This window comes from Hydractinia symbiolongicarpus, chromosome 13 (genome assembly GCF_029227915.1).
Source record: "Hydractinia symbiolongicarpus strain clone_291-10 chromosome 13, HSymV2.1, whole genome shotgun sequence".
NCBI lineage: Eukaryota > Metazoa > Cnidaria > Hydrozoa > Anthoathecata > Hydractiniidae > Hydractinia > Hydractinia symbiolongicarpus.
The window spans coordinates 23,409,334-23,553,512 of NC_079887.1; the positions used below are offsets into that span (position 1 = coordinate 23,409,334).

Consider the following 144,179-nt stretch of genomic DNA (forward strand, 5'->3'; position numbering starts at 1 on the left):
TCGGATTTACACCAATCGAGAAGTACTCCTTGCTGATGATTTTGTTCGTGTAAATTCACGACATTCCCAATATGAAGACTCATATTTGAAGGAATCATGTAGACTCCATGAGCAACCGAGAAATCGACCTTGCTACGTGCATACTTGAGCACATTTTGAAATCGCCTTATTTCCTCACCCGTGTCACTAGGCCGGAGGATCAGCTCTTCAAAGGTCGTCAAGTAGAGGCGCTACGTATCGATCGAACTACCTTGACTGCCGATCATGTTGGCGCGAGCATTGGCTTGGCTTTGAAGTATGAGGTAAGCGTAAAATCTTACGCTTTGGGAAAGTTTCTCTGTACCTATGCGCGTGAGACCTTGAGAGGTTTCGAGAATCCATCGACTCCATCAATCTTCATCGAAATAACTAGACCAGCTGCCGGGATAGTCTTTGCGAATAGCTTGCCAACTACTGAACAAGATCTCGTTCCTCCACTCACTCTCGCTGTCGCTTACCTCAAATTCACGTGCTAATTGCTGGAATTTTTGGTTGTTGAAAGGGTTGTTTAGACTTCGAAACCTATCGGAACCCGGTAGAGATACCTCGTGATCTTGAAGGATTTTACGAATCTGGAAGTACACGTGGAAACTGTAGACAGCACGAACAAGGGGTAGGGATGTGGTCAGATGCTGCACGGAAATGCCACAAGCGGATGTTGCGCAGTAGGTAGCAAAATTTAGCTGAGTGGCCAGAGGCTGAAAGGGTGGATTTGCCATGTATTCAACACCGCCCCGGAATGGAACTCGTAGTCGACGAAAATGTTGGTGAATTTCACCTTGAATAAGGACCCCTTTGCATCAATAACGATATCTTGCGTTGTGAGATCATCACCCTTGAGTCTCTGGAGATAGTTACTCTGTGTAGGAACATACTTTGCTTTCGGGTTGTACGAGTAAATGCTCATCTTTTCTTAAAAAAACATGAGACAGCTGTATGTCACAGATGTAGAGAACCCTACGATATTTGAGGACTACCTGGGTCAGGACACTAGGATCGCTCTGAAGTCGATCAGTATCCGCCTTAGGTGGGTGAACCTTTTCACTAAGAGCGAGATCAACATCAAGGCGGGTGCCAAGTCGACGGAAGTCGGTGATTTGGAAGTCTCCATCTCGATTGCGCCGGGTTTGTATAGAATCGAGGATCTCGCGACCATAGTCAACGACCAAGCAGGGGATAGGATCAATCCCTTTGTACTCAGGAACGGAGTCTGATCAACCACTGCAGGACATTATGGGACGGGCCTTCGATAACAAGGTAAAGTTTACCAAAGGCGACCCCGACATCATCTATAAGACTGACGTTCACCAGCTGCTGAGACCAATACGCTCCCAGCTGGATCCGGATTACTCTCTTTTAAATGGTGAGAAATCCAATATACTGGCCGTGCTTCCCATCAAAGAGCTAAACGCTTGGGGGATATGGTGACATGGAGTTTCGACACTCCTGTATACCTCCCCCTTAAAGGTTCAACAGACAGACTGGAGTTCATGCTAATCAACGAGTATCAAAACAATAAGAACCCTTTCGTTGGAATTACCATGCACCTACTGATAGAATACATGACAAATATTGCTAACCTTTATCCAAGCTTACCGAGTGCAATCCGGAGGGTACGGAGGAAGACAGTTCACAAGTCTACAGACTGAAGAAGATTGAAGAAAGAGCGGGACAAGCTCGCTAAAAAGTTCAAAATGCATGGTACGTGGGTTAGGTTCTGTGATCATGGCCTGATAGCGGTAAGTGTGATAACTTCAGGTGTTGGTATCGGTAGTATACTCTCAGAAATCGGTGTACCATTGGCTGTGGCTATGTGTGGTATCACTATCGTCGTAGGGTTAGGCCAGGCGGGTCTGCAGAACGCCGGGAAGAGACTGGGAGCTAAGAGTAAGAAGCATGAAAGTATCTGACTACTAGCAGAGACCAAACTCAACTCTTTCGTTGACCTTATACGCAGAGCTGTGGAGAATGGCGTGATTAGCGACCACGAGTTCAGCCTAATTATGCAGGAAAAGTAAAAATACATGGCGCTGAAGGAGCAGATCAGACAACGTGTCAAGATGATCGTGGACAGTATCAATGAGCAGGAACGTATGCATCTGGTAGCACAGGGCAGACAGGAGGCTAAGGACGAGCTGTTGAAAAAACTTCGATAGGGATTTGCAAAGTATGTCAGCGGTACTTAGAGGAGCCACCTGCTTATTCATAGGGTCTAGTGTGTTGATTACATACTAGACGATTTAGAGTACTTCTCCGGTATCATAGTCGATGATGCGGTCACCATCATGTACGACATGTCGCTGTCCCGAGTATTCTTCGAGATTCTTCTGCCAAGCGATCGTGACGCAAGGTTCGCAATAAGGGCCGTCCGTTTGTGTCGACGCGTCCTTGTACTTGACCTTGCGGATCGCTTCGAGGAGCTCAGCTTTTTTTATAGTTGAGTAGTTACGGACCTTTAGCACTTTCGCTTCCTTTTTCAGTGCTTTAAGGTCGTTCATGTTTGTTTTGGTATGCTGGATCAACCAACATACCAAAACCTAAAGAAGCATTCGTCAGCGTCGTCGGAATCGCTAAGGTAGCGGGATCCATAACACTCGACAACCTTACAATCCTCCAAGTAGGTTTGCATGTAGTAATTTGTGCCTTGCCTGTAGATGCCACATAGCTTGATGATGGCCTTGCACTCGCAGCTTTGTTTTAGTGGTACTTTTTGGAATGGAAGTCGGTTATGACTTTGCCCTCCCACTCTTCACCTTGGTGGTGATGTATTTCCCTTTTTTCACAGGGGGAGTGGTGAAGCAATGACCCGCTAAGGACTCTACCTTGGTCAGGATACTCTCATACTTCTCTAAGCACTCGGGGTGGTTATAGATGTCGAATGACATGGTAAGAGACCAACCCTCATCATGACGCGAAGCAACATTGGAATAGAGCGTTTTAGGTGTTTTGATCAATAGAGGGGATAGCTTGTTGTCATTATTATAGCCAATGACGAAGCGTTCATCTTTGCCCTTGTTTGCTGGAATAGGGTTGCTTAGCACGATATTTTCAACGTTTATATCTTCGATATTTAGTGGATTTGCTTTGGCAATTTATTTTGTAATAGGGGAGTTCAACTACGGTTTGTAAGATAGTCAGTGATCTCCATACCTTATACTAAATCCTCACGAGGGCTCCCTGGTTGGGCCATGTCCTGGGATCTGAAATGCTCCGGGACATGCTTGAGCACCGTGGGATCCCTCTGAAACGTCTTGGTACACATTTCCTTGGTCTTAGAATGGTTAAGAACATGCTTGAGCAGCGATTGCATCAGTCCAACAGCATCAGTGCACATTTCCGACGTCTTGAAATGATCCAGAATATACTTAAGCAGCCATGGGTACTCTTGAAGCGCCCTGGTACACATTTCTTGAGTCTTGAAATGGTCTGGAACATCCTTGTCCCTAGGGACAAATAGAAATGCCTGCAGCAAAGTACGCCGTCATTTTGAGGACGTCATTCATGTCCATCTTGGCAGAGGGTCTCGTTATGGCTAAGAATTTCTTACCTGCCATGGCATAGGCAAAGGTGAAACTAATATTGTTTCGTAGAGCATATTTAAAATCTCCTTTTCTTTTGGGGTAACGTTGCTTGCTGACATTTATTTAGTTCAATGCATCTTGAAGATGTCATTCTGGGGCTGAGTTTTGCCATGTTCTCCCTGCTAGGGCTCGGGTATGGTGTTTTGAGTTTCCACATCATTTTTGCCGCCCCCACCAAATTTGTACCATACGCCAACTCCTATTGCGAGCCAATCAAGTCCTCATCATACTGGTCAACCAGTTCGGGGCGAACGGCATCTCTCAACTCTTCCCCAGAGATGGCACAATACGCACTGTCAGTGCCCATGTAGGTGTACTCAAAGTCTCAACGATCCACGTACTTGTCCAGAAAATCGTAATAGAATTCCAATATCCGAAGCTTGGCTAGTTGGTACACTGCAATACCACATTGGTAGGCTCTATCGATACTACATTTGTGTTTACCCCTTCTCAGCTCGTAAGCATCTCCAATCTCTTCAAGGTCCTCTACGTACGAGCTTCGCAGGGTCGCATCAACCTCCTTTACATCCCTCGTAAACGTAGTATTTGCGTGCCTCGCCAAATCTTCAATCATCTTGCCGTAGAACGAGTTGCCTTTTAACTTTGCTGTATCCCCCGCAATACGCTTGTCGGGGTCTTTATCAGCCTGTCGTAGTGCATCGGCAATCTCTTCCAGCAACCATTCAAAGGGCCTACCTCTAGCATACTTGAGAAATTGGTAAAAGGCAGTCACTTTCAGCCCATGATCAAGGAACCATTCTAGCACAGATGTATACAGTAGGATCCTTTCAGCCTTTAGCAACCCCAGAAGCTTACGTGTTCCAGGTATACGCTTGCAACCCGTAGTTTTCAAGTACACATGCATATGCTCGGGGATTTGATCGTCAGGTATCTCCTTGACGACAAACAGGGGAGCCATTTCGCCGAATTTGTCACGCAGATACTCAGGTACCTCGATATCAACCTGGGCAAGGCCAAACAACGATCCATCCACCACACCTTGCGACAGTAGCTCTAAGTTATGTGCTGATGTCGGTGTGGCCACCTTAATCAAATGTTCCTTCACACAAGGAAAGTCTTGCATCAAGGTACTCGGGTAGAGCATGTTTGCGTCGTACTCTAGAATGGTCCATCACTTGTGGGGTTCGCTGTACACGTGAGATCTGATACCCGTCACGTCTCGTTCGTGGTATCTACAGAATACGATCGCGGGACCACCCACCATCTCCGTCCGCAAAAAGTCGTAGGCCTCATTCCTCGTGTAAATTTCACATGCTTTTTGTACCTGTTTACAACAGTTTAGGTCCTCGCACCTATGCCTGCATCAACCTCGTCCCCAGGGTCTTATGGATTATTTCTGCAGATTCATATTTAGAGATTTTGCAAAATCTTATTTTGTAAAAGGGACAATATTTGATATCATTAAACGATATAATTAATAGGTTAAGTTAAAGCTGGTTTATTATATACGTACAGGGTGTTAATTCCAAAAATGCCATTTGTACTTGGCCACGATATGTAAAAATATGTTGGTGGAGCAAAATCAATCACTGGTCTAAAATAAAAATAGGACATTTATTGGCGTTAGAAGAATTAATTTGTTCAAAAACCTTACATGTTTGTTCATATTTGGTCAAGATTTAGAAGTTTTGTTACAAAACCCTTATCGGCCTCATTTAAATTGCTCAAATTCTGAAACCCAGAAAGTATAGCTAACACATAATCTAATACTAAATCATCTTTACATCTATCTTTAAGTATATAGGTAAATAGGAATAAAATTTGTGATATGACAAATTTGTAAGAGCTTTCTTCATTTTAGGCAGTGCCAAAAAAGCACAATACAGGTTACATTCAAGTGCCTCACTTAAAGGTTACCTCCCGAGCAAAAATAAGTTGCCTTAAAATAATCCACAACAACATGTTTTTCACAATATGTACAGATTAAAGGAGTACCATTGGAAAAGAAATTGACTTACTGCTGTTTAGCTACCTCTCCAAACCCTAGTAACGCGGGCATTATGAAAACGGTAAAAATGCTTACAGCAGCAATGTTACGTCATTATGAGATAAGCTACCAGGAACCAAAATTGTAGTAAAAGATTATGCAGACGTTTCACTTACCCCGCACCCCTTTTCCTGTATTATAATATGAATTCTAAAAGCATGCAGGAGCAAAAACCAATTTTTAAGAAAATTAATAAGTATATCAACACGTGTATGAATATGGATGAAAATACATTTTTGAATTTTCAATACCCAACGGGAGACAACTCTGTTCAAATACTACACACCATATGGACAAGCCGGAAACAGAATCGGGTGAGTCACTGACAGAACTAAATTATACCTGGTACAAATGTGGTGTTTGCATCAAAATGAGTACTTGTAAGGATTGTAAATGCTGTAGAGGAATGGATATAACCGAGTTATGGGAATTAGGCGATAAATAAATTCAGTTATTGATTAGTGTCTTATTGTGACTTATTTTGTGAAATAATATTTATTTTTACTATCTTAGATAAACGGTGCATAACGGAGCACGATCATTTTCTTTCTATCGTCTTAACGAAATAAATCTTTGGACGGCATTAGTGAGAATGTTCGACAGGGAAAATCGGCCTTCCTTCGGGAGCCGAATTAATAGTAATTATACTTTGATATTTGTTTTTTCTTTTGGCACGTAACCGTCGTGGCAGATCTGTGCTACGTGTGATTCCAGCCTGTGTTGTCAAGCGGTTAATATATCAAACAAGTTCATCATATTACATTACATTTTTTAAAGACTCTTGTGCATGGTCAAAAAAATCAGAAAATCGGCAGGCAAAAAAATGCAGACCTTAGGTGAAAAAAGCTAAATTATGGTTAAAAACTTTTGTACTGTTTGTGTTCTAAATCTAAATTATATGCAAGTTATATATATATTTTAATTTCATTTTCAAAATATGTCTCTACCTGAAAAAAATTTAGACGGTAATTTAGACGGTATACGCTCTAGCTAGCTAACTACCAGTAGTTCTGCAGGGAAAGACAAACATCGCATATATATATATAATTTAATTATCGAGATAAATTTGCTTTATATCATGTTAAACTAAAAATGGTATCTTTTTTTAATATATTTTTCAAAAACGAGCCTCTCTCTAAAGTCGATGCTAAACCTTAGCTAGTATTTTTATCCACTCAACAAAATAAATCGACCGCCATGTTTGTTGTACTCTTGTTTAGTTTACATAAAACTCCCGCGCTGTTTATAAATTATTTTTTTGGTATAATTATCATAAATCATAAGCGATCATGTGACCAGCCTGTTCCAGGGCCTTTTCGCCGCTGTCAACTTATCAACAAGGCAAAATGCCCTGGGAACGAGGTTGTGCCTACATGGGTCTCCCGGAGCGTATAGCTCTAGCTTGGGGTTCAACCGACTTGTTTGTTTTTAAGCTTACATTCCAACGACTTGCACCAACCGTCATAGCTTAGACCAGGAGCAAGGAAATTTTTGATATCGAAAAATTTAAACCTTGAGGTGGTAAGGAACATGTTGTCATTATCTTTTTTCGCCACCTTGATCTTATCGCCTTGCGCAATCTCTTCGACAAAATACCGCTTGATCAGGTTGATGTCGTACTTGCCGGAATTAAAGCTTATTACAGATACTTGGCTTACCCACTCGTTCCACCACTCCTGGTTCTTTTTGGAGAGCATGTCAAAGTCGTCAGGCTTCGGGTACATTCTCTCGACCTCCTTCACAATTAGGGTATGCCTCTTTTCCAGCTCCTCCACAACTATTTAGCCAAGACCTTGGGATTTTCGTCCTCGATGAACGTCGGGTGGCGATTCAAACTATCGGCAATACCACACTTATCGGAACATGTCTCGAAAAGTATGTTAGATCAGAGGTTTGCTGGTAATTTAAAGGTGTTAGGAGGGTCTCAAAGTCAATTACAATATGGTGGGGCTAGGGTTTGAATTTCTTCTGAAAGTACCTTTTGATTTTGGATGATTTTTCACATTCCCAAGCCGTGACGAGGTTGTATCCCTGTTCCTGTATCATCCTTTCCTTGCATCGGGTTGCAGTGTAACGAGACTTGTCCGCTTTGGTTCTCTCGGACAGACAGGGTCATCCGTGCCACTTACAGCCATTGTACTCGTAAACGGTCTTTCAAATAGGTTCATAGCCGTTTTCTTTCCATTCCTTTTTGCCATCACATATAACGCGTTCACCACCATGACCACATAGGGCATGATGAATATGTCTTCAGGTTTGTTTTGACATGTATTCTATCCATTTTGATGCATCATAGCTAAAACTCTCATCGTAAAAGGCCTTAGTAACCTGGAGCTCTTGGTTTTGTGGTAATCAGACACATCTCCACCACCCTTGTAAATATCACAGCTGAAGCTGTACACAACCTTAACGCGCACTTCTATGTGGATTTTTCGCATGATCGCGTCCTTTAGAGGTTGGTTCAAATGTTTGTTGAAGCGCCATGTTTTGATCCTATTTCCATCCTCCAATATCTGGATATCGTCCTCAGCGCCTTGATATTCAATATCCTCAGCGTAGTCCTCCCTTGTCTCCTGTTCAATCTCATCGTGAAGCGTTTTACCTCCCGAAATTTGTTCCTTTGCCCTGTTGTAATAGATTGCAACGGTATCCCGCACACTCTGTAGTCGATCGGCAAGAGCGTTGCGAGTTGCTGACACTGGTGCCGACACGGTGCTATATAGTTTGCTGATGCCATTCCTAAACCAACTCATCCTTTTCTTATATACACATTTTAACAAAGTCCGAAGATTACAGAGTGGGTTGGGAATTCCACTTTATACTCACTTTTGTATGATAGAGATTTACCCTTGAATTCTATGACTCAACAGAGCGCTGATGTTACTACGCATGCGTTGATGATCAGTGGATTTTTGTTGATGATCAACGGTATTTCGTGTAATGGAGTGTGACAAAAAGTTGTGACGTTACAAGTGAAATTGTGTATGATATTTTATATGAGAGTTTGACCGGGGGTTTTGGAAAAGTGTGGTTATATTCCCTCCCTATACCAGCTCGGGTTCATCCGTTATTTTCATACTGCATTGCGTGTGTCTCGCTATTTGCGGTACCATTTTTCGTGACACACAGACGTATACAAGTATTACAATATGGGCTGGCTGATGACCCGTGAAACTTTTTAGAGGACGAGGAGCTTTTTCAAAAAAGAGGACTTTAAATGAGGTGTGCCCGCCTGCCAACCTCGTCCCCAGGGCAAGTCAAATTTTTTAGAATGTTACCAGCGTTTCTTCGAGATATAAGAAATAAGATTAGCAGATCGCAAATCTTGAAATCCGTACATTGTACAAAAGCGACGTACATGCGTCTTATGAGGAGTAAAAAAACATTATTCGTTCCAGATTGCGAATCTTGAGAAGCCGTACATGGTGTTAAAGGGACTAACTTGCGTTTTATGAGGACTAGGAAAAACACAATATTAGTGCAACAAATATTAAAAAAGAAAAGCGTTGTAAATTTTACAAATCTTGAAAACCCTTTCTACTTGAAAATTTTGTTTCATGTTCGTTGCAAGAGTAATGCTTAGGACATTTTACAGCCTTGCTGTTCTTCACGTCGTTTTTATCTTTTTATTATAATCTCATTAACGTCCCTCATTATACTTCGAAGTAATTTTGCAAAATCTCTGACGATTACAAAGCCCATAACGTTCTGTTCACATTGACTTGGCGGTGACTTTTGGCAAACACGTTTTTTCAACCCCTTTATCTTCACAACTTGAAAAAATTCCGACATTTCTGCCTTTTTAGAATAATGTCTAAAGTAGGGGTCTTGTGACGATGGTCTTTTAAAATTCCGAAAAGCCTTTAGTCCGAAGTAATCCACGGACGCCTTAATATATGTCCCCAAATAATTTTGAATTCTGTCCGTTATGTACTGACTAGTTTTTAACAAACTGCTGTTCTTGTTCATATTTAAATATGTCCATCTCTTCATGTCCAAAAACGCAAACGACACTGCCATGCCATAATAGAATATAGCCAGTGGCCTCCTGTGGTTTTCTGGTTTCGAGAAAAACTCTCCATCTGCTTGGGTGAATTGTGGATGAAATTTTACATCGTATGATTTATTGCCAAACCTTTCCTCACCAATTTGAGTCTTGAAAAAGGACATTATAGGAAGCAATTTCCGTGCGCTCTGGATAATGCTGTTCCATGCCTTATCCTTTATCCAGGATCGCTTGTTAAAGATAAATTCTGTACGTAACAGCTAAAAACAATAAGTTGGAGATTTCATATAGCTCAGTGTATAAAATGAACTTTCTAGGAGAAATAAAAACATTATTATAAATTGCAGATCGTGTTTAAAAAAAGAAAACTGAAAAACATATTTGCAAGATGTCTGTGATCAGTTATTTTTTTACAAGTCAAATCGTTGCATAATTTTGTTTAATTTAAAATAAATGGTTCTTGCATAACAAATCGTTTTAAAGATTGCTTCTACAGACTTTTTATGATTATATGCAAGAAAAACAGAAAGGACGATGAAGACAGAACAGTAGTTAAATTTTTTTACCTGTGGCATGAATAAGAGAAGCAAACATATCATCACTTTTACTCCAATCATCTTGAACAACAATGTAGCTCTAGCACACGACTGATTAAAATAATGGTCTTAACATTGTTATATATAGCCTATCCTCCACAGGTCTTACTATTGCGCATTGTATTTGGGTTACAACAATAACGATTGTGCAGAAATTATATGCAACAGTAGTTATAAAGATCAAAATGTTTGACACTTGAATTTACATTTCATGCACTTGGTTAAACACGAGCTCAAAGTTACTCAAGCAGACACACATCTGTGATCATGAAACTTTAAACTTTATCTCACATCAGTCTTTGTTATTTACCATGAAGCTAGCAGAAATTATATGGATCAGTAGTTATAAAAAATGCAATGTTTGACACCTATAAACTCCACTTGAGTTTTGAATTCCTGGCTTTGGTTAAACAACAACTTAAAGTAATTCAAGTATCCAAACACCTGCGACCAGGAAACTGTAAACCTTATCTCACATCAGCCCTGGTTATTCAGCATAAAAATTATTCAGCAAATAAACACAGTAAATAACACACTCGCATAAAAACGAGTGAGTTTTAAAACAACACAATTGTAAATGTATCTCTAAATTGAAGATAAAAGACATAGAACAAGTGTTTTTACTCCACCTCTATTTCAAAGTCACATTAATATATATATATATATATATATATATATATATATATATATATATATATATATATATATATATATATATATATATATATATATATATATATATATATATATATATATATATATATATATATATATATATATATATATATATATATATATATATATATATATATATATATATATATATATATATATATATATATATATATATATATATATATATATATATATATATGCAGAAACCCCAGGAAATGTTTCATCAAGGCGAAGATGAAACCATTTGACCGATTACCGTGGAGCACGTGGGAACTTTGTTTTTTATATCTAAATCTAAAATGTTTCGCTTGCGAACCTAGGGGACTCAGCCCCACGCTCCGAAACACTTTCTATATTGATTACTCCACGCCTATGGCATTACAAAGTCACATTAATACAGTTATCTTAAGATACCATGTAATATCGTAAGATAACTCTACTTATGTGATTGTGGAACGCATGAATATTAACATTAAGAACTTACCAGAGAAATATTGTAAAATTTCTTAATCATGGCAAGATTACCGACTTTTCTACTTTTGATCTTAGCGCTATCTTAAGGTAACTATATTTTACTTAAGACTGCGAGAGAACTGGATACTTCTCAAGATCTACGCGAAACAGAAACGCGTTTAAGACTTCAGCACGCGGGAAGTATGAAATACTGCCCAACTTGGTTAATTCTTCGAGAATTATTGATTACTTGGTACATATGTCCCGAACCTAAAACCCAACCTTATGGCTTATTAGTAAGGAATGTAATTACTACCCTTGTTTCTTGCTAGTTATTCTTTAAAATATGTCTTCAATTTTATAAACAGCTGAGATTGTGCGCCCTGCTTTATCTATCAGAACCAAATAAGAACGAATTTGACATTTCACTAAAGCAATTATTATATACTAGTCGGTGGCCCGTGGAAAAATCCACGGGTTCATCCGTTATTTTCATACTGCATTGCGTGTGTCTCGCTTTTGCCGTACCATTTTTCGTGACACACAGACGTATACAAGTATTACAATATGGACCAGTCGATGACCCGTGAAACTTTTTAGAGGACGAGGACTTTAGCGGAGCTTTTTCAAAAAAGAGGACTTTAAATGAGGTGTGCCCCCTTGCCAACCTCGTCCCCAGGGCAAGTCAATTTTTTTAGAATGTTACCAGCGTTTCATCGAGAGATAAGTAATAAGATTAGAAGATCGCAAATCTTGAAATCCGTACATTGTACAAAAGGGACTGAGGGAGGTAAAAAAAAACACATTATTCGTTCCAGATCGTGAATCTTGAGAAGCCGTACATGGTATTAAAGGGACTAACTTGCGTCTTATGAGGAAGAGGAAAAACACATTAATAGTGCAATAAGAGTGACAAATATTAAAAAAAGATAAGCGTTGTAAACTTTACAAATCTTGAAAACCCTTTCTACGTTTTCAAAGTTTTGTTTCATGTTCGTTGCAAGTTGAGTAATGCTTAGGACATTTTACAGTCTTGCTGTTCTTCACGTCATTTTTATTCTCTTATTTTTATCTCCTTAGCGTACCTAATTACAGCTTGAAGTAATTTCGCGAAATCTCTGACGATTACAAAGCCCATAACGTTTTGTTCACATTGACTTGGCGGTGACTTTTGGCAAACACGTTTTTTCAACCCCTTTATCTTCACAATATGAAAAAATCCTGACTTCTCTACCATCATTAAATGATGTCTAAAGGGTTGTGTCGCTGGTACTTTAAAATATGGAGGTGCCTTTGGCTTGAAGTATTTAATGATCGCCTGAGCATACGTTTCCAAAAACTCTAAGATTCTGTCCATGATGTACCAACTAGTTTTTAGCAAACTGGTTGTATACTTTTGCATACGTGATTCGTCGAAAGCCCAATTCAGGATGTTCTCAAACCCTGACGACAGCGCCCGACCATAATATAATATAGCCAGAGGCTTCAGGTGGTTTTCCGGTTTCGAGAAAAAATCTACATCCGGGTGGGTGAATAGTGGATGAAATTTTACATCGTATGATTTATTGCCAAACTTTTCCTCGCCAATTTGAGTTTTGAAAGCGGATACATTAGGCAACAATTTACATGAGTGTTGGATAATACTGTTTAATGCCTGGTTCTTTATCCAGGATCGTTTGTTAAACATAACTTCCGTGCATAACAGCTAAAAGCAAAAGTTGGAGATTTCATATAGCTCAGTGTATATATTTAGCTAACTTTCATAGGAGAAATAAAAACATTATTATACGATGCAGTCCGTTGTTTAAGAAGGAAAACTGGAAAACATATTTGCCAGATGACTCTTATTAATTGTTTTTTACAAGTCAAATCGTTGCACAATTTTGTTTTAATTAAAATAAATAGTTTGTGCATAACAAATCGCTTTAAAGATTGCTTCTACACAACTTGTAATGATTATACGCAAAGAAAAACAGAAAGGACGATGAAGACAGAACAGTAGTTAAATTTTTTTACCTGTGGCATGAATAAGAGAAGCAAACATACCATCACTTTTACTTCAATCATCTTGAACAACAATGTAGTTCTAGCACACGACTGATTAAAATAATGGTCTTAACATTGTTATATATAGCCTATCCTCCACAGGTTTGACTATTGCACATTTCTTCTTGACTTACAAAAATTACGATTGGACCAAAATTATATGCAACAGTAGTTATAAAGAATACAATGTTTGACACTTATAAACTCCACTTGAGTTTTGAACTCGTGCACTTTGCTAAACAGTAGCTCAAAGTAATTCAAGCATCCAAACACCTGTGACCAGGAAACTTTAAACTTTATCTCACATCAGCTCTGGTTATTCAGCATAAATTTTGTTGCGCATATACACACAGTAAATAACACATTCACATGGAAACGAGTAAATTCAAATACAACACCAATACAAACGTCTGTAGAAATTATATGGAACAGTAGTTATGAAAAGCACAATATTTGAAACCTAAAAACTTTACTTGAGTTTTCAATTCATGCACTTTAACAATAAATAAAGAAAATATAGATCAATAAACATCAATTTAAGGATAGAAGAAACCGTAATGCTGATCTATATTAAGCGAATTTTCGTCGCACGGGCTCTAGCGATTAGGATTTGAGCATGCGCATAAGATTTGTTCACGTAAAATTGCGTAACGTGAGCTGTTCGCTGAGATCGCCAAATGAGTATAAACATTTTGAACTTTTTGTTGTTTTCAACGGTTTTGAACGATTTTTGACGTCACAAATGTTTAAGAGCCGATCAGAATTAAAATTGTAAACATTATGCTCAAAAAAATGTGCGAAAATATTTTTCTTCAGAAGAATCAAGATAAAATAAAACACACATTTATATTTTCACTTTAAACTTTTGTCGCTCATCTAACTCCGCTACGGCATATGGAAATTTATAGCCACTTGTCCACTCGGATAGCTAGAGGTCGAGCGGCCAAAATTCACCTAATGGAGAACAGCCTTTAATCAGGCCTGGTTATTGGGCATAAAGTTTGTTCTGCAAATACACAATCACATAAAAACGAAGTAAGTTTAAGTTTTACCTTAAAAATAAAAAAGTTTTTTCTTTTCTTCAAGGTACTGTTACGTTTAAATCTCTCTTATAATGTTTCTCCCAAATAAGCGCGGGCTAAATATATTTCTGTATTGATATTTTAAGTCAGTTAGCGCAAACACACTTTTGTATGGAAAAATTGAGCCTATTATATTTGCAAAAGCCATTTCTACAAGCATTTTCCTTTAAAACGGCGACCAAAAATAGTTTAAAAAAGAGGCGAAGTGCGCACGGGACGGTAGCCTAGTTAACTAAGCTTTCTTCTTCGAGTTGATAAAATCAGTTTCTCTCAAACTAAAGCTTAGACGCAAACGAATTACTCAGCGGAAACCCCGAGTTTAAATCGAAAAATGTGTCTAATCGCTTCAGAAGACATTTTATCTGTGAGTTGTTTACCAAGTTTGGCCAAATCTTACTTTGGCAAAAACTTTGTAGAACATTAATGTTTATTAGGGTGAGTAAAACCACTCGCTGGAATATTCGGGATGATAATAATCACGTGAGCAGAGAACAATAAAATTAGCCAATCAAAGAGCGCGGCCAGATTTTGGCCGCAGAAAAATCGTTTGAGACCCAGCGTAATTTTTCCCACCTTAACTACTCCGATTTTCTGGTGGTAAGAAAAATTACGATGGGTCTCCTGGCTAACGGGACGGCTGCGGAATAAACATTTATGTTGACTGTGTTTACTTTAAAGACCAGATCGACTGGCATATTTGGCATATAAAGATGAAGCCACCATATTGCGCGTGCGATTTGTTGTTGAATGTTTCCGGTCTGTAGTATATTTATTTAAATTTGGCGCCATCCCATCATAACAAACTTCACTGTTCGAAGCTCCTAGTATTTGGTGGAAAAGGGACTCAAAACATGGAAAAAATATTCTTGTTGGTCATGATAGATATTTCTTAAGTTCAGAGAAGTTGAACGAAGGTTATAAAATAAAGTTACAAAATAATGTTATTATTATAGTACGTAAAATATTCTTGGTTATCTTAAGCGAAAGATCTTATTTTTGATGTTTACTGGTAAGTACATCCAAAAATGTTATTAGGGAGAGATAAAGATACCTACTAATAAAATATAGTTATTTATTTGTTATTATAGTAGCTAGTTACCTTAATGGATTTTAGGATTTACTTTTTTTTCTCTTGTATAAAACCTATTTTCCCGCCACAAGTTAGTATTTTGTTCGCCTCTCCTTTAACTTTAAATGATCATACATTTTTTTTAAGAAGATGGTGATATTCTCTATTTTCTTTGTTTTGCAAAAAATCATAAACTAAAAAACTTGACCGCTTTCTTTTTTGATTTTTTGAAAAAACAGACCGAATAATCCATCACATGTCACAGCCATTATATGAGAACGAAAAAAGTTCTGCAGAAAAGACTATGAAAGTTTTGATATTGAAGATACTCCTAGAGTTATAAAAATTTAAGTTTTTACATAAAAATGATATTTTCACCAAAAAAACGTAAAATATTCTAGGCTTATCTCAACTCAAAGATCTTATTTTTTATATTTACTGGTAATTACACTCAAAACCTATCCAACACAGCCATGGCAAATCTGTAAAATTGTTGTAAAAAAGATATATAGATTATTTATTCGTTATTATAGTAGTTATCCTAGTAGAATTAATTTATTTTCTTGCTGACACGGGAAATTTGAACCACCACCGCAGTATACAATTTCATTTAAGTAAAACGCGCTAACCAACTGTACTGTTCCAGCTCGTGTTGTGCTCCGTAAATTACCAAACTTGGCACAGTGTTAGTCAAACATTGCACAACCCTAAAAAGAAAGTAAGCAGGAAAAAGTTTGTGAGAGGCAAGAGGTACAGTTTGTTTCGTTTAAGACATGGTTTTAATTTCATTGCGTCGATGGTTACATTGACAACAATCTATCTACGTAGCTAGCAGTTACTACATTTACATTTTTTATAATACGAGAGCTACAAGGTACATGTACAAAACAGGCAAAAACATTGACATCAGTATTCAGGTTGCAAAAATATAACTCTTATGTCCAATGAAATGATTAGTTTTACTGTGAGGTATTTTAAAAGAAGAACGGGCAAGAATTCCAAGGAAAGTTAATAGGAAACAGTATAGGTTTCTAAGTTGTCCAGATTTAGATCTGCACATTATCCTGTGTGTTCCAACCAAGAGAGGGTTTGTATACCAACAATAACAGCATCAACATGCATTAGTTTGTGTTATTATCTATGAGATTCCGGGGGTGGTTGATATAGCAAACTTTTATAAAGAATCTGACAGCTGGAGGTAAAAAACACAAGGTGATTAAACTACCAGTTGGAAAGCTTCTTAATAGTCTGTTAGTGCATAAATAAACGATACAACCTAATTAAGAATTTTTGCACCCTAATGAGTCAACTAATTAAGGTGATATATGTTCTTGGCGGCGATATATATGTTACCATAACCCCGGGTTAACCCAAGTCATGTGAGGAAAATTGGGGAGATGGCACATTGTGTTGGTCGTTGGATGTTGCAGGCAGTCGCAGTTGCGGACCCTAATTGGTCTGCGTAGCTTAAAATGAGCAATAAATATCCTAGGACTCCCCATCTAAGCCATGGGCCCTCCTGGAAATAATAGACAAGTTATATCCCGCGATATTTGTGAGGCTAGCTATCTGTATATCGATTCAGTTTACAGAATACTGTTGCAAAGTTAAATTGAGCTTTCCTGGTGTTTAGCTTATACTTTCCGTTACAATTTTGTGACTTTTAACCGATTTATTAAGTACTAAATTTAAATCCTTTTCCGGTTAGGCGCCCCATTTTTTATTTGTCCTCTACGGTAGTATAACATTTATACTTTTACAAAACGCTCATGTCATGGGTGAATGATGAATTATGTGGCAAAGTACGGTAATTTTTTTTGTTTTTCATAACTACGTATATATGCAGAAAAATAACATACATAAAAATGACAAGTGATGCACATAAAACATAACTCGTAAACTGCAAAACGATATAACTCTTTTTGACAAATGGTACGTATTTTAAATCGTACTCTTTCTGTCTCGACACTGTTAAGAATAAAAACGTGCGCTACGGATCTTTTTTTTAACGGACCATAAGAGTTAAAAGAAACAAAAAACATGCTCGATAGATACAATGAGGAAGCGCTTAATAACAGAGAAAATATTTAAAAGTGCGCAAAACTACACCAAATTATAGTTAAATGTTTCGTACAGTAAATGTAGAAATAAAACAGTTTAGAGTCACTTTTTTCTGGAACTTTTTCTGTACTTCAAGCGCTCATATTTAAGCCTTGTTTGTATTTGCGACATGTCAAAGTTTTGTAGTACACGTTTTCCAACAGAGTTTGATTCGAGTGTACGTTTTACTCTATTGATGAATATTGGTCCAGAACGAATGATTTCAACACACTTTTCGACAATGATTATAGTTTTAACATTCGAGAAAAGCTTTTCCTACGCAGAAACTGTATTTTCATAATCATCATATTCACTTTCTACGTCAACATCTTCGTTTTCATCATGATGCTTATCTGCTATATAAAAACAAATTTGTATTTTCGTATTGTTAAAAATAAAAATACAAATATGTAACTAACAAGAGCACACCACATACTATATATTAGGCCAAAACTAGAGAAATATTGGATTAGGTCAACTACTTTGAGTGTAGAAACTTTCGCAACAAAAATATTTGCAAATTGGGAATTTCACCAAAAAAATGCATTTCGCGAGTTTCTGACTGTGAAGTTTCTGCGCTTTTTCAAAATCAATTAAGCAAGCGAATAGCACAACACAAACAATAACACACCTCCCTTTGACACAATTCTTTGTACTCAGTTGCGATAGAAGAGCATGAGTTGTCAGCAGCATCATTACCAACTATTGAAAGATAGGAAACGAATAATTTTGATTTTAATAAGAAAACAGGGCACAATTTTCATGAATTCACACAAGGCAAATAAAAGCCACCAATACAACATATAAGGGAGAAAAACGCGATAGTTTTAAATACCTTTCTGCTCTTCCGTAACTCCATAGCGCCAGTAGCTTCTCAATTTATCCAAAGTCTGCCGATTAGTCAAATTAACAAGATGGTTAAACTTTTCACGTAGATCACGTCCATCACCAATTCGAACAGCTTTCGCAGTCAAAAACTACTTAAATAGAGTTTCCAACTCTCCGACTTCAGCATTAGTCCACGTTCTTTCGTAAATATTTGTTTTGCTACGTTTGTTGAAAGTTTCCTCCAAGACAGCCTTTCCTTTTCTTTCAAACGATAGTATTTTTTTAAAGGTGCTCTCAGAGTGCATCAACAGGTTAACAACATATGGAGCTTCCCTTGAATTTTTATCTTCTATAATGGTGGATCCAGACTTTCGAAATATATTTGAAGTGATGTTTTTCCTCACTGGGGGATCGTTTTCACCATTAACACTGGACCTTTTCCAAGTGCTATTAATTTGTTTCGATATTGCTCCAGATTCTAACATCTTGCCATAATATGAAACAAAAACATTTTTAAGGTCACTGTGAATCTGACTGTGAATTGAATCGATAAAAATTAAGAGCTGTTGGTACAAGGTTTCGCTCGTAGACAGATTAACAGGACCGTGTTTCCTAAATGTCTTGTGACGTTTTACTTTAATAATATATTTACCATCACAAAATACAGCAGCCTTCACCTCTTCGATGGTTATTTTGCTAGGTATGCCAGGCCTAATTATAATTATTTTCGTTATGAGAAAATACCGTACACACGCATATTCTTGACGAGACAATGCGTTTTTTCGGTAAAGGGTACAAAAATAATTACAGAGATAGCCTCTTTTGCATTGCCACTATACCGTTGAGTTTGCTCAGACGTGACAAGCACTTGTTGATCCTCCATCTGTCTTTCAAGGTGCTGTATCTCTACCGTTTTATTATAGATTTGCTCCATCGAGATGCACTAACTTTCATCCTGGTGTTATTTCAGGTAGGGTGTTATTCCAGGTAGATGGATCTCCCCAGTAAGGAGAAAGTCATAGAAGTGTGACAGTAACAAAATATACCGTTTAATGGTTAAAGCTTTGTATTTTTTTGTCTTTTAGGCATACGTTGTCAAAAAGATGTCGCGAATTTTATATGTGCTGACTAAATCACTGGGATTTAGGAAATCCAAAACTGCCAAAATATCTCTCAAAAATCTTGCGAACATCGGAAATGCCGCTTTTAAATGGTAGAGGCACTTGCGTAAGTGGCAATGGGTTCAAATTTGGTAATGTAGAATTTTATAAATATAAACTCTAAGTAAAGCAGAAACAAGCTATGCTCAGGATGGGATGTCATTTTTTTGCCACCCTGGGGTGTGTAGGCCTGTCAAACAGGCTATGCTTAAGATAGGATGTCGTTTTTTTGCCACCCTGGGGTGGGCAAGCCTGTCAAACAGACTATGTTTAAGATGGGGTGTCGTTTTTTGGCACGTTCTTTTACCAACTGACCAGAGCCATTTAATAATTCACGCAAATTAACGCCAGATGGAAACCAACCTTTAAGATTCACAAACAAAAATATTTTAAAAAAAACTTTTAGGTACGCTCCTGGTTACTCCCGCTCACTTCCCCTTTTGTTGCGTAAGAAATGTTGTAGATATTTTTTCAATTTCTACAAATACTATTATTATTCTGAATATTTATACAGGATGAACCCCTTCAGTGTTAAAAACACTGTGTTATTAATGTGAGTCTATGTTCTGAACGTATACATTAGGTATACACCAGCATTGCCGACCCTATTTCCCTCACATGGCAAGGGTTGACCCGTCCCTTTGGTATAGACACTGGCTAAACATGCCCGCACTGTGGACCGAACCACAGACCTTGTGATTACGAAGCGAACGCCATAACCACAAGGCCACGCACATTACAGAATTTTATTCGAAATGAAGCCTAAACAAATACACCAACTTCTTGTTAAGTTTGGAAATATCCGGTGAGTTTTTTCACACAACACTTCGGTTGGTTTACAGAGAATGTTTCATAACAACAATAACTTATACGTTGAAATAAAAAAAACTTTTACATTGAAAGATAAAATTAGTTGAGTATGAACATAATTACAATAATATTTTAAATGCTAAATCTAGTTTGTTTATTTTTTAAATATCATTTTAGCACCTACAGTTATATCCTGAAATTTTGTGACTTTTTCTAACTTATAACGGACTTTCTGATTGTCAAATGTTTTTTGATTCCGGGGGTAAGCCATTTGTGAACTCGAGGTAAAATATCTAAAGTAAATATTTTTTGTTATCTTGTTCTATGTTAACTTTTTCATTAAAAATAATTCAGTTGATAAAAATTTAATAGTAATGAAACTAGCAAGGTAAAATTAGGACGAGATGCATAATATAATTTAGAGATAAAGTTGATATTTTACAGAACAGACTTTCAATCATCCTGTGTTTGATGACGTTACAACACTCAATCCTATTGCCACTGTAATAACTCGACTTTGTAAAACATTCTCACTGTTTAAAATAAAGAAATAAATCTTTGAAACAAAAAAAAACAAAACAATTACATTTGTACTGCATGCTAAATGAGCAATATTTTGTCAATCAGTGAATGGCTGTCATGCCAATGAATGGCTGTTAACCAATGAATGGCTGTCAAGGAATGAATGGCTGTCAAGCAATGAATGGCTGTCAAGCAATGAATGGCTGTCAACCAATGAATGGCTGTCAACCAATGAATGGCTGCCAACCAATGAATGGCTGTCAACCAATGAATGGCTGTCAACCAATGAATGGCTGTTAACCAATGAATGACTGTCAACCAATGAATGGCTGCCAACCAATGAATGACTGCCAACCAATGAATGCCTGTCAACCAATGAATGGCTGTCATGCCAAACGCAAACTACACTCTTGAAAGAATAAACATTTCACACAAAACATAGTTGATCTATCTAACACCCCAGGCTTTCATGGTGGGCGGTAATTTAAAAAAGAAATTAATTAAAAAGGGGCGTTAGTGAAAAAATTCTTCCTACATTTCAGCTATTCTCTGTTGGGTTTATATGATTTTGTGTTCCTGAAGAAATGTTATTATCACCTTGCTTTCCATTAGTGCACACGATACCTTGTAAATTACAAACCGTGTATTTTGTTGTGTCAAAGAGACGTTTAAAAGGAGCGGGAGTTTAAAAGGAAGAGGGCGTTACATAGATCAAATATGATAATGCGAGTTTTAACGTAATAAGATTTAGGAAGGTTTGATCAAGGCAGAGGAATGCTGGGACTTGTTTTATCAAAAATAAATAAAAAGTTAACCGCGTGCAACATTGCATGGCGCCACAAAAAGTATGTACATAAATATAAAGTAAAAAAGAAAGATCGACAAAGACTAAAAATATCCTTGTTTTTTCATAGTGCGATACTTATCCTTCAACGATACTGACGTTCGACATTGATGAAACTTATAACGTCTCAAAATAGCCGCCCATTTTCCAACTCCAATATGAGAAATGCCCTCAATTAAGAATCGCTCTTCTTCGTCTGTAAAAGCAACTCTCTTGCGACGATACTGCGGTTCGTCTAAAAAACATAAAATTGCTTCATAATTGGCTGTAGAATAAACTGGTCGCACGTGAGTAACCAAGTGGCTAAATGTAAAAACTGAAATTTGGGCCGAAAATATAATCAAGCTACAGTGGCTGATCTAAGAAGGATGTCTTCTTAGATTAGACACAAAAATCAGTTTTTTAAAAAACTTAATATTGTAGAATTAATAGAATGCTTGCGAGAGCCCCTTGGTAGGATTGAACGCTAAAGCAGGAAATAAAATTACATTTTCGTTACTTACTATCCAAAATTTCTCTTCCCCCCGTTTAAGGATATATTTTGAAGTACTCTAAATAGCTCATAATAGCCAGGGAGAAATAGAAAACTTTTCGATTCATAGTTTAACGCAAAATTCTTTTTGTCCTAGAGACTCCAGAAACTTTCCCTTTTACAAGCTACTTAAAAATTAATCGCATACTGCACTTTCATAAATGCCAGAGAGTGTTGTTACCGAGCTTGAAACTGATATGTACCGTGATACTATAGTTATTTATGACGAAAGTTCAACGACCGATAACGAAAATAATGCTGTTAAAAAAACAACAACAAAAAATATTTCTTTTTGCAAGTCGGCTTGTTGTAAAATTAAAGTCTTTTTTCTGCATTTTTTAAGCTTGATTTTACGTTTCATTGCTGTAACTATACGCTATATTATAAGGTTCTTTTTACAAACACAGACACAGAAAATATTCAACCAAGACAAAGGCAAAAAGTTCAAAACGACATTGCCAAATTTTCACGCAATTTTTGTTGAGGAATATTTAAATTTCAATGCTTTTAAGGTTTTTTTAGAGGGATGGATATTACCGTTTTAAGGCTTGAAAGGCAACATCTTTGAAAGACCACGATGTCTCTAGATCTAGAAAGACCATTATAGGGCAATATAAAAAAAATAAAAAATACCTTCATTATCGGAATTCCAAGATATTGTCAAATCGTCATCTTTGCTTCCATCTGATCCAACTCTGACAAGTTTTTGGGGTTGCTCTTTTCGCTCTCCTCCACGGACATTAGTTTCTTCCCGTTCTTCTCGCTCTCCTACATGGATATTCCCATTCTTTGTATTGTCCTTATCAACTACTTTTTTCCGTTTACCTGCTGGTGAATTTAGAACGTCATTACTTTGCGTTTTCTCCTCTTCAACGACGCTTTTCTCTGGTACACATTTTCTCGCATTCAAATCCTCAGGACTTCCGTCATCTGCAGTTAACTCCAATATACTCGCCGATTTCGCTCTTTTGCTCTTCGAGAAACTTTTTCTTTTCACTGGGTAGGTTATCGAGTGTTTCCCTCCTCTTGTTTCCATCCTTGTTGGAGTTATTTTTAGCATACCATCATTGATGTCTTTAATTACACCCGAACTAAAGATAAAAAAAAATTGATACTAAAACACTAAATGGTAACAGATTTTACGAAAAAAATATCTGTCTGTTTTGAGACACAATGATTGTTTTTAACAGGAATATTGAATTTATTTTTTGTTTCTAAAATAGCGGAGAAAGAAAAACCTGCAATCTTTAGGTTTAATTCTTCAATTAATTTCTATATTAATAATAGCCGCATTTTGTCTGTCTCTGTGCGGACCTCCCGCTGAGTTAAAAAGACGTGCTACGGAAACACGAATATCAAATGCGATATTTTTTATCCACTTTGTTGCGGCGGGTAAATTTAAAGGACGGGTGAACCCATGGATTTTTCCACGGGCTAACGACTAGTCTCTATAATAATAACCGTCGTCTGTCTGTCTGTGACGGAAACACGAAATGCCGAAACACGAAATGCGATATATAAAGGACGGGCAATCCGTGGATTTGTCCACGGGTTGACGACTAGTCTTTTTAATAACAGTCGTATTCTATTTGTCTGTTTTAGCACGAGAAAAAGTCGTGTTACGGAAACATGAGATGCGATATATAAAGGCAAGAGACCCCGTGGATTTTTTCCAGGGGTTACCGACTAGTCTATAATACTATCCGTTGTCTATCTGTGATTTAACTTAAAAACCAGGAATGTTTTATTTCATAACGCCATAATAGTCACACCTATCAACTCCCGTGAAAGTATATTTCATTGCACTATGCAAACAAGTGGGCACAATGTACGCAGTAGCGAAACCCTGAAATCGTTAAAACTTTGAAAATTAGTCGAAGACGCTGGCCGAATAGCAAATGCGTAACTTCAAACATTTTAACGGCTGTGATCCATTAAAAAAGAACACCATAAATTAGAATTCGAACTTTTTTGTCATTTGAAAAAAATAATACACCTTGCACGACTCTTTTTAAACATTCTTTTCAGACAGTGCAAATCATTCTAATTTGAGAACGGAAATATTTATTTTTGAAGTTCATGTATTTTCAATAAAAAAATGGCATACAAAAATAAGGTTGCAATTCAGTACCTGTGGGGGAGTGCACAAGCACCATCTTCCTCCTCGCTACTTTGAGGCACAACCTCGTTTGTACGCCAACTAGAATTACCAAAATAAAGAAAATCTTTACATGTTTCTGTCAGATGCCTTAACCGAAAATACAAACGGTGTATACACTGCAGCAGACCTGCCAACTCTCATACATTGTTTCAACTAGACAAAAGTAATAAAAACGCGTAATAGTCGCCAACCTATCAATTCAGAAGGCCCCACTATACATTTAATGACTCAACTGGTAGCCTTGTGGTAGAGCGTTCGCTTTCAGTGCGGAAGGTCTTGAGTTCACACCACGGCCGCATCATGACAGAGACTATAAAAGTGTGAATGTGTCCTTTCTGCTTAGCGCTCAACATAAGAATTGGATTCATATCTTAGGCTGTTGTCTAGTTAAGCGATTGCTGTGCTTGAGCGACTTTTGTAGCTCAAATGTGAGTTCAAAATGCGTTAGAACCTCCTTGCAGGACCCTCTTGTAAAACAGTACCAATAGGGCCTGAGAAAATAAAATAATTTCAAATAATAGCGCGAAATAGATTTTTAAGCTTTATGGGTTAGAATTATCGAAAGCCCTCCTGACTTAAAATACGTTTAAAACAAAATATAAAGAAATTATTTGGCTACATAACTCTTTTAATAATAACAAGCAAACAGTACATCAAGATAAGCTCCGGACTACTTTTATATTTTAATACAAGTAATCTGTGCCTGCGTGCAAGATAGAAGTCGATCTACAGACGCACAAGATATATTTTAATCCACTTTGTTTTGACGGGTAAATTTCCGTGAACTAAAGATGGTAGCTGCGAATAGCGACGGGCGAATTCACTTGTTTTTTCCATCAGACTGCGAGATTTGAGAAAACAATACAATTTTATATCGAATCTAAGAGCTTCATCTATTTGAAATCACTACGATTTTAAAATGTTACCACAAACAAATTTTTAAATCGCCACACTCCCAAAGTATGGATTAGAACATGAAAACAGTAAATAAATTTTTTATAGTGGTGTGATGAAAGCTTAGCATTTGTACAATTTTGCTTAGATTGCATGCTCTGCATTTAAAATTTGGTACTTATACAGAAATACCACCAGCGAAGTCTACAAAAAGAGAGGACAAAAATTTCGACTTTTCTTTGATGTGGTTTTAGAGCAGGAAGCTTTAGCACCATTTTCAATTTAGCTACATTTCAGTCTTTATTTATTTATTTATTGTTTTTTATTGTGCGAAGCAAAAGGTTAAATATTTCATTGTTATACCATATTTCCTGTTGGTAATTTTGTTGGTAAGTTCATTATGGTTGCAGACAGTTTGCATAACCTGTAATTTATAGTTTCTACTATTTGAAAGTATATACAGGAAAAATCCTGATTAGTGTTACCCCAATCGAATAGTAGTGAGAAAAAAACCGGTAATTTAAGAGTAAACCTTTAATTAAACACTAGTTTATTTGGGTAGCTATGTAGGTGAAGTCGATAAGTCTGTGGAAAAATCAACTTAGGCAGAAGAACAATAAAACAAGGATAGGTTTTGGGATTTTTTTTCCTGTAAATGTGTATACCCGTACACTCTGTAAATTTGTATGCCCTCTGTTTTATATAGAACCCTCTATTGAATATAGAAATTGAAATGTTGATCAAGAAAATTTATGACGAACGGTTAAGAAGATATTAGAGTTTAAAAGTTTTGAAGACGTCATCAAGCTGTCTGTTTCAAAACAAGTGAGTTGATCCAGTTTTGGGGAACTTACCCAATTTAGTTCCAGGTGACCGCTAGTTACCCACAAAGATTAAGTCTGTTATATCAAGCCGTTTCCGAATATTAGCCTTAAACATAAAATTGCAATGCAATGGTTTCTCTAATTTTAAAAAATCCTATTGACGTCAGTCTAAAGGAATGACGTCGTGCCGTAACGTCAGAAAAGTTAAGAAATAAAACATAACGTTTTCGGCTACAGCAACGAAAAATGAACAAAACTGTTTAGCCTCTCAAAGACACACCAGATACAACCCCTCCTCCAAATTTTTTTACTTTGATGGATACATAAAACTATTATTCAAGGATTAATACACCATCTACATTTAACATCTACGGGGTGTATTTTACATGCTGGCTATAAGCCCTTTTTATACCTGTAATGGTGAAGAATAAGAAAAAGTTGATCTGAAAATTTTCTGAGCATCTACATAATTTGTTAATTATTTAAAAATTACTTCTGGTGTATTTTATTCAGTCAAAGTTTACAACTTTTCTTAAAAAATCTCGGCCTTATTTAAAATTCTAAAATTTAGGAGTAATAAAGGCTAATACAAAGATTGTTATTTATCTTTTGAAAGTAAATAAAAACTTTTTTCTTTGTAAATGGTATAGCAACCCTAACCCTAACCCTGACTAACTCCGAATCCTGAATTCCCCGAAGCTAAAGAAGGTAACTCATTGCTGTAAAACTAAATACATTGACTCTCTTCAACATGACTTAGTGGAACTTCAGTTTCATACACACTAAATAACAAATAAAAACAAAAAACAAACCTGCGTTTATTCACTAGACCAGGGTTGGTTCTTTTAAGCACAACTTTGCAAGGATAAACCTGTTCCATGGGATCGTGTTCAACATTTGCATTGTTGCAACTGCAAAGAGAAATTGTATTTTAAATACATCAACATTTTTTTTACATGATCACAACACATCCAGTCCTGCTAAGATTGCTAAATTTGTTTGTAAAGATTCAAAATTAAAATTTGAGTTTATTTTATTAGATAAACTCTTATTACACTGTTAAGATAATTTTTGCCTTGTGCCATCTGATGAAAGAACATTGCAATACGCCTTACAATAACTTACCGTTTATCAGGAAGAATACTTTGAGATTGCTCTTCACCCTGGCTATCTTGTGATCTTCCATCACTTAAAAAGCAACCAAAATAATCCTAACTTCATAAAACGTTTTTAAAAAAAGGATAAGCCCAAATTAATGCGAACTAGTCCTGAAAAATATTGCAGTTTTTTTTTCACGACTCTTTTAAAAACCAACCAAGGTAAAATAGTTTACAAAAGAGTAAAAAATATCGTAATGCATCAGTTAAACATTTACTTGCACAAAACTTGGAAGGGTAAAACATTAAAGTGATAGAAAAACTTGGTTGCAAAAATTGGGTAAAATTTATGCAACATCCCTTGGCCCGTTTTGTTATGGTCCAATGAAAAGTTTACGAAGTTTATAGGTTTACAAGTGTCAAATATCAGCATATTTTTATACCTGGGAGCAAGTGTCTGCAAATTACACTTAAAATTTCGATTTATGCCTCAGATTTTGTGGTTATCTACATGCAAATTCTCTTGTTGCAGTTGAACTCCTTTTCTGATGTAAATTACATGCTTTATTAGTATCTGACAAAAGTTGTTTTTTATCTGTAGATGACATAGTTTGTCATAGCACATTCTGTTCCGAGAATAGCTCTCCCTGATCAGACTTATGATCATGACGGGCAAGTATAATCAGTGTAGTCACGTAAAATAAGAATTACTTTATGCATCGATAACACATTGCCTGGCAGTGAGCAGTATTTTTTTTTTACCATTGTATATAAATCAATTTCTTTTCACATTACCTGCTTAAAAACGTTTAGAATAAAGAACAGTCAAAATAATATAACATTAATTTAAAGTTCCGTTGCCTCGTTTTTCTAAAACGTTTTAGAACATACTTTTGTAAAAAAAAAAAGCTTTATTTGTTGCATGAACCCTATACTATTCTTGAAAAATCCAGGTATCAGGCCAATACATTAGTGAAACTAGATTAAAAACTTTAAAATACCTTAAGTTCTTATTTAAAAAATCGCACCTTAAAAGGGTACCCTTTATTATGATATTGAAATACCTTTATTCACTGCAACACTTCAAATAACGTTTAAGGCGTTTATTAAACCTTTTAATTTTTAAAGGCGTCTTTTCGAGGGTTGTTTAAAAAATGGGGCATTTAATACACTATTATGTATCTTTCTTTTCTCTTGACATTGAAAAACGTATTTTCGTATGATAAAATCATCATCACTATCGACATGATTAATTGTATTAAAAGCTTGTGCAGCATAGACCATATCTTCTTGTATGTTTGCAATGAGTGAATTCAACATTTGTATTAAGTTTCAAATAAAGGTGCCTCTAACCTAAGAAAATATGTTTATTGAAAGAATGTCTATTAAAGGGTGGCATTTATTAATGATATTTGAGAGAGGGTGTTTTATTGAGCATTTATAGGAATTTGTTAGTTTATGAGAGCTTACCCTTGACTGGTCGAAATACTTTGTGATTGGTTCTGATCGTCTTGTGTTTGACTTTGATCGTCTTGTGATTGGCTCTGATCGTCTTGTGTTTGGCTCTGATCGCCTTGTGAATGGCTATGATCGTCTTGTGATTGGCTCTGATCGTCTTGTAATTGGCTCTGATCATTTTGTGATTTCCCACCTCTAAAAAAACAATTATAATTTTTTTCAAAGATGGCATAACCAAGTGACGTCAAAGCAGAAAGAGAAAAAACAAATGCAAAATTAAGGAATGTAAAAAAAGAATAGGTGTCCCTAAAATATACACACTAAATACACTTAAAAGAAACATAATTCCGCTTTTCCTAAAAAAATAGAATGAAAAAACAACAGAAAACTTTTCAGTTTACTGACTGGTTATTTTCATGTCAAACAATAAAATATGTTTAAGTGAAGATGAATTACTTATTCTTAAGTAATTCATTTTAAAGTTTGAACGCATGGGATATGTTACCTTGTTAAATCACTAAATAGTAGAGATTTTCTCCATTTTCCTTAACATAGGTAGTAGTGTCTTAATGGTAAAGGATTGTGTTTAGGAACCGGAGGTCTTTATTTGAAATCCAACTTATGGTATTTACAAAAGTCAAATCTCTCAGAGCTACTACCCTCTGCTTAATTCATTAGATATTGGTTTCTGTTGTGTTTCAAGGTGGGTAGATCCAACTGTGGACAAGATCAGGGGAAAATGTAGACCACTTTTGTAGTTGCCCAGTAGTGCAGCAATGGGTTAAGCGAGGTAAAAAAAATTCTATCAAAATAAATCAGGTTAACAGAAAATGTTTAGCAAATACAGAACCTGCAAATTATCAAACAATACAGAAATACATTAATTTCAGATATGTTAAAAAGAAATATCGATAAAAAGTTTGGAAATAGTGCTGCCAGAAAAGTAACCATTTGTTAACACCTAATAGTTCAATGCAAGGCGTGACTTACAAATCGGAAGGATGTAATCCTCTGACGTTTTAACGTTTATACTATAAAAATATTTTTGGAAAAATACAATAAATATACTTCGAACTGATTTGTCATTTACAAGTTCCATTAAACGTGCTTGTGACTTCAAGAATTGACTAAAATCAAAAATGTAACTAAGTGTTACATTTTTGATTTTGATGCTTACAGCAGGGAGAAAGGGGGTGAAATGTAAACATTGGGTTTATGTTCAGCATACACTTTTAGATTCCTGAGTTATCCCTAACACCTAATAACAGTAAGATTCACTGATTTTCGCTCATAAAACATTTCATTAAACAAATGAAAACAGCACTTGCACTTTATTAGTTTTTTCATAACGTATTTTTGCAGGATCCATCAACTTTGATATCTAGATAAAAAGAACACAATTATGTAGGATAAAAAAAAGTGCTGACATCAGGTATACTTTTCTTCCACCGTTAATAACTACGAAAAATGAATTTTTTAAGGTCTTCAGAACCATTTCAAGAGAATTCAGGACATTATAATTTCATTATATACTTTGTAAGACAAAAAAAAATTGGCTCTACAGACGACTGAAGTAAATTTTGCAACAAAAATGAATCATACAATTTCATATGCTCGCGGTTTTCCTAGCTTCTTTAGAGCACTGTGTATGAATGGAAACATCTTTGATTGAATATTTTCAAGTTGCAGTTCTTCAGGATATGTAGCATTTGTTTTGATATTTAGAAGGTAATCAATTTTGTCTTCGTAAAGCTGAAAACAAACAAAAAATAAGGAAATAAATAAAGTTGCAGAAAAATTTTTTCACTACACAGAATGCAGATGCACTACATTAGTTGTACTCATTACACCGCAATTTTCAATGCCTTTAATTAGAAAAAGTATACTTCATAAAAAAAAAACGAAATTGGTGTCAGAAACCTTCCAATCTTAAATGAGAATGATACCGATTTTGTGACAGTGTGGCAAGTAGAGTTTTTTTAAAAAATCTCTAGAACAATTTAAAAACAATTCTAGAGGATATTTCTAGATTATTTTCACACAAACATGGAACATGGCAGCAATGTAACAAACAGGAAGATCAGCAAATAAATTTTATCTTGCATGTTATTTTGTCCCAGTAATATTAACCTAAGGCGTTGTTTGTTGTTGTTTGTTGAAAAATCTGAATTTAAAATAACTTCAGAACAAGCATTGAAGGATTGCTTTTTTTAAATACCTTTCAATTCCAAAAAAAATTCCGGAACAAAAGGAACTCCAGACCCGTTGGCCACCATGTGTGCAAATTAAGTTTTGCAAATTTATGAACAAACATAAATCTGCAGAATTATCTTCCTATAAAGTTTCTAACATTTAAGTAAATGTAGTTTTTTATCTATACATGCGAACTGAATTCTAGTGAAAGGTTAAAATTAATTGTCCTGTTAGTCAAGAAGTAGAAATCTTACCACTTTATTGCGTTGCATAAATTGGCGAGCTTTACGAATATTCTGGTTTTCATAATGAATCAATGTAATCTACAATAAAAACGTTATGTATAATGAAATCTTTTTATATTTCGTTACTGTAAATAACAATTACCTTGTAAATTTCATGCAATGTACTGTGTAGATGCGAAAAAAGAAAAGTTGACCAATGCAGCACACTGAAATCATATTTATAAAGCCATAGAGGCATGAGGTAACTTTTTGAATTAACCACAGTAACAAATTTAAGTTAATTGCCATCACCTAAAAATGTTCACCCGTATCAACGGCAATGATTTTTTTTTGCCAGCAAAGTTTTTGTTATGCACAACATTTGTTTTGTTGTTAGTAACAAGATATATATTGATTTTATAACTAGTTACTGGCAACAAAAAGATGTTGACAGTAGAAAATTTCTTTTTATCACTACTTTAAGCAACAAAACAGAGTCAACAATTTTTTTATGCAGCCAATTAGAATGCAGTAATTACGCATGCAATGACATGCTGGTGTCACAAAAATTTTGAATGCAATATGATAAATGTTTAGGCAATTGTAAAAAACACAATTTGTTATGTCATTTAAAAAATTGTCCTGTGTCCCTGTTGCTTAAGATTTATGTTACAAGGACTGCAACTCTAGACATATTTTTTTATTACACTATTTTACTTTGAAAATATATTTTCCATCAAATAACACAACATATATACCATTGTGTTAAGGAATTTTATTACTGTTTGAAGGTCGTCGTTTTCTAAGTTTAGTGTGTTTGCCATCAGTGGTATCTAAAACAAACATAAATTTATAATAAATTAATACATGTTGCTGAGAGATGCTACAGTTTGATGGTACATCATATGCTAAATTTATTTGTTGAATTACGAAAACAATGCTATTGTATATATGACATTAAAATTGTGCAGAATTTCTTTTTCCCGCTCTTGAATTTTGGTGTTATTCACCAGAAAGTTTTTTGCTTACAAAAAATGGGTAATAAAAATAAATTATCAGCTTTTATAAGCTTGTCTTTTTCAGTCAAAGGAAAGTAGGTTTGAAATGCATGCTGGAAATAAAAGGGTATATAAATATTAAACTATGCAAGAGATTTTTTACATCGCAATATCTTTTAAAGAAATAAAGGGATGTGATTTTGGGGAATGGGTAGAAAACCAAATATTGTGTTGTTGTGTTAATCCATTGACTTGTTGTCATACTAACTTTGGTGCATTTTCAAGGTTATTTACAAATTACAAAAATCCAAAATCTTTAAAAAGTTTATTCTTTTAAATAAAATAATAAAACAAAGTGTAAAAACCGAAAAATGACATAATCGAGAACATGTACCCTTGTAGTTCAATCATGACAAACAAACATGGGTGTCAATTTTTATAATTGCATCAATTACATAGGTGCATGAGTGTTAATGGCAAACAATAATAACTTCACACCAATAAAGTATAACAAGTTATTACTCTTCCTAAATTCTTACTTGGTCCAAAAGTTGAAGGTGTCTATTGACATCTTTCTTGTCAAAACTGAAGATAACAAGACTGCACAACGTAGCCCAACACCGCATGCGATCATCTTTTTCTTCAAAGCGCAACACTGAATTAGCAAAAAATAAAAGATAAAAATTATAATACATAATATACAAACTATTTTCTAGTAAATTTTTGTGCCACAGTCATCATCATCATCATCATTCTTGGCTTAACGTCCGTTTTCCATGCTAGCATGGGTTGGACGGGGTATATTAATGACCCTCTTCCAATCTGATCTAGACTGTGTTAGATCTAAACTCAACTTCCTCTCTATCAAGTCTGTCCTTATAACCTCCTGCCAAGTCTTTCTCGGTCTGCCTCTGGGCTTTGCCCCAGGAACTATCAACTCTCTACACTTTCTTACCCAATTATCCTCCTCCATTCTTTCCAAGTGCCCCAGCCAATTCAATCTTCTTATCTTGATAACATCTTTAATTCTACGGAGACTTAGCCTGCTTCTTAGCTCATCTGAACTCTTTCTGTCTCTCAGACTGGCATTACACATCCACCTAACCATTCTCATATCATTCCTTTCTAAACGGTCAAGATCTTCCAGCTTCACTGCCCATGTTTCACTACCGTACAACATAACACTTCTTACACAGGCTTCATACAACCTACCTTTTACCTCAATTGACAGGACTCTGCTAGTCAATAAAGGAAGTAACTCTCTAAACTTTTTCCAATCAAAAATATTACTTCAATTTTGTTACTGGGGTCTAAATCCTTACTAAATTAACAAACTTTAAAGAGACAACCAGGCAGGAGTCAATAGTCACAAGGCAGTCCTGGTCATATGAATTTTAGCAGCTGAGTGATACTTTACTCGCCTCGATTGTCAAAGGTACGTGATTATTTTCATGCGTCTTGCCTAAATTGAGGAGAGTGATTATTCAGTTTTCATAATTTGAGGTGCGTGATAACACATATGAAAAGTGTGGTCGTCTGGTAGGCCTACTGAGTAATTGAATGTATTTGCATCTTTATTAAAGGATCGTCTCAAAATTTCCGTACGTTATTCGTACAATTCGTATCAAAACTTCGTATCAATGAATCAGCTCTTAAAAATTAGTGTCGGCATTCGGCGCTGCGAACGTAATTGCCGGCGTAAAATACAAGGATACCTTAGTTGCGTCAACAAAAAAATTGCCAACGTAATTTTGTTGTGAAATTTGAATGATCTTGACCGTTTAGAAAGGAATGATATGAGAATGGTTAGGTGGATGTGTAATGCCAGTCTGAGAGACAGAAAGAGTTCAGATGAGCTAAGAAGCAGGCTAAGTCTCCGTAGAATTAAAGATGTTATCAAGATAAGAAGATTGAATTGGCTGGGGCACTTGGAAAGAATGGAGGAGGATAATTGGGTAAGAAAGTGTAGAGACTTGATAGTTCCTGGGGCAAAGCCCAGAGGCAGACCGAGAAAGACTTGGCAGGAGGTTATAAGGACAGACTTGATAGAGAGGAAGTTGAGTTTAGATCTAACACAGTCTAGATCAGATTGGAAGAGGGTCATTAATATACCCCGTCCAACCCATGCTAGCATGGAAAACGGACGTTAAGCCGAGAATGATGATGATGATGATGATGAAACAATCAAAAATGGTCGGTCTTATTATAAAGAACGTAAGGTATAGAGAACATTAAAGTCGGCCCCTTTTCTTAATGCTGACACTCTTATGCTCGGCTGGTGCATTACATTGAGACTCGAACGAAAGACGGAAGACCATTTGGAACCATGCCACAAGTCAGTCCGACCTTCATCGTCACAGAATACTGCGAGAACAGTGCGCACGCACAAGTTAAATATAACCAGAACATGGGAGAGGTTAGGTGTCCTGTACCTTATAAAGCTTTCGAACGAATGTTCTCATGATGTAATACCAAAGAAAAAACATGTTGAATAAAGTTTAAAAAATCTTTTTAAAAGAGGAAAGAGAAATCAAATATGTTTAGTAATAATAATTGAAAAATTCATATTGTATTAAAAAGAGGTCCAGAAGTTTTGTCTCCCACACGACACAGCAGGCAATAAGTCAGCCCTGCCCTCGGTTTTGTGAGAAGAGATGTTTGAGTCTCCTGTACAGTTTTGCTTTATGTTAAGCTGTGCCAGTGACAAGCATTTTTGAAGCATGCCACTGGCGACTTCTGCAATATACAACCTAATGATGCCCTAACCTAATAAATTCATCTCGAAACATAAAAAGCCAGTAACAAACTGGAACTCATTTTTTTACTTTCATCCTTCAGGTGTTATTACGCAACGTATTCAATTTCTAAAAATAATTCATTTTTAAACGCGCATGTTTTTCATTCAAATTCCGAACTTTAATTCATTTTTTTCTTTGATTATTAATGTAGTAAATAATTACTTTATACAAAAGACATTTCAGGTGCGCATTATTGAAGTGACTAGGGTGTTTTTGGTGCGTGATTAAAAACGCTGGTCCATTGTTGCAGGAGCGTGCGGAGGTGCGGGGGCGCAATCACGCACCTCAAAAGACCAGGACTGCAAGGATACTCGAAGTAAGATTATATGCGCACAATGTTTTTCTTTGATTATTAGTGTAGTAAATAATTACTTTATACAAAAGACATTTCAGGTGCGAATAATTGAAGTGACTAAAGTGTTTTTGGTGCGTGATTGCAGGAGCTCTATTTTTGCAGGAGCGAGCGGAGGTGCAGGCCGCGATTGCGCACCTCAAAAGACCAGGACTGCAAGGATACTCAAAGTAAGATTATATGCGCACAATGTTTCGTGCGCGCTGCATTAATTTATTATTGTGCAAGTTCATGCACATGGTCATGAACACAAATGGTCACATAAACTTTTATCTCTCACAGGTCATTGATGCTTTACAACAAAGACTTTAAAACACAATGTTTTTCTAATTTTTGAGTTTTTATTTGTTGAATAAATGTTGAATGAGAAATTTCCTAAATGATCGAGTTTCAAATCCTGGCAGGAGGTAATAGGAACAAAGGTAATCACTTTCTTTGACGTTGCAGCTTTGGTTTCTGCAAATTTGATGTGCACATGTAGTAGTCAAAAGATGACATGACAAAAGAATTGATAGATAGTTGGTGTTTTTAGAATTCTATATAATTTAAGAACATTGTGTTCTGCATTTCTTGATCAAATATTACAACTACTTTTACTTCATAAATTACTGAGCACTTGAATTCGGAATTTTTAACCAGGGCTCTAATAATCTCCTTCGAAACTCTAAGTCTACTGAATCCCTTACAAAAAAGTGCTTTAATATCTCTACAAAAAAATGTCACTCTTAGTTGACCTTGTCTCATACAAAAAAAACAACGACACTCAAGTATGCCTTAAAAACAACAGCACTCTATAAGTCTACTATGTTTTTCACAAAAAAACAGTGCTCAGTGATTTGCATTAACAATCTTGGAAAAAAAATGAAATAAATATCACATGTATGTGCTTACTTATAAGCTTTTAAAAAGTATTTCTTATGCATGCAATTCTCGATTATTTATATATATACAGTATTCTCTACAATTAACGGACACTTCAGGCGTACACCTCTGATTAACGGACACTTAAGGCGTACACCTCTGATTAGCGGACACTTTGGTCATACACTGGTTGTTTTCTAGTCAAAGTCTCATAAAAAACTTTCCATAAAGCGGACATTTAATTACAGTACAGTCTGAATGTAATCTGCCCGTACACGCTAATATCACACCTTTGCGTGGAGGACGGCAGTCGTTTGTCTTTTGTTATAAGCGATTTGCGAGTATATATTTGTGTGTTAAAAAACAATGCGCTCGCGAAGAAATATCGGAGCAATTATATCTATATTATAATGCCCGTATCATCTGTCTGTCTGTATGTCACGCAAAATGGTAGCTTAGCTGCGCAATAGCGAGAAGCACGAAATGCGGTATAAAAAGGATGTGCGAACCCGTGGATTTTCCATGGGCTAACGACTAGTTTCTTCTAATAGCGAGATGCATTGTGTAAATGTATTGATAAGCTATTCCCTTAAGTGTTAGCGTGAAGTAATTAAATAATAAAAATCTTTCGCGAAGTTTTATAATACATTGCACGAGAATGTATTGTTGATTTAATTACTTAAAAAGATTCCACCGTGTTTAATCTAAGAAACATACGAGAAGCATTGTTCACAGCTATTAAATGCCGCTTTTCGTTTTTAAACTTTTAAAATGCGATTTAAAAAAACATTTCTATTGCCGCTTTTCGATTTTAAACTTTTAAAATACGATTAAAAAAACATTTCTATCGCCGCTTTTCGTTTTTAAACTTTTAAAATGCGATCTAAAAAAACATTTCTATCGCCGCTTTAAAAAAACATTTCTATACACAAAAATGTTTTTCTAACATTCATTTTAAACATTTACAACTTTTGTGTCCAGCTTCAATTTTCTTTATTAACTACTTTATCAGCTTGTCATGGCATATAGAACTAAACGATCTCAATAAAGAGGAAAGAGAAACTCTTCCCTCTATTAAGGAGAGACTAGAGATTGTTGAGATAAATAGCAGAAAACAACAATTTATTAAAAACTTATTTAAAATCAAATCAAATGTAAAAACAAATGTGAAGCGATTTTAAACAATTATGAAAGTGTGAGGGAAAAAGATGAATTCCTTTGTTTACATTTTCAGCGGTATATATATATATATTCTTTCGGTTCTGGTATCTGCATAGAAGGAAAAAGATAGGTGCACTAAAGTAAAGCAAATTAATTTTCAGTCTATTTCGTTATACAAAGGCATTGTTAGGGCAATAAATGAATTTAAATAAATCAGAAGACATCACTCTAAACTTGATATATAGCTGTACTTTAAAAACTCTAACAATGTTTCTGTGACCAAATCCTAGCTATTTTTCTCTGTTACGCAAACGCAAGAGTCAAAGAGCTCGCTACTGAAAAGTAAATAAATAACGCCATCATGCAGGATATAAATTGGGTTTATGTAGGTCAAGATTAGCATTATACTCTAGGACTTCCCATCTAAGCCATGCCCCCTTCTGGATATATTAGACAGAGTATATATTTGTGAGGCTAGCTGTGCAAAACATTCTGTTTATCTCTCTTTTTGCTTGTACAAAAGTACACAAGTTTTGCAGCAGTTAAACTTTTATAAAAAAAACAGAGCAATACTATTTTTATTAATACTACTTACGTGACCAAATTGAAATTTTTGTTATGAGGCATGATCTGCAGGGTTTTTTTAGAAATAGATTGCATATTTCATATGCATATGCTTCGCAAGTCCATGTATCAAATATTTCAGTTTCGTCACGCGCCATATTTGTTGCTTTTTAAAAACAAGTCTGTGTTTTTTTCCCGCGAAAAATTAACACAGACCCTCGCCCTTGCGCTGGCTTTATCCGTCTTCTTCCAAGACATGGCTTAGCTGACTATATGCACTAGTCAGCATATAGTCAGCATCTATCTATCAGCATATAGTCAGCATATAGTCAGCATATAGTCAGCATCTATCTATCTATCTCTAGCAAAATTAGTATTTCTGATAGGATAAGTTAGCGGATTTAGCTATGGTGTACTAGTGTAAATACACCAACAAAAATTCTGCTAAAAAAATTAAGGTGTATCTCTGTGAGCCTTTTTCTCTCTGATTTTTACGCCCATTATTAAAAAGAACTAGAATTAGGTGCATTTAAATATAATTTTGAAACTTTTGTTCAGGATCGATTTAATGGCTTGGTATTGGTAAATACCCACAAAAAGATGAAAATAAATTTAGATGACGTAATCGATATGCAGGCAATAAAATATCCAAAAAGACTTAAAATGTTAGATATCCTGAACGACGATTAAAAGTGTAACAGTATAAATCAGAATAAATCTTGTATATTATTATCTGTTGTTTAAATGTCCCCGTATATAAATTCCCTAAAAATAATAAGGCATGAGACCAATTTTTTTAAAAACAACATTTTAGTTACCCAAGTTGTATAAAAACATTCCAAAATATAATCTTCGTCAGCTAAAAAACTAAAAAAACCACCTACACCTACTTAGCAAAGATGAGTCTGAGAGATGATTTTAAGCTATTTTAGCCGTATAAGGGCGTTTAAGGGCGTTGGATTCCAGGGCTCCGCCCTTGACCCATTGGGGGCTCACAACGCCCCCCAAACCCCCAGTTGCAAAATTACCGCCTTGGCAGGCGGTGAAGTCTCTTCTAGGCTTTTTTACACCAGTCAATCCGCCCCTGGGATTAACAGGTGACAAATTACCGAAAACTCATAACAACAAATTCTACGATCTTGGAGATAATATTACGAGATCGATTTTTATAAAAAAAAACAATGTTTCTTCTACTTTTAATCACAAACTAACGCAAAATTTTAGAAGTATTGAAAAAGATTGACGGGCCTTTGCTCAAAAGTATCAAATAGGATTTTTTAAGTTAAAAATGCTCTTTAAAGTTAAGAAACATCCAGGCTAACTAAATTATATATTTTTTATTATAACAACTTATTGATTGATATTTATCTCGCCGTCCGACATACAAAAAGAGACAACAGGTCCTGAGATGGAGGTTGAACAGCAGAAATTTTTACCAGCCAATCAGATTTCAGGATTTCGATTTTTTATTCAGCTCAGTGTGTTTAAGTAAAAATCCATATCAAAATTGTTTATCAGAAAAACGCGGACAGCAGAGAGAACGTCAACACATCTACTTCTTTCAACTTAATTTGTGACGTAAAGGAAACGTGTCTAAATTATTTTTTTTATGTTTTATTCGCCCACAGCTAGTGAAAAATAAAGGGATATGAACTGTATTGAACATACCGTAATAATTCGAACTAACAATTTTTCCAATAAATGCACCCCCTAATTGACGCCGTCTTATGATAAATGCACAATCTTTACAGGGCGTTTATTCGAAAATGACAAAAATGTTGAAATTCACACAAACTTAACGTGAATGTTAAATAAGGAAATTCATAAATCCATTCGAAATTTCCAAATAGAAAGATGGCACCAGCTCTTTATATAATTGACGATGACGATAAAAAATAAGGAGGGGTGTTATTAACTGTATATATTAAAATTTCATGTAAAATTGTATCCCATGTATAAATGCATTGTCAAATATAAAAGAACGTGAAGAATGTGAATTTTGTTTAAGGAATTGAGGTAAAGTTAGGTATAGTTCCATGTTATGCGATTTAAGGATATTTAAAGAAAGTCAGACATCACTTTCCCGAATTGGCATAAGTTGGGCCCGACATTGCTGCCCCTAAATCTTCGCTGAGCTCAGCAATTTTATCGGGGTTGTTGTAATGTGTAACTGACTCGGCCATGGCTTTGCCTCTCTTTCGCGGTTGATCGCTTTTGAATATACCCGAGCCAACAAACACACCATCCACGCCAAGTTGCATCAACAAAGACACATCGGCCGGAGTAGCTGAAATAAAATTGATTGAATTTAGTTGAACTGGTGAATGAACGAGTGAACGAACAAACGAACGGAGCGAAAAGAACGAACGTAACGAAACGAAACGAACAAACAAATTGAACGAGTTAACTAACGAACGAAAGAACCAAACAAACAAACAAATCCTACCTAGACCACCTGCAGCAAAATTAACGACGGGTAATCGTCCCATTTCTGCAGTCTTCTTCAACAAGTCAAAGGGAACTTGCAATTCTTTCGCATACGTATATAACTCAGTACTGTCCATTCCCATGGCTCGTTTTATTTGAGCACGTATAGATCGGGCGTGACGAACTGCTTCTTTGACATCCCCTACAAAAATTAACAGCTGTGTATTTTGTTCCACTGCGTGTACAATCAAGTAACGCGTTGTATATCAAACTTATATTTCTTCTAGAAGCGACAAGGTGAAAACACACCTAAGAAAAAGCTTGAAACAAGGTTTCAGCAACAACGGAGTGAACATCTGTTCACTATCGCTTCCTTTCTTTAGCAGTTTCAAAAAAAATAAAAAAATCTGGTTTCCCCTTTTTGTAGCTGGTGTAATTGTAACTTTATTCTATAAATGTGCTGTTTACATTTGCTAACTTTCAAGATTCGCCGAATCTCCATTTAATTTTTTACTTAATAGTGGCAACAAACATTCCCAATAGAGGTTTCCGAGTTTTGTGTGAGCTGGGATATGGGCTTAACGCCAGTTTTAAATTGATGTTTTCTAACCACGACAACCAGGTGCCTATTTCGGTCCCAGAAAACACGAATGGAATTCGCGTACACATTTATTTACACGACTTAAAAAATAAGAGAAAGAGTTACCTGTCCCCGCTTCACCTTTTGTTCTTATCATGGCGGCGCCCTCACTTATGCGCCTTAACGCCTCACCCAAGTCACGTGCACCACATACGAAAGGGACGGTGAAAGGATGTTTGTCCACGTGATTCACTTCATCAGCTGGCGAAAGTACTACATGAAGAAAATGCATATATTAAATACACTTTTCATAGTCACCTTATAATCTAACATGTTCTTCTTCCCCCGACCCCCTCAGCATCTGTGGCCAAAGTAGTGTCTGCTTTATAAAAAGACGTTCGCTGTAGAGCTTTAAAAACTTACGATGAGATAAAAATTTCGATTTAGATGTAGGCAAAATTCCCTAGCTAATTATTTTTATTAAAAAACCCAAAACGTTAACTCTGTAAACTACTATTTTAAATTATTTAAAACACGTATTTTCGTAAACCATGTCATCATTTAAAGATCAATCTCGTTGACCAGCAGTCACGCTCGCTAAAAAATAGGAGTGCCGAGGAACCGAATCCACTCTTTTGAGTATTAAAAACAAAAGAGTTATTTCGAATTTTTTCCAGTAAAGATATTCTCAAGAGAAATCAAAATAAACGTAACCGCGTGTGCTCAGATTTATTTCCCGCCGAATTCCCCGTTCAATTTGCCCAGTGGAAACCCGCCTTTTAGTCTTTTTCACTTTAGCATCCAAATTCGAGCACAAATATTGGTTAGGTTTTCTAGGGACAATTTTAAAATGCTAAAAGTTTGACACGTCACTATTGGTTTCATAACAAAAACATTCATTATCAAAGTAGTGGATTGCCGCAGTTGCTGTTTTTAGTAACTCCCCCCCTAAATGAAAATTTTTAACTTTTCAGGGACATTAATATTAAGTAAGTATATCAGGTTTTTCTCTAAGCTGGAATAATTCTAAGTATTTCTAATTTTCCTGATAGCTGGTTTTCTCTGAGGCAAAATTAATATCCTGAGAACACTAGTTAGTCAACTGGACATTTCCAAGTAGTGACGTCATTAAACATTTTTTGACACCACAAAACTACGTCAACGGCTGGATAAATAAAGTATAGTTAGTTTATATTTACACTAGCTTATTAGCCTGTGAAAAATCCACTTAGGTAAGAGAACAATGGAAAAAAATTCTTTGGTTGAATTTTCAGCAAGAAGCCATCAATACACAAAATTATATTTTTTGTATTTACTTACTCGTTGCTTTTACTGTATACAGATCGGATCAAAATAATGTATGGGATTTCTTGCTCAACAGAAAAACACCAAAAATATTTTTTTAGAAAATTGTTCACCTGTCACCTCTATATGTAGAGCTTAAAACAGTGATCAAGAAAACGTATAGGATCATGTACTTTTAACGAATGGTTGAAGAGGTATTGGGGTTTAAAGGTATTTCGATGACTTCGTTAACCGGTGTATTTCAAAACGAGTGGTTTGAGCAAGTTTTGGGGAAATTACTCAATTTGGTCTTTGGTGGATCTTAGTTACCCACGCAGGAGATGACGTAAAGTCATTTCAATCAGTTTCCAAGTTATTTAGCCTCAAACTTGAAAGTGGCATCACCAATCTTATTTAACGTACTAAAGATAAAGCTTTCTAAATGGCAGGAAAATTTTATAGTCGTCGTTTTATAGAAAGAAAATGTTAAAAAATATTTGAGCGTTACAGGCTTTTCGTACTATAATAGATTTTTCTTTGTAAAAAATAATGAGACAAATAAAAAACTAATTTAAAAAATAAATCTAGCACAAAACGTAATAATTAGGCTCCTCTCGAGACAAACTTGAAATCAAAACATAAGGCTACCTTCAGACTCATCGATCATATCAACTCCCAGACTTTGTAAGATTTGAGCTTCTGCAAAATGACCGATACGACACTTCGCCATCACTGGGATGGTAACAGCGCTGATGATTTCCTTGATCATCTGAAATATTCAACACAAAATTAATATGGCGACTTGCAACATCGCGGGTCATACAACTTAAGTTTGGGTGGAGATAAAACCGTTTATTTCTTAAAATTACACTAGTTCGTAAAACAACACCCCCATGGAAAACTTTTCATTGTAGTAGCAATATTTCCTACTCACTCCTAATACTATTTCTGTTATTAGATAAAAGTTGGTGACTTAGAGAAAAGAGTTTGATTGGGAAAGTATTCTGCGATCACGAATAGTACAGTAGGTTTATTATTAATCATCATTCAAGCGAGCACAAAAAGGAATGTCACGGTTAAAACAAGATCTTCAAACAAAATATCTCTATATCTTAGCATAAGAATACGTGGCCTAATATGCCTATTAGTGAGCCAACATGGACGTACACACTGCAAGAAAAGTGACACCACGAGGGAAAAAATGGGGCGAGCATGACTAAAATGTAATGACAGAGTTTTTTCTTGTTTAAACAAAGTACATTTCCTGAAATTTTAATAACTCAATAAAACACTTTTCCATTGCTTGAGTGTAACCTGGATCGAATAAAACTGGATCGTTCCATATTGAACAAAATAATTAACATCTCTCAACACAATAGACAGTATAAGATTCAATGAAGCAAAAATACAGGATAGATAAAAAAAGAAGGAAAAAGTCAGTTTTTACTAACTTTGGGATCCGACATTCTAGCAATGCCTCCGTCTCTTCGTATATCAGCTGGCACTCTCTCCAGGGCCATAACAGCACAAGCCTTGAAATATAAAAGCATATGATCAACCATTTTCATGAATACTAACATTAGGAACCAAGCCTTTGTTTTATAAAATTTACTGTTTGTTTTTATCATACTTACACCGCACTCTTCAGCAATTCTTGCTTCATCTGGATTCGTCACATCCATTATTATTCCTCCCTTTGCCATTTGGGCCATACCTGCTTTGACCTTAAAAGTACCTAAACGAGTTTGAGTGCATTCTATAGTACTTGAAAGCACCTAAACAAGTTGGGATGTCTATTCTATAGTTTCATAAAGGTCAACTCAAAAGACAAAATTGTGTATAAAAACGACAGTTTTAATATGCACTGTTTTGTATTATATAGTAATGGAATTTTTTACAGTACGCATCAATCAGTTGTATTAGTCGAAATTTAAAGGAATTGATTTAATTTTAAAGAATTTAAATAAACAATTTTGTAATCCCAATTTGGAAGTTGTTGTTTCCTAAGCGTGGTACCCTGTAAATAATCATGATTTTTCGAATGCTGTTTCTGCTCACATTCTGCAATGGTAGGAAATAAAACAACGGTTCTGAAACAAATTACAACTATATGGCAAAATAGCTGACATCAGCAAGTATCGCCACCAATCATTTTTTTGCTATATTATATCCTTGCAAAGTTTTATCAATATAGCTTAAGGCTTTCTAAAGTTATTTGAATTAATAGCGTTTGTAATATTTTTGTTAAAACCAGTCTGACATCACTTTAGGTGCCGTCCAACTCAAACTTACTTCTTGAAAGAAAAATCAATAATTGCAAATTACCTGTTTTAAAAGTGGCTTCATTGTCTTGTGGTTTTTTTAACTCAACTCCACCAATACCTTCCATAGTTAAATTTGAAACTTCATCTAATGTAAACATAAATGTTGCAATGATTATGTATGCTGCACAGCGTTCAGTACAGTGAAGCAAAGTAATATACATTGGAATTACATTTCACTTGCCCGAATTGTTTTTTTTCAAATCAGATAAACTTGTTAATGTCACATCCAGCTTATGAAGCAGATGCGCATGCAAGTGAAGTAAATGTGCGTAGGTGAAGAGAAACAAGAAGAGAAGTTAAGATTGAAGCATGTAGTTCACAGTTGGAAATCAGTTGCATTACTTATCATAAACATAAATGGAGAAAGCTTTTTACAGATGAGTTTCAGAGTAATATTTTGACTAGAAAGGATAGTGCAAGAACAAGAAAAAGAAACTACAAAGTTTTCGAAATGTTCCGCAATTTATTTTTTCAATCACAAAGAACATTATCCTGTCTCTGTTGCAACGTCACTGTAACGGCAAAACTTTTTGTTTTTATTCTTGTATGTCATTTTCAGATTTATGATGTAAGATTGCATACTTTATAATGGCTTCAGAAAAAATTTTTTATGTCATGATTGTTATTTTGGTACGTTCATTTTCTTTCTTTATTTTTTTGTTTCACTTGCGCGCATTGCATTACCTGCACACATGCACACTACATAAAAAAGATGCAGAATACCAAAAGATTTTATCTGCATCTGCCCCAAAGGTGTAACCCATACTGAAGTGCTTCAAGAAAATTGTTTAAATAAAGTCAGTACATAGCTGATTATGCCCCACCTAATGTGGCATGACCTCTATTTGGAGCTGCTTCTGTCATTTTCACCTAAAGATAAGTATATTACATATATGGTAAGTTCAATATCAAGATGACTTCATAACTCGTTCAAAAAATCTTAAAAAAAAATTGCTTGTTTTCAAAACACACCAGGAGGTAACACAACATACCTCACAGCTTGATCAAATTTGATATAGTAAGTACAGTGGTTAACAGAAGATACACTGGTATAGACCAGGAACTATTTGACATATGCATAAACTAATATTTCAGAATTCAATATTTTAATAATTTACAAAGTAAATACTGACAATGATAAAACACCACAAAAATGTTGACCCCTCAAGACAAGACACATTATTGGCAGCATAACATTGTACTGCATGTTGTGTCTTGACAGCAACTGATATAGCTTTGATTTATCTGAATTAAATATTTGTGGGTTATCCTTAGGGTGTAATACACCATTTTAGTGTAAAATACTGTTAAACAGGTATTTTTCAATAGCTGTTTAATAGATACCTAAAGTCTTAAAGATGGTAGCTGCGAGTAGATTCCAATTCGCAACAAAATAAAGCACCTGATAAAATACCAACTTCTTAGTAATTGTGAAGAAACAAGATTGCCTGAAACCATTGCACACTTAAAAATGTACATGAGACATGAAACTATGATTACCAATTGCAGTTTTAACCAATCTACATTGAGGAATTTACTCTCGAAATTGAGCTGTTTGAAGGCATAAGAAAACGAAATGAAATTTCTAATCTAGACCCATATGGATTATTTTTATTTTGAATGACAAAAACAAGAAATTAAATTACCTATTCATCCATGACTCTATTAAACTTAGACGTGTATTATTATACAGTTTAATTTTGATATTTATCTTATCTTATCTTTATTTTTTATATTTGTACATCATGAAAGTTGAAAAAACTAACTTGTGTATAATTTACCGTTATGACGCTTACTAAATGCAATAACAGTGCACTTTTTATGTGCCCAATGTTTACATGTCTGTTAAAATATACCAACACCTTTTCTGAAAACTCTACCAATTTTTAACTACAAGGACACACTTGGCTTTCATGCTACTGATTACTTTTAAACTTGCATTTACTTTTCACCCATTCTCTTTTAGTTTTTCCTTCCACTTCTTGAACTTTTTAACTAATTCTTCCATTAATTCTGCTATGAGAACTAAATTAACTTACAATAACCCCCATGGACACTCTGTTCTAAATCCCATCTACAGCGTTTTAAGACTAAAACAAACAATGGATTACTGAGTACACAGAGCCCTGATTTATGCCAAAATTTAAGTTAAATTTACCACTAAGTAATTTGTTAACCCTTACATGACTTCTAGCATTGCTGTACATAGACTAAATGATATTAGCCGCTCATCCAAACCTAACTTTTTAATAAACCACTAAATAACTTTGTACTCATCGAAAGCTTTTTCTAAATCTACAACAGGGACACTTTTCCTGAAGCTGTCACCCTAGAACAAGACTAAATTGCATCCTCTAGATATCAATTCTTTTTTTTACAGAATTTATCAATCACTCTCTCAATGAACTTTAATACTTGTTCAACCCTCTATAATTACCTCTAACACTTTATTCTCTAAAATGTCAGCCACTGGAGACTTCTAGGTAAGCTTAAGACTGGATTTTTTAAGGAATTCTTTTGTTTATCATCAAATTCTCGATGTTTTAAGTACTGGTTAATCTTTGCAATTTAGCTAGCTGTTTAATTGTGGCGCTGTAGATTAGTGGGTATGTGGCGCCGTAGATATTGGTTATAGCTCTTGTACTCTGTGCGGGAGACCAGTGTTCGATTCTTCTTGACAGCGATTCAACCTGGGCAAGTGAATTTTACGCAGTTGGATGTTGGCGGGAGTTATCTAGTTAGAGTGCAGGGCCCTACTAATATTGGGTCTGCGTAGCTCAAAATGAGCATTAAATCCTCTAGGACTCTCTATCTAAGCCATGGCCCTCTTGGAAATAATAGACAGGATTAATCCTACTAACTAAAAAGTCCACTTTGTACACCAAAGAAGAGCACAAAGGAGAATATTTCGACTTCAAAATAGCTAGCTATAGCTATATATATGCTAATCAAGCATCTATAGCCAGTTAACTAGCTACTCTTTCATTTTCCTTTGTTATACACCAACATCCCTTTTTACACACACATTATGTTTTCATACCTGTGGGTGTCTCTGTAACACAACTTTCTCCTTTATGTCTAGTTTTTTTAAGAAATTCTTCTATTCCTTGCGCTAGTATGTACGTAAATGCTCTTTTACTAAATAAACTGGCCAAATGACATCATTTTTCTTGTAAAGAAAAACCCCTAATTTGGAACATCTTTTGACTATGTTTGGAAAAAGTCTACCATTTTTAAAAACATGCGTTTAACATGGATTACGTAACATAACGGTCCGTTTCCCGACCCAGTTCCCTGTGGGGTGCAAAATGTGGCGTGCGTCATATTATATGCACACAACAAATATTTCAACATAGGTGATCTCATCTTCCCAAAGGTATTCTCTACTGATTTATCTTGAAAAAACAATACTAAAATATCCTGAAAAGCGATACAAGAAAAACTTGCTAGACTTTCATCTGACGTCCTGTGGATTTAGAAGTCAACATCAGGAAAAGTAAGCCATGCTCTTTGGATCAAAATCATTGAAAAAGTGCTCGTGCTCAATGACTAGGAGATAGAAATAACTTATCAATTTATCTGCCTGTGGCATCCTGTTCGTTATCCTGTTCGTTGATGACTAAGCAAACGAATTTGAACGCAATCGAACCCGTAAGGACGGAGCACTTTCTAGATGCGGAAAAGATATAGAAAAACAACAACTTTAAATTTAGCAGCTTTTAGTGTCAGACAACACATGGACAACGGAACAAAATTTAGAAAAATAATGGGATTCACAACCTTCAAGATTTCTGAAATTAGGGACATCGAATCAAACTTCTCTGTATTCAACAAAAAATTCGTATAAACAATGATTTTTAAATTTTCAGATTTATGCTTTTTTCTGTGCGTTTTCTCCACGCGAAAATCAAGGGAATTTAAGTAATTTATCCCAGAATTAAATCATGCAGCGGTTTCATAGATGATCGCTTTAAGCACGAGGTATTAAACCCCAGGGACGAGGATGGGTTGCTAGGTACAGGGTTACCCAAACCCCGCTTTTACGACAAATTAAGGTTAAGACAAATTTTTTACAAAAATGAAAATACTAATAAAAAACCATTTACAAAATCATATTCTTATATTTTTCAAAATTCAACTATTTTACAGAATATTCTCAAGCACTGAATTCTAGTTAAAGAAGCCATTTTAGGCAACCATAATAACCAGCATGCAACACCGGATCTTCATATAACAACACCAGTCTACAGGATTAAGTTAGCATCCGTTAATTTTTTAAGTTTTCCATTGACTCGATTATCCAAACTCCACGCTCCATCAAAATTAGAAGGCGCGCCCTGGGTTGGTTTGTAATTTCCACGTGGTTGGTAAAAAACTTCTTCGCTGAAGGATTGGTGAGCGAGCACAGACGTTAAGTTCGTTCTAAAAAAAAGAAACGAACAGTAAGGCAAAGAAAATGGTCACAAAAATTATTAAAATTTAAGGGCGTCCCAGTTTTAAACCAAATAAAAGACGACCTTAACATAACCGGAGTTTCAAGAGCTAAAACTTCACAACAAAATTAATTAACTACACATATTATACGCATGCTATCTCACCCCTATGGTTCATGTTGCTTCGTTTACAAGCTTGCTTTAAGCAGATTATTTTTAGCTGCAGGATCTCCACTCAGTATCAACACCTTACATTCTTTTTACTAAAATTCCTAATTCCCTGTTTTTTCCAACTATTTTGGGCTAGTACAGACATTTTATCGGAGTTTTGGGTTATTCTCAAGTATGTAAATTAGATAACAGGCTGACTGTAAGAAGAAAAAAAGCTAATTCTTGAAAAACAAGTTGAAAATCCAATCGTGGTCAATATTGAAAAAAAATGAAAAATAGTTTCGATTGACCATTTAAATCTTAAAATTCTCTCATTCCGGCATGTTAATGCTAATGCTCCATTCTCGTTCCCAGGGGCTCTTGCCTCTTCAAGTATAGAGGCCAGAAGGCGAAGATCATTCACTAGGTAATATCATTCGAGAAAAACCATATTTTTTTTGTATGGACAATTTAGCTCCAGGGCAACTTAACCCATCCTGGAAAGTCGCGGATCCTGTTAAGCGAAACAAAATTTGTCGTCACATTTCCATTTCCTTAGTAGTTAGTGTAGTTGTGAAAAGTTATTGGTGTTCTTCACAAGTTTTTCTTCTATTAATTTTCTCACGTTACGATCACGTGTTTAAGTCGTTATAAAAATACAGCCAACTAAATAAACGGTCGCACGAACGTTATTGTTGGTGCTCATCCAATCGAGAACTGACGCGAGAACTAATTTTTGCGGGAAATGTTTCTAAATTTTTCAAAAAAAAAATTTAAATTTTCGCAACGTTAGCAAGTCCTCGTACTTCGCGGGAAATAAACTTTTTACTCAATTTGCGAATCACGCGATATGTAATTTCTTCAGGAAAATGGTATATATTGGAGTATTCTTTGTGTAAAAACATGCATACATATATAATACACCTTTCCCGAGACCATAAGTCATACTTTTTTTATACTCGTAAAATATGAATACCATATTTGAATTCAGCATAGTTTGTTTAATTTATGTGTAAAAGTTTAACTTGATACGCCAACAGAAAGTGCTTTTTCGAGGAGATATATATCACAGTTAAAGTCTTCTTAAAGCTCAAGTTACCATGTTCCGCCTCGTTTTCAAAAAGAGGTTGGACATGCCACAAATCTTCAAATTAGAAAAGCAGGTTGTTTACTTGCTGCATTGTTTCGAAATTTTCTTTGTTTATGACATTTTTAATAAGGAATTCAAATCTGTTGTCCGTTTTTCATAAAACTCAACAGAAAAAGTTGCGGCACATCAAAAGAATAAGTCTCGGTAAAGGTGTATTAAAAATGTAAAAATGATTAAAAAGTTGTTTCTTCGTAGTTATAGACTCACAAATTATTAACTTTTGCTGAAATCTCAGCCTCAGTCGGAAACAATTAAATATTGAACGATATAATGTTCATTTTAACACGGTCTAATGATTTCATGCGGCGTATTAATTATTATATCACAAGCTGTAAATATCATTTTTGACAGATGTAAAGAAAATACATTGTTAATTACACTGAAAGGTTTCATCATAGTAATTTTGTATATTTTAGCAACATGCAAAAATAATTACAATTTTACATTTTCCGGAGAGCATTTTTTCTTCACAAGGTTAAAATTAAACACGTTCCGATTTTCTGCTGGAACTTACTAGGTAGAAATATAAAAATCTTTTTTTCCTGATTTTTTCAGGTCGAAAAGTCTTGTGTGACTTGGCTAAGATCAATTTTCTTTTCTAATCTTTTAATTCTTGTGACTTGGTTTTTTAGCCAATAAGAAAAGAAACACTGCGGTCAAACAATCTAAAAAGATGTTTTAATTAAAGCCACATAATAAATTCGAGTAAGTGCTCTGTTTCTCCACCAATGTGATGTCGCCCTGGATCGATAAATCGGCGGGAGGTTTCACCAATTAATCGATATGTTTAAAATCATTCATGTCGGTATATATAAAATATATATAAAAAGTCTGTTCTTACTTAAGTGTGACGTCGGTCATTGTAGCAGAATTCTCAAACTGTTGATGTATCGTGTTAATAGCTTCAACAAGTGTCCGGTCTTGCACGCTTACAACATCTGCGATGTTACCTAAACAGAAAGTAACTTGGACTAATACGAAGTAGCCACTGCGTTGTATTAAAATTTTACCGAATTCATCTAAGTTTTGTTCCGACAGGGGCGAGCAATTTAAGTTGCAAGCTATCTCAATATACGTTAAATGGCCGACAACCCATTCTGGGTTTCAAGTGATTGGCGACTAAACACAGAATTGTACTTTTACAATGAAAGAATGCACCATTTTGTAAACCCGTCATGGTTTAATTTGTTGACAACTCGCGCGCGAGTGAAGCGCAAGTAGGGGACGTGTACAGCCTATGTAGCCTCATACATCATAGGGTTAAACCATAAAAAATTATGTTTACCTACAAAGAGAGGACGAAAGGCAATTTACTCGCCGTTCATTTTTTCCCTGTGAAAATATGGGAAGGAGGAGAGCGAAATCTACCTCACATTAAAAGAGTGGAGGTCTTTAAAAAATCACAACATTGGACTTCAAAGATTACCTATTAAAACCTTCTTAAAACGTCATCTCGCAAATCTCAAATATCAGACATGTTGTAACATTTATACAGGTAGGTTGTGGAAGGCGTTACTTAGTTTTCTTAACTAACATCCCTGGGCAGAAGGGAGGAGGGTGGAGTGGCGTTAAGAGGTCTTGGGTTCGAAAGTCTTTACAATCGAGATTGACTTTATGTATTTTTACACCAAGTTTAATTTTGTGTCACCAGATAATCATCTTAGAATTCGAAATTTACTTGATTCTTTAAATTTTTTTCCATGATACATTCAAGAATTAAAAATACTTTTAAAAAGTCGATAGCGCGTTTGACCCACTTCTTGAAACATATGTATCAAATGCGCATTTCTATTACAATTTTGAGGCAGATTTTTAGTTTTAAACGACCACCACAGTTGAACAAACCCTTGTTTGACCTTAAGTACATACTGCTATATTTCTAGACAGCTTCTGCACATTCTAATTTTGGTTACAATTTTAAGCCTAAAAATGTTCATGTTTTTTGATCTAACAAATTTATACCTTTGGTTTAAATTTTGGTCGCCAGATCGCACATTTTGTTGGAGTCCAGTTTAATTTTAATGTAAAAATAGCACAGGAATTCGCCGATAAAAAGGGAGACAGTTCTTTGATTCATTTTAAATTCTACTAATTACAGGTTAGTAGAAGGTCAACGACAGTTATGCATATCAACATTACGCAGACATTTAGATATTGACAGATAGCTAAACTGATTTCCGAGCCATTGCTCAGCGCAGAAGGAAAATTTCCTCGACATTGATTTATTGCTTTACTGATCTACAACAGGAAATACTTGACTTATTAAGACTAAACTGCTTGACTTATCGAGTCTGAACTGCTTGACTTATCAATTCTAAATTGCTTGAATTATCAAATTTAAACTGCTTGACTTATCGAGTCTCAACTGATTGACTTATCGAGTCTAAATTTATCGACTTATCGAGTTTAAACCGCTTGAATTATCGAGTCTAAACTGATTGACTTATCGAGTTTAAACTGACAAACCATAAAGAAGAACATAAATCAACTAGTTTTGTTTCATGACAATTACTTTCAATCCTACACATGTCTCGATCTCCCACGAGTGATTTAAAGAAGCATGGCAAGAAAAGCAAACATAAAAAATATGTAAATTCTTTGTTTACAAAAAACTAAAATCACCAACTAAAGTTAAACTAAGGCGAAACATTCACATAAAAGGTTTTTATAAAAGTCCTTGTGGAGGAGGGTGAAAATATCAAGTTGAATTAAAAGCGAAGACGACTTTCTGAATCTCCAGAGAGCTCTTCTTGTCCACGACCATAGCGTCTCTTCTCGCAAGCCTTGCGGGAGACATCGGTGTACGATCAAAACAAAATAAATGTTTGTATAACTTCAACGTCCATCGACGAAGTTTACGGTTCCGATAAATAAACAAAACCCCGTTAATTCCACTGTTTACATACATCGGTAAAATCGACCATGCCTCTAAGTAGTATAAAGTCCTAATATTCCTAGTGTGTGTGGCCATGGTGTATGCCATGTATAAGTTAGCGAGTGTTGACGGCAGGTAACACACGATCAGTGACACCGACACAAGCAAACTTATGCGACAGAGTGTGTGATCGTACACCGGCCGAACAGAAATGTCGTGGAATGACTCCCTCGTCCGTTTCGCCGTGCTTCTAACATGTTCGAGAATATGGTAATAAATCACGCATATTGAAATAAACACAAAAGCCTTCAGAACACCCAGTACCACCAGAGATATCCACTGGCCGGGATGTAGGTAGCTCCATATAAACGCCACGATAACCTCGCAGCATAACAGAGTTGATATCCCACGCGTTGTCGCGTATTGCACGTGTAAACGCTTCTTCAAAATCGCGTAATAACGATCAACAGCGATAAGCCATACGGTAATTAAAGATAATATCGTTGGGAACACACGGAAAAAGTTCATCATGATTGCAAATAAACAGCCTGGTTTTAAGTTTAATGTTGGCCTTGCCAGTACTGCGACGACCAGCGGGACTGTTATTAAACCAATCATTAAGTCGGAAAGGATTAGAAACAAAAACAAACGGCTTGATCTGACTTTCCATTGTCGGGTCTTTAACACACCAAGTAGAACAATGCTATTCGTAACCGAAATGAATCCAGCTGTGAGCGCGAATAAAATAGCCAGGACGCCATTTTGAAGATGGCTTCCCGACAGAGGTTGGATTAAACTTCCACATGTGTCGTTGTTTAGGTGAATCAGCATTTTTTATTTTCATATCATCAGTATTCTTGTTATTAAATTCTGTAATATAATTTTCAAGATGTTAATAGTTATAAAACACTTAGAGATACTTAAACAGGATTGAAGAATTACGAAAAAAAAGCTAAGAAAGAAAAAATCATCAACATATAAAATTAAAATTCATAACTAAAGAGTTTTTTATAAAGAGAAAAGTAATAATCATTAACCAATAAACACAGAAAAGAAAATAGAATTGCACTCAACATGAAAACACATAAATAAAACATTCTACAAAGGTGAAAAGAACTGAATTGAAAATACGTTTGATCAGATAATTCGTTGACAATTATAACAATAATAAAAAAAGATGCTATGAGATTCAACTTAGTTGACTTTGAGCGAAAGAGGAAATCCTGTTCTTTCCTGTATGCACGTAGGCACCTACAGAATATATGACCTCTCAACATATTATCAGTTTGTGCTTCCTCGAGAAGTAATTGGAATGAAATTTCATAACATTTAAGTTAATTAAATTACACAAAAATGAAATGAATGAAAAATATATTTTTTATGAAAAAATAAAAATTTATACGTAGATGTTAATTCCTATAACAATGTCGTGCCATTTAAACAAAAAATAAAACAAAAGAAGTCTTTGGCGCGTTAACAAATAAATTAGTACGAAACAGCTTTTAAAACCAAAATTTGTAAAATATATTTCCCTCTCGTCAAACATTTTTTTGCATATAATAATTCTCATACAAACATCTCGTGTGGTTTGAAATTTCACAGAAAAAAATGCAGTCTCGAAACTACGTCAGCATGCATTTTTTTTGTGAAAACATAATGAAGTATTGACATGAGAGCTCAGTGAAACGCTGTTCAATTAATCCGTGTCGAGACGATAACACCAAACTCTGAAAAAACATGATGATGTTGATGAAAAAAAGACGAAATTCAGCGCGGATATTTCACACGTTTTATTGAAAAACAATTAACAAAAAAAAAACGCAGATGAAATATATATAAAAAAACAGCCTTTCTAATTCACGTCGGCACTCGGTAATTGTCGTCGCGAATACCGATGAGTTTACACGGCATGTAAATAAAATATCACATCGGCGGCACGACGTGAAAAAAAAACGATCTTGATTTCAAATAAAGGCAAAAGCATTTAGTAGCTTTAATCAAATAAAAAAACGCTCCTTTTCTCGAGCTCGATTTTTATATACTTTCTACACTTCTTTTCTTCACTCGTAACTTCCTTTAAAGCCATTACTTAAACTCAATTCTCAGTTCGAAGATCAGATTTGTTTTCCAAGTCAAGTATTCTTCTCATAAGAAATCTTCTCTCATATTTAAAAGATTAAAATTATTTTTTACATACAAGCTTTCCAACTCACGCAACCATCAAAAAACTGAATGCAAATATTTTGTAGCGATTTACGTATAATAACAAAATAAAAATTTGGATATGTTTACCAAACTGAGTATTCTTTTAGAGAGATACATATTCTCGAAACGAATGCTGAAAGTTTTCTTGAAAAATTTCTAAGTTGTTCCTTAACTTTAAAATAAAGAAGAAAAAACCCCCAGCAAATGTGTTGCGATTCATACTATCTTTACTGCACGGAATACAAACTATTTTATATATCTTTACATAATATAAAAAAACCTCCCGCACATCACGACACAAAATATATTAAAATTGACATCATAAAACTTTCAAAATGTGTTTTATAATTTCAATTTCGAAACATAAAGTTACCATCTAATGACATACCAATGTGGTTTATATTTTAATGACGAGGTCAAATAGCTAACAACACGTTGTTGCAACGCACGCCAAAATGTTTTCACGTAATAACTCACTTTCGCGCCATTTTTAACTCGTGCACGATTTTATTGGGCTAGAATTGCATTATGGGATACTGCAGAGCTAAAGAAGTAATTAGAAAGAAACTAGTAAAGTAGGAATGGAAAGATATTAAATAATTATAATAATAATCGAATTCGAGTTTAGGAGAGGTAATACAGAAAACAAGCGTTTTTATAAGAATACGCTTTGTAAGAATAGATTTAAGCTTAAAATAAATAGGTTTACTGTTTACAATTTGACATTCTGATAAAAAAAGCGTGTAGTTGATTTTCAGAATTAACAGTGGTTCGTCTAAAGATAATAACTTAACAGATTAAAAATAAATACCAGAACTTTTGAGCAAACACGTCAATAAAAATGACGACAATGAATACAAAAACAACAATGACGGCAATAAATACGACAGCAAACAACAACAACAATAACGACGACGGAAACAATAACGACGACGGAAACAATAAAAACGACGACGGCAACAATAACAAGAAAGACGACAAAAACACTGACAACAAAAATAGCAACGATAGCAAACAACAACAACAACAACAACAACAACAACAACAACAACAACAACAACAACAACAACAACAACAACAACAACAGTAACAGTAGAATCACAAACACACTTCTCCAAACAATAAGCTCTAACTGTTTTCACTTGAAACGAAATTATGCGAGCAGTAAAAGATCAGAAGTATTAATTACCACGATTTTCTACTAATTAAAACGATTGAATGACAATAGATATCTAATTAGTATCACTCAGCAAAGACAATTACTTGATTCGATTAACCAGTTTTGTTAAATAAATAAAACATCGAGCAAAAATAGGTCTTTCATCCTAAAACATTTGTCATCTATTCGGACAAAACGATTTTTTTGTTAGATAAGGTTAAAAATGGCTCGAATTTATGATAAGAGTCCTAAGGGTGTCCTACATAAAATTCAATGAAAAAAAGTCCAAAGACATGTCAAAAAATTATTCACGAAGTCGATTCATCGTATAAACTCGACCTAAAAAAATTTCTGCTAAGCTGTGAAGATTCCTGCTGCATTTAAAAACCGATAAAATTACCATACAGGATATTAACAACAGGAGTTAAAATTGCGAAATATCACACAATTTAACTTCTTTAATTAGCAATAAATATTCTTGAATGTACTTTTAACTAATCGCAGAGGATTGACAATAGTCTGTTTATTAAATCAGTTGCCGCAAGAAAGCGAATAGTCGTAAAACGTTTTAGGAAGTTGACAGTGGTTACACCTGACTTGTAAAGGCTGTTATGACAATAAAAAAGAATTGCCTATCGGCTGTCTGTTGGAAACACAAATGAATATACGTTCGCTATACTAAGTTCGCTATACTATACTTCGCTATACGGACTTTCAAAAACCTAAACTTTCAAAACCGAAATAAGATGAAAAATCAATTGCAATAAAAATCTGTATAAAATATTGGACCTTTAAAATATAGTCTTCTGTGACATAATAACAATAGATAGCAATTTGCTAGGAATAGACAGCTGTCAAAGAGGGGCAGGCGCTAAGCACCATCATCACAGCAGATTAAGGGGGTTCAGGAGTTATTGCACCGATGCGCGAGATACTCGCTACGCAATACATAACTTTTTTCAATGAACTAACTATATTGACAAACAACTTTCGCTAGCTTTTATTATTATTGAAATTATTTACCCCGGATAGCCTCTTTAGTTCTCATTGGTACTGCTATCGACGAGGGGGTCCTAGTGCATCGAAAGCTTCCATTTTGAGCTACAAAAGTCGTGCAATTATAGGAATCGCTCAACTAGACAACCGCAACCAATATTAATCCTATTCCATGTTAGCGCTAAGCAGAATAATAGTTTAACACTTTTATAATCTATGGCATGACTTGACCAGGGTTTGAACAAAAGACCTCCCGCACTGGAAGCGAACGCTCTACCATAAGGGTACCAGTCGTCTGCGTCCTGCTACAGGTTTTTAATAATGGAATCAATCTGACCACATTTTATATGCCGTCGAATCGCAGCGCAAAGAATATAAGTGAGAACCACGCCCAAAGAGTGATCAAAACAACTGCTCAGCAAACGGGATTTCCACTATTCACCAGAAGAGCGAAGATTGAATTTCTCTGCAGTTTAGGAGGAATGGGCCTAGTTTGTAATGGCAAGATAAAAAGGGTGTATACAGACACGTAACACGGCAAACTCTGAAAAGATGTGTTTTTACTGTAGCTGACTTCGTGAAAAATAAAACGAGAAGAAACGTAGATGTCACTAATTGAGAGTTCAAAACAAAAACAAAATCCTCAAACTTACTCTCACACGTGTTTTGCAGTTTATTACGTTTCAAGTAACAAAACGTTTCTTTTTGCTTCCCAACCTGATAAATAGATATTACAGAAGTGGAGCGAACACAAAATACAGTGCAAACATCTACGGACATTGAGATCGGAAGAAAGCCTCATGAATTCATGGTTCTGTCACTGGTTTGAAGGAGAGGACAGAAAAGGTCTTGCGCAGGCGCTTTGAGGAAGATTTTGGTATGTTTGTAGCAAAAGAAAACTCCTGCTTGTGCTGTGAAATGGCCTTGAGACTAAATTTATATATTTATTATTTAAACAGATCACAAAATCTGTAAAACAAAGGTGTGACCTTTGTTTTACAGATTTTGTGACCTTTGTTTTTATTGAAATTGCAAACATACTTTCTCACAAAAGAAATGACATTTTAATCGCAGCTTAGTACTTGTCACTGTTCTTAAAACTAACTTAGTGGACAAAACTCTACCTTGCTTTATCCTGACTTTTTTCCATTGATGCAAACGCTGTTGTATATAAAAAAGAAGAATTTAAGATTATAAACTCAGCCCACCTTTTCAGCTGAAGAGGAGAGAATTGATTTGACTTGAGCTTCGATATCTCCAAGTTGAGGTAGTATAGTCTCCCACTAAAAAATACGAGGGGGTCAAAATAACAACATAACGGCAGCTCCTAAAATGTGAAGAATATCAACAGAAAACGGAACCATTTCAATTCTTGCAAAACAACTATACTACGCCTTCAAACTTAATTTATTCTCACGTCTGGTAAAAATTGCCGACGTAAAATACCATTTGACTGCCTGATTTATTGTCGTCAGCATTCGCGTCGGCAATTACTAAGTATCAATGTGAATTAAAAAGGCTGTTCTAAAGGAGAAATTAGAAAGGGAATGATTAGGAAAGGGTACTTGGTCCCCAATGACCGGACGTTTATGGACAGCTTCTTCGCACAGCAACAACAACTCACCAATGATTTGAACGTGTGTCTATCGTAAGATTGAGGTTCCATTAAAAGTAACAAGATGGTGTTGGAATGAGCTTGAACGTAAAGATGCAACTCCTTCATGTCATCCGTCACCTAGAAGATGGATATCTCAGTTGTAAGAACAGTAGTGTTTCATTTTGTTTACACGACATTTAAAACTTGCTCCCATTTTCTTATCTGTGTCATAAAAATGAGACCTGGAGGTAATCACACTGTTTCTTAACAGTCGACAAAAACTTAAAGGGCCTGATGAGAATAAACAAGGGCGGTTATCTTCAAACACCTAAATATTCGTCAATATGACATCATAATTTATGCGGAATAATAAAAGCGTCAAAAGCTTTGACTGTGTTAACTAGATATTGGAGATCATGAGGCTGCAACATTTTTGCTGTCATATTGCTACTACTTAGAATTTAAACATAAAAACGTTCACACGAAATTTTACTTGTTTTTATACACACCATAGCACAGGGTAGAAAAAACCCTGAAAATATTTTTGGAAAACCATGAATGAAATTTATTTTTATAAAATACATCGCACATTCTCCTTTAAACACACAAAAATTAAAAATTAGAATTGTTGGTCTAGCTTTACCTCTTCATATGCATATTAGTTATGCAAATTTACATTAGTCCCATGCAAGATAGCAGCAGGCCTATAAATTGTTTACTTTTTTGTTACAAATGAAACTTCATGTTGTTGACTAGCCTATTAACAGGACGTTAACTTTTGATTACGTGATATTTCCAACAGTTGATTCCACAATCTTTTTAGCAACTGCAACATCACGAACCGACCACATTAAACGTGCTCGTGTGGTAGTCAGTTTATATATCTTTCTGCAAGCAGAGTACAAGAAACAGAAAACTTCACTTAGCATGAGAAAAAAGTGATGTGTTAAGTGATTGTCGAGTCAAGATACTATTGTGCCATTTTAACTGCACTAGCTAACTTGGTAGCATTGCTAATAAGTACTAGCCTGGGTGAAGAACCAGAATAATACTGAAAAAGAAATGGATGCACAACTTACCACTATGTCCTCTTGTTCTTTGTTCTTCTTAGAATCACTGTTTTCTTGACTGTTCGCCCACTTATGATCTGCACTTCCAATGTTTAATTCATCGCTCATTTTTCGTGACATGAGAAACTTTGGTAAGTCTTTCCGATCACTTAGTTTTTCCTCAACTAAGTCCGTGTTTTCGCTATCTACCATGTTTATATTAACATCATCATGTGAGGGTTTCACCCTACTGGTTTCTTCAGTAATTCCACTTAGCCCAACTACATTTAGATTATGTGAGTTTATACTTACACTGGACATGCTATTTAGAAACTCCTCCTGTGGGTCCTTTTCTGAAACCCGATTGTGCATTTTATTATCACCCTCAGAGAATGGGAGACCATGTTTCTCAACACATGTATGCCTAATTCCATATCGGTCCAAGCTGCTTGTATCATCTGATTTTCTAGGTAAACGCGATTCCATGTTACTACTAAAAATAGCAGATAGCTCTTCGTTTATCAGATAACGACATTGGCAGACCTGTTCGCTTTTAACTGATGATGTTAAGTCCGTGGAAGAATTTCCTAATGAATCCATCAACTCCTGACTTTCATCAGACCAAAGAGAATCTTTACTTGTGAAAGAGGTTTTTGGGATTTCTGTTTTTGTTTTCAGCTTTTTTACATGTTTCATTTTCTTTAGCGCAGAATCTATTCGACGTGTTTTGTTTTTGTACGGAGACAAATATGATGTTTCTAAAAGTTGTTCATATTGTGCGGGTGTGACATATACTTGTAAAATTCGAACACCAAACGGCCAATCAAAACCTGAAAGGAATGCAATAAACAAACAGTTACATGTGAGAATTATGACAACATAAGTTAGATGCTGAAAAACAATTGCTGCTATAAATGACACTCTGAATAATTAAGCGTTATCATTCATGTAAATTAGTTCTAAATATCAAACTGGATAGGCAAAAACAACTTTTATTGCCACACACCTTGATAAAACCCCCAAACAACACCTAATTTGTTTTAATTACATGACGTTATGCATTAATTTGCATAATTATCAAAACTTTTAAGTCAAAAATCTTGAGAATCAATCAAGATTTAAAAAAAAATGAAAAATATTATAGAAAATTTTTCAAGCTCTTTTCATATGAATCAAATTTATTTTCTAAAATTATGTTTATTTTTTTTTTAACTGAAACAACAAGTAACAACCATCTGCGACAACAATAACAAAAGCCTTCAAATTTTGCTTCAACACTCAGCAATTGCTGAATTACGATTTACTTTGGCAAATATATTGCTGAACTCAGTTGCCACTTTGATATTGTTCCATAATTCTATAATATTCTTTTTTACCCAAAAATATAACAACAATTAACAACTAACGAAAAAAACAACAAACTTTGTTGTTTTAATGCCCCAGATGATTAGCCGCAACAGGTTCACTAAGATAGACAACAGTAGCGAATGTTGTTAGAAAGGTAGAAGTAAAAACTTGAGTAAATGAGTTCAGTCAATAGCTCATAATGGCAGAGTGACCAGTGGCTAGCCATGAGACACAATCTCAGAAAAACACAAACAAGGGATTTCAAGTAAGGGTGATGGGCGTGGTGCAATTTATTATTTTCCATATATTTAATTCAATTTAATATAAATTTAATGTGGCCTTGTTTCATATACAAATTGTCTGAAACTATAATACTGCCGAAAAAAAATACTGAAGCCATTGCTGTATTTGCTGTCAAAGGTATGCCAAAGTAAATTCTTAATTTTTAGCTAATAATTGTTTAAGAAAATCTCTTGAAATGACTTAACAATCACGATATGTCAAAAGCAATTTCTGTTATTTCAAAATAATTCATACCTGGATAATATACAGATGCTGGATGCTAAAAAATAAGAGATAGGCACATAATCATACAACAAAGTTTTATTGGTAATTTACATTCAACTTGTTAGAGGTCTTAAGGGTACTGGTAATGGTATTAAAGGTTACTTCCCGCGAAAAATAAAGGTAATTGCATACGAAAGAGCATGAAAGGTTGTCTAGGAATTCGAATATTTTTTTAAAAATTCTTGATTGGTACTTTAGAATTTGGACTAAGAAGATTCACTAATTACATGGCATGATGTCATGAGTATGCTCTGCAAGGGGGTTAATTTAATAAGCCATATAGAGTGAAAAGTGTTTTCTGGCCGTTCACTTTGACGCGTTTTAAAAATATTACATAAATTTTAATATTTAGTTACCATAATTATGCTTAATGTATACTCATGACGTCATAATTTCGCAAAATTAGCACAACCTTTAAGACAAATATCCCAAGAACGGATAAAGATTTTTCAAAAAAATAAAAAGATTTCTAGAGAACTTTCAAAGATCTTTCTGATGAGCTTAACTTAATTTTTCGCGGGAGGTAATTTTAAAGACCCTATCTTAATATATGAAAACGAGATTTTTAACTGTGTTACAGGCCACAAAATTTTGTCATTGGTGGGAATGGAGCTTCGTTCATCACAATTTTACCTAAAGCCAACAGCAGAGCTTAAAATAAATATTTTATTCCAGGTGGCCACCATCACCACCAAGAATTTTTGGTTAATTCGATTTCTTTCTTTTTTTTTGAGAGGGGGGGGGGTCAAGAAAAGCCTGCATAGTAATGAGTCTTTTTTGCAGAAGGTGTAAAATATCTAATTACAAGGGTTAAATTGCCTTATGTTAATTACAGTGTCAAATTATATTATTTCTCATTTTCTCGTAAATTTGAGAAGTTTGAAGACTTTTAATCAAAGAATAACACTACTTTATAAAAAAAATTCTTTAACTCCTGTTTGATAGGATTTATTAGGGTTAAGACAAGGTGACAGCCTACAACTAGGGTATTGATTACTAAAATACTGATAACGAAAGAAAGAAACTTATTTTACTCCTTAGTCAAATTAGACTCACATATTTTGAGCAGGTCAAAGATCAATTTTACAACAAACTAAATCTGTACTAATTCTTGCTTAAGTCAGGATGGCCTATGCATTTACAAGGTTCCTCTACATCTTTCTTTTTGCCAGTCAATGCTGTTTTTCTATTTCGAGAAATGACCAAAAACTGCCATTTTGCTATAAGAATATGAGCATGGTTGTAGCTACGATCCTTGGTCGGCATATCAGCATCACACTATTGATGTTGGTCACAAATATCTGAATTACTATTAGTAACAAACATCGTAGCATGAACTTGCGGCAAGTGAAAAATAAAGTAAATAATAAAAATTTTAACACTCTTGGCTAACAAAAAACCGTATACACTATTTAAAGGTCGAGGTAACATTGGGATAACAGAACGATTGTTGGTGTTGTATGGTTTAAGTTTAAGTTTTCTTCCAAAACTTTGCCTAGACTGGCTCCTTCTCTCATACTCACATATTTCAAATTGCTAAAAGTAAATACTGTTTCAATCGATCTACGATATAAGAAGTGGTATTATTGAAGATATTATTTCGGTTTGTCTGTTCAGTATTCATATTACTGTGGAAAGTTTATCATTTCTTGAACATGATAGTTTAGTAGGGGACGTTTCGGGAGATCCTTCGATGATGGGAGAAGGATCTCCCGAAACGTCGCCTACTAAACTATCATGTTCAAGAAATGATAAACTTTCCACAGTAATAAGGAGTGGTCTTCATCCAGAAGTTTTGTGAATCTTTTTTAGAAGAAAATTTCGTTCCTCAAAAAACAGAAATTCCAACAAGAAAAATAAAACATCAACATTTCCCATAACTAAATGCTAAAAAAACAGTACACAAAAAACAGTTTTAAAAATTGTATGCTTTATGCTTGTTCATAACTTTTTATGGACTAATATTATTAACATTTATAGAAAAAATCAAAAGGGTTTAATTTAGAAATTAAAAAGATTTTTTTTTCAAATATTTTTGACACTTGAAATACAGATTCTCAACCAATCTGAAAGGAGTTTTAGCTTAATAAAGCACAGCCATAGCGAAATAATAAACTGACTTACATTGTTTTGGTTGGGTTTTAGTAACTGTAAATAATGAGCCAATTCAACTGGGAGTTGTGAGCAAATCAACCTGCAAATAGTTTTTTTTTGCAAATTTAAACAAATAACAATCATTTCAGCAACCTAACTTTTTTACATTGTTAAAAACATATAGATGGGTCAGCATTCACATTGACAGTAGGAGAGACTGGTAAAGTAATTGGAAATAACACACAGCATAGTCATAACATGGACAACTGCTATAAGCTGTTTGTGAGTAGGACACAAAAAATATTCAGGCTTACCGAGATTCAGAAAAAAGACATCCACTATAGACATTATCCCTTCTTTGACAAGCTTGTAAAATCTGACAAACATTCATGTACACCATACTGCTTAACTAAAAAAAATATTTAAATTTTAATAAACACACAAACAAACAAAGTTTCTAAAACAAAAAAATCTGGTCAAGTAGTGCCATTGATAAGTTAATTGTAAGATAAGCTTGGCTATTACGTCATTGGCAAATTTTGATTCAAAGCAGAGGTAAAAATATAAAAACATTATAGCAACTAACACAAAGAATGTGTCAAAATTTGTAAATTTGTAAAGTATTGTTGGGAGAGATAAGGTTTACAGCTATCCCAGTCATGGTATGACCATAAAGTCACTTTAACTTTAAAATTTATGAGGACCACAGCTCACAAAGGCATAGGGTTGCACAGTTTATATTTAAAATAAGATCAACTTGTAAGGCCTTGTTCACTCTTTTTTCCAGTATAACAACCATAAAAGTATAATACATAGGGATTACTTTGTTAAATGTCACAGCTTGAAGACGATCAAAAATTGACGCAATGATCATGCCATAACTTTGAGCAAAGGCAAGGTAACTACTACTGATCAAATCCAATTCCAGTAAAAAATCTTCCTTTAAGCCACATCTCTAAAACAGTAATATTCATTTGTTGTTTTAAACCTAAAAAACTCTTTACATGGACCAATTTATTTGAGTCTCATAGTTCGACTTTCTTGCTTGGTATCCACTTTTATTATTTAGTCTATAAAGTATTTTTTATCTTTTTGCAACACTTTTTATTAACAAAAAAACACTAGGTTGCCATCTTTTTATTGAGTCAAATTTGAGGACCAACACTTAAATGTTAGATGGCGCAGGGTTCAAATTAGAAAGATAAGTCAGTTCGCAAAAATTTGCTGACTGTAGAGAAGAAAACCTCTTCGCATATGTCTTGGAGCGTCAAGGCCACTTGCAATTTATCCCTTGATAATATTTAGTTTATTGCAGCAACCGTTATAGAAATAGGTGAAACAAACGATTGATGAAGAAATGGGATTCGCAATTTAAACACTTCTTTTGTAAAATGATTCGCAAAGACAACATTTCGATTCACTGATATTACAGTTAATACTTTGCTACTAGAACAGGCTTTATTTCATATCAACAAGCACAATATATGTTCCAAGGAGTAAAAGAAGTATAACGTTACCCTACCTGACGTAAATGATGCAAAGAGCCATGATAGAAAGTAAAAACATTCACAAATCTTTCCAGCTTTTTAAGCAGAAAACCATCTGGAATGTTGTTGACAGAAGAACCAAGTAACTAAACAAAAAAAAATTAAGTTTGACATACATCCTCAGAAAATAAGTGACTTTTTAATGTCAAGAACGTATTGGTAAAAGCTTGATAAGTCTTAAACCTAAGTTCTAAAACCATGTATACTACTAAAAATCACTTACTATGAGATAATGAGACTGTTTTATTATTGCAAACTTGGTTTTTTCTAAGCAAATTATCTTTGGGATTGCACCAGTCAGACTTTCAGTAAATGCTACCATTCCAACTAACTGGCCGAAGAGAAGATAAATATCATCTGTATCTCCAAGCTAGAGAGACACATTGTAAACAATTCATTAATTGAAAAATTAAAAATATGACTTTAATGTGACACAACTGTAAAGTGATTGACGATTATGTAAAAAAGCAATATTCATCCCTGTGTATTTATCTCGTGTTTTTAATGAATTATCGTTTCGTTCCGCCATTTATAACTAATCACTAATTTATTTTCACGCATGTTAGCCATTCAATTAGTTTTTATTTCTCTAGGGTTTTATGTAGCATTGTATCTCGTCAAACTAGTTTTTACGTTTTTTCTCGTTTTTCGTTCAGTCACTAGTTGACTATGAAGTAGTCGAATCAATCAAGTTTCAATTTTTCTCACTGGCTCACTATACTATTCCAGTACACACTCTTGGCCAGCTGGTAGGTTTTTTCGTGTTTTTCTTGTTTTTTCTTTTTTCGCTTTTTGCAGGTTTTGTGTGTGTCTTTGCCCTTTCAGTGTTTGTCAGGCCTTTAGGTTAGTTAATCTTTGTAAAATCATTTTATTATTTTTAGTTTGAACATTACATTACACAATCATCATCAAAACTGTGTTATATACATTGTGAACAGAACCCCCACATCTGTGCGAGTGGACCTACAACAACTGGTTTTTAAAATATTATACATAAAATTTGTGTTTGACACTTGAATTAAAAAGTGTGCAGCAAGAAAAAACATTGTCCCAGAAAATAGAACAAGATTTCTTGTCTTTAATCAGCAATATATCCAACAGGATTTTGATATAAGTACAAAATCATACTAAGGTAAAAAAATTACTTAAACAACCAAATTGCTCCCATGATGTCTATGGCTCTTAAAAAGAGAAAAAGAAAAGGTAAATATTATACTATAATAAAAGACAGTTTGCATCTCTGGAAAATGCTGACATAGAAGAACTTACATGGTTAACCTACCCACTTCCACACCCCTTTGTGAGTGCTGTTGCAGAGAATTTTTGACTATTGATTTTTAAGAGAAAAGCAACTGAAATTTAAGCTTTTAATGCTCATGTTTGGATAGTTCGTTAGCGTATATTAAAGAATGAATCATGATTAGTAGCATTGAAGCCATGTGTGACCTTGTAGTTGGAAAGTGGCCTTGTGGAGTCTGTAGGTAAAGGGTTGGTAGAAACTCATTTTTTTGCAGACTTGTAAGCATTAGGTACATAAGAAGTGCAGTGGTATTCAGTTTGTATTTTTCAGTTTACAAGCGTTGCAAAGTTGAGATTATGTACAACAGTGGCTCGTTAGAGATAGTTGAGAACATGTTACTTATGTGATATGTTGGGTACTAAAAAGAATAGTGGAAGATGTGCTACTTGCAGGATAGTTTCTGCTTCGCAAAGTTGAGAGAGTTACTTCCTTTGTTGAATAGCAGAATCATGTCAATTGAGATAAAAGGTAGGTTGTAGGAGGCCTGTGTAAGAAGTGTTATGTTGTAACATAGTGAGACATGGACAGTGAAGCATGCAAATCTTCACTGTTTAGAAAGGAATGGGGTTAGAATGGTTAGGTGGATGTGTAATGCCGGTTTGAGAAAGAAAGTTAAGGAACGGACTGGGGATCCATAGCATTAAAGATGTTAACCAAATAACAAGATTGAGTTAGTTTGGACACTTGGAAAGAATGGAGGATGATAGTTTGGTAAGAAAATGTAGAGACTTGATAGGGCCCAGAGTAAACCAAGAAAGAGTTAGCAGTAAGCAATATGGACAGAATTGATGCAGAAGAGTTTGAGCTGAGATTGAGCACAGTCTAGATCAGATTGAAAAGCAGTCATTAACTATAGAATGATGATAATGACAATGAGTATAATAAATATATAATTGCTTAAACAGGTTCTGAGACTTTTGAATACAGTGCATTAAGTTTTGCATCTGCTGCAATTTATGCCCAAGTTTTTAAGATGATTGATCTTTAAAGATTGATCTTCACAACGTAAAAAATTCTTTTTATGTTGCAACAAATAAACTGATGCTGCACAATTAGAGACAGTATATTGGTAAAACAATCAATTGGCACTTTGTTTATTTCTGTAACATGAAAAAAGCATTTAAAAGTGTAAAATGTTCCCCTTAATGCCCAATTGAAAATTTTAACTTGTAAACAAAACATTGCTTATATAAGAAATACAAGGACAATTGGAAAGACCCATCAAAAATTCTATAGGGAATTGTTGACATTGTTAAGATCATGCCCTTGGCCATGGATACTTAACAGCAGTGATCACAATGCTTAAAAATTGTTTATCTTGCATACTTACTGGTTTCGGGTGGCAAAACAAGACAGCATCTTCCAAAGTTTCATATTCGCTCTGTATTGCATTGCAGTCATAAATAAAAAATATATCTTCTTGTTCATCTGACATTATTGATTTAATTTTTTTTTTCAACTAAAATATATTAAAAACATTAACTAAACTGCATTGTTAACAGTCTGGATTTCGCAAGCAGAAAATTGGATTTTTAGGCATTCTCATTGGCAAGAGCAAAAATCGAGTTTTAAGAAGCATTGGACATGATTATATATCTAACTCCTACAATACAGTTGAATCATTATGTATACTGATTTTGTATTTGTGTAAAATCATGTTTACGCAAAAAGTCATTGCTACCTGTTTTATTTTATTTTGAAAACAATGTTTTGATCAGAATTACATGTTTTAATTTCTGCGCATGCAGCTGAAAATAGTTCTGTAACTTGTGCATTGCTACCAGTTCTTGTTTGTTTTATCACATGAACACTGTTTTTATACTCACTTCAATTTTTATGCATGCAGCTGAAAACACTAGCTTCAATAACTTGCTCATTGCTACATGTTTATTTTGGAAACACTGTTTAAACTCACTTGCCTTAATTTTTGTGCATGCAGTTGAAAATCAAATTCATTGAAATTCATTAAAAATTTCTATATGTAGAAAACATTTTTGTATATATACAAGTTCTCAAAAAATAAAAAAATAAAACATCAAAAAATACAATCATGCTGAATTAAAATCAATGTCACTTTCATTGCTCCCTTTTTTGTTTAGATACGCAACAATGCCAAAAAAGCATTTCCATTGTACTTTTCATTCAGAAACTTTTAAAATACAATCTAAAAAAGCATTTTTATTGCCGCTTTTTGTTTACAAACTTTTAAAATGCAATCTGAAGAAACATTTCTATCTCTGCTTTTCGTTTTTAAACTTTTAAAATGCAATCTAAAAAAGCATATCTATCACCTCTCTCCGTTCTTAAACTTTTAAAATGTAATCTAAAAAAGCCTTTCTATCGCCGCAGACAAATTTAACTTTTTTAGACAAATGACATTTCGTAAAAATACAATTGCGTCCATGCCCAAACAGTATATACCAAGCAAAAACTGCGAATATGCTTTTTTTAGCTTGATAAAACCTGAATGAAAGACTTTTTTGAAAAATAAAATAAAATTAAATTATTCTGGCTATAAAAATCGTGGAGCTCGCGAAACACGATCCTTCGCGGAGATAAAATTTCTAGTGTGGTGGCCACGATAGAATGTTTGAATGTTTTTTGATATATACATAAAGACCTCGTAGTTCATGTGCATCACGCTCGTTACACAACATCATGTTAACAGACCTTTTCACATTACATCATCATCAGTGTGTCAAACTGTCAACAAAGAAAAAAATGGTCAATTAAATCTTTTTGGAGAAATGTAACTGTAGCTGAATTTAATAAATCATTTGTATAAAGTTATTCCAATTGTTATTGAAAGAGAAGGACAAGCATCCAGAAATTAAAATAATGTTTTTATTTTGTTTGTTTCAATTTCCCACTTAACAAAATTTAAGAAAATTGTTTGCGCCATTTTTAAGAGTTGTTATACATACCTTTTATGTGCGAAATATAACATTTAGCTTAAAATTAAAATTCAATCTATGGTTTGGTAAAAAACGAGAATCAGAAAACATAACATTTCTAAATCAGAAAACATAACATTTCTAAACGAATGATTCAACATTGGTGATTGGGAGAAAATTTAAGCTTTATTAAATTTAATTTAATTTTCTTTCGTCCATCTCTTGACGAATATAACAATCAAATACAACAATTGGACACACAAAGTTCACATGAGCTAATTAAATTTCGGGAACAAGACATGAAATCTATTGTTTTCAACATGCAAAACTAACTCACGTATTTAACAATGTAAGTTCTAACATTACCTAAAGCTCTTGCAAAGTTGATGACTATCGCCTCATGTAAAGTTACATTCAAGTGGTACTGTAAACATATCTTTTTATTTTTACCCTTAACGGTTAACAAAATACAATAACAATCAATTATTATGTGCTGTACCAAAAATATTGCCTTCAGGAATTGGACTGAATGCCCATGCTTGGTGGGCACTTCTTAAACCTTTGGCAATATTTTGCAGCACAGCCTAAGGTAATCAAAATCAAACAACAACATAAATTTAATATTTCTTGCAAGCGTTGTCAGAGTTCCTTTTTGGTTGATAAAATCTTTAAACTTTGTTTACAATAATTAAAATTTATCTTCTAGGATTGATTAACTGCTAGATTTTAAAGCATAAGATGATAAGTGTTTTTTGTTCATTAAATAAAGGTTTGCTGGTATTTAGCACAAACTATTTTTTCTTGTGTTGATCTTCCTTTCTAGGCAGGATTACTAATGAGAATCACTTGGCAGTAGGGTTCGTGCATGGATGATGGTGCAGTAAACATAGAAAGATGACATTAAATGCTGAAACTGGACATTAAAAAAAGTAACATGGCATACAAATTTTTTTGTCAAAACAAACCAATTTCCTCTACTCTTCCTCTATTTAAGCAATTCATGCAACTCTAAAAAGAGATATAACAACATTCTAAAGCATACCCTAAATAAACCCAAATTATACTATTTCAAACTTCACCAACGAGCAGTGTAGCGGGGGTACCATTTTTTGTTTATTCTCGTGATTCCCGGCAAACATTTGTAATTTTCGGAACAACAGCGTAAACTTCGTTACCATGCCTGCATTTTTCGAGACCAACCTTCCTCCAAAATATTTTTTTAAAGAAATTATTGCTAACGTCAAACCGTTAAACTTAAAATGTTATGTGATACCAAGCGAAGAGTTTTTTAAAAAACCAGAAAAATCACCATGTCATAGGAAAATAACATTTGTTTGTTACCTAATTTGCGAATGCCACCACTTACTTTTGTTAGCAATCTCGCCCAGGATCTGTTGTCTCTTTGCATATTGGAAAGCGAGACGAAACTTTTTCGTCAGAGACCTATCAATAAGCGCAGCATCGATTAGAGTCAAAACGCACTGGGAACGAGGCTTTTTATTTTGTAGCTTGATGTGTTTTTTTAGTGCATCTTCTAATTAATTTAATTACTGTATCTCTTCTAGAGAAACCCCGTAAATACTAGTAGACCCACTTCTTATTGTAAGCATCCTCAAAGGTCTTTTAATTGCATGCAAAGGTAAAAGGTCCCATGACCGGCCACGAAAAAACTTGTTTAGCCGTCAAGTAAGCCCTAGCGGCTTTGATACAGGCAACAAACCCTGGGGACGAACGAATTTTAGCAATCCGAACCCACTGACGAAGCGGGCGTCCACAACTTTTTGACTCAAACATATATTCAACCTCATCCCCAGGACCAATTGTTTCAACAATTTATGGAGTTGAAGGAAAAGGTATAGAAAAACCAGTTTCTCCCCCAAACCTCATTCAAGTAGTAATATACCCTCTTACTAGCTTACTTTCTAATAAAGAATCTTACTTTATTTCATAGCACAAGCTCTATTAAAAGTCTTCACATATATCCACAGTTCTCAGCGTTTATTTTTTTTCGACCATACTCGTCCATCTGTTGGTCCCTGAACCGTGTTATTACAACGGAGCGACCAATAATTCACCTCTATTAAATTCAACAAAAAAGCAAATTGCGCTGGAAACGAGGTTGGTTTTTATAATTTAGTTTACCTTTTATTATTAAGGCGTTTGTAAAATGCTGAAAATTGTTGTTTTGACGCGCATGGAATTAGGAAAACGCATAGTCGAAGCATTGACTAAAAAAAGGAAAAGATTGTATACGTATTATCCATGTGTCATTGATTTTTTTTGACAACAACGAATTTTAGGTAGGGCCTTACATTTGCTTAGAAATAAATGATTTTTTCGCGTAAAAAATTTTGGCGTTTTGCTGTTTTGAGATTTCCAAAGACAAAAACTTTCGCGAAAAGGAGTAAAAAACGCACAGAGAGAATCAGCCTGCTGACATATAAGTCTAGAATTTCTTCCTAATTGCTATCTCCTATTTCTAATGTAGTGCAGAATTATAGCTAAGCAGTTTCAAGGGTTATTAGAAACAACAAGCGGTTTTCTGTACGGATTTTTTTTCAGGGAAAACATCCATATATTTATATGATTCCAATCTAAAAATAAAAACGAAAGTTGCTAGAAAGCATGGGAAAACAATAAAGGAAGAGTCTGTTTGTTCCAAATTTGGAAGTAGGCGTACACAACGCAATGCTTTGTTTTCTACTTCACAAATCAAGGCTCAATGTCTTTAGAAATTAAAAATTAAATTATTCGTCCTTAGCCTCAAGAAGAACGTCAAATTTTGTTCTAGACTAGCCTTCATTACTCCTCTTATTATATTATGTTCAAAACAAGTCAGGCCTAATTAGATCAAGCAGTACACTAGCTGTTAATTTAAAAATTCTTAAAATTTGCACTCACCTTATTTGCTATATCCAATGCATCATAATCTGTGGCAAGTCGCACATAAGCTTTTTTTAGGCCGTCCGGTCTATTTAAAATTTAAAAAACAACAATTGAAACAGGACTTGAACAAAAATCTGTAATTCTTTCCAATTTGATTGCGAGGAAACAGTGTTACAGTATTTTATTAAATCCGAAGTGAAAAAAAAGTTACAGTAGGAAATAAAAAGGAGGAGCTCACCTTATCAAGGTATTAACTTTTGCAACATGGATATCGTATAATTTTTTGACTGCTAATTTTATTTGTGCTTTGCTGGATCGTGTGTCAACAATAAAGACTAAAGTGTTATTATCTTCGATTTTTTTCATAGCAGATTCTGTCGTCAAAGGATGTTTGATGATAGCAAATTGATCCAATCTGTTGGGTCTTGGTGCAGATCGACGAGGGAATTTAGCTGCTCGTGGCAAAGATAAGGTTTTTGGTCTGCGAAAGTGGACACTGGTTCGAACTTTTCTGTCCTTGACATTACGATTACCTTTCATGACAGCTTTTTTGGCTTTTAAGGCATTAGCCTTATCCTTGCCTTTACCTAATACAAAAAAGGACAATGACAATATAAACCGATTAACACTGTTACAATAAAAATTATCCAATAACAAAACAGGGAAATCAGAGATTGAGAGTAAGATCAAGTTAAAGATATCTTTCACAGGTAATTCGTTTCCATGCCCACTAAATTCACACTAATTTTGTTGTCTGCTGTTATTTTGTTAAGCTTTTTTTGATTTGTTTTAATGTTGCTTTTAAAAGTAAGATCACAACGTTAAAATTCAGTTGCATTTTTTTCTAATTTAATGGAACTTTGAACAATTGCCAATTCGAATTTTACTTCTTATTTAGTGTAGGTAAAAAAGTAGCAAAGCAAAACAGAATTACAAAATAATTTGCAAAATTATTTCAAAATATGCTGTGTGAGTTTCTACTAATAGTGCGTGTAGAAATATTTATTAATTAAAACTATCTACTCAATTTTCCCAAATCTTACATATTCAAGAATATTTGCCATGTGGCAATAGCCGTATGCATAAACAACTTATCTTGTGTATTGTTCACCGTTAATTCCATTGATGTAGTTTTCTGTTTTAGTCAATGTGGCACAGTTCTTAAAATTTTTGCTCCATCTTGCAACATGCCTTGCAACCCCTCTTTAAATTCTAGTTGTATGTCTATAATGTTATCTCTACTACACATTTGTTAAAAATTCTAGGTTCTTTAACTGGTCTATGATTGTTGGAAGCCAGGAATTTTTAAAGGCTCAGCAAAACACAGCAAAAAAGTAAACACAAAAAACTGAAACATGCTTAGTTCTTTTTACTTTTAATTAACTATTTGTAACTTTATTTTTAAAAAGATGATAAATTGATTTTACCCCCTATACCATTGGTGTGCCCGTTGCCTATGAATTTGACATAATGGTCTAATTTTAGAAGCATAGGGGAAGTTGCCTTGTACTGAAAAAAGACATGAGCTCTAAATTATTCCAATTAGAATGTTACATACAAGTTAGGTTTGTATCCTGAAAAAAGTTTTTTTGCACATATTCTTACTTTTTTTAATATGGAAGGGTATTAAATTTCAACATTACTACAGTAATCAACCAGGAAGATAGAACTGTAAAAATCCACTACAAATGATGTGTTTCCCGCAGGAAAACAGGTTTAAAAATTTGAAGGTGACTATATGATGGTATAGCTATACTATATTTTATATATTTTATAAGACACAATTATAAGACATTCCCCAGCACATGTGAAACTACTGTGTTTATATCCTGCAAACATTATCGTTTCACATTTTATATATATTTTTTTAAAAAGGTGAAACATTTTGAAACTCTTATTTTATATTTTAAACTGTGAGCTTAGAAATGAAAAAAAGTGGAAGCGAATGACAAAATAAATGGAATTTGATATCAATATTAAAAGGCATATTTATGCTGATTGTCATTGTTCTCAAATTGAAACAATGTTTTTTAATTGTATAGATACCCACTATTGCTACGAGATATGTTCAAACAGATTGTGATACATTTAATTATTTTGATATTTTTTTTCATAAATCTTTTCAAATTTCAGCAAAATGACAACTGCACTAATGTAAAAAATTTAAAATGGTGGAAGTTTCTAATTTTTATGCTTTAAATGATAAATCCATTATCTACTATTTGACTAAGTTTCATGGTCTTAGTATTATAATAAGGAAGTTATTAAAAAAACAACTCCTGATCTGTCAATTACCAGTCTGCATTTTATACTATTTATTTTTTCGGTATTTCAAGAACAATTTGGACATTTAAACTGTTGGTTAGGCAGACGTCACAAATATTTGGTTTTAGAGTCACCCAACTGACCCTATTTTTTTATCCAAATTTTGATACACTGAGTCGGAAAAGCTAGAATGAAAAAAAATATAGGCTTGTTGCCTCCCCACAGCCATTACCATGTTTTTTGCTTTAAAACACGAAAAGGGTCCTGAGAACTAGTTAAAACGTTGCATGGAAACTCCATTTGAACAAGTTGCCCAAGTTATCATTAAAGAGCCGTTTAATAGTGCACGTTGATGGCTGGATGGTTGAATACAATTTTTCGAGTTATCATTTGCCGATCGAGCGACCGAGCCTATTTTTGGTGCTTTAATGGCTCTAGCACCAGATATTTGTGACGTCTGCCTTACTTTAAGTGAGATAAGTTTCAGCACATTTGGTTGACACTCATGATTCTTATGTGCATCTGCTTAATGTTGTGTGCTTATACAGAAGGGATAACTGCAAATTAGGTCAAGATAGTCTAATTAGTCTATGATAGCCTATTTAGGCAATTTATCTCTCCTAATTAGGCTATTAACATGGTTTTTGCTGCCTTTTGCTGTTTTGTTGCATTGCCGGAACAATTTTATTAGCAAACATTCTATATAATACTTCTTTTTTTTTGATGTCCCAAATATATTTCTCTTTATTATTTGCGATGTCAGAAGATTAAGAACGCATGAGCTGTGTTACGGCTTCTTTGTTTTATGACCACGGTTGCTTCTGAAAAGAGCTAAATTTCCTGCTGCCCTATTTTTTAACATGGTGGCGCAAGCCTACTAAATAGACTATTTCTTGTCTAATTAGCCGATCCAAAGACTTTTGACGTATAATTTTTACTCTTGTAAAGCAAACTATAAAAAATTTTGCTTGAACAAAGATGTAATGAGCAACCAAACTCTGAAAAAAGATAGTGCACCAGACGTTGATGTTAAGATAACTGTAAAAGAAGAAAACACATATCATGTCCTAACTAGTTTATGGAATATCTCCAAAGCTACTGTCCTAATTTGCGGTTGTCTCTTAGAGGGTGCCGATAAGCCGCAAACGCCCGCATATATACGGCGAGTTCAGGCGACTTTTCAAATAAAATTGGTGGTTGTCCCCCGAAACCGCTCGCACTTTCCTGAACTCGCTGGAACATTCCCGAAATGCAATTCCTTGTTACAAACCATGCGAACGATGGTTGGGAAGAAGGCACTTGAAGAGAAAGGATTTAATAAAGTTTATATATAAGTTATTTATAAAGTAAACTTTTTTAAAAACCATCAAAAACGGTTCTTTTAAGAACTTCGCTACGACATAGTAAGTTTATTTTAATTTTTATAGTTTTTTCGAATCATTTATTAGTGCCTGTTTCTTTTCTTCGGGCATTGTTCGGGCCTATGCAGGTTTTTTAGGGCGAATACTCAAATTTTTTCAGAACGCCGAACACGCCCCAAAAACGCCCGCACTTTTTACGGCGTATGCGGCTTATCGGCACCCTCGTTTGTCCCTGACTGTTTTTCGAACTTTAAATAAAAGCTGAACACACTATAAAAACGATAATGCATCAAGCATCAATAATGCAACAGAGCTATGCTAATATCAACTTTTAAAGACCAAGAATTTTCGATCATCACGGCATACAATTTTGTAAGATTTCCCTGCAACTACAAGTACTATTTGTGACTACCCCACTTTTAACTTGTTGAGGACCTATTCATTTATTTTCAGCTAATACAAACTCTGTATTTCCTTGCACAAGATATTCTGCTTTGTTTATTTGATAACAATTTTAATAACATTTATTAAACAAAAAGATTTATACCCTTGTCGCTTCCCTTCGCTGCCATCTTGAGATCGAGACTTAAAAAGAAACGTGAAGACAAAATCGGGCATGATTACAAATATCCTTGTTTGTTGGTCGCGCCGACGAAAATCTCTTCCGTAATTAAAAACACCTTGTTTTTTATTACAGTTTTTAGGACAGCCCCGTAAAGTACTCTATTGCGCCCGGGTGCTTACTTTATGTTTTAGCAAAGCAGGGGCGCTCATTTAGCAAATCTAAAAAGGTAAACAGAAAGAAAAAAGAAAATAAATTTCAAAATAAATTAAAGTTTTCTCCAGCAATAATAAATACTTTGATAATTTAGGGTTCTGTAGTTGCTGAACTGTCGTTATTAGTCTAAATTTGAATTTAAAAAGGGCGCTTTAGGTTTAAAAATTTTAGGCTGATGAAGGGGCGCTTAATAAATGGAGATTCAATCAAAGGTGGAAGACGCTTAATCCAGACATCAGGTTATTTTTTAAAGTTTCTTGCCTCTTATTTTATCATAGTCATAGTCTCTTTTTCTTATGACTATGATTTTATTCTTTCTTTTTTTTTCTGGTCATCGCATTTTTCTTTCTTGTTCCGCCTCCGCCAAATAACTTGTTTGTTTCTCAATGTTCCGATAAATTTATATTTCAAAATATTGGCGCGACTACGCGACACTTGTGGCGACGTGGTAGTGTACTGCTTGTGTACTGACGAAAAAAATTATAAATAAGTTTAATTTTGTGTCCATACTGTATAGTAAGCGATTTATATTTTATGTATATTTTTTTTAAATTTATATTTTATGTGGTCTAATTCACTAACCTACAAAATAAATTATCCATTATTGGTTCTTGTTGCTATCTAATATTGGTAAAATAGTAAAATTATGCATGTAAGACATATACTTTTCTTTAACACCATAATCAACTCAGCTCACTTCAATTTTGTTTCAGGGTAAATCAAAGCACAACTTGCGCACTTATTTAACTCGCTGAAACCATTATGCGCCATGTGGTGTTTTTGTGGACCTTACATAGAAAGCCTTTTACACTGTAGACCACAAAATATTAATTATTAAACTTAAAAATCTTGGAATTAGAGGGGTCTTGAAAAATCTTTTCCAATCCTTCCTAAGTGAAAGATAACAGTCTGTCTATCTCCATATAGAGGAGGTAAAAAATCTCACAATATCATTATTAAACACAGGGTTCAGTTCTTGGACCCTTAATTATTGTTTTTGTATACGTAAATTATCTCCATATTAACATCCAACATTCCAAAATATATCATTTCGCAGATGACACAAGTCTAGTATATTGTGCAAAATCTCTTTAAAAAATTAACAGCAACATTGATAAAGATCTTAATCTTCTGGATGTCTGGATGTATAGCTTAGAGTTAATAAATCAGGCTGAACATGAAAAAGACGGGAATTGTAGTATTCAGATCCAAAGCTAAATCAGCAATTCACAAAAAACTAAACTTTAGCCTGAGTGGTCAAAAGATTATAACTTCACCAACTGTTACTTATCTAGATCAGCATCTAACCTGGAATGACCACATAAAAATTTGCTTCAAAATTATCAAGAGCCACACAAAAACTATTACTTATGGTAAGGTAATGGCAGTAAAAACAACAAATATTAGTATTTGTTACTGTCCTGCAATAATTTTCTTGTAATGCATTGTAACGTATTGTATTGTTTGTATTGTGTATTTTATTGTATTTTTCCCTCTAAAGTTTTCTAAATTCACACAAATTGCTTTCACACTTTTATTTCTCCTTGGCTGCCCTTGTAACCATTCCCTTATTTTAAGTGCCCAAGAGCTCTCTAGCCTGGGCTATTTCCTCGTTTTTCCTACATACGACATCTTAGATGGTGTGGCTAGATATTTTTACCTGTGTTATTTTACTTTATATCGTGGACTTATTTACACTGATATCATGTACATATAATGTGAAATATATAATTACCTACTTTAATTACTTCATCACAACATAAGTCTGTAGCTAGCTACATTTCACACAATATTTATTTTGTGCATCTTCTTGTCATCTGAATGTAATCTACTGCGGACGCGAAACTTGCATGAATAGTTACACAGAACAATAACATTGCGAGAGCTTATGTTTTTATTAGAAAATAATTGCCTCGCTGATAAACAATGACCCCACGTGATCGATTGTTTAATCACAATATGTTGCAAGATCAATTTTAGCAATCTATTTTGCGCGAACTCTTTTGAAATTTTTAATTGCAGTAATTAAGCGTTTTTTTAGATCGCATTTTAAAAGTTTATAAACGAAAAGCAGCGATAGAAATGTTTTCTTAGATCGCATTTTAAAAGTTTAAAATCGAAAAGCGGCGATAGAAATGTTTCTTGAGATCGCATTTTAAAAGTTTATAAACGAAAAGCGGTGATAGAAATGTTTTTTTAAATTGCATTTTAAAAGTTTAAAAACGAAAAGCGGCGATAGAAATTTTTTTTGAGATCACATTTTAAAAGTTTATAAACGAAAAGCGGCATTTAATAGTTGTGAACAATGCTTCTTGTATGTTTCTTAAATTAAACACGCTGGAATCTTTTTAAGTAATTAAATCAACAATACATTCTTGCGCAATGTATTATAAAACTTCGCGAAAGATTTTTATTATTTAATTACTTCACGCTAATACTTAAGGGAATAGCTTATCAATACATTTACACAATGCATCCCGCTATTACAAGAAATATAATTGCTCCAATATTTCTTCGCGAGTGCATTATTTTTTAACACGCAAATATAAACTTGCAAAATCCTTAAGGGATTTAATTATAATAAAAGACAAACCACTGCATGCGGTATGCGGTAGATTACATTCAGACTGTACTGTATCATTCTCCTTCATTCTTGACAAATAAAATATCAGTATGGCACAGATTTTATGTAAGAGATAGTATCCATTTCAGGATATTGTGTCCAAGGTCAGAGAAGTTTTGCTCGGTCACTCACCCTATTTGGTGATTTTCCTCCGATATATCAGGGTTGTACTGTCAGAGAGAGAAAGAGAGAGTTTTCATATGCGTAGCCTCACAAATATCAAGGTACATACCCTGTCTAGTATACACTCAATCATAGTGCCATGTTTTTCCTGCGCCAAAACATATAACATTGTGTAATGCTTTCCCAAAAAGATGCGTACGCAAGAATGGAGTTAAAAATATTTAATATTTATATAATATGGAAATATAATATAAAAATTTATTATAAAATATTTATTATTAATATTTTTATAATTATTATTATTATTATTACTATTATTATTATTATTTTTAACGAAAACATCGGTGTTGTAAAAATAAGGCTAGCTTAGCGAGAAAAAAGTAGGAGATCTACCAACTGTTGTGTTATAGGATGCACAAACAGCCAATATAAAATGGAAAAAAGACCGAATGTTCGATTCACGTGGGTTTATGTCATGATTTGTGATTGTGCAAAGCATCGTTCGCTAGGGCACATGTTATATGTTGAAATTATAGTCAAAAGATTGCTTTCTCCAAGCATAGATTAGATTTCTACTTTGCGTAATCATCATCATCATCATCATTCTCGGCTTAACGTCCGTTTTCCATGCTAGCATGGGTTGGACGGGGTATATTAATGACCCTCTTCCAATCTGATCTAGACTGTGTTAGATCTAAACTCAACTTCCTCTCTATCAAGTCTGTCCTTATAACCTCCTGCCAAGTCTTTCTCGGTCTGCCTCTGGGCTTTGCCCCAGGAACTATCAAGTCTCTACACTTTCTTACCCAATTATCCTCCTCCATTCTTTCCAAGTGCCCCAGCCAATCCTTTTCTGAAAATTACTTTGCTGAACAAGCACAAATGTGACAGCAAATATTGCGCATAGATGCTGTGCTCGGAGAAGTACGCGAAAGAAGCCAAGCTTTGAATGGATGTTTTATTTGTGTGAATGTTAATATAAAATTGAGCCAGTACAGCATGGTTAAAACATATTGTGGATTTTGTTTATTTTGACCTTTTTTGTCTGTGTCTGCTCGGTTTGTTTCCTTTTTTACCTCCAAATGTGCGTGCGCATCAGGCATTACGTATGTAATCTTTTAGATGCGCGCACAAGTTAAATATTGGGACTGTGATTCCATGTATTTCCAGGAGGGGCCATGGCTTCGATAGGGAGTCCTAGACTATTTTAAGGCTTATTTTGAGCTACACAGACCCAATACACCTTTATGTTAATTCTGAAAAAAGATGCATCTTTTGTTGCTACGCAACATAGCTAGAGGAGGTAAACAAACTGTAAATATGGCAGAGCTCTATTATTATTTACAGAAATATAATTAAAAACAATGTTTTTCTACCTTTTAAAAAATTTCCCAAACTTTCGCTCATTCTTTTGGCTTCTTTCACTAGCATATTCTAAATGTTTATACTTGATATTTTGGATCTATCTTATTAATGTGAGTTTGAGGAACAACATCCAGCAAGACAGACATCTCTAATTCCCCACACGACTGTCGTTGTTGTTGCTGTAGGTGCAAAAAAAAGCATGCCTACATAATGTGTAAATATTTTGACAAAACCTATGACCTTGCAAGTTTTTGAATGATGTCTGTGGATAATCTTAGAGTGTTTTTATCACTACGTAAAAATTCTCCTGAGGGTGACTTTGATACTTTAGTTTCGAGCTAATAAAATATTTAAAAAATACGTCTTTTATTGTCTAAGATTTGCAATCCTTTCACAATTCCAAAGGAAGTTGTGAAATGATTGTCAACCATCTTGTTCTCCAATCCACCTTGGATTGGAGAACAAGATGGTTTACAAAAGTGCCCCTTGTCTATTTTTTTAACTAATATCCGCACACCAGGGGAATTATTCCACCGACTCGACTGTGAGAACAAGGAATGAAAAGGATATAGATATTTGGCAAGTGGTTTTGTGAAAGAAATGTATTGGCACGAGATCACAGAAAAAAGTCCTATTTGTTTTACTTAATGTAAACTAACTCTTTCGCAACTCATATCTTCCAGTGCATATACAATGTTTGGGGAGCTGCGAAAAGCTCAACCAAGGTGAAAAATTTGTCAGTGCGTATTGCTCTTGTACAGCTGTAACCATGTGATAGCAATGTTGTTCAAGATATAATCTCTTGCACCTGAGTTTTTTACATGTCATTCTTGAGATATAGCGGGATTGAGCTCATTAAATCATTCAAGCAATATCTGTGATACTTAATTTTTTGTTTATGACCCCTGACTTGAAATCTGCATGTCGGTTTACAATCAAATTTTGGCCTATACAAGCATACCCAGAACATTTTATTGCAAATGGAGTTGGAGATCCCGAGTTATTGGGTCATTGGAATTTAAGAGGCCTGGGATGAGCAAACGAGTGTCATTTTGGGAGAAAATTATGTTAATCAATTCACACCTTTATAATATCTATGCATTGATAAATATTGAATGCGCATCCCTTAACAAGTATAAAATTACCAATGACAAAAATATCAAAATTTGCTATTAGAACGAATTTCAGATTGACATTTGGTACCAACTGCTCCATGATTTTCCAAATATAAATTATTCGATATCTTTCCCTTCAACGCTCCAATGAATACAGTTTCAGTTCCTTCAATGATTTCCAATAGTTGTGATTGGTCAAGTTTCTGATTTTTCGTATATGGGACCATTGCAATGCCTTTATCATCTGTATCTCTCCAACTTTATGTGGACTCCATTGGACTGAACAATACTCTAATAGAGGAAGAACAGGAGATTTTCACATGGTCATAAGGTGATCCCTCATTCTGGTGTGAAAAGTTCTTAAAATCCAAAACATCATGTTTTTACTGTCATTTAGTACTTTCAATATGTGGTAATGAAAGGAGCAGTTTGTGGATTATATGACAGCAAGATCTTTCAGTTCCTCTGTGATCATGGTTCCAGAGGGGGAAAGATACGATGTGCAATTTTTCAGGGTGTCGTTCGTGCCATAACGCAAGACCTCAAACTTTAGATCATTAAATTTTCTGTAGATCACTTTGCAACTTGCTTATGTCCCTGAGAGAGTCGATGCTCTTGGTAACCCTCATATCATCAGCAAATGACCGTACAATACTGTCACTGACATTTGAGTCTATATCTCCAAGGAGGATGATGAAGATAAGTGGTCCGAGCACGCTACCTTGGGGTACGCCTGAAATAACACTAACAGGATGTGATTCCATTCCATTGACAATGACTGATTGGGTACGGTTTGTCAGGAAAGCTTCAACAAGGTTAAATAATTTTTCTTTGATTACAAGTTTTTCAAGTTTTTTTAAGACAATGGTAAAGTCCACTTTGTCGAAGGCTTTTGCAAAGTCAAGGTATACAATGTCACAATTTAGTTTTCCATCAACAAAGTGTATCACATTATCAAAGTGGTCTAAGAGTTGGCTAAGACATGACCGACCAAAACGAAAACCATGTTGATTTTCGTTTAGTAGCTTGTTTTTTTCGAGGTAGCAGGTGATATGATTCCGGACAACTTTTTTAAAAATTTTAATAATATGAGATGTCAGGGCTACTGGTCGGTAAGTGGGTGCATCAGATTTCTTTCCCTCTTTGAAATGAGGGGTGATTAGTGAGTGCTTTAAAATTTGGGGAATTTCACCGCAGTTCATAAATTTGCCATAACAGAAGAAGTGGTGCAGATAGCGATGTTTTACACTTCTTCAGAAAATGCTTTCCACTGACCATCTGGACTCTAGCAAAGACTAATCTTTAGCTGTAGAATGGAGAGTTCAGGTATGGTCAGTGGGTTACTAGTTTTGAAGTCAGTTAACAAGAAACCTGTAACACATAGGAGCTATAATATTAAAATATAAATGTTTTTGTCTGTCTACAAGAAATAAACTTTTGCACTTGTGATATAATAATAATAATAATAATAATAATAATAATAATAATAATGAATATTTATAGTGGCATGCCCAGAAAAATCGTTTTGCTTTTAGACAACAATTACAATTCTGGGGGCCACTAATCAGGTTTTATGTGTGCAATAAAGACCTGAAATAACACACCCAATTCTGTTTATGGCGTGTCAAGACTGAATATACACGATTTTGTTATAAGTTGTCAGTAAAATCTATATGTTCAAAAATACATTGCACTAATATGTAGGTGTTGTAGGTGGGAGAAGAAACTATTACAAATAGTTATACTGATATAGATACTTCAGAATTCACATCTCAGGTTGAGTTGTTCTTTAAAACCAGGAACAAGTACTACCTTATTACAAGAAATTAACGCTATGTGGATATTAATGCGGTTAAAAATAACAGGTCATTAATTAACGCGGTTGCTTGAGAAGACCTAGTTTAAGTGTGTGGAAATTAACGCGGTTAGAGACAAGTTTTTACAATTTTCATGTGACTAAACATTTTTTATTCAACAACAATTTAATGCAAAAGTTAGTAGAAATGTCTACTCCATGGCATTGAATGGGTTCAAATGAATATAATTTGTACCCATTTCCCGAGTATTTTGATTGAACATCTAGTATCCTTCTTGTTCTTTTCAGGTTAACATACCTCTGCGAGAAATAGCCATGAAATTAGTCGATGCGCGAAAATAAATTTTAATTGAGGACAAAAATTGTATGTATATGATGTATATGATATGTATGTATACACTAGGCAGTTTTTAATCTTTTTTCATTTTTTTTTTTGAAGATCACAAATTAAGGGTGGTTTAATTAACACGGACCAGACATTAAGGTCGGTTTAATTAACACGGATCAGAAATTAAGGGCGGTTTTTATTAACGCGGTTGGAAGTCAACCACGTTAATAACCACACAGCGTTAATTTCGTGTAACAAGGTATTTTTGTGATTTGATTTGAGTCCAAATCTGTTCTTATTTTATTCATTTTTTGACAAACTTATGTTCTTATAATTAAAATAAACAGCTTGTATTTTTTAATAACTTTATTTTTTCCTTTAATTTTATCGTTTCTTCTCTGTTGGATTTTATTTAAATCTTGAAAAGGAAATTTTTTATATCACAAAAAAAATCTTTTAATTTTTTTTTTAATTCTACGTAACAAAGCAGGGTTCAATCTGGTGATTCAAATCCCTGCATAGGATAAATTGTTTCAAGCAACAGAGTACACCAATCAAGTAAATATTAAATACTTATGGATATTATTATGTTCACACCAAACAAGAATTCCAGTTGGAAATCTAATAGGGACCCTTCCTTACATATATTTTGGCAAATGCTGAACTTTTAACAGACTTTAAAGTTTTACAATATGTGTTTCCAATTGTGATGTACTTTATTCGTCATTTGTTTGAGTGCTTTCACAGATACGCTACATTTTAGATATGATGAGTACTATTAAAAGAATATTATGTTTTGGGGATTCTTTGACAGAGGGCTGGATCCAGGGAGGAAAGAGATTCCATCCCTATACAATGCAGTTAAAATCATTATTAGATAAGGAAGTGAAAAACAAATGTGAAGTAATCAATGAAGGACTGAGTGGAGAAATGGTGCATGGCGAAATGAACAAAAGGTTGCCACTTGTTTTAGTAAAGCATCCAGAAATTGACCTACTGGTTATACAGGGAGGGACAAATGATATTTTGCTAAACAAAGATTTGAAAGAAAAAATTGATTTATTTGAGAAGTTTAAAAATCTTGTTGAAATATCTAAGACTTACAACGTACCAAAAGTTTGTGTGTTAACTATAATGGAGGGGTATTACACTGACGCTGACGATGCTGTTATGACTCATACTGAAAGTAATCAGATTCGTGTCAAGTGTAACGAAAAGATAAGAAGTTACGCTGGACAAAATCAAAACCTTGTTATTCTTTGTGATATAGAGCGGAGATTACCATATTTTGATTTGAATGAAAATGAGAAAAAGACTATGTGGGATGACTGCATTCATCCAAGTATTGCTGGTTATGAACAAATGGGAAGAGTAGTATTTGACCATATTAAGAATATTTTATAATAAATTATACATATGTTTTTATACTCTTAACACAAGCATATATGTTCTTTGCATAAACACTGAGCATGCAGTATCTGCCTTTAATTATGCCCCTTTTCTTAGTGATTTGAATAATAATATTTGTCATTATTAAAGCTCTCACAGCAAAGAAACTGGCAATATTTTCTTGCCAGTTTCTTTGCTTTCAAAAAACCCTACTTGACTATATAGTTAGTGTAAATTTAGTTTTCTATTTTGTATATATGTAACATCATTACACTGGCTGTGCACACCATATTATAATGACATAAACAGTCCCATAAATAGTACCAAATTTCGTGTTTTATTGATAAACAAACTGTGTTACTACATACCTAATCTAAATATATAACACAAGACGCCGTGGCTGTGGCGCCGTAGATTAGTGGTTATAGCTTTCGTACTCTGTGCGGGAGACCGGGGTTCGATTCCTCTTGACGGCGATTCAACATGGGCGAGTGAATGTTACCATAGCCCCGGGTTAACCCAAGCCATGTGAGGGAAATTGGGGAGATGGCACACTGTGTGAGCCGTTGGATGTTGCCGGGAGTTGTCTAGTAGAGCGTGGGCCCTACTAATTGGGTCTGCGTAGCTCAAAATGAGCATTAAATACTCTAGGACTCTCCATCTAAGCCATGGCTCCTCCTGGAAATAATAGACAGGGTATATCCCTCGATATTTGTGAGGCTAGCCATGTAAAATATGCACATCTATCTAAGAGTAGATAGTATTTGAAACATTTTGTGGAACTATCAAAACACAATAAATTTTCAAAGCAGTATTCAGTAAATTATAAAGAAGTGTCCAGGCCAGGACTCTATGGAGCAAAGATGTTCATTGTTGCTTATTGTAGTAAATACGGTGACAATAATGTTGGTGCTTCAACTAGCTTTTTTCCATACCGTAATCCTTTGATTAAACGCTCCCTGTTCTATCAATAAATGCCCCCTCTAATAGACGCCATGTCCGGATTTTTTAAAAAAAAGACAACAGACACTGGGAAGCGAGGTGGCAAAAGATATGGTTGATTATTAAATTATATGCCTTCCATAAGCAAAAAAAAGAGAAAAATACAAAAATTTATACCTTCCTCCTTTAAACGCCTTCCTTAAATAGATGCCCCCTCAAAAAATTGAAAATAACGGTAGGCTTTTATTCGAAGCATCAAAGTATTTGCATTTGATTTTTGACCCACAGCCTTTGTAGTTTGCCTCACTACCTGGCAATTGCGGACGCACATAACAGGCAGCAATTTTTTAAGAAAATGAAAAAAAAAATTAAATTAGACTGCCCCTAAAAACGTAATGCTTTAAATCATCGTATATGTTTTGTCATGCAGCACCCAGAAAATCATTTTACAAAGAATGTGATCAAACTGTGAGTTATTTATATCAACTATTACTCTAATGTTTTTTGCAACAAAATAACCATTAAATAAGGGTTCAATTATACAAGCGGCCTACATTGCTCCAGCCCACAGCTGCAAAAAGAGTTTTTCTCTGCAGTCTGAAATTTCTATAAGCTGACTTTATATTACAATTTCAAACCCTGGTACTACACCAGGTAATTTTTCAACTTTACTTTAATTAAGTTATGTTTACCCCTACTATAGTTAAAATGTCAAATAGCTGCAACAAAAACAAAAGATCAACAAAAGACAAACGAAAAGCTGTCAGACAACGATGGTCGAAAAGAGTTGTGAAGAAACAAAACGTGAAAAAATCTACAGGAAGAACGCACACTGAAAAGTATGCAAAGATAGAACAACCTGTCGTTCAAGCTGCAGAAGTTTTATCACAAAATGTTGAAGTGAAGAGAAAGGAATCAGATCAGGGCATGCTATTTAATTTTGCTAGTAAATTAGCTGTATATATTTCCTATCCTGTGTCAACAGCTGCTAAAATTGTGTTAAAGGTATGTTTCTTTAGATTTTACTACACAGGTCTTTCAATAAGGGGAGAGCAATTGCTCTTGCTCACACAAAGGCTCGCCCAATTCTAAGAAATGAGAATCTATCTGAGCCATTAATTGCTCCCCCAATTCCAAAAAATGTTTTTCTGGCTGAGTAATATGAATTCATCTCATATGGAAATCAATGTTCTCTTTCTTATTACTTACGGTAAAAAAAACTAAAATAGATAACAGACTGTGATAAAATCTGTGTTTATAACTTATTCTATTCATTTAGATTGCTTGCCCAGTTTATATTATTTTAACCTCGTGGGAGTGTTTTATTGCTCGGATGTCATTTTCCTATTAATAGGCCTAACTAAACATTGGTATTATATATTTTGATAATTCATAACTTATGAAATGTTGAGGATCCACTCATCATTGGCCTTTTCCTTAAAATAATTTCTTTGAACATAGCATTCTGTCTTTGGGTGAAGAGTTTTTGTTAATTGTTATCCATAAGAGGTGGATTCATTTTTCTTTCGTGTACAAAATGCATTGATTCGTTGTGATGCTTCTAAAACAAATAAAAAGAAAAGTATAAATGGAAACAACCATTTTTTGTTTTTCCGCTATTAGGATTTTTTTTAATAACCGTAGAGTAATATGTAAATTAACGATTTGAACGCAACACATGTAAAGCTATGTAATGATGTCTGGTAAAACTGTCCATTGTCAAAAAGTACATTTAACCCTTCCCGTCCCGTTCACGGAGATATTGCTACACTAAAATAATCCCTATTCAGAATAGGTCTGGGTTTTTCTAGGACCACTTTGAATAGCCCTCACGCCCACCAGTGACCTTGAAACTAACAAGATCAATATTTTCTAGCACAGGAAAAAATTATCTCGTATTTGCGCCTGATTTGACTGTTTTTAGATTATGCCTGTTTTTAGATTATGCTACTGTAAATTATGCGAATTTCATTTTCGAAATCAAAACAAAGATGATGACTGCATTTAATGCTCGTTGTGGCTCTGGATCTTTTCCTTCTGGCAGCATTACTGTGCCATTTAGGGTCCCCTCCCTCACCATAAACTGCTGAGCCCCCCCTCAATGAAGCACTTAACACTAGAACCCCATTGGAGGTCTATGCTTTCTTACCTCTGCACATGTATTAAAATGTTTTTGAAAAATTCTGTTACACAATTTTTCTATCTGTATTATTTCCTGGTGGCCAGCCGAAAGAGTTTTGTACAACGAACTGTTTAATATTTATTAGGTGAGTATGTTAATAAAATTGTTCACCAAGATTCATCTTTATTTGATAACTTTAGGTTTTAAAACCATCTCAAAGTCGTAAAAGAAAGTACGAAGAACTAGAAGAAAGAATTTGTGAACTTGAAAAAGAAGTTCAGCAAATCAAGAAAAAGAAATGCTTCCATGAACAGGTTCACTTTGTTCTCTATATTATTTTTTTTATTCCACACAGGATAAGCTTTCCAACTTTGCAAAACATAATTTGGTTAGAAGTTATTTTAAGTAGGCCTATTTTTAGTTATACGGCCCTGTGTATCTATATTTTATATTTCTTGTTCTTCTATTTTTTTTTACACTGGCGGTTCATTTGTAAGTTTATTTGAAATTTCATTGTATTCCATGAAATAGCGCTTGTTTGTTTTTACTGTCATAGACCACCAAAATAAATCAAGCTCCTGTTTGTACAAGTCTTCACATTGCTCCATCAGTGCAAATGCCTCCACCTTTACCACCTCCGCCACCACCACCACCACCTCCACCACCAGCTGTCAAATCTTGTTTTACACGAACTATAAAGAAGAAAAACGTGCCGGTAAAATACTTTGTGTCGATCAGTCATCAGCAGCAAAACAAACTGCATAGCAGCAATATTGATTTTTTAAGGGCTGCTATCACGAGGCGAATTGCACTGGGAATTTCCAAGGAAATGCATCTGAGCATGCACAGTTTTGTTTGTTTTGATTTCACTTCGAAAAATTCATTTCCCTGAAAAATAGAAACAGTTCCTACTTTTTAACAGCAAAATATTTCACTGCAAACTTTTAACCTATCCATATACAATCATTAGTGGTAATTTTTAGTAAAACTCATTACTGGAAAAAATGGTTTGCTTTTTAATACCCAGAACTGCTTTTCTATTCAGCTTTTTTTTTGTTTCTTGTGGAAATCGAATTGCAGCTGACTAGCCACCGAATTTGTTCTTCCCAATTCTCCTTGTGCAAATCCTATATTATTTTAATTTAATTATTTTAGGATCGCCAAAAGGAAAAAGTCAACCATCAAATTACAGACGAACTGTTAAAAACTGTCACTTTGAAAAAAGTCACAAGAACACTTGAAGCATACGAATCATCAAACAAAGAGAATGTACATCTAAACACACCATTAGTGTCTTTATCAGATATCCGTAACATAAAACTTAAAAAATCAATAGTTCAAAATCGGACACCATCAAGTAATTCGGCTTTGAAACCAAAAAATACAGGAAGCATACAGAAATCATCATCTGGTAAAAAGAGGTAAAATGTCTTAATTAGGTACTGGTCGTTAGGCTGTGGATAAATTCTCCCGGTCTCCAAATATCACATGATTCTTTTGAACCGATTACAGATCCGTATTTTTCACAAAATCATTGTTTCCTAACTTCAAATCTGGCATATCGTGTAGATTTAGGAGATTTTTTGCTAATTTAACTTTAGTTTAATTTAGATACTTGTACTTATATCAAAGCTTTTTTTGTGAGAGTTTAACCGTGAAACGTTCGTGTTTTTCCGCAACCAAAAGTTGTACCACGTGACATTCCAACCGGGAGAATCCACTGATTCGCTTGTCCTCTTCCTTATCGTAGCTATGCCCGTTTGTTTTTTTCTATAACCGTAGCACGACTATAACATCGCGCGGAAAGGGAATACGGGTATTAATATGAAGATACGAAAATGGAGGCAGGGTGCTTGAAGAGTAATATAACAACTCGACAATTAGGATAAGCTCTTCTTCACTAAATATATCACTATATCACAGCTAAACTTTTAAAATATGAAAGTTCTACTTTCCATTTTGCGTAAAGACCCACCCTTCCATACCCTAACCTTTTCTCTTCAAATCAGGGCTTATCAATAATTTCCTGTGTTTCTGCTTCTCTTTTTGGCCACTGTAGGGACTACTCAGCAATATTTTCCTCTTTTTTCTAGAACCCCAGAAAACTTATTTCGTCGACACCTTCGTAAGTGTAACATCAGCAGAAGTCCAGGTGGTACTCCATTAACGAGAACAAAAGACTTTAGTGTCAGTATGGGTGAAGGATTCACACCCATGTTGAGCAATGCGTTAAAAAAGAAATTTAATGTGAGGCTTGTTGCATTTAAGCGTATATAGCTATACTTTTTAGGTCCCGAATTTGTCTTTCTATTGTACCAATTTATGAATATATAGCCAGGGTAAGTCTGTAAAAATGTCAATGAATGAAGGTATTTAAAAATTGATTTACGACGTTAAAGAGTGGTGGAGAAAAATATGACAGGCCTGGTAAGATAGCGCCGTTTTGAGTAATTTTTTTAATGTTTTCCATATTCTTTCTGTGATTCTTACATACTGGCTATATTTTAATCTATATACTTTCACAGGCGAAATATTACAACTGAAAATATCTATAATTTATGTGGCGTCAACATGACATCATACTTTATGCAGAATAGTTAAATCTTTAAATGTGAATTTCTTAATTCGAAAAATCAAAAGAGATTTTGTTAAGGTCTATATAAGCTCTATAACTTTAGTTCAGCGTCATTTTACCCTTCGATTCGGATCTGCCTGTTTTAATTAAACGCCCTGGGCGGTTATTAATTATTAGATCGTCCCAAAAAGTTGATATACGCCCATCATTAAAACCATCTTAAACTCAAAATTACATCAAAAAATAGTATCTTTTTTTGTTTTGTTTCTTTAAAAATTTTAATTGCCTTATAACAATTCTCTCCTTTTTTTTAGAATGCAATTCCAGAAAAAATTACTCCAAATAGCTGCGCCGATACTTCGACTCCAGCCTTACAGTTTGTACGTTCATTTTTTTTTAAATAGGGATTGCTCGCCTAATAATCAATTTGTTACAAATATGGCAGCTTTTTCCCGCTGCCAGAAAAACATTCTAATCCAGATACTTAACTTTGCGAGCTGTGGCTGAAAACGTTTTTATGGACTCTGTTCTTTAGGTAGATTCTCACGAGGCGAATTGAAATGTTGATTTTGGCGGCGAAGTAGCTGCGAAATATCCTTTAAACTTTCACGAGAAACGGAAAAGTGTGTAGCGAATTTAAAACACTTTTTAGCGAAAAGTTTGATTTCTTATGCCGCAAAAAATAGGACCTTTTTGTATTTTACTTCAGAGCGAATATTACAAAGTGGAACAAACGAAAGTGCGCGAACGTTCGTCGGTAAATGCGCCTTTACTCACCTTACTACTAAGTCGAAAAATCATTTACAGCTTGTTTACAGCTTGTTCCATAAAATGGCAACAAAATAAAGCACAGCAAAGTTATTTTTAAATAAAGTACAGCGCATTAAAAGAGCTAGAGAAATGGGATTAAGATATGGGAAACCAATTTAACATACGTAAAATTGAATGAAGTCTTGTTGAAGTGGTTTAAAGTAATGCGTGGTAAAAAAATCCCAACCAATGGTCCTATTATTTTAAAGAGAGCTTGTGAATTTGCGAAAGCATTCCCTCAGCTTTTTTTAAAATTTGGCTGCTAAAACTTGAACTCTTATAATTTGAAAAATAGTCCGAGCAAATTTTGAGATTCCTGGATGATTTGGATTACTGTGTATTTTTAAGTTTTTTTATCTTCTCTCTTTTGCCGAGTAATCAAGATTACCAGAAAAATTACTGTTGTTTTTTTAGGAAATTTCTCCCTAACAATTAGAGTGACGTCTACCACTGGCGTTCGTGTTGTTGATTCTGTTAGATTGGCATCGTGTTGGCTCGAGTGGGAGTAAGGAAAAGCAAAAGATAGAATGTCTATTATTGTTTCTGGTATGGCTTTCTGCACCAAACCTAAACTGGTTCGTTTTTGTGAGTATTTAATTAGCAGTCAATATTTTTGTTAACCTATAGTCTTATACACAGAGATTTAAGCAGCATTGAGTCTCAGCCAAAATTTTGTGTTTGTTCAAAAAACAAAATCGTTTGTGACTTTACCACGATACTGTTCCGATACAAAGTAGTCTTAAGTTGATGTGTGTTAACACGAAAAGTATTTAGTTTCAGTAGATGAAATTTCACTCGGGAGATTTTATATTTAGCGTATACATTTTCGTGCTTTTGACATACACGCCTCACGAATTACGCTAATTTAAACAGACTTTAATTTATACGAATGCGCATTTATATTTTCTTGTGGTTTTATTCTACAAAATCGTTTCTTCTGGTGTGGTGTAAAAAGTGTTTAGCCGTCAAAATTCTCTTTAAATTCCCGAGTCGATAGATACCGTTACGCTACTTAATGGGTGCGATCCACAAAAAGAGTATTAAGAGAGACATAACTTAGATGATATGATAACTGGCAACCTAGCCTCCAGCGCCTCCCATTTTTATTTTATTGGTGTGGAACCTGTACAAGATAAAATACCCAGGAGGCCCTGGTGACAAGGTTGCGTGACTGGTGTTGTATATATTTTATGAATTTTAGCAAATAATTAACATATTTTACCTTATAAATAAACATGCACATAAAAATATTTTTTTTATTCATTTACTTATGTCTTATTGAGCAAGATCATACTCATTCCTCCTCAAAGGCATTAATTTCAACCAAATCTCGAAATTTTAACTTTGATGCGCCGTGAAATGGAATCATCACATAAGAGCTTGAGGAATTGGCTCAGCAGAAAAAACTTTATCGTCCACTGAGTTAAAGTTTTTTTGGTGTAGCTAGCCTGCGAAATTACATTTTCTTCCGGGAAATTAATTTTTGCCATAATGAATTTTACAAATAGACAAGAAGAATATGGAGACATTTTTGTCAAATTCTTGCCGTATTTCGAAAGATTTTTTGATCCTTTTATCCTGCAGCGTTTATTTTGCGCATGACTTTACCAACACCGAGCTTTTCGGACATATTTTTGTTCCTATCTTAAAATCTTTTTAACGTTTCTATCAGTCACTGTAGAAACATTCTTAAGGCAACTCTGTTCTGGTAGGGTTGACAGGTTGTCCGCCATCACTTTTAGGAGAAAAGGGCCTAAGAGTCATGTGGTTTTCATTTATCAAATTTCATTATTTTTGTCTTTTTTGAAGAATTTAGTTTAGTTATCGTGCGGTGTCGAATGCCGGCGTAGATTTTAACGAGAAAAATATACGACATATTAAACGAGATATATGCGATAATTCATAAATGCTCGTCGAAATGTAACAAGTTCGCATCGTGGAGTAAAAAGTTTGCATCGTCTAATGAAAAGTTTGCACCGTCTAATGTGAAGTTCGCGTTGTATAATGTAAACTGCGCATCGTCTAATGCAATGTTCGCATCGTATAATGTAAAGTCCACATCGTATAAACAAGTTTGCATCGCACAATGAGGAATTCGCATTGTCTAATGTAATGTTTGCGTCGTAAAATAAGGAGACCTTAAAATATAAAACATTGGCATCGTATAGGAAAAAGAACCAATCCTTAACAAAAGAGTTAAATCGTATAATGTAATAAACACATGTCAATGTGTCATAAAGACATAATATAAAGGTAAACTCGCAACTAGGCGTTATATTTTATTTTGACTTTGGCAGCTCTGGAATTCCATATGTTCTCTTTACACCAAATCTTTTAAGGAAATTTTTACTATAAAAGGATTATGCAAGACTAACACGAGAAGAGAATGCAGAAGTAACCTTGATATGTGAGTAATGGTGAAGTAGGGAGTGTTAGATGTGAATGCGCTGCTATAAAATTAGGTTGTTGTAATCACTTCTTTTCGAACAAATAAAAACTGTTCCTGATGATGTAGCAGGTTTGAGTATAACATGATAATTGGGCGCTTCAACAGACTTGGGAAAATAGATCTACCCTTTTTCGTTTGACAGTAGTTAAAAACTAGAGCCAGCTATAAAGATCTCTTTTCAAAATAAGCCAGCTCTAAAGGGGTGGCATGTACCTTATGCTAATGAAGAATTAACCCTATGATGAAAGAATTCTCATGATTTTGCATATAATTTCCGCAGGTATTAATTTTAGATGTTGGCTATCTTTATGCCCACAAAATCTAGTGTAGGAGATCTTCATCATCAAATTGAGATTTTTTAACTGCGCAATACACGCTTTTATAGCAAAACAATTTTACCTGAATCTTCTTAAATTATTCATTAAAAAGACTTTTTAGTTTCCTTACTTCTACCTGCATATACAATCCATACAAACAGTTGAAATGCTCTATAATTGATTTAAAAATGTGTTTGTTTGTATTTTTTTCAATGCAAAGTATTTGGATACAAACTGTTTTTGTCCCCCCCCCCCATCTTTGAAGTTATAGCATCAATGTCCAATATAAGCAAATTTTTATGGTCTCACTAAGTGAGAGCCTCACTTATCCGGATTTTTCTTTAAAGTTAGTAAGGAGTTACCAAGTAATGCGATGTCAGTTAGCAAAAGTCTCACTTATTCAGGATGCCACTTCAATAATCCACGGGTTCGCCCGTCCTTTATATTTACCCTTCGCAACAATTTATATTTATTTATTTATTTATTTAAAAATATTTATACAGGATGAGGATTTCAGTAATTTGCAAATATATACATAAGTACAAAAATCAATGTCCATCCTGTCTGAGAATAAAAATGGAAAAAACAGTAAAAACGATAAAAAACAAACAAAAAATTGATCAAATAGAAATGCAACAATATGCAGACAAGGTGTGAAGTGACTTAATGTGGATAAAAATATATCGTATTTGATATTCGTGTTTCCGTAATATCGTTTTTTAACTAAGCGAGGGGTCCGCGCAGAGACAGACAGACGACAGCTATTATTATAGAGACATAAGGCTCTCGAGAACAACGCCCATTTGCAGCACAAAATTGGCATCAGAACAGACTCGGAAAAAACGACTTACTTACACAGAAGACTTTCTTAACATTTTGATCTTAAAGCCTCCTTTTTTATATCTTATAAGTAAAAAGGTCGGTAGGAAGTGACCAATGTTTTTTACCGGACACCCGACTTTTTATATTTGCCGACTGGATTTTTTGTTGACATTTGGTTTTCCTTATTTAGTGCATTGACTACCTTAAGGAAAGAAACTATTTGCGGAAGAAATCTGTGCGGAATTTATTTTTGTGAATGAGTGACCCAAAAGTAGCATATTTTGCGGAATAGTATAAAGTGGCATATTTTGCGGAATAGATTTTTGCGAATAGCGACCTCAAAAGAGAAATAACGAAGTAAAATTTTGCGGATGCAAAAAATTTGATAAATCGAAAGTCGGAAAAAACCTAGTTTAGTTTTTAAGTGTATGAAAAACATTCGATTTATGGAATATCATCTCTCTATTTTTCATCAAAATTAAGAAAAGAGTACTAGACTGTAACAAATGTAAGATCAAATATCGTCACTGAAAATAACGAAAATATTTCGACATAGATCGTCCTCCACAGACCACTCCTCTTCGTCACAATCATTTCGCCATTGTAGGTAACAAAACTTACCATCTCTATCGACGGTTTCTTGTCCAATCAGCAATGAAGAATGTTTCAGTATTCTCCAATGGGTTGATTGCAGCGAAAGAATCAAGGTTCAGTAGACCTCTTGACACTTCTTCTATACCTTATGTGATGCAAGATGCTTTTCATCCATTTGAAATGATGCCTTGACCTTTTTGAGAGCTTAGATAATCGCCAAGCTCCATAATCCATTCCGCAAAAAGAGGCAAAAACGTAAAGTATTTCGAAAATATGTGCGGAATTTACTTTTGCGGATCACCAAAATTTCTTCACTTCTGCGGAATTACCTTTTGCGGATTTGGACAAAATCCGCACAAATTAATTTCGCAAAAAAAAAGTTTCGCACAAATATCTTTCGCAAATAATTTCTTCCCTAAAGCACCTAAATGTTGAGTATTTCTAGATTTTCAGGTTACTTTCGTAATCAAAATTATTATAAAAGTGAACTTTTAGAGCTTAACCATTGCGGCAAATTTGATTGGTCGGTTGGCACTTGAACTCCGCTTGTGGACCTTTTAGTAATTCCTCGTTGGTACGTATGGTATGTCGTAAGGAGGACATATTCCTCGCCCTCGTGGTTTGTCGCATCTACTAGCTACGTGTGCTAGGAAGATAGCATCGAATCGATAGCGCAGTCGGTAGAGCAATCGCCCATCAAGCGACGTGGGTTCAAGTACTGCTCATATAAACACATCGTTCTGCGAAAAATGAGATAATTGTTGCATACTTCAATCGCAAGAAAACAAAATCCTGGCTATTTTTTTCCCGACAAACGCCTTGTCCCAGCAAACGTCCTGACCCACCTGTCATGTTAACTGGCCCATAGTAAAAAAAAACGCATAAGATTTGGTTGTAAAAAGTGACTATATAAACTTTGTGCAGTTGATAAAAAATTTCACCTACTCTTTGATTCTGCCATTTTTTACCGATAAAGTAAAGAGCGTAGTTTCTTGAAATTTTGAATAAAGGAAATACGCGTGTATCACGGAAATACACGAGTATCACGGAAATACGCGGGTATCATGGGTATCTTGGGAATACCCAGTCAGTCAGTCATAAATTTGATGTTGATATTTTTTATGTGAAGGCGCAACCCAAGAAAAAAACAAATAACAGGTGGTATAATTTTGTTCGTATGTTTGTTTGTTACACAACTTTCCAACATTCCAGAGTTTTCATTGCACACAACGTCCTTGTCTGTTTTATTATATTCTTTTCCATTCAGATAAACCAGCCGAATCACTAAAATATTGCAAGGTTCATCCTTAAAAATATAAAACTGAAAAGCGCTACACGAATAATGATCATCGCATGATTCGCACACTATAACTTTCATCGGCGCTTACCCACTGCAGATCGCGCGCTCTTTTTAGCTTGCTTTATGCTCTTTATTTTAACCTCTCGTTTTCGATCTTTCGACCGTTGTTTTTTCTCCGCCATGATCTTTTTTAAACGTCGTTTAAGCTCCTTTTCCTCGTCATCCAAAGTTACTATTTGTTTCTTCTTCAGTTCCCTTTCTCTTTCCTTCTCTTCTTCTAATTTTCTCTTCTTCTCTTCGATCTGTTTTCTCAACAACAACTCAGCTTGCTTTCTCGCTTCGGCAATTTCTTCTTCTTGTTTTCGCGTCGCGATGCGCTTTAATAGTTCGACCACCAATGCAATGGCTTCATCTTTCCTTTGTTTCTTCATGTTTTCTAACATTTCGAGTGTTTTCTTTTCGCGCTCCTTCTGCTGCTTAATTGCGAGTCGTTTTTCCTCCCTTTTTTTCTTCCTCTTGTCCTCTCGTACACGGCGCCTCTGTTCCTTCTGTTGCAGAGCATCTTGAACCTCTTTTAACTCGAGCAATTCCCTTCGTCGAGATTCCAATCGTTCGATTTCATCTTTTCGCTCACGCTCTTCCCTTTCTTTTGTTTGTCTCTCGTGTTCTTCCGCGTCTTGTCGAATCAATCGCTCTCTTCTTCTATTTCGACGCTTAATGTTTTTCTCGCTTAAGTGGTGCGTTTTGTCAAAGTCAACTTCAATATTCGCAGTAGCACCTCTCTCGTCTTCTAGCATATATAAAAGTTTTTTACCGCGCATAGCTTTCATGCACTTCGCAAAGCCAGAGTATTCCATAAATTGCACGTAACATTCAAAATGTATATTCGAGCTGTGAGAAAATGTTTTGAATCCAGTCTCTTTTACTGCATCGTCGGTTTTCGTTTTTTCGTTTTTAACTTCTTCTAGCATGAGAATTCTTTCTCGATACGGATCATTGTTGGGTATATCAACACACCTCACCTCCCCGAAAGTAGAAAACACTGCAGTCAAAACGAGCTCGGATCCACGTGTGTCTTTCTCGTTCTCTACGAACCATTTCGTCGGCAAGTGACTCATGTAGACCGTATCAGGTCGTTCACCCGGATGATTCTCGTTGGTAGTTTCCGATTCCCGAAAGTGCGAGTTCCAATCGTGCTTCTTCGGGAACGGTATCTTCTTACGAGCAGCTCGTACTCGTAACTGATCGGCGAAACCGTTTAGTTTGATTCCCTTCCCATCAAGCTTGATCAAAAATTTTGTTAGTGTTGTTTTAGAGTCCACTTCAGCATCGAAAGTGAGCAATTCCAGCGAAGATTTTGCAACTTTCAACGATAAGAATTGATCGGGTGCAACCATGGCTTTGAGCCTCTCCATTATCTCCCAATTCGATATGGTAAGACCTAAAAAATTTTTTTGGAAACCGTCAAAACGCAAACTCAAAGCATATTAGATTGCCAACAGTGAGTTGTGGGAACCGAACATGTATATAAATATTTTCAGTTGCACCTTCAACCATTTTTACCACTTCACAACCTGGTATTAAGAGCATCATTATACATGAGGGTACCGAAATTCTTGTTTATATAATGGTCAGTTAGGGCCACTTTTTTCAAATAAATTCCTGGCTTTCTTCTAAAAACTGCCTCGCTTTCTCAAATTCAACCAAATTATTCCTAAAATGGAAAACATCGCTTTCAAGTTTGTTGGCTCCAAAAAATACCACCTGGCCACAAAAAAAGACTAACCTCAAAGTGAACAGAGTTGTGCGACTTACTAATTATACTAAATATTTAAAACTTAATATTTATTGATCAAGTTATATAAAGAGCTTTATGCCACGAACTGGTACAATTTGTAGTATTATATAACTGCCATTATGTCAAAAATATGCAAAAACGCAAAACTCACTCAAAAATGAGAAATTCGAAAACTTCTTTATTATTATTATTACAAAGATTTATACAGGATATAGCCACTTCAGTGTTGGAAACACTGTTATCAATGTGGGTCCTGTGTTCGAAATGTATACATCAAGTATACACCGGTAATAGCTACCCAATTTCCCTCACATGGCATGGATTGACCCGTAGCTGTAGTAAAGGCACTTGCTAAACATGCCTGTGCTGTGGACCGAACCACGGACCTTGTGATTGCGAAGCGAACTTTATAACCACAAAGGCACACACCACTTACGGACTAGGCTATTGCAGGGTTAGGGCAGAAGCATCACATACTGCTTATTCTATGGGGTGCCATTTTGACAGTATATACCACAATTAATACAGCAATTATGGGTCCCTAGTTTAGTCTAGGTAAATAAAATCAGTTTCTTGTTCTACACATATTCAAAAATGCATGTAATATAATTGCATTATATTGTCAATTGTTTGTTTTCTATCCATCGTCCAGTTGGCTTGCTTGCTGATTAAATCAGCACACCTAACAAAAGGTTTTCGTAACACCAAATAACAAAGTATAAAAAAGTACAAAAGATAATAAGTGACCTAATATTGATTAATCCAGATCAAGGCTTTTTGTAAAATCAGACCATTCTGGATCACATCTTTTACCAAAAACTTTGATAAGGAAAACACCTTGTAGCTCTAGCTTGCTGCAGAAAAAGGATTTTTTTGTTGGGTAGATAAATATAACGAAAATAACTAATAGGCAAGAAATAGACAAAAGGAAATAAAGATGTGATATAATTTCTCTTAGCCTTCTATGCAGTATCCTCTGACTGTCCATGGTCTTGTGTCAAGTCTAATTACTACTGCAAGATTTTCTTTTCTTATTTAAATTTGTTTTTTGGGATATATATTAAGAATTAGAATTAGTTGGTTACTAAATTAATGAACAAAATCTCAATGAGGCAAAAAATAGAAACGTGAATGCGATTTGTAGAGAACGGAAATGCGGCATTGTCTTGGGGTGATGGGGTTAAAGTGTGTGAGTAATTGAATTTTAAAAAGTGTTTCAACACTTTGGCAAAGATTTTAACTAGCTACAATTTTTAAAATTAGAACAACACAATAAACTTGCCTGGTATTTTAAGCGACGGCATAGTTACCACAATGACGAGCCTTGAAATAGGCTTTAAATATAAATTTCTCGTGGGGTAAAGATCGAAACATTCTGACAAATCTGCAGCAGACACCACAACAACTGAAGCCGCCATATTGAATTTAAGCTGTCATAGTTTTGAGATTCTGATACACCAGATCATATGTCGAATTACAACCTCGTTACCAGTTTTTGTTGCTATAGTGCTCTTTAGCAAGAAATATTTTGATGTATTACATATAAAGAAAAATAACTTTTCACTTTTTGTAGCCAGAGAAAGCAAGTGTTTATATTATTAAAACAGTCGAGTCGTTATATGCAAAAAAAGTTAATGTTGCACTTCGGGTAGCTACACCCGTTGCATCCGGTTGATACCGAAACAGATAGCGTCATTTGTCACGTGACCAGGAAATTCGTCTTCACGGAACGCAGTTAGATTTTCCTTCACCACTCCCAGGAGCTCTGTTTAATTTATCTCATCTTGTATTGTAATACTTATTTAGTTTTAGTTTTATCGTAGCTAGCATTACTGAATTTTCAATATGGCTGATAAGGAAGATAAAGTATATACTGCTCGTTTAGCAGAACAAGCTGAACGATATGACGGTAAGATAAAGTATAACTATAGCTAACCGTTCAATCTTTATTTATATGCTTTCATTTTATGCAACTTTATACGACTAAATTTATAACTAAAGAAAAGTAAGGGAATTCTTGGCATGATTGGTAAAAATCTAGAAAAGAGCTGTTAGGCCATAGCCACCCATATATATATATGTATCTTCCAATGTTTATTATTCTAAGAAATTAGCCAGCTAGTTAGCTAGCTGGCTAATAGCTAATAAAAATTATATAACTGATTGGTAAAAATGGACATTTGTCAGGATATGTGGGTAACCTGTCAAACTTTCAGTAAAATTAACGCGAAACCCTGCACAAGAATATGAAAAAGAGGGTAGACAAGTTACATTGTGTCATAAACCTACAAAAATGTCAAAAACGCATACTTATGTCAACATAAGTTTGTCCATCAACAAGAACTTTTGAGCCAAAAATGCTTCAAAGGAATAGAATTGTTTATTAACAGCGACACCAATCTTGTATCTCAAAATTTCTCCACATGTCTCTGACGAAAAACATAATAGCAGACATACTACGAACTGTACCACGAACAAACTTTGTTGAAAGTTTGTTCAGATGGAGTTCTGCAAAAAAAAAAAGTGACACAATTCTTTTTACTGTAAGTTGTATTTTTTGTGCGCATAATTAACGGAATTGAAAGTGCTGTTTTGTATTTCCCGAATAATTCGGACGAGTTTGAGAAAGTACCGAAAAATGTTACCCTTAAAAAGCCTGAATTTTGTTTAAAAATTTAAGCATACTTTTGGTTATAGCACAGCATAAATTTTTTATCTTGGAAATTCTACTAAGATAAAAAAAAACATTTCTTTGTCTATCAACGAAAACTGTGTTGACGAAACATCCTTGTAAAAGGGGCGTTCATTCTACAAAAAAAGTTTGTCAATGTAAAAAGGTTTAATTTGTTGTACGTGTATGGCTACAATGATTTGTCAACATTGGTGCTTTAGAGGAGCTGATTAAAATTACAAATGGGTTGTCCTTTTATCAATGAACTCGAAATGACTTCAGTCAAATTTTTTTACAAATTAAAATAACTTATAATTCTTAAAAAGATTGAGACAACAGTCATTTTAAACGGTAGTGAGTGATATATGCACACATGCATACATGCAAAATAATTTAGCATGGTTTAACAAAACTATATAATTGACTAATGATATACACTAGGAAGTATGCCTAAATTACTTAATATGTATACATTTACTATATATACCTATCAAAATATTCACAAAAAGCCTGTAGTGGCAGAAAATCATGCTGAAATTGATTGTGATAAAGTTATAATACCGATTAGGCTAGTACACAATTGTTATTTATGCTTTCTAAGTGCATTGCTTTTGGGTTTTTTTTCAAAATGTTTGTAATTGTATATATATTGTTGTTTTTGGCTGTTGTGTATTACGTAAGGCATTGAAACCATGGTAAAATCATGTTTGCAATGGGCCCACCATATGCGTGAGATTTGTGGTCTGAAATTTTGTGTATGTTTAATTCTTAACATTTTTTACACTTAAGTAATATATACATTGTTTATAACATCTGTGTACTAAAAAAACATATGGTTATTTGATGTTTGTATAGTATTATCATGAAGGTAAACCACTCAAAAGGCTAATAATTATTGAAAATATTACAATTATTTTCCAAAATGTTCTTCTTTCAAGATATATAATAAATTTTCGTAAATATTTCTTAACCTGTAGAATTTCTAGATAACTACTTGTATTTTGGCTAATAGACATACACCGAGTGCATTATATATGTTTATATAAACTAGTGTTATGGCTTATAAAAATGTTGGCCCAGTTGTTTGATAAGTTCAAATCACATGAGTGTTTTTATAATTTTATAAAGTATTACATGCCAAAAATTGCACTATATACAAAATGATTAAACTTTGTTAATTACTTTAAATCACTTAAATAAACGAAGAAACCTTTTTTTTAACAAAAGAGTTTTGTGAATAAAAGGTTTTTTAACTTCTTACATAAGTAGCAAACATGGTGTCAACTCTATAGGAAAAGCAAACGGACAGGCCTTTCCTTAAAACTATGATAAATTATACATTCATTGCAAATTTTAATATAACTTAAATAAATGAATGATTTTAGTCTTATAAACTTGGACATTGCATGTTTTAGTATTTTGTTGTATTGGTAAAATAAAGCCTTCAACAAATAACAAATGTTTAATTTTAATATTGTCTCAAAATGTTTTAAACTTTGTTTTGAAAACATTATGCCCAGGCTAGCCTTTGTTTTATCTCTTAGGCAGACAATTCCCAGTTAAAATTACTAGTTTACTTTCCCAATTATTAAGCACCCTTTTGCTAAAGACTTACGAAGGTCATTTTTCGAAACCTAATATACAAAATTAGGTAAAAATCCATTCTATGAATATACATATTTTTCCTGTTGTAAATGCACTAAAAATACAATAATTACATGGTATTAAAGTCAGGAGAGCTGTTTCCAATCATTTGAGACAACAGCAGTGTAAAAATTTTCCATAGAGAATTCCTGGTTGGGCCTAACGGCTTGAAATGTAACGCCCTGCTGCCCTATTGTATTCTAAGACTGCTTAAATTTATTGTTTTAATTTTTTTTATCATACACATTTCAAAACCATTTAAGGATACTGCAATGGTTCAGACTCCTTCATTATTTTTCAAAAGTTCTGGGGTTTGCTTGGAGATAAAAACCGATTAAATTGTCTATAAGATATTATAAATATAGAATTTAATTTTTTATCCTGGTAGCCATAACTCTACATGTTTTTTTCACTAAATTTAAAAGTGTAAACTCACCTTCTTTTTATTTTTTTGCGTAATATTTAGGCATCTTTGCAAATAAAATTTGAGAATTCTTGAATAACTTCCTTCCTTTTCTAAAAGCACCTGCATTTTTATGGCGTATGCGGCTTATCAACACCTTTATTTTTTAGTGATTGAGATTTTTCGTTATCTGTCTTTTTTGGGTTTATTTATAGAGCTTTTGAATTTTTTAAGTGTTTAATCTAATTAATGTCTGAAATAAAAAAATTGAAAATGTTTCATTTCAAAGTCGCAATGATCCCCCAACAAGTTCTATATGATAGTCCACTGTTTTGTTTTTTAACCAGTAATACGTGGTATAATGTTGCTAAGGACGCCAAGATTTTATTGATTGTCTTTTCTAACGAATTATATATGACAGTCTACTGTTTTTTTCCAGTAATATGTAGAAAAGTGTTGTTAAGAACGCAGAGACTTCATTGGTCGATCTAAGAATATCAATAAACAAAGCTTGTTCTCTTTTCCTCTAGAAATGGTATCAGCTATGAAAGACATTGCACAGATGGGAGTTGGGCTCTCAACTGAAGAGCGAAATCTTTTATCAGTGGCATACAAAAATGTCATCGGTTCTCGGCGAGCATCTTGGCGTATAATATCGAGTGCAGAGGCGAAAGAAGAGGCAAAGATGGAGAAGGAAGAGGGAGATAAGGATTTCTTTAAATTAACAGAAACATACAGAAAACAAATAGAGAAGGAGCTGCAGGATATTTGTAGTGACATTCTTGACCTGCTGGACAAACATCTCATTCCATCAGCGACAGTAGCAGAGGGTGAAGGTACTACAGAAGTTAACGAAGCATATGTGTTTTACTACAAAATGTAAGTTGTGGTATATTTGTTGTAAAGACTTCTAGAAACTGGATTAGGGTTGCCACACCTCCTACACAATAAATAAACGTGGACTTCCTATAATCTCCTAAATAACCTAAAATTTGACCAAAAACCTGAATTCTCCTTAAACCTAAAATTGTGCAGTTTCAAATCTGAGGTTCCCCTGCAGACAAGAGGAAGTTAGGGAGTGGGGTGCGGATGCGGATGTGGGATCTCACTTACCTTATTTAGTTAGTCGTGCAAGCTTTATTTTAGCACATTATATGTTTTAGGAGAACTTTCCTTTGACTATTAAGAACGTCATAACAACATTTGAAAACAAAGCTTACAAGATGCGCTTGTCTCAGGGCACCCATTTAATTTGGTGTTGAGAATTTTTATAGTATGAATTTTAACGACAGTGGGGGAAAGTTACTTTGTTAACCAAACCAAATTGCCAACAATACAAGATTTTTACCAGCTTTTTATAAGTAATTCAGGGGAAAATCTAATGTACTTAAACAAAAACAAAATATAGACAAACAAAAACAAAAGGGATGTATTACACGACGAAAGTTATGTTATTGAGTATATCTTTATAGGAAAGGCGACTACCTTCGTTACTTGGCAGAATTCTCCAGAGACAACGAACGGAAAGAAGCTGCTGAGAATTCACTCGTGGCTTACAAAAGCGCTTCTGATAAATCTGCTACAGCGCTGCAACCAACCCATCCCATCCGACTTGGATTGGCCTTAAACTTCTCTGTCTTCTACTACGAGATTCTCAATTCACCCGAGCGGGCTTGTCGTCTAGCCAAGCAAGCGTTTGACGATGCTGTTACAGAACTTGATGGATTGCCAGAGGAGAACTACAAGGACAGTACATTGATCATGCAGTTGCTTAGAGATAATTTAACGTTATGGACGTCGGACATGCAAACCGAGGAAGGTAAGTACAAAGATCTGCGATGGTGATAATAATAACACAGGGTGGATTCACCTGAAATCTCCTAAGGACAGAAAATATTAAATTATTCAAAAAATTTGTGTACTGTGTGTACACTGTTGAACTATTTTATTATTATTATCACGCAAAGATTAGCGAGTATTTTTTGTTGGAAATTTCCCTGCCTTTTGCTTTAATAGTTATTAATATTTTTTGTGTGAAAGTCAAAATGGCGGCAATGCAAAAACACGTGGTCTACTTTGTGACAAACGTTTCATGTTTACAATGACGAACATATCATTTTCAAAAACTTTTTATTATATTGAAGAGAAGTAAGTTTGCGCATTACTAACAGACTGCAGACAGTGAGTAGGATTCAATCCGCGGTCCCCAGAATTATAAAGTATTGCCGCCTCGGTGTAGTGGGTTCGTCTGCGGCTCTAGGTTCTGGGGAGCAAGGACTGCTGAAAGAAAGATAAATATGAACAAAAAAATCTCACAGTGTTGTTGATTTTTTAGCAGAAAAAGGTGACTCCGAATTACAAGACGTTGAAGATAAATAAACAGCTAATTATATTAATGCACCATCATTCGATGAAAAAAAACATTGTTTACACCAATATCGAGGTGATATCTGGACCAATATTGATGCCGTTTTCTCTCAACATGCAACTGGAGCGCTTAATATGTCATTGTGCTTTGTCTGGTCTGAAAAATTTTCTTTAGCCCTGCAGAATTATTTGCAATTTTTGTGTCTGTCTTTCTGATTGTTTTTTCTGAAATTTGTTTGGCCAAGTATCTTACGTTGATTAATTTTCGTTAAGGCTTATTTTCGCAAAATAAAAAAATGCTTTTCGCAAAAATTAATTCTCGCAAGTCATTTATGCTGAGATTTTTCGCGAATACATCATTTTAATGTTTGAAAAATTTCACGCAAACAAATTTTCGTTAATATGGTTGAAATTCGCGAAAATTAATCAACTTTAGCTCCAAGTGAATATCAACTTCCAACAAAAGAATAATTAACATAACCAATTCAATTAAACGAATGTTTTCAATTAACGCTTTTTAGTCGCTTCTTGTCGCTTTTTGTTCCATAGGAAGATAAAAAGAGATTATTATTATTGGCATGTACCCCACTGTATATGAGTTTCCGTCTTATTTATACATTGTTTATATTATAGTTCATTTGGTGTGTGTTGTTGCGACAGTAGAAATTTATTAATTTATTTGAACACGAGAAAAAAAATATGAGCTTTGTCTTCCATAGCTTGTTCTGTTGTCTTAATTATCCAACATCTTAAAGAGGCTACGAAAAGGCTGTTTGTTTTCGACTTTAGTGACTTACACGAAAGTCGAGCTAAGGGCGCTGGAAAGATTTATGATCACTGAGGACAAAAACAACAACTTAAATCATCTTAAATATCATATTGGGCATCAAATATAACTGAAAATGACAGTAAAGTCCCTTCATATATTGGATATCCATGATTTATTCGATATAAGTACTTACCTTGCTTTAAACTCAACTTTTTAATAAAATAAACTTCAAACCTTTAAAATTAGCTAGCTAGCTATTAGCCTAGTTGACTAAACTTTCTTCGAGGATATCTAAACCAGTTTCCTTCAAACGAAAGCTTAGACGTAAACAAATGTCACGGCAAATCCCTAAAATTCAAATCCACCTCACAGCAAACCCCGAATTACAATCAACCAATCAGGGCAAATTCGGTGTGGTCACATGTTCCCCTCTTAAATAATACAAGAATTAATTATATTTCTTCAGGTGAGTAAAACCATTCTCGCTTTAAACAAAAGATTTCCGATAATACCACGTAAACAAAGAACAATAGAACTAACCAATCAAAAAGGGCGGTCAGTCTTCTGACCGCAGAAAAATCGTTCGAGACCTAGCGTAATTTTTTCCACCTTCACTATTCCGATTTCCTGGTGGTAGGAAAAATTATGCTATGTCTCCTAGCTAGCTATATCCTTCGAAATTTTGCATAAAAACATCAAGTTTATTGTTTTGTTCAGTTTTGATGTCATTATTTGGCTTTATAACTCGTTATGCCAGGTGAAAACTGTGCATTTTTTGGTTGTCCTGTCTCAAGAAGATTTAAAGGGGTTAGTGTGTTTAAAGTTTCGTCCCCAAGTAACGATATAAATAAGAAATGGGCTGAACTTATCAATATTATGACAAAGGACAGAGTTGTGGATGTTTCATTAAAAAAACGTAAATGAAGTTTGCAAGTTATATATATGCGAAAGACATTTCTCCAAAAATGATTATTGGGAATGTAAGTTTCTGACATGTTAATTTACTTTGTCTGTTGTGTAGGTTTTTTTTATTGTAGCTAGCTAGCTAAAGCTATACTAATCAATTCATGTACTTATAACAGCTCCTGGACAAAAGAATATAGCTATTATCGAATAATTCCTTTCTAGAATAGCTAGCTTAGCAATATATTTAAGAAAGTTACACTAGTTCTAATTTTGTTCATTACAGATGCAACACCAAAAACTTTGAAAGAAGGAGCCGTACCAACATTAAATCTGCCAAAAGAAAGATTGTTTCTCTTAAACCGCGTTCAACCCAAGTTTGTCCAACTACTTCCATTGACCAATGTGAAGAATTCATGGTATTAGCAGAGTCTCCTCCATCTTCAACACCTGTTTCTGTTTGCAAATGTTTATTGATCAATCTTTAACATATTCTGTGAGAGTGTATGGATTGATGTTAAAAGATGATCATTTTCTGTATAAATCTAATGGACACTCATTATGTAACATTACTTTATTTAATTTAATAGCTGAACTTCGAATCCGAGTAAAGCAATTAATTACAAAAAGCATGTCATACTGAAATATCAACAGCTATCTTTCAAGCCAAGATTTCATCAGGATCAGTCAAGTGCTTGTGATATCCTACTTAGTCACACTATGTCATGTCATAATTGTGAGTCGCTGAAAATTAAGTCTACTTATGAACGAAATCGTAAGAACGCCATGTTAAATCAACCTGCAGAATTAAATGCTCCTGTAAAATTGTAATCACCAGAGCGTATTAAATTGAACCTGCAAACACAACGTTTAAAATGTGAAGAATTGGAGCAGCAACTGGCTAAAATGGGAGTGGCATTGCAAAAAGAAAGCCAACCGATAATTTCTGACACTAACAATGATTTTAAATCATTATTTTCTGGATGTCACCAATAAGATGTTCCCAATTTCATGAACTTGTTTTGGGAATAACAGCAAAAATATGTTAATTCTTTATATCCTAATATTGCCATCCAATGATAATTAAATACTGTCTCAACTTAGCCGCAAAATCACCATCCGCCTACTCTGATCTCCGATATGATGGCAACATTGGATCTGGTATATTAGTTCTACTAAGTTTACGTGCCCTGCGCGATTACAAAAATTATATTCACCCAACCGTGGTTTTAACCCTGCTGTGATACAAGATTTAGTTTAGAAAACAACTGATTTCTCTGGACCAGAAAGATTTATCAACATTATGTTTGATGAAATGAAGGTACAAGAAGATCTTGTTTGGGATAAACACTCAGGAGAACTGATTGGGTTTGTTGATCTGGGTGATATACATACAAACTTTGCCACTTTAAAAAACGTTAAAGAACTAGCTACTCGTGTACTTGTTTCTCTGGTCAAAAGTATTGTAAATCCATTGTCATACAGCTTAGCTACATTTGCAACAACTGGTGCTACATTCTTTCAAATCGTGCTAATTTTTTTGGAAACCTGTATGTTATCTTGAAGGAATCAATTTAAAAGTTATTGCTACAACTGCAGATGGAGCTTCCTATAATCGAAAGTTTTTCTGAATGCACAAAAATCTGACTGGATACTCTGATAAAACAGTTGCGAATCTAACAAAAAATCTTTGTAGTGTGGAGCAACGTTTTATTTACTTTATTCCAGATGTTCCCAATCTTATTAAAACCGCAAGAAATTGCCTTTCTAATTCTGGGTCAGGTCGTGTAACTAGATTTATGTAGAACAGTGGCTTTTTCATCCTTTGGTCACATATTTCAATTTGTTTCATGAAATTTAGAAGTGGACTGAAACTTGTTCCAAAACTTAAAACAGATCATATCAATTTGACACCATACTCAGTTATGAGAGTTCGGCTTCCTGCCCAGGTACTGAGCGAAAGCGTTGACAATGTCCTTAACCAATTTGGTCCTCAAGAGGCATCTGGTACCGCAAAATTTTGTCTAATGATGACAATTTTTTTGTGTTCCTAACGTTTAAACAAACGTTAGGAACACAGCAGAATTCACATTAAAACAGAAGCCTTTTTTTAAAGCCATATGATTCAGTCAATGATAAAAGGTTTGCTTGGCTGGAGAGTTTTTTATTATATTTTGTGGAGTGGAAGGAGTCTTTTTTCAGAAAATGCCAAATCCAATATGTTTATTTCGTGGCAAACACATGAGGGTTTTCAGACAACAGTCCATTCGTTTATTGAAGTAGTCAAATTTTTATTGCAAAATGGAGTAGCCTATGTTCTATCTGAACCATTTTGCCAAGACGACGTAGAAAATTATTTTGGTAGACAGCGTGTCATTGAAAGAAGACGTGACAATCCAACAGTTAGGGATGTGGGTTATAATGACAATACTATCAAGACATAATATTCAGTTTGACCGATTTCTGGTAATGTACAAGGGCAAGAAAAATATCATTGACAATACACCTTTTCCAAAAAGAAAAAGATGCCTTAACTTCCATCTTAGACGCATCGTTCTGGACATGGACTATAAAAACTGTCACACCGGCTATTTTTATAGCCACAAATTTTTTAAAAACATTAATATTTCGCTATTTACTAGTTTTCTTTATACTGAGTGCAAGGCGAATATTTGCTGTTTGCTCTTCTGAGCAGTTTGAGCTCCCCTCCCATCGACAGATAATATGTAGTGAGCTACTGAAGTTCGGAATTAAGCCTGGTTCAGACTGACGTGCGTTGCGCTGGCGACAGTGGAGTACGCATGCGCACTTGTTTAAGTTTCAAAAGTGGCGGCAGAATGCTGCAACCCGTTGACATTGGCACAAGGATTTTGTTAAAATTTTTGCGACGTGGACAAAGACGAAGCTGTAATTTTCGTCCTATTATAACGAAGTCACAGAAAAAAATTAAACATAAAGAAAAGGAGACTTTTTTTATGTCTTTAAAATACTTATCCTGTTTATCACATAAAACAGGATATTTTCACACAGCCATTTTTGTTTGTTTTCTATTGACATCGTTATACTGTCCATGTGAAAATGAAAAAAGAAAATCTTCCAACCTTTTAAATTTTTTGCGTCATACTTGCGCACGTTGTGCTCGTGTTCATATTTTAAAATACTGCTGAAATAGTGCTTCAAGATTGACACAACGACACAAGATATCAAAAGGTTTTGATACTATTGCGCGCTTGCGTCGATTTTGCGCACTCTTGAGGTGCTATTTTCAAAACTGTTCACACTGTGCGCAACATTGCGCAACCGCAACGCAACCGCAACACATTCACAAGTCAGTCTGAACCAGGCTTTACCTTCTCCATGTTGCGTGAAGCGGAGCGAGTTTGCAATGCTTCCTTGAGAGGAGAAATTTTAGGCAGAAAAAAAAATTGGTAGAAAGTAAATTTGAACCTAGATTTGACAGAGCGCAATTTTTTGTCAAAAATGCTACATTTTCTTTTCGTCGAATCTTCCCTTAAGGTATGTATCGTTAGATGCCCCTCTCATGTTTCGTTGGTCCTAATTTGCTGGTTTTAAAAACCGTCGTGCACCAAATAACTGTGAGCATTGTTCAGAGCAAGCCTGTTTGACAAGTTTGCCTCGTTGTTTGGATGAAAGATGTAGGCGAGTTTACATTCCAACATGCCGAAAGTTTCAAACAACTAATGAAAAAAGTTCCTGGTCGCTATAAATAGTTTGTATGCATCGACATACAAGATCTTTTTTAAAAGGAAAACGGAAGCGAAAAGATCGCTGGAATTATTTGGAAGAGCAAGTCTTTGGTTGCTGTTACACGATTTTTATTGATTGTTCTATTTTTTTGGTTACATACACTTACTTAGTACTTGGATATTGCTTCTTTTTGATGAACGATATGCATTTGAGGACGATCATTTTATGCATGTTCGTGTCCCACTGTGTTGGCAACAAGCTTCCCAAAATATGGCTTACTAAAAACTCAACACCTTCAACGACGACAGCCCATGAAGTTGAATCTTATCGCGCAACTGCAACAGATCATACAGAACCAGCATCTAACAAAGCCAAGATGGTTCACTGTGACGAACATTGTAAACTTCGACAGAAAATTGCTAAAGAATTTAAGCAGACTACGTCACTTCCTGCATGGCATTACGCAACGTTTGATTGGAGAAAGAGAAACAAAAACCGGAACTAAAAAATTTCTTAGAGGCATGTGAAAATGCTCTCTATTTTTTTTAACAGAACTGCTGGCTGTTCTTAAAATTTCCTTTTGTTTTTATGTTGAAATATTCTTAGTGCTTTTCTTTATTCTTTGTATGGTAATAAAGCCTTTTTTTATTAAAAAATGTCTTATCTATAAAACAACAGTAGAGTTGAGTATAGTAGAGAATTTATGCAAGTTTGGCGAAAAACTTAACTTTCTACAATGTGAAAAAATCGCAGAAACTTTCCTGAATTTTATTACCTTCGTGAATTATATCATCACCCATAGTTCCTCTACTTGAAGTATACTGCACGTTATACTTGGCAAAAAGTAATACATGGAAACACACATGCAAGACACAAAAAAGCACCTGGAAGGAGTGCTACGTTTAAGATAGCTTACTTCATACCTATAAGAAGATTGTATTCTGTTCTTATGTTTTTTAGAAATCCAGTCTTGATTTGCACTTACCATGTTCTCAAATTTTAAAATTAGACCTGTGTTCTTATAAAATTGTTCTTGGAAGTCATAATGTACGGTGGAGTCACGATATACCGAACCCCCGATATAGCGAACATCTTGACATAACGAACCAAAGATCATCCCCCTTGAATTTAGGCCTAAGAAACTCTTATAAATACTTTCTGTATAACGAACCCTCGATATAGTGAACATCTTGATATAGCGAACCAACTTTTTCGTTTCCTGAACTCAACCTTGATAGAACAAACTCAAGGCACTAAATAAAACAAAAACTCGGCAATATGTTCAAAGCTTTTTGCATCATCGGAAGCGTGTCACAAACAAAACAGTACGTCATCCAAGTCGAAAAGTTTAAATCAGTAGAGCATGCAGTGGAACAAAAATAAATTTCAACTTTCAGATATCATCTTGTCAATAACATTTTCATCAGGTATATTCTCTTATAGATAATGCTTACGCAAGAAAACACATGTTAGAACCACTAAGAGGTAATTTGCTAGGTTTATGGAGACATTGCATCGTGTAATGTAAACAAAAATTTACAAATGCTGATTCAGATTGGTTATGTTTTTGGAATGCATTGTATTATAGTCAGGGTTAAAATTTTCAATTTTTTTATTTGGTTACCATACGTGGTTCGTTATGCAGAGAGTCTGGGTATTAATTTGTTTTTTTGGACCAATTCAATTGTTATTCACTTTTGAGCATTTTTTTTTCTACTTTTGTTTACAACCAATTTCGAAATTTTGAATACTTACAACACGTTTGATTATTAAACACCAGTCCTCTTTCAACAAATTTTGTAAGCAACAGTGCGCATGTTCAGTTAAAAGATTGATCCATTGTGTAATCGAAATGGCCATCGCGCACTTCCTGTGAAGCAACCTCGATTCCAGAGCACACATGTTTTTACAAAAATTCATAATAAAGAAAACGTTATGGGATGAAGGTTGGTGTTGAGTTCTGTTTCATAAGCTATACCAAGCTGAACAAAATCCTTAAGAAATATATAAACATATAAAGTTTTTTTCCTACTTAGTGTGGTGTATATAATAAGTGAGATATGACATAGTTCTACCGTAAGTATCAATGCGAGAATTTGATATAATGGCAGCCAATTCGAGCTACGATTGTGAACAAATAAATACAGTTTTTTTGAGCCTTAAATTTTTAATGAGTTAGCGCAATCCGATCGTCCGAAAACAATCATTCGGAATTTCTTAGCAATTTGACAATCGTAAATAGAGTCATGTTTATAAACATGACTCTGTTTACTGTTGAACTTGTTATTTTACTAATAAATAAGTAAATAAGCTATGAATAGATTTGAAATTTATAAAATTTACGCAAAAAACTTCACGCCGCTTGAGATCTGTTTACTTGCATCAATACAAAAACTTATAGAACACCTTAAAGGCAGACTGTCTAGCCGCCAAAAAATATAATCGAATATAATCGGTTGTTTACCAAGTTTGCCTGTCAGTAAAAATAACAGCGAAAGAAATGAACTTTCTCTGTTTGTATAACGAATAACTACTTCCCACCCAATCGGAGCAGTTGACATGGATCAACCTTGTCAACAGGAGATCTTGTATCTTTTCTAACATCGCAATGGCCTCGTCATTCCGACGTAAGCTTCGAATAAAGTCCGAAAGAACAGGAAGTATTTTATACTGAAATTTTATGACATAATTATAACATGATTTATAACATAAAACTAAACAATAAATTTGTTAACAATATAGATGAGCAAGGTTAATTTCCTGAACTGTAAGAAATGATCCACTTTTTATTTGACTTTTGATACAGGATCCATTTGAATTGTCACTTCTGAGTGATCATTATGCTACATTTGGGCCACAACAGAGTGATAGCCTCCATTCAACTAAAATTAACTAACATAAAAAAGTGCCAGCAAAAGCATTTAATCTTATTCGCAAAAATTCACAGATGCCTTATCTTGCTACATCGTTTTTCTCAGAAGCATTCCATACACTAAGAAAAGTTGTCTTTGCCTTAACTTGGTGAAAATCTTTTTCAAAATGGTGAAAATCTTTTCAAAATGGCGAAAATCTTTTTCAAAATGGTGAAAATCTTTTTTAAAATGGAGAAAATCTTATTCAAAAAAGAAAAAAATATTTTTCGAAATGGTAACAATGTTTCCCGAAAAAAGAAAAAATATTTCTCAAAATACATGACCTTAACCTCGTTTCCAGGGTATTTTATATTCTGTATCGACCACAAGAACATAGCGAAAGGCTATGACCGCAAGGCTTGGTAACGAGGTGCAAGACCTCATCTCTTTTAATCTCCAGAAAATACAACTGAATTGGTATTTGGTAGGTGAGTTAATAAGAAATTAGCTATTTTAGCAAAATTACAGAGTTAGAGACTTACCCCTTTTTACCCAGTGCACACAGCCCCACCCAGGCAAACTATTGTTGGAACTTTTACTTTTACTTTTGCGCCGCAGATTCAGGACGCTAATCAATCAAAATACAAAGTTTCACAATAAACGACCGCTTTGCTACCTATTGGAAAACAGACTTTAAGTTTAACAGAAAAACGATTTCTCGCTCCTTTAAACTTCCTAGTAGTTATTACTGGAGAAAGTGTCAATAGGGTTTCAACATGGGCGAATATTCAATTATTTAACCCTAAAAAAGAATGTGAAAACATGACGGTATACAAATGCTTGGCCGAGTGGAAGTTCTCAGGTGGCTACATTCCCAGAAAATCAATCAAGTAGTTGAATTCTGTCCATTTCATTCTCTTTACTTTACTTTTCCCGCTAAAAAAGGGAACTTGAGGGTACCGCCATTATATTCGGCACCAGACCTTAACTCGCCACAGCTCTATTAGAGAAACTTTTTCACCATTTTTTGGGAAACATGCATTCGAATCAACGGACGTCTACTGTATTTCAAATAATATTCTCACCATATCGAATAACATTTTTACTATTTCGAAAAACATTTTCACACAATCTCGAAAAAGATTTTTTGCACCTATCGGCTTCCGTAGAAAACAATGAAAAATATTCTATTTAATTTTATCATTTCCACCTGGCAGCAAACAACCGATTATATTTGAGGATCGTGTTAGGAGATAGACAGTCCGCGTTTAGGGTTCTATAAGTGTTGTACTGATGCGTGTAAACAAACCTCATGCGACGTGAAGTTATTGCGTAAATTTTACAAATTTAAATCTATTTATAACTTATTTATTTATTTATTTATTAGTAAAATAACAAGCTTAACAGTAAATAGACTATTCATTTTTGTAAACAACTGCGATAGGCAGTCCGAAATTTGTAAAGCATTCCGAATGATTGTTTTCGGACGATCGGACTGCGCTTTCAATATCCGTGTTGCCCCAAGAAAAACATTTAAAAAATTTAAGGCAGCTCGAAAACCGTCTTTTCTTCTTGTAGGTCGATAATATTGAACCATAGGGTTTACCAGGAAGTGTGTTTTTTCAATTCGATTACACAACAGATCAATCTTTTAACTGAGCATGCGCACTGTTGCTTGCAAAATTAGTTGAAGGAAGACTGGTATTTAATAATCAAACGTGTTGTAAGTATTCAAATTTTGAATTTTTTTTCAAAGCAGACGTAAATATAAAATTAAAAAAATGCTCAAAGTGAATAACAAATAAATTGCTAAAAATATTCATACCGTGTTATATATAGGAACAATTTTACAGGAGCACGAGCCTAATTTTCAAACTCGAGAACATGGTAAGAACAAACCCAGATTAAATTTCTAATAAATATAAGAACAAAACACAATTTTCTTATAGATATATACTAAGCTATCTTAAACGTAGCACTCTTTCCCGGTGCTTATTTTTTGTGTCTTGCAGAAGATGTGTGTTTTCCGTGTATGACATTTCGTCGAATTTTTCCTGAAACGTGCATACACTTTAAGTGCAGAAACTTTTGGTTGTTAAACTTTTCGCGAATTCGACCAAAATTAGTGAAATTCGGCAAAATTTCTTTCCTCCAAGGCTTCTACGCTTGAATTATTCTACTGTTTTTAAAGAATAGACATTTTTAAGGAAAAGAGCTTTATTGTCATCGAAGGAATAAAGAAAAAAAAAATTTACACTAGAAATAAAAGTAAATTTAAGAACATCCAACAGTTCTGTTAAAAAAAAGAAAGAGCATCTTTCTCTAATAACGCTTTTAGTTCCGCTTCCTGTTTCTTCTTCTGAAATCCAATGTTGCGTAATGCCATGCAGGAAGTGGTGTAGTTTTCCTAAATTCTTTAGCAATTTTCTGTCGAAGTTTACAATGTTCGTCACAGTGAACCATCTTGGCTTTGTTAGCTGCTGGTTCTGTGTGATCTGTTGCTACTGAACGAGGAGATTCAACTTCATGGGCTGTCGTCGTTAAAGGTGTTGAATTTTTTGTAAGCCACCTTGTGGAAAGCTTGCTGCCAACACAGAGACACACAAACATGCATAAAATCATCGTCCTCAAATGCATATCGTTCATCAAAAAGAAGCTTTTTTCAAGTACTAACATAGTGTATGTAACTAAGGATAGAGCAGTAAATAAAAATCGTGTTTTAGTAACCACAACTTGAAACAACTTTTCTGCTTCAGTATTTTTTCTTGAACAGATTTATATGCGTACTTTCTATTTATAGGCCACAATTTTTTTCTTCAGTTGTTTGTAACATTCGGTATATTGGAATGTAAACCGTCTATCTGCATCTGTCATACAGACAACGAGCCTTGTTCATGATACTCCGAAAAAGAAAAAGAAATTCATCTTCGTCATCTTCTATTACAATATATTGATGAAATAAATTAATGATAAATTTTCATTTCCTACGAGTATCAGTTCCTGTTTTTTTTTAGAATACATATTTTAGACTACATATTATGTTTTTTGTATAATAACATTGCTAGTCTAAAAATTTACAACAACGTGAAAACTAGATCAGAAAAGGGGAACATGAACGTATGTTGCAAGATAATCGGAAAAACGGGCTAATTAAATTTTGGAGAAGTTTCAGAAAGAGTTTTTCTCTAAATATCAAACGTCGCAGTTCTTAATAGAGAGTCTATATCATACCAAAAGATCTTTTTTTTAGTTTTTTTAGTTGCTTCCTCAATTCTAAACAAATTTGACATTTATCGTTACAGCCTCTTGAAGATTTTTTTGCTTCTCCTTTTCTGTATTTTTTCTTTTGCATCTTGCCATTGGGGTACGTCTTTCTCATTCCTTATAAAGATTCTTCCGAACTTTGAATTGACTTTATTAACATTTCAGCAATTAAACGCAAATTTCTGGACGATTTACTTCGATGGTTTGTTGAACCGGATGTTGAAATTTTAAAATGCATGAAAAATCAGACGGGCACAAGGATAATAATGGCTGACGGTTTTTGCTACAATGTGGTAACATCAGGTTGTACACTTTTTTAAAATAGTGTGTGCGATTTGCTCGATTTTTGACATACTGTATACCTGTACTAAAACGCTTCACCAAGCTTTCAACGCCAGGTCACACAGTTACAAGTGCCTCACCCGGCGTTTCGACGCGGTTCCTCCGGCTAGTCTGTTTAATAATAACCGTCGTCTATCTATCTCTGCGCAAAATTGTATCAGAAGTACCAAGACACAAGAAAAACGGCAAATAACGGACAGATGACCCCGTGGATTATTCCACAGGCCACGCCTGCCTGTCTTTGCGTCAGACTGCACCGCAAGTAGCGAAACACGAAATGTGGTAAATAAAGTACAGGCGACTCCCTCGATTTATCCACAGAACATTGACTAGCCTCCTTAAGGTTAGCCGTCGTCTGTGTGTCTTTGTGCAAGATGATACTGGAAGTAGCGAGATACATGAAATGTGGTGAATAAGGAAGGTCAGCCCTGTGAATTTATTCACGGAAAACCGACTAGTCTATATTATAAAACCCGAATTTCCGCGTGCGAGTCAATTTTTTTCTTTTCACCTAAGCACTTTGACGAGCCTGGAGTTTTAAATATCAAATATTTTTTTCAACTTTTCCTTATTTGACACTTTCATTTACAGGTTTTTTTATGTTTGCCTATGATTTTGACATATGTGCACTACATTTGAAGTATCTATATGTATTTTTCCGCCATATGTATAAATTTCTTAATGTTGCAGATATTCTGAAATTGAAAAGTTTCTCAAAAGAGTAATATAATAAGCCGCAGTTTTTTTTATAGATTGTCGTCTTATAAAAACACGTAGTTACAAATATATGCTATCGGAACTATCGGATAAAGCGCATACAAATTATAAATGTTAAAAATTATTGTCTTCTCACTCAGCTCTGCATACATGACTGCGTCCTATATCATACGAGACAATATTTCCATGCATTTCACTCATTTAAATCACGCGTCGAAGCACAAACCAACTTTATAAACATCGTTTTGCCTTACACGCAATGTTTTTGCACATTTTCCAAACAAGAAACAACACAAAGCCAGTAACAGGTGTACTAAAAAACTCCATAACATTTAAAACGGCTGATATTAAAATAATGTTTTCTTGGTTTTTATAGCTGTACATGTATAAAAACGCACGAAATTGGTTAGCTCCAACAAGAAAACAAAGGCTGACTAAAGATGTCGTTTCCAACCAGTTGATGAATTTCGATTTATATGGTTTTACACGCAAATGAACTACCAGTAGTAACAGCATGATTGGAAGTATGAAACACAATCGTTGCATTGGGTCGATAAAAAATGTGGCAAACACGGCAATAACGAGTCTCTGGTACAATCTCCATGTATCCCAAAATAAACATGTTTCATCATTTCTGTATTGACGAAACGGCTCTTGAAACATATTGCGAATGTATTTATTCAATATTGTGTCGCTTTTTACGTTTTGACGTCGACAACACTTTCCCAAAAACCAATATCTAATAGTTAGCGGTGGCATGAACACGCAGTAGAAGAATTGCATGGCAGTGATTTTGTGATTTTCAAAGAGTCGAACACTTACACACAAGCTTAATGGGAATGGCAAAATCCATAAAACGAAAAACGCGATATTAATTATTTGCCACCGAGTGTAACATGTGATTTCTCCATTTACATGAAGAATATATTCTCCGTTTACATTTCTGCAATTAATAAATTGCAAAGAAAATTTGGCCCAAATTGTGTAACCAAGAATGACAACTTGTAAACAGCAAATGGATGCACGAAGTAGAAATCTGCGGTATCTCCAGTAATATGTCCTGTTTCTTCGCATAACGCGAAACAATGCTGCAATCAAAAATAATATAAAGGCTGAAAGAAGCATACAACAAAGAAACAAAAATTCTTTTATGATGATTTTTTCGACAACTGTCATTCCCTTTTTCGGGCAAAATTTGACAAAATCTGTTGGTATGTTAAGGTTGAATATTTCAAGTGCCAATGTGTTTAGAAAGTTGGATGTTTCATCAGTTTGTACATCTGCTTTGACATGAATTAATGATTTGATCTGATAAAAGGCAACTAACACTTTTAATATGCCGGATATTCTGCTGTTCTCTTTATAGTATTTATGATTCGATGACGTCACTTCGTCTATTGGCGGTGACCCGTATATAACAACAAAACCTTCATTATCAATCAAGGTGTGTTCATTATTATTAATAGAACTATTCCCGGGCTTGTTTAATAAGTTGAAGTCACTTTTCTCCTTTTGCTTTGAATGATTTGCTACCTTTAAAACCTTTCTTAAAGCTAGCGCAAAAAAGTATTTTGAAAAGAAACTTATATCTTTTAAGTATGCTAATAGCAGTGCATATGTCAATCCAAAGATTAGAAATACCATCCAAAATGCTCCATGACTGGCACACGAATTCGTAGTAATACATTGGTTATCGAAATAGTTGACCTGATACCCTGTTTTGCATTCTCCACAGAGTTTTCCAGTTCTATGTCTAGCGCAACTTTCAATAGATGTGCATTTTATATCCTTTTGAGAACAGCAATATTGTTCTGGACAAGGAATAAACTTTGGATGGTTGTGATTTACGTACCCCCAAAATCGGTCTTCACTTTTGATAGGACCATCGCAATTCCCACCAGGAGGACACGGGAAGCATTGAATTTGTTTGTTTACGTGCTTAATTATATTACCTGGCAAAATTCGAAATTTACGGGTTGAAGGTTGGAGTCTATATGTGCTTCTAGGACAAAGTTGACAAGACAATACATAAAGAGATACGTCTTGTTGGAAAGTACTTCCTTCTACTCTCTCGTAGCTTGAATAAGATGCATTGTAGTACATCGGACATGTATAGTCCAAGGATATATTAGTTTGCTTTGGAAGTGTAAGGTAAATGGGTGGAATACTGTCTTTGACGCCAGATAATGTTATGTTGACATTGTACATCTTCACATTGTTCATATGCGACAAGTGAACATCAAGGGCAGGAGGAACAGCATATGATCTTTTTCCAACTGCTTTTATAGCGACATTGTTCATGTTTAACCAAAATGATCGATAAATTTTAACCAATAAGCGCAGATCAGTTGCAGTGTCCAGAGCAACATTTTTATCAAAATTAACGTTATTTATTGTGACATTACAGTTTAGACAATACATACCCCCAATGGCATCTGCGATATTCTCTCTAATTACTGATGAATATACAAGAAGTTGTGAATTGACAGCATTAATACCACCACCTGTTCCTGCCTTGTTAAATTTAATAGTTGTGTTTACTACAGACAAATTGCTGCTTCTCCCAATTCGAATACCTCCTCCATATCTCGCGTTATTGTTAGTTACATTTGTGTTTACTAAAGACACAATACTTCCGTAAACTTCAATACCTCCTCCATCTGTCGCGACATTGTTAGTTACATTTGTGTTTACTAAAGACACAATACTTCCGTAAACTTCAATGCCTCCTCCCTCTGTCGCGACATTGTTAGTTACATTTGTGTTTATTAAAGACACTTTGCTGCTGCTGTCAATTCGAATACCTCCTCCATATATTGCGGTACTGTTGGTTACATTTTTGTTTACTAAAAACACTTTGCTACTGCTGCTGCTGCTTCTGCCGCTGTTGTCAACTCGAATACCTCCTCCTCCATTTTCCGCGATATTGTTAGTTACACTTGTGTTTACTAAAGACACTTTGCTGCGGTCAATTCGAATGCCTCCTCCATATATCGCGGTGTTGTTATTTACATTTGTGTTTACTAAAGACATACCACAGTTTGAAACTTGAATACCTCCTCCATCTGTCGCGATATTGTTAGTTACGTTTGTGTTTACTAAAGACACTTCGCTTCTGTTGTCAATTCGAATACCTCCTCCATATACCGCGGTATTGTTAGTTACACTTGTGTTTACTGAAGACACTTTGCTGCGGTCAATTCGAATACCTCCTCCATCTATCGCGGTGTTGTTACTTACATTTGTGTTTACTAAAGACATACCACAGTTTGAAAGTTGAATACCTCCTCCATCTGTTGCGATATTGTTAGTTACATTTGTGTTTACTAAAGACACATTGCTGTTGTCAATCAGAATACCTCCTCCGTATTTCGCGGTATTCTTAGATACATTTGTGTTTTCTAAAGACACTTTGCTGTAGTCAATTAGAATACCTCCTCCATTAATTGCGGTATTGCTAGTTACATTTGTGTTTACTAAAGACACTTTGCTGTTGAAAACTCGAATGCCTCCTCCATCCATCGCGGTATTTTTATCTACATTTGCTTTTACCAAAGAAACATAGCTGTTTAAAATTCGAATAGCTCCTCCATCCGTCGCAGTATTGTTAGATACATTTGTGTTTACTAAAGACACGTTGCTATTTAAAATTCGAATACCTCCGCCATATCTCGCAGTATTGTTAGTTATTTGTGTGTTTACTAAAGACACATTGCTTTTGTCAATTTCAATACATCCTCCAAATTTTGCGGTATTGTTAGATACATTCATGTTTACCAAAGACACTCTGCTGCTGTCAATTCGAATACCTCCTCCATAAATCGCGGTATTGTTAGTTACATTTGAGTTATTAATACTAATAGTTGAGAAATTGGAAATTTCCATAGCACTACCTCCGTCGAAAGAAGTGTTATTTAAGAAGTTCGAGTTGTTTATAAAGACTCTGCTTTCTCCCATGTATAATGCTCCGCCATAAGCTTTATTATTGATGAAATTTGACGACAAAATCTTTCCAGTTGTGTTGTAAGCGTAAAGTGCGGAACTTGGGCGAAAACGATCCATCCTGGTTCTGTTACTGTTAAGAAAAGTAGAATTAATTATACTCATTTGATTGTCAAATATTGATAAAATAGGGTTCTGGCTTTTCGTTCTATTGAAGGTGCAATTTGCGATAAATGTTCTACCTTGATTGGCATAAAGAAAACAGTCAGCTTTGTTCCCCGAAATTATCGAATTCCGAACAGTTATATCTGTATTATAGGTTTTAATGTACCCATGACTATAAAGTTGACACTGCATAAATGTTACAGAAGTTACGTTGATAAAATGGAGAACAAAATGTGTTTTTATAAATGTCGAGTTTGTGAATATCACATTGACATTTCCAGTTACGTTATGGTAAGATCGATGTTCTATTTCTCGTCCATTAAACATAACGTTATTAAACATTATCTCGGAAGTTATTTTTCCTATCAAATTAGCACTAAAAATACGCGCAATGTGAAAAAATAAAGAATTTCTCACAGTGATTTTAAGCGTAGAATTTGTATAGCTTCTACTCAGAAGAAAAGAGGAAACATTTTGAAAATTGCAGTTATTAATATCAATATATATTGAGATGTTTCTGTCTTTTGCAAAGATATTTAGGAAACTGGACTTTTCAGAAAACTGCATATTGTTAAAGTCTATACCATGTAGTGATAAATAGGTGTCGTTAAATCCTTGTACATGAAATATGTCAAAATCAACAGTCTTCTCTCTCATAATTAGCGGTCTATAATAACTGCCAATCTTTTTCTTGATGCGAAGTGTTTCATGCAAATGCATAGTTTCGGTTACGAAATAAACCATTCGGTTTGTTGTACCTCCATCAAGTATGATAGTGTCTCTTGTATTTCTTTTCTTTGCTGTATAATGAATCGTCTTGCATGGATTTGCTCTACGTCCACATGACGCATTATCAACGCCATTGTTAGAAACATGAATTTCCGTGGATAAAACAGCTAGAGAAAACAAATACAATGTAAACATTTGGAGATAGTTCATTTGGTGTTTTAGAATAGCCTTCTCACCTATAACGCAGATTTCCAGGATGGCTAGCACCAGGTGCATGACAATTCTAAAATCGAAAATGAATAGTTATCCGTAAATTACAAAAAATACAGCAAATTGATGACAGTAGTTTTGCCCTCTTCCCCAACCCCTTTTACGCCAAGGCTATAATATTACGCCACACAGGGTCAGAAATATTTTCTTTATTGTTGCCTTTTTGATAAAATTACAGCATCTGTATTACAGCATCAGCGTGTTTGACGTTTGAGAGGGGTAAGCGTATTTTTTTTAATAGTTTCTTTCATGCCTTTTTGTACAACAGTTGTAATGACCTTAAATTGACATTGTTTATGTTGGTTCTCTATCGTAACGATAGCAATAGTTGAGGAAAAGTCTTGAAATCTGACTGTCTATGACAAGAACTGTTTATAAAAATATATTACGTCTCTTAGGAAATTAGTTTTCTGATATTCATTTATTTTGTACATGCCTTTAACTTTGTGTGGCATGAGTCGTTTGTAAAGCATTTTTAACTCCAGGGATATTCAAAAAGTATTTAAGATGCAATTTTTGTATAATATTTAGTTGAATAAAATACATGGGGCCTCTATGTCAGAGCTCACCCCAAAATTGAAATTCATGTCTTGTTCTTTGAGAACAATTTGGTAGCAGAGGGTAGTTACTGGCAATAAAATTGGAGTTTAGGTCTTGTTTCTTCATAACAGTCTAAAGGAGTCACTAGACACATTTTAAATATTTAAAGCCTTTCTGGAATGTGACCATTGCGATAATTAATGCGCCACAATTTTTGCTGACGATAGTAACTAACCACGTGACATATCAATGAGGTTATTATTTAACTGTATTTAATACTTGTGTTTTTTAAATTGGACTAGATAGCTAGCTAGCTAGCTAGCTATTATCAATATTAATACTAGCTGTATTTTTCTCTTTAATCCAAGCAGCAATTTTACAATCAATCTTATAAAATTATTACAACCTCTTCATGTGCATCGAAAAAATAAAAACTCAAACTCCTTTTACGAAAGGTAAAGTACCCAACAACTGCAGTATGTATATTTAAACGCTAAATGTAATAAAACTACTTGCTCTGATAGTGCAATAAGGTAATAAGAAAATAAAGTTCATTAAAACATTTTAGAATACATCGCACAAATTTTGTTCCTTGGCCACACTGTGCCCACACACGCAAGGTGTATTAGCATATAGATTATTTACTCAGAATAACCCTTTAGTTTCTACTGGGATGGTTATGAATAAGAGTCCTGCAATTGCGCGTCTTGCTGAAGTGTATTACGCAACTTTAATTTACAATACATTTCGGACGAGTTGGTGTTGCTTAAAAAAGTGGTGCCCAAAAACAAACATAAATAAAAATAAATATTTAATTCATTATATACCTCTCCATTGACTTGTTTGTTTATTTCCAATAAACAATCGATAGAACGTTGCATTCGTTACGGTAAGGTAAAGACAACTACGGTAATAATAGGCTAATCATATCTCTCACTAATATCGCATGCATTATAATAATTTTGATAATATAGTTAACCTTTTCATCCTATTTAATTGACTTTCTCAGTTGTTGTCATTAAAAGTTAATGATCTGATGTTCCTATGAGGGTAGATAGACAGGATAAAAAATACCTTTTAAATTTCTATTGTACTATGCTCGTCTCTCATGTGATCTTTCTTTTATTGTTATAATTTTACAGTTTGTAAATTCCCGCGCATAAGTACTCAAAATGTGACATATCTTTGCGTCTGCATAGGATATTGTTTCATTTCTACTTTGTGTTCGTGTGGAATAAAAACATCTCGGCATGTCGCGGACCTCGGTTATCCGAGATCTCGCCTCAGTGGTATTTTTCTAGTAGAAAGGGTTTGCGTTCATAAGTAAAAAAACAAAAGCAGCCTGCCTAACCAAGATCTCGACATTACCGGCTGTTCTTTTATTTTGTGCACAATAAAAGCTATTTTATTTCCCAAAAACATTTTTATTCTGTGCGAAACGCAAAGAATATTTAAAAATAAAGTCTTTTGTCAATTTTTATAACCTTATAAAGAACTACTGGTGAAAATAATATATCTATGGAGAAAAATAAATATACAAAAGCACTACAGATAGGTAACATTATTATATTTTATTGTGATGCTAGATTGTATTAACAAATAAGCATTATTTGTTAGCACTCTCTTGGATTACATTTTTTAAGGAGTCTTTGTAATGTAAATTTACTTTAGAACGCGCTGTAAAGTATATATACAAACTTTCGCGACTTTCTTCGACCGGGCCGGGCCATATCGACCTGGCATCAAATAACTCCACATAGGAAGTTCATAATAAAGTATCCTTCGATATTGATTTCGAAGGTTAAGAAGATATAGCTAATGATTTAAAATTTTGGTTAACACATGATCTCATATAAAATAAATATGTAATTGTTTTTATATAACTAGTTATTTAAACATGTGGAAAAATCTAATTAAACTTTTTTCAAAATTTTTTTAGTTTCCTATAACAAAAAGTTTCGTTGACAATTTCATTAAGAAGGCTGAAAGAAAACGTTATAAACGGAAACCCGTAAAAGAATCCGATAAAACATTTAGAAGAATTTACTGAAAAAAGGGTTTTTAAATCTATTGTGCTTATTAAAATCGGTTTGTTGTTAATATCATTTAAATAAAATGGAAATAAAGCGAAATTGGCAACAAGATTAATAATGTTTATTGACCGTGACTTTCCCGTGAATTAATTTATAACAAAGCATTTATATAGCACATCATTTGTTCTATCCAATTAAGAAAGTAAACAAGAAAGTTTTATAAATTATGTAACATTGTAGAAAATATACTTGTCACAGACAGACACTCTCTGTATTATTATATAGACTAGTTATTCAAACCTGTGAAATAATCCACTTATTGTTTTTTGAAAATTAGTGTGCTTCTACAAAATCGTTTGTTGATAATTTCATCAAGAAGGCTGAAAGAAAAACAATTTAAACGAAATCCCGCGGAGAAATCCACTTAAAATATTGTATGTTTCTTGTTACAAAATGATTTGTTGTTATTTTCATTTAAAACGCTCAATGTAACTTTACCCGTACAATAATTTATAACAAAGCACCCATCACTGTAAATTTAAATTAGATAAAATAAAGTGAACTAATATAATCACTTTATTTTATTACATGATTTGTTCTAGTCAATTTAAATATAAACAAAACGTTTATTTAGCATATAATATTACCTAAATATCTATTCATGAATTTAATTCATATTATATATTTATTATTTGTTTGTTAAGGGGGACACAAACCGGCCAACATGTTGGCCAACATTTTGACCAACATTTTGACCAACATCGACTGACCAACATGTTGGCCAACATTATTGGCCGGTTTGCGTTAGGCGCCAACATGCTCAAGAAGAAAAGAAATCTCAAAAAATGTTAGCCAACATTTATTAAATATTTAATTAATGTTGGCCAAATTTCCGCCAAAATTTGCATGTTGGTAGCATGTTTGTCGGTTTGCGCTGGATAACCAACATGTTGGCCAACATTTCGACCAACATTTTAGCTTTCGAATGTTTTAATTCGAATTCGAATTTTCGAACTCCAAATCGAATGTTCTTAATTGATTCGAATGTCTCTATAATAATAGCCGTCGTCTGTCTGTCTTTGCGCGGACCCCCCGCGGACCACCCTTTGTTGCGACGGGTAAATATAAAGGACGGGCGAACCCGTGGATTTTTCCACGGAGAACGACTAGTTTATATATATTTTACATTTGGCGGGCATGTCCTTATAGCACTCTATTCATTTCAAAATGGCTAACAAGAAGGAAGTGAGTAGTACCAAAAAGTCTACTGCTGCAGCTGCAAACAAAAAATGCACTTGGAATGATGATGAAGTCGACTCTGACATCCTTCATCATTGGAAGTCATAAACAAATGAATGAACATTTCGTAATGTTGGCTACTTGTTTTCTTAAAAGATATACGCCAACGCAAACCGTACCAACATGTTGGCCACCATGTTGGCCGGTTTGCGCCCCACTTTATGGTTAGCGGGGATTATTCAAACCACCACGGTGTTTGTTGGTTTGTGAAACAATTAATATCGCTCTCTATGATTGGTCATTAAATTTTAATTACTTTTCTTAAAGACGTAAATAAATATGGCGTAATAAATTAACACTAACAGTAAATGTTTAATACTTTATTTCTTTTGAAAATAATAATAAGTCTTTATACCATAAATGATAACATTATAAGAAAGTTTAAAATTGAATTTCAAAAGAAGGAGATACAACTCCCAAATCGTCCATTCAAATTCTATTCAAATTTCTATTGAAAAAGTGTCTTTGAAACTATACTCGATGCGCAATTCACTAAATAAGCACTGTTGCGGTACATTTTTACACATTCAAAAAGCTATTCGAGTACAAATGCAAAGAAGCTCATTAGGGCCACGCTTCTAACCAATTATATCGTTTCAAGATAGTATTTTTTCTCCAGGTGATATTGTATCCTCAGGTTGTTATTATTATCAGCATCAGCAACCTTGTTTCTTGTACCGCTTTCTGCTTGAATAGCGAATTTGATCCATGATAGAATAAAAACAATCCTACCTGGCGTTAGAGGTCAGGCATTATGAAGGATCTGTTTACAAAAAAAGATTACCTCTATATGACTCACTTTGGATTCTTTTGTTAGTCATATCTAACAAATTTCGTAAGCGCACGATAACAAACTACGTGCTGTGATTAGCAAGATTAAAAAGGTAAGGAGGGAATGTGTTCCCTCATTGCTAATAAAGACCAAGTCACTTTACTTTATGGGTAATTGTAATTAGTAGGTGAATTGCACATGTAATGGTGAGATTTTAGGAAAGAACCACTGTGCCTCAGGTAAGTGACGTAATATTCAGTTTGTGGGTAGCGAATAGAAAAAAGGCAGAGGGGCCGTGCTAGAGACGTTGAACACGCGCACCTAGGGGTACTCTGGGTGAACAGATAACTAAGCTGCCAATCGAGCTGGTGCGTATGGACAGCGCAAACAGTCGTTACCTCAGATTAAAAAAGAGCTGGTCTTATGAGTAATATACCTACTTGAAATGAAGATGTACGTTCTGTGTCGCTATTGTTATTCAACAAAACATAATTTTGTAATTAATATATTCTTTCCACTTTATTGCAGTTTGTACATATATAATTATTAAAATTGTAAATCATTAGTTATGCCTTGATAATCGGTGTTGACACCCGAAACGCGTCAAAACAATGTCATGTACTTAAAAAAACTAAGTGGCAAAATAAAAAATACTAGATAATGTAGATTTGTTTAATTTTGAAGATATATAATGTCATTTCTCTAATTCACACGTCCTCTAATTAACGCAGATTAGCTATTGTCACAAAAGGGAAGAACTTTTTTCCTCTAATTATCTACGCGGCCTCTATTTTACCTATTAATGATTTACAAAGGTTAAATTTTTCTCTTGTCATAACTCCGGTAGTACAATAATAATGCAACAAAAATCTTTTTATATTCCCGTTTTATTTTCTCCATTATTCAAAAACACATTTACATTTTCATAAAACAAGTTGATCTTCATCCTGTAATTTATTTTCTTCTATTAGAGATTTGGCATTCAGCATGCATCTTTCGTAGAAGGTTCCGCTTCTGACTTTTACAAGATTTGACGTTGTGATACCACATACATTGTACGAACCATCGTTTTAACCGCCGTTATTGATTTGTGCGCTTTTTCTACTCAGTGTATCATGTTTTATCTTGTCGGTGGTGGGAGCTTGAAATCATCTTTTTTCGGCATTGGCATTTTTTCAATTATTTTGTTAATACGTTCAACACAGCATTTGCGAAGAATTGCCTTGAATGACTTATTGATACAAACGCCTAAGCAGGGATAATCGATGCCTTGCGTTTTTAACCCAGCCACGGCATGCGCTGATTGTAAAGTTGTGAGGGCGCGCAACACACTTTGCCTTCTCTTGCAAAGCCTGTAGAGATACTGGAATATGTAAGTCTCTAAGTTCGGGAAGCCAGCATTTCAACTTCGAAAGGATATGTTAGTGGCTTACCAGGGCCGGAACAGTTCTTTTTATCATTGAATTCGCCATTTCGCATAGGAGTTTATAAAATGGTTTGAACAGTCGATTCATTTACTCCAAATACTTTGGCTGTAGTAGCATAATATTGAAAAAGTAGCTAAGTAGTGCTCCAGAATCTCCATTTTTCGTCAAGAAATAAAAATAACCGAGGTAAAGTTATTGTAGTTTTAGACAAAGCTTTTCTCTAAAAATAAAACGTCGGAGTAGTTCGGTTCTTCGCGGTAAAGTGGTTTGGAGTGTTTTGCCTGTGACTGGAGTTTAAATTGGTAACAGTAAAATTGTTGTGATACAATATCAGGTATATATATATTTTCTCACAAAAGAACGCTAAAAACCGGTTATATAAAGTATATATGAGCTTATTGATTAGGGCATATAATTTATTGAACAAAATAAACACGAGAAGTTCTAGTGTTATAATGCAATGCGTTTTTGAAACATAAAATTAAAATAGTAACTAAGAAAATATATATATATAAATATATTTTCTTTTGTGTTTAACTGGCTTTATTATTTTCCACATATCTTGTTAGTTATACTTTATTAATTGATTTTCAACGTCGGTCTATATCATGCCAAGCAGGTGTCTTTGTTGTTTCGGTCAGTTGATTCATCAATCTTTCACGAAGTTGACATTTCTCATCACAACCTTTTAAAGATTTCCTTCGCTTCTCCTTTTCCGTACTTTTTTGTTCTGCATTTCTCAGAGATTCTTCTGCACGTGTGATTGACTTCATTAACTTTCCAGCAATTAAACGCAAATTTCCAGACCTTGATATGCGATGTTTTGATGGTCTGCATATTGCCATGTCGATAAGCACAACAAAACAAATGGCGACGAGTAAAATGTGTTTTAAATTAGCCATGATGTTTTTGTGTCAATCTCAGACTGACTGAATTTGCTCCACGTATCGTCTTTTTATTCCTGCGACAACAATGCGGCATTTTGAACATGGATTGCCAAATAAAGAGGTATTGGATTCTGCTTTAAAGATAAAGGTTTGTTGTTTTTCTATTTTTGCAAAAAAGAACATGTACTATAAACACAAGATAATTCTGTGTCACGCGTCGGTATTGTTATAACGATAACGCAGTGTAATCTTGTCAAAAATCAGCGGGAGATTTTTCCACAACGGTTCCTTATAGTTGACCTTCATGAACTTTTTACAACGTTAATGACATTCTTTTGTGATTTCTTAGTAATTATATGATGTAATATGTATATCTGTTTGATTTGATTGTTTTATCATTTTAAGCATCCACAAACGTTTCCTTTTGTTGTCACAACACTATTGTGTAATTATCTAGATAGCACAATTATATCGAAGGAACGTTACTTTTGAGACGTTGACATAACTTTTTGTAGGACCGTTGAAATAATAGCGACCTTAAGCAAAGACGACGGGGACTTCTCAAGAACGGCATTTTAGCAAATGACTTCATTTTTGTAAGACTACGCATGCTCAGAATAAGGCGATTCCCCTTATTGCTCCGTCCTGTTCAAGTTGAGCACCTCAAACACAAGCTTTTGACGTAGTGGGGAAAACGTCAACAAAAAAAAATAAAATGGCTGATGAAAACGTTGCCACTACTGGTAAAAAAAGGTAAGAGATCATGTCTCGTAACATACTACAGGCCCCCTTCCTGTTCTCCTTATAATTTTTCAATGTTTGCTATCAATAAGCTTGGATTTAGCGAGGTGAGCCGGCAAACATGTCTGTTCCGGGGCTAGCTAGCACAGAGGAACCTCTTTCCAGAAAGCCTCTCAATGGTTGTTCCCCTCCAAAACATGGTCCTCTTCTTATGAGATTTTAGCTAGCTAGCTATAAACACACTATTTTGTTCAAACAAAAACAATAAAATTGTGACCTTGCTTTCTCTCTTTTTTTGCAAAATATAAACAAATTTATTCCCTTTTAGACCTGTCATGGTTTGGAGTGAATCCAAGGATGAATTGTTATGCAGAGAAATTCTTTTATATGAACCTTTTCAATATAAAGAAAGAACCAGAGAACGAGTTTAATATTCAGTTTTCACAACAAAGTGAAAAAAGGCTGAAAAAACAGAACATGACAAAAAAATTGCTGAAGATTTCCGACAGCAAGCTTTAGAAACATTTTCAGAGACCAAAAAGCGAAAAGGTGAGGATGACGATTGTGGCAAAGTTAAACGGCGTAGCTCTGGTTCTGATACCGTGCAGTTTCTTCGAGAAAAAGCTGAATCAGACCGTGACGTTAAGTTACAAGAGTTGGAGGTTCGAAAGAAGGAACATGAACTGCAACTAGCGCAGCATAATTCTATATCTAGTCAACAAACTGAAATGTTTAAAATTATGATGGATCAGCAGCAAAAACAACAAGAACAAACACAGCAATTTATGTTGTTGATAGCACAAATGATGAACACCAAAAATAATTAATATAATGACCTAATTTATGCAGTTAGTTGATGTTTTGTTGTAATGTGCAGAATACTGCTCCTTGTTTCGTTTTGTTTTTTGCAATTTCGGGGTTTTATGTACAATGAATTAATACATGCTGTTCAAAATTCTTTTGGGTTTGTTATGACAATATATTTTGTTATGAAGGTTTGTTATGAGAATATATTGAGCTAAAAACTATATATTTAAGCTATATATATATATATACATTTTTATATTTTATTATATATTACACGACTTGTAAATTTACTTTGTATAAGTTGACTGACATACATTTATATTTTATTTTATTGTTTTACTGTATATACTCCTCCAGAATTGGCGGTTCTAATTCGAAGAAGGACGATGTTTGTGAACCATATAGACAAGTGCGAACATTGGTCAGTAATGCACAAACAATGTACATTTTACCAACTGCACTAAGTTGCACTTTTAAATTCTTTTTAAAATCAAGAAAAGCAAAATAATTTAAAATTTCACCGAACACCCATTCTACGGCTACCCTAACTTTACTCATGCTCTTGTTGTAATTTACTTTTTGTGGAGTTAAGTGTCCTCTAAATGGTGCTTGTAAATGACTTCGTAGTGGAAAGGCAGGGTCACCGTAGATACACAGTGGTTGTCCATAAACTGTGTTGGAGTACTGTTGAAGGTCTCCCAGGAGATTTGAGGCTGCTAACATCCCGCTATCGTGCCTTTTTCCTTCCATTGGTCCAAATAAATTTGCTATAAGACCATTTGGGGCTACGACGGATTGAAATTTGAGTGCATGAACTCGTTTGTGTCCATTGTATAACGCACGTTGGTTTTCGCCAGGCCTACATACTGACCGGACTGTCCCATCCACAAATCCCCAACAATTTTGTAAGGCAGCACCTTTATCATGGACTACTTGAGCGTAGCGTTCTAATTCTGGCTGTGAGAGCCATGGCTGGTTAAAACTGCGTAACAGATGTCCATATTCTGAGTAGATAAAGTTTAGCATGCAATTGTTCATCATGCAAATTTCAGGAACTGGCCTTTTGAATCTACTTATCATATCAGAGTATCTGCATGGGTATGCAAATCTTTTCAGTAGTGCACAAAAAGACTCGATTCCTTTGAAAACAGAACGATTGGAACAGGTAATACGTTCTGGAATCTGAAAAACTTGGGCTAGCCTGTAGATGTCAGAACGATAAAAACGAAATTCTGATTTGCATTCCGCATCAGTCATCAAATCCAAGTCAAATGTATTGTGTTTCCAATATGGAAAATCTAAATTTTTGCTAGTGTTAATATCGAAAAGTAAAGCAAATTCATCATCTTTAATCATATTCTGGTTATAGGCGACCAGGAGCACATTCCTCGTGTCACGGAAGGTAGCCATATTTGTTTACATGTTTTCCCGCCGTCCAAAGTTTACATTTTTGCTTAATACGGATTTCAAGACGGGACCCCAAACGTACTCGATCCAATCCCTTTCCATGAAATCCCGTCCTGATTGCTGCACCGTCGTCTTTGCTTAAGGTCGCTAATGTTGCTTGCAGAACGTTAAAAAACTATTTTTTGAGTCATTGAGATAACGTTTTATTAATGTCGCAAGCAGAGTGGCGGTGTTGGTGCATTGTTTGTGCTAAAATCGGGGGAAAATGAAAAACAGAAAACATGATTTTTTTGATTTACGAACTTTGTGACGCTTATTCGAAGACGTTTCGTGATAGATAATATGATGGGTTGAAGATAGGATGGTTTGAAGCTTTGCAAAATAAAATTCTTTGCCAATGGTTATTTTAAACTTCATTCTGCTTGTTTGCATGTAGTATTGTATTCTTCACGCTTAGCGCTATTTAAAATAGGCTTTTTTGGTATCAGATATCTCGGAGGTGTGTGGATTTAACCATCGCATTAAGGTTTGAATGGTGTAAGTTAAGTCGGCAGGAATATAGAATAGCATAAATACATTATAGGGCCGTTAGAAATGTGCTGGACTTTTAGAAGATATTTTGTGCTCATATAAAAAACGGACCAGCTTACTTAAATCTTATTTGATTTGACAGTAATCCCACCTAGAAGAGATGCGAATTCTTTCGTGTGAATACACTACTCTGGCATGAAATCATAGCGTCATGTAAACAACTCATGAAACAGAAAAAATGCGTTGAATTTTTTTGTAAGTTTTTAATTATTTTCTGCGGAAATGGAATTTAAAAGACAAGGATGTTTATTAATATTTTTTAGAATTTAGTAATTCAACTAAATTATCTAAACAAAATAAATAATGCTTCCGTTGGCAGATTATTCATTAGCTAATTTAGGTTAGTTTCTTAGAGGCCATCACTCTGTTGTGGTCCGGAAGAGTTTTAGGTTATCTACATCAAGAAAATTTTCCGTTGAACGGAACGGACAAGAACAGAACAGAACTAAAAGTTTTCTGCTGGTAATTTCCACTTCATAACATTACTCATATTTCAATACAGAAAGTAAAAACACTTTGCGCAATTTTCACGAAATAAAGCAACCTGATTGGCTAACTAACTTTCTACCTGTCGTTTCGGCACAAAACGCGATAAAAAGTTGAACTTGATTCTACTTTCCCCGGAACGAAACGGCAAGGAAACTTTCCACTCACGTGGTGGAAACATTTTAACTACGTATACTCAGAAGCTTTTCTTGTCAAGTCCGTTTCGTTTCGCCGAAAATATTCTAAAAGTGGAAAACAGTCTTTAGTTACTACTCAACCTCGAACTCAGGACCTACATCTGTTTGTTTTATATAAGGATTCGTCATTGAGATCAAGGTTGAATTATAATGTAAAACCATAGAACTGTCTACACAAAGAGTTTAACGAATCCCGTATCGAAGGTCAAAGAAATGTATTGCTTCTTGATTTTATGAAATTATAAAAAAAAAATGCTTAGCCGTAAACACAGATATTGTTAACAAGTTAAAAAAGCATTATTTAGTCAGATTAGTTAAAAAAAATGTTGAATTAGAAAAATTGGCTATTTTATGAGAGATTGCTGATCGCACATATTCTTCTCGCTTGTTAGCACGAAGAATTAAAATTTACTTGAAAGAAGGTTACTACAATGTTTATAGGATCAATTTTAGCGGCGTTTTCGATCGCAAAACCGCCGGTTCTGGAATTTACCTGTCGATAAAACTTTATCGCATTTGTTTCTTATAGCTTTAAGATTTCATTTTAGCTTAACCTAGCTTTCGCCGACAGACAGGCAACGGCTATTATTATAGAGACTAGATTGGTAACCCGGAGTTGAACGCCAGTTTGAGCGCTTTATTAAATGTAGCCTATGTTTCGCATCTGGATTGGTGGATTTTAGTACAGGTGCACGGTGTGTCTCAAACCCAATGAAACGATTACTGACCCTAACCCTAACCCTAACCCTAAATGTAGCCTATGTTTCGCATCTGGATTGGTGGACTTTAGTAAAGGTGCACGGTGTGTCTCAAACCCAATGAAACGATTACAGCGTTAAACGTCAGGTTGAGCGCTCAAGTGTAAGGAAACCGTGCTGCATATCCAGAAAAAAACGCTTTAGTACTGGTATATGGTATACATAGCAATTCAAGTAAAATGTATTTTTCAGAAAAACAACATTCCTGCAACTTGACCTGAAATGGGCCTGTTGTTATCCTGTCTTAGCAAAAACATCGTTCAGCATTTCTTTACTCTTCAAAATAATTTCTTGTTATAGTTCTGAATGTAAATTTGCGACACCGAGACGAGGGTTTAGTTCAACTATATAGATATATTTTAACACATGAAGAACAAAAAACATTTGGTAGTTTGCTAGTTTGTTTATAGGCAGCTTTTTAGCTACAAAACAGGAATCTGTTTACTTGTACTTTTTGTCATTAGCGATAAAGATAGATAGCTAGCTTTAAACTTAAAATCCCACAAGGGTAAGCTTAGTTACAAATCAGCTTGGTACAGATTAATATTGAAGAAAAAAAGCACGTTGGTTAGGCCAGCTTATCATCACATCATTTACGTTTGTAGCCAAAATCTTACAGTTGGTTTATTTAATATTTATATATGGCTAAAAACTTGAAAAAAGGAAAAAAGGACCTCCAGACCTCCACACCACCATTTCTGATCAATTTCTTCGTCAGCGTAAGTTCTAATCGAACTTGGATTTGTTATTCATAAAATACGGAGTTTGTGATTGGCCTACTACGCACGAGCTGTTAAAATCGGTAGGAATATATCACATTTGATTTTTGTAGCTTGAAGATTTTCTGCGTGTTTAGAGCAACCCGCTTTTGACAGCAAAGAGACAATGAGTATTATAATTATTATAGATATTACATGTTTATTAACATTTTGTTGTAACACACTACCTGCTTTCCGTCGTATCAACATTTAACAGGAGTTAACAAGCTCTGGACACAAAGTTGATTCGATATCGAAAAACAATTTCTAATCTACTTACTTATCATTTACTCACCTGAACAAGAGCACGCGACTTTTAATTATTTCAACATGTCACGTAAATGGGTTATTTCGAACATCTATCATTTATGTTTTAATTTTAAAACGTGACTAAATCGGGAGGCAGATTAAAAAAAACGGCGTACAATACACAAAATAGCTAGTCGCGTTCCATAAGAAATTCTACGTGACGTAACCATGCAACAAGCAACATGCAACGTACATGTTAAAGTTAGATGTGCTTAACTAACGTTGCCACGAGCACACATCTGTTGTGAGCAAACTGCCACCTGCATCAGATCAGGTATACATAGCATTCACACATTACATCACATATGAACTAAGAAATTACAAAAGAAAATCATTAACGTTGTAAAAAGTTCATGAAGGTCAACTATAAAAATGCATTGTGGAAAAATCTCCCGCTGATTTTTGACAAGATTACACTGCGTTATCGCAATAATAAATATGACGCGTGCTGCAGAATTATCTTGTGTTTATAGTACATGTTCTTTTTATAAAAATAGAAAAACAACAAACCTTTGTTTATAAAACAGCATCAAATACCTCTTTATTTTTCAATCCATGTGCAAAATGTTGCATTGTTGTGGTATATATACATAGGGACAGCGCATGGACCAAACTCAGTCCATCTGCGATCATCACATAGACACTATGGTTCATTTAAAACACTTAATTCTCCTGGCCGTCTGTTTCTTCGTGCTTTTTAAAGTATCAACCTCCAGACCAACAAAGCATCAAATTAAATCGTCAAGAAATTTGCGTTTAATTGCTAAAAAGTTAATGAAGTCAATCGAAATTTCCGAAGCGTATCTGAAGAATGATAAAGATATAAATCTAGTGCAAACTGCAGAACGGAAAAATATGAAGAAGCAGAAACGAAGGAAAGCTTTAACAGGCTGTAACGTGAAATGTCAACTCCGTTTAGAATTGAGGAAGCAACTGGCCGAAACAACAAAGAGACCTTCTTGGCATGATATAGACTTACGTTGAGAACTATTTTCAAGATATAACTACATATACGCATTATAATAAAAATATACGCAAGATAATAAAGTTATTTAAAACACAAAAGAGACAATATTTTTAAGCATTTTGTTACCATATTTTATTTTATTTTAGAAATAATTTCTTTAAATGCATTGCATAACTGCAACCTCTCGTATTTATTTTTATCATCAAATTATATACCCGAATCAATATGAGAATATTGATTCGGGTATATGCAATGTATATGTAATGTATATTAGCGGGTATTTAGCCTTCTTTTTTGAAAGTATATAAAACACAACACACCAACTTTAATTTTACTAAACCCCTCTAGATCCCTTCTCGGCGAGGAAGTGAACTACATTACCTTCTCGGACATTTAATTTTTGGAAAAAATTTTATCTGAAATTACTTCAATATTCAATTGTTCGAATATCTTGAACCTAGTTCCCATGTTTTGTTCTTTCGATCTTTTAATTCCCATTGGTGTAAAAAATTTTTTAGCCACGTGGTTATACAAACATACGTACCTTAAAAACAGAAACAGAAACTCATAGGAGAGATAGAACCATTCGCGATAAGTCTAGGTAATTAAGATTTTGGATCGTATCCGAATTCTTATCCGATTTTCCTCCTTTTTCTTTTTTTCTTCGTCCGGCAATTTGATCAAAACACCATCGATGCCGTTTCCGTTGTTGGGGCAACGTCTTGTAATGACGTATAATGCAACCAATCAGGTTCGAGTATTTTTTGTGACTGAAAGGACCACCAATCAGGTTCAGGCCAGTTTGCTTTGGGTTGAAGAATAATCCCGGGGGTTGTACCCAAAATATATCTCAATTTTTAACACATTATAGTTCACACAAAATTATTTAAAACTTATAAAAGTATTAAATAAGGTTACATTTACGGTAAAAAAGCTCTTTTATTCATACAGGACGCTAGTAGTTTGTATTGCTACTTCCTTTATTCTCCTCAGGTGTTAGTTACCCCCTTGTCATAAAAGCAGAATATACTGAAGTAAACATAAAATTTGTTTTCATAATGGCGTTTTCAACGAGAAAACTACGGGCATTTCTGTCAGGTAATGTCCTGATCTGATAAGCTTTTCTGAGTAAAATCGTCACATGAGTGATATCCAGCTAGCTTCTTTATTTCCACTCACAAGCTAAGCCGAGCTAACAAGCAGCTTTTTAGAGGAAGATGTTTTCCAGGAGATATATTTATCTTCCATCTTTCTCTAGCAATCCACCATGTAACTTTTTGTTGAGTATCATTTGACGTTGTAAAAATGTTGTAAAACATGTGGATGTACTTCGAAAGTGGCAAAATTAAGGACTTCAATAGTGAAGCTGATATGATACTAAAATGGAATTGTATGCAACCACTTGCATGTTAGATAAGAAGAACTTTACTGGAATTTTGCAGTTATTATGGCAGTTTCATGGAACCCTGAACATTGAAGAAATATCTACCGTATTCCGTTTGCTGTAAGGTGGAACATTAATTAATACTCATATCCGAAAGTTATTTAAATTGTTTTTTGAGATATGGCGTACATGTCGAATACAGCAATTTGCAGTTAATCTTTAAATTACATCTCGTGCGCTTTTTATCGAATATGAAGTGCTATTTGGAATAAAGTACAACACACGTCTTTGTTCTTCAATCATAATTTAATACCATTGTTGAATTCATCCAATAGTTCCACATGCATATTCCAATACGATGGCAATGCAATAGCTATGGAAATAGCTTCATTGAAACTGAACAAGCAGTCAAAGTTTTACTGTTAAATTCGGACAAGCTTTAGTTTCATACACCAGTATGTACACAAAATGGTGTTGACAACCGTCGATCTCGTATATTGGAATTTGTTCCGTCATGTTGCAGCAAAGAAGTGCGTTCTTAGATCATTGTTGTGAACACTGATTTACCTGGCTGTACGCTGTCGTATCGTCGATGTAACTTGCAAAAAATGAACTAAAAATGCACAGCCACTACATACTCTCAGTAAATGTTTAATCGATACTGAATGGATTAACAATCAACTACTGAATGTTTTGCGTTTCAAATGTGTCAGCTAAAGCCTACATTGTCATCCCGATGGCAAATTTCACCCTTTTAGTATTTTCCCTCTATATACGCGGAAATTGAAAAAAGGTTTGTTAAATATATTTTGTACCCTCAGCATGATATAATGTTCTGAAGTTCTCATTTCATATATATATGTATGAATATATAGTGAAGGTGTAATTTAGGACAGGCTAAGACCTCACGCACTTATTGGCCATATTCAAGAACATTTTTGACTTTAACGTAAAAAATGTACAGAAGGTTCGATGGAAGTGGACGAACGCAAGCTACGAATCCGAAATCTTTAAGCCTGCAAGGGCTTTTTTTTATCATTAATTAATCTCTACCATTTACATGTATGAAAAAAATTTTCTAGCAAAATCCAATGTAAAATATTTAGGCATTTTGGTAAAAATTTTGTAGAGATGTAAAGTTCATAACGCGCTTTATAAAGCAAGCACGTAGCATTAACTCCGTCTTTTCGGAGCAAAATTTGTTTGATAGACTAGCCTCGTTGTCTGCATGACAGATGCAGGCAGACAGTTTACATTTTAACATACCGAATGTTACAAATTTGTTATTTACAAGCACGCATAGAAATCCATTTAAGAAACAACACTGAAGTAAAGAAGTTTTTTCAAGTTGTGGTTACTGAAACACGATTGTATCCACTGCTCTATCCTTAGTTACATACACTTTCTTAGTGCGTGCAGATTCCTTCTTTTTGATGAACGATATGCATTTGAGAACGATCATTTTATGCTTGTTAATGTGCCATTTTGTTGGCAGCAAGCTTCCCGAAAGATGGCTTCAAAAAATTTCAACACCTTCAACGACGATAGCCCATGAATTTGAATCTGATCACGCAACCGCAACAGATCATACAGAACCAGCAGCTAACAAAGCCAAGATGGTTCACTGTGACGAACATTGTAAACTTCGACAGAAAATTGCTATAGAATTTAAGACATCTGCACCACTACCTTCATGACATTACGCAACATTGGATTTTACATTTACTTAAATTTACTTTCATTTTTATGTAAAGATATTCTTAGTTTTTTCATTATTCATTGGATGACAATAAAACCCTTTTACTGAAAAATTTGTATCCTATAAAAACAGTAAAATAATTCAAGCCCAGAAGCTTTGGAAAGCAGAAATTTTGCCGAATTTTACTAATTTTGCCCCAATTCGCAAAAACGTTTTCCCACCAAAAGAATATTACTCTGTTATGGTCCGAATGTAGCATAGTGATCACTCAGAAGTTACTACTGAGGTCAGAGTTCAAATGGATCCCGCATCGAAGGTCAAACAAAAGGTGAATCATTTCTTACTGTTCCGGAAATAAAACACATCTAGCTCCCCACCCATGCATATTATTGTTAACAAATTTATTGTTTAATTTTATTTAATTATAGATTATCCTATAATTATGTTTATTAATTTTTCATTATAAAAGACTTCCTGTTCTTTGGGACTTTGTCCAAAGCCTGTTTTCCAATGGATCAAAAGTACACGAACGTCAACAAACATTTGGAAGCTCAGTTTTAACTCATCTATTCCATTTTTGCCGTAATTCAAGATGCAATGTTGAATGGTAAAAAAACATTCCAAGACACTGTGAAATTGGTTAAATTCAGACAAATATCTGTTGACGGAATATACTTCGTAGAGTTACGTAAAAGTATTTTGATTACGTCATATAATCCCCGTCCATAGATGGAAATATTTTTTTAGAGAAATTTGTATAGCAGTTTCTTGTGTCATATAAAGCTTGACAATAGACGGTGACGTGTTAATATCTATATTATAATACCCGTATGCGTCTGTCCATCCGTCCGTCCATCCGTCTGTGTGTCACGCAAAATGGTAGCTTAGCTGCGCAGGTAGCGAGACGCACGCAATGCGGCATATAAAAGGACGGGCGAATTCGTGGATTTTTCCACGGGCTAACGACTAGTACAAATAAAATTTTCGTTAGTATATTTTCTTAGACATGAGCAACTTTGTATAAGGGGTCTTATTTGTGTACTCTTTTCGCAGCTGCAAAGTTTACATTTGCTGATTCGTGTACAGCTTTCAGAAATATTTCAACAAAGATTTTTTGCTTTAATCTATGCAAGTACAACATACACAATACTCAATACACTATACTGTTGCAGCGCGGTATCACTGTATGTGCGCGGACATTTAATTATTCCTGTCCAGCTTCGTTTCCAGTACCTGATGTCTACTTTTATGCCAACACGACGAGGCCATCGCAATCTTCTTAGGGATATTTGGTAACATCTTAAACAGTATTTTTCGCATGTGCTACTTTTTTATGACTTACAAAATTTGCAGTGTACTTCAAGTTCAGAAACTATCGATGAATTGTAGAAAGTTAAATTCGTGGATTATTTCATCGTTTTTTTTCATAAAAAAGGCATTTTTTTTAATAAAAAAGGTCTTATTGTCATTCAAAGAATACAGAAAAACTTAGAACTATGTATCCAAAAAAGTTTTTAGTCTCGCTGTTTGTTTCTTATTTTCCAAATCAACGTTGCGTAATGTCACATTGAACATTCTCGGCTTTGTTAGCGTTAGCTGCTGTTTTGTTTTGAGATTCAACTACATGGGCTGTCGTCGTTGAAGGTGTTAGAGTTTTTGTAAGTCAATGGGTACTTGCTTTTTTACAGACTGCAAATGTTTCTTTAATTTTTGGAAACATTCAATACGTTGGAATGTCAACTGTCCATTTGCATCTGTCTTACATACAACCAGTCTAGTTTGCATAGTAAAGATTAAATCGATAGTAAATATTACCCAGACATATCGTGAATGTGTTACATCTCTTCTACTAGTATCAGTTCCTGTTTTTTAGAGTAGATATGTTTGTATAACATAATAGATACTAAAAATGAGAAAAAATAGATCAAAAAGGGGAAACATGATAACCAGTCCCAAGAAGATAGGAAAAATGGAAAAACAGACTAATTAAATATTGGAGCAGTTTCAGGCAGAATTTTTCTCTACAAATTAAACGTCGAGTTTTTCACAAGCTAACGTAGTTCATTTCTTCGACAAAAAGTGGTTTTGAAAGTCTTTCCTATGCCTAAGATTTAAATTGTTAACAATAAAATTGATATGTTATATTCTTTCATAACTAAGGCTGAAAACCGTTAGTATAACTATATATACAATGCATTTTCAAACATTATCGCAATAAAAATTTAAAAATAATAACCATAAAAAAACTTGTCAACATATTATCTTTTGTGTTATAACTGGCTTTATAATTATGCCTATTTCTTGTTAGTTATATACTGCCAATGGCTTTTAACGTAAGTCTATATCATGCCAAGAAGGTCGCTTTGTTGTTTCGGCCAGTTGATTCCTTAATTCTAAACGGAGTTGGCATTTCTCGTCACAGCCTATCGAGACTTTTCTTCGTACCTCCTCCTCCGTATTTTTTGTTTCTTCATTTCGCCATACAGATGTGTCTTTTTCATTCCTGAGAGAATCTTCCGAAGTTTGAATTGACTTCAATAACTTTTCAGTTATTAAACGCAAGTTTTTAGACGATGATATCCGATGCTTTGTTGGTCTGGTTGTTGACATTTTTAAAAGCACGGAAAAACAGACGGCCACGAGAATTAAATGTTTTAAATGAGACATTGTGTCTATGTG

General features: G+C 34.5%; 8 protein-coding genes across 12 annotated transcripts; 2 read left to right on the forward strand and 6 right to left on the reverse strand.

The window, feature by feature from the left end:
• Positions 1-20,752: 20,752 nt before the first annotated feature.
• On the reverse strand, positions 20,753-38,130 carry LOC130623710 (uncharacterized). 2 transcript variants are annotated; one of them, XM_057439221.1, is made up of 12 exons: positions 37,968-38,129; positions 32,740-32,855; positions 31,961-32,035; positions 31,233-31,301; positions 30,388-30,537; positions 30,114-30,166; positions 28,798-28,980; positions 27,356-27,418; positions 27,043-27,141; positions 24,483-24,551; positions 22,985-23,442; positions 20,753-22,054 (listed from the first exon to the last, which is right to left on the reverse strand). In XM_057439221.1, the coding sequence occupies exons 1-12, from the start codon at positions 38,092-38,094 to the stop codon at positions 21,864-21,866; spliced, it is 1,653 nt and encodes a 550-aa protein (XP_057295204.1). In that variant the 5' UTR covers positions 38,095-38,129; the 3' UTR covers positions 20,753-21,863. The 2 variants fall into 2 exon arrangements, with proteins under 2 accessions (XP_057295204.1, XP_057295205.1); XM_057439222.1 differs by lacking the exon at positions 24,483-24,551 and having other exon boundaries at positions 37,968-38,130.
• Positions 38,131-39,842: 1,712 nt separating this feature from the next.
• Positions 39,843-47,780, reverse strand: LOC130623833 (pyridoxal 5'-phosphate synthase subunit SNZERR-like). Of its 2 annotated transcripts, XM_057439361.1 has the most exons (9): positions 47,592-47,779; positions 45,376-45,421; positions 44,553-44,636; positions 43,862-43,962; positions 43,679-43,759; positions 42,876-42,996; positions 41,070-41,216; positions 40,383-40,565; positions 39,843-40,223 (listed from the first exon to the last, which is right to left on the reverse strand). In XM_057439361.1, the coding sequence occupies exons 2-9, from the start codon at positions 45,413-45,415 to the stop codon at positions 40,012-40,014; spliced, it is 969 nt and encodes a 322-aa protein (XP_057295344.1). In that variant the 5' UTR covers positions 45,416-45,421; positions 47,592-47,779; the 3' UTR covers positions 39,843-40,011. The 2 variants fall into 2 exon arrangements, with proteins under 2 accessions (XP_057295344.1, XP_057295345.1); XM_057439362.1 differs by lacking the exon at positions 45,376-45,421 and having other exon boundaries at positions 47,592-47,780.
• Positions 47,781-48,605: 825 nt separating this feature from the next.
• LOC130624352 (BLOC-3 complex member HPS4-like) lies at positions 48,606-68,504 on the reverse strand. 3 transcript variants are annotated; one of them, XM_057439942.1, is made up of 13 exons: positions 68,351-68,504; positions 65,944-66,090; positions 65,696-65,806; positions 64,997-65,128; positions 64,488-64,582; positions 64,204-64,273; positions 62,050-62,074; positions 60,196-60,995; positions 59,144-59,254; positions 58,728-58,802; positions 58,173-58,236; positions 51,126-51,234; positions 48,606-48,973 (listed from the first exon to the last, which is right to left on the reverse strand). In XM_057439942.1, the coding sequence occupies exons 1-13, from the start codon at positions 68,453-68,455 to the stop codon at positions 48,796-48,798; spliced, it is 2,022 nt and encodes a 673-aa protein (XP_057295925.1). In that variant the 5' UTR covers positions 68,456-68,504; the 3' UTR covers positions 48,606-48,795. The 3 variants fall into 3 exon arrangements, 2 of the variants coding, with proteins under 2 accessions (XP_057295925.1, XP_057295926.1); XR_008981201.1 differs by lacking the exon at positions 58,173-58,236 and having other exon boundaries at positions 48,832-48,973; XM_057439943.1 differs by lacking the exons at positions 48,606-48,973; positions 51,126-51,234 and adding an exon at positions 52,765-55,908.
• Positions 68,505-72,452: 3,948 nt separating this feature from the next.
• On the reverse strand, positions 72,453-77,090 carry LOC130624354 (60S ribosomal protein L23a-like). The gene is made up of 4 exons (XM_057439945.1): positions 76,974-77,090; positions 73,039-73,387; positions 72,816-72,885; positions 72,453-72,508 (listed from the first exon to the last, which is right to left on the reverse strand). Exons 1-4 carry the CDS (start codon positions 76,996-76,998, stop codon positions 72,494-72,496), a joined length of 459 nt encoding a protein of 152 aa, XP_057295928.1. The 5' UTR covers positions 76,999-77,090; the 3' UTR covers positions 72,453-72,493.
• A 609-nt stretch (positions 77,091-77,699) lies between these two features.
• On the forward strand, positions 77,700-93,660 carry LOC130624353 (proline-rich protein 11-like). Its single transcript, XM_057439944.1, has 8 exons — positions 77,700-77,720; positions 87,609-87,910; positions 89,228-89,341; positions 89,584-89,742; positions 90,183-90,448; positions 91,121-91,274; positions 91,917-91,982; positions 92,827-93,660. The coding sequence occupies exons 2-8, from the start codon at positions 87,614-87,616 to the stop codon at positions 92,839-92,841; spliced, it is 1,071 nt and encodes a 356-aa protein (XP_057295927.1). The 5' UTR covers positions 77,700-77,720; positions 87,609-87,613; the 3' UTR covers positions 92,842-93,660.
• A 4,032-nt stretch (positions 93,661-97,692) lies between these two features.
• On the reverse strand, positions 97,693-101,256 carry LOC130623461 (A-kinase anchor protein 17A-like). The gene is made up of 2 exons (XM_057438947.1): positions 100,975-101,256; positions 97,693-99,335 (listed from the first exon to the last, which is right to left on the reverse strand). The coding sequence occupies exons 1-2, from the start codon at positions 101,108-101,110 to the stop codon at positions 97,969-97,971; spliced, it is 1,503 nt and encodes a 500-aa protein (XP_057294930.1). The 5' UTR covers positions 101,111-101,256; the 3' UTR covers positions 97,693-97,968.
• Positions 101,257-101,396: 140 nt separating this feature from the next.
• On the forward strand, positions 101,397-107,495 carry LOC130623462 (14-3-3 protein epsilon-like). Its single transcript, XM_057438948.1, has 4 exons — positions 101,397-101,601; positions 104,941-105,289; positions 105,883-106,229; positions 106,746-107,495. Exons 1-4 carry the CDS (start codon positions 101,538-101,540, stop codon positions 106,787-106,789), a joined length of 804 nt encoding a protein of 267 aa, XP_057294931.1. The 5' UTR covers positions 101,397-101,537; the 3' UTR covers positions 106,790-107,495.
• An 11,852-nt stretch (positions 107,496-119,347) lies between these two features.
• On the reverse strand, positions 119,348-124,447 carry LOC130624054 (uncharacterized). Its single transcript, XM_057439620.1, has 2 exons — positions 124,405-124,447; positions 119,348-124,335 (listed from the first exon to the last, which is right to left on the reverse strand). The coding sequence occupies exons 1-2, from the start codon at positions 124,442-124,444 to the stop codon at positions 119,564-119,566; spliced, it is 4,812 nt and encodes a 1,603-aa protein (XP_057295603.1). The 5' UTR covers positions 124,445-124,447; the 3' UTR covers positions 119,348-119,563.
• Between the last annotated feature and the right edge of the window lie 19,732 nt (positions 124,448-144,179).

Coding starts and splice junctions, on each gene's coding strand:
- LOC130623710 (XM_057439221.1), bottom strand. CDS start 38,094: ATGGCGCGTGACGAAACTGAAATATTTGATACATGGACTTGCGAAGCA. Junction 31,302..31,960: donor TAAAATTCCTTAACACAATG/GTATATATGTTG, acceptor TTTTTATTGTAG/ATTACATTGATTCATTATGA. Junction 27,142..27,355: donor AGTATTCTTCCTGATAAACG/GTAAGTTATTGT, acceptor TTCTCTTTGCAG/TTGCAACAATGCAAATGTTG.
- LOC130623833 (XM_057439361.1), bottom strand. CDS start 45,415: ATGACAGAAGCAGCTCCAAATAGAGGTCATGCCACATTAG. Junction 43,760..43,861: donor GAATTGCTGAAGAGTGCGGT/GTAAGTATGATA, acceptor TTATATTTCAAG/GCTTGTGCTGTTATGGCCCT. Junction 42,997..43,678: donor CTAGAATGTCGGATCCCAAA/GTTAGTAAAAAC, acceptor TGAATATTTCAG/ATGATCAAGGAAATCATCAG.
- LOC130624352 (XM_057439942.1), bottom strand. CDS start 68,455: ATGTCAGATGAACAAGAAGATATATTTTTTATTTATGACTGCAATGCA. Junction 60,996..62,049: donor AGCATCTGTATATTATCCAG/GTATGAATTATT, acceptor CATTCCTTTCAG/GTTTTGATTGGCCGTTTGGT. Junction 58,237..58,727: donor TCTCCTCTTCAGCTGAAAAG/GTGGGCTGAGTT, acceptor TCTATTTATCAG/GTTGGGAAGCAAAAAGAAAC.
- LOC130624354 (XM_057439945.1), bottom strand. CDS start 76,998: ATGGCAGCGAAGGGAAGCGACAAGG. Junction 73,388..76,973: donor AGCGAAGGGAAGCGACAAGG/GTATAAATCTTT, acceptor TTTTTGTATTAG/GTAAAGGCAAGGATAAGGCT. Junction 72,886..73,038: donor AAAGTTAATACCTTGATAAG/GTGAGCTCCTCC, acceptor AATTTTAAATAG/ACCGGACGGCCTAAAAAAAG.
- LOC130624353 (XM_057439944.1), top strand. CDS start 87,614: ATGTCAAATAGCTGCAACAAAAACAAAAGATCAACAAAAGACAAACGA. Junction 87,911..89,227: donor CTGCTAAAATTGTGTTAAAG/GTATGTTTCTTT, acceptor TGATAACTTTAG/GTTTTAAAACCATCTCAAAG. Junction 90,449..91,120: donor TCATCATCTGGTAAAAAGAG/GTAAAATGTCTT, acceptor TCTTTTTTCTAG/AACCCCAGAAAACTTATTTC.
- LOC130623461 (XM_057438947.1), bottom strand. CDS start 101,110: ATGGCGGCTTCAGTTGTTGTGGTGTCTGCTGCAGATTTGTCAGAATGT. Junction 99,336..100,974: donor GCCGTCGCTTAAAATACCAG/GCAAGTTTATTG, acceptor AAAATTTTTTAG/GTCTTACCATATCGAATTGG.
- LOC130623462 (XM_057438948.1), top strand. CDS start 101,538: ATGGCTGATAAGGAAGATAAAGTATATACTGCTCGTTTAGCAGAACAA. Junction 105,290..105,882: donor TATGTGTTTTACTACAAAAT/GTAAGTTGTGGT, acceptor ATATCTTTATAG/GAAAGGCGACTACCTTCGTT. Junction 106,230..106,745: donor GGACATGCAAACCGAGGAAG/GTAAGTACAAAG, acceptor TTGATTTTTTAG/CAGAAAAAGGTGACTCCGAA.
- LOC130624054 (XM_057439620.1), bottom strand. CDS start 124,444: ATGCACCTGGTGCTAGCCATCCTGGAAATCTGCGTTATAG. Junction 124,336..124,404: donor CCTGGAAATCTGCGTTATAG/GTGAGAAGGCTA, acceptor TGTTTTCTCTAG/CTGTTTTATCCACGGAAATT.